Here is a 105,352-nt window from a genome sequence, read left to right as displayed (position 1 = left end):
TCGCTCTCTCTCTCTCTTCCAACAACAACATGCCCTCGAAAAAGCCTCGGCACTGCCGGGCACTCCAGCTAGTATATGTATATATCTGGTATCACTCACTATCTCTCACTCTCTTTCTCTCTCTCTGTATATCTCTCTCTGTATCTCACTCTCTCTCTCTCTGTATCACTCTGTGTATCTCTTGCTCTGTAACTCTCGCTCTCTGTATCTCTCTCTCTCTCTCTGTATGACCTCCATCTGTGTCTCTCTCTCTGCATATCTCTCTGTATATCTCTGTATCTCTCTCTCTCTCTCTCTGTAATTCAATTCAATTCATTTCAAATTGTTTTATTGGCATGACAAGATACATCTTATGTTGCCAAAGCACAGAAATACATGTATGATTGACCACATAAACACCGATCTAGACATAGTGTATAGACAAGTATACCCCTGTATACATAGATATACACTCTCCCTCCCTCTCTATGTATTCTGTCTCTCCATTTATCTCTCTGTCATTCAATTCAATTCAGATTCAATTCAAATCGCTTTATTGGCATGACAAGTTACATCTTATGTTGCCAAAGCATCGAAAAACATTCATGGTTGTACACAAAAATACAGATCTATCCATACAGTGTATAAACAGATATATCCCTGAGTGTATAAATATACATTCATATCATTTGTATATACTTTTTTTCTTATATTTAGTGGTTGTCCCTCTGTTTATGGCAAGCTGTAACATAGTGTGCCGCTAAGGTCACTCAAACACTCTCTCCAAATCTCTCTCTCTCAGTATGTCTCTCGCTCTATTTCACTCTCTGTCTCTCTGTATCTCTGTATCTCTCTCTCAATATCTCTCGTCTCTTTGTGTATCTCTCTCTCTCTCCCTCTCTGTATCTCTCTCACAAATCAAATTCAAATTCAAATGCTTTATTGGCATGAAAGTTTACAGGGAACCATATTGCCAAAGCTTACATAACAAAAAGTACAGGTTCCAACATTCTGTAGGTGTCAAACACTTTTGACCCTCATTGGGTACAGACAGTATTAATTTAAACAGTCGTTGACCCTCGTTGGGTGCATTCAGTATTAATTTTTAAACAGTCGTTGGGTACATTCGGTATTGATTTAAACATTTTTAGAGTATATATGCTATGGGTGTGCTCGTTAGTCACTCACTGTTTCGCAGGTTGTGACATGTTGTTACATATTGGGCACCAAGATATGGCCTGTCTCCTTCCCCCAGGACTATTGTTAATTTTGACAGGTCATCCAATTCTTTGAAATCTGGGGTTGTAAGGCTGAGCTTGTCAAAATATATGTTCTTGTTTTGTGGAATTTTCGCATTTTAGGAGGAAGTGCACCTCTGTCTCAAACCTCGCCGGCCAGACAGTGATCACATATTCTATTTTCTGTGGTTGCCAGGATTTCTTGTATCTTCCTTTTTCAATTGCCAGTTGGTGGTCGCTTAGTCTGTATCTGGTGAGGGTCTGTCTCTGTTTTGTGTCTCTGATGGTCGAGAGATAGTCTGCCAGTTTATATTCTCTTTTTAGGGCTTGGTAACATTCTAATCTGCTTTGGCTTTTGGCTATTTTGTTCCAATGTTCCAGGTAGGTTTTCTTTGCATTGTTTAATGATTTGGTTCACTCGGATTGGGTGTTTGGGGAGCAGTTTGGTCTGGGACTGGTCAGGGTCTGGCTGGGTAGGAGTACTTAGTTTCAGTAACAACTGACTCAGGGGGCTCATTTCTGGGTTCAGCTCTTGGGTCTGGAGGGCTTTAAAATGAAGGGTGTCTGGGGAACTAGATTTGAGGTGTTTTAGAAAGTTTAGTGCTCGTTTTTGGATGTTTATTATCAGTGGGTGTCTGCCTAGTTCGGCTCTACATGCATTTGTTGGTGTTTTTCTTTGGGTGCGAAGGATGCTTCGGCAAAATTCTGCATGTAGGGCTTCTATTGTGTGTTTTTCCCATTTAGTGTAGCTATGGTGATTGAGTGGGCCCCATGCTTCACTACCATACAGCACAATGGGCACGATTATGCTATCAAATATTTTGAGCCAGATTTTGATTGGAATTTGGATGTTGTAGAATTTTCTTTTTATTGCATATAGGGCTCTTCGGGCTTTTTCTTTTAGTGCATTCACTGCTATGCTGAAGCTCCCTGATGCTGTAATGGTTAGACCAATGTAAGTGTAGCTCATAGTGTGTCCTATGATGGTATCACTGAGAGTAAACTGGTATTTGTTTTCCTGACATCTGGGCCTTTTTGAAAAATCATGATGTTGGTTTTCTTTAGATTTACTGTCAGGGCCCAATTTTGGCAGTATTTGTCGAGTAGGTCTAAATGTTGCTGTAATCCCTGTTCTGTGGGAGACAGCAGAACCAGGTCATCTGCATAGAACAGGGACCTCACTTCCCCATCCAGGAGACAGAGACCCGGTGACTCGCTTTGCTCCAGCATGTCTGCTAACTCATTTATGTATATGTTGAACAGGGTCGGACTCAAATTGCAACCCTGCCGGACGCCTCTTCTCTGGGTGAAGAAACCAGTGCATTTGTCTCCTCTGTCTCTCTCTATATATATCTATTTCTCTCTCTCTGTATCTCTCCCTCTCTGTATATCTCTCTCGCTCTCTCTGTATCTCTCTCTCTCTGTGTATCTCGCTCTCTGTCTCACTCTCTCTCTCTGACTCTCTCTCTTTATTTCTCTCTCAGTATCGCTTGCTTTATCACTCTCTCTCTGTAGCTCTCTCCCTGTAGCTCTCTCTCTCTCTGTCTTTCTCTCTCTGTCTCTCTATCTCTTGTTCTGAATCACGCCCTCTCTGTGTCTCTCTCGCTGTATCTCTCTCTATTTCTGTCTGTATCACTCTATCTGTGTCACTCTCTACATCTCTCTCTCTCTCTCTCTCTCTCTCTATCTCTCTCTCTCTCTCTGTCTCTCTCTCTCTCTCTCTCTCTCTGTCTCTCTCTCTGTATCTCTCTGTATCTCTCACTCTCTCTCTGTATCTCTCTCTCTGTATCTCTCTCTCTGTATCTCTCTCTCTCTGTATCTCTCTCTCTCTCTCTCGCTATCTCTATCTCTCTCTCTGTCTCTCTCTCTCTCTCTCTGTCTCTCTCTCTCTGTATCTCTCTGTATCTCTCTCTCTCTATCTCTCTCTCTGTATCTCTCTCTCTGTATCTCTCTCTCTGTATCTCTCTCTCTCTCTCTCTCTGTATCTCTCTCTCTCTCTGTATCTCTCTCTTTATCTCTCTCTCTTTATCTCTCTCTCTGTATCTCTCTCTCTGTATCGCTCTCTCTCCCTCTCTCTCTGTTTCTCTCTCTCTCTCTCTCTCTCTGTATCTCTCTCTCTCTCTCTCTCTCTGTATCTCTCTCTCTCTCTCTCTCTCTGTATCTCTCTCTCTCTCTCTCTGTATCTCTCTCTCTCTGTATCTCTCTCTCTCTGTATCTTGTGATGAAATATTCCATTCATCACTGCCTGTGACTGTGGTCAGTTTCAGTTTCATTTCCCTTCCCCCAGTTCCGTTTCCTCACCATTGTATTGTATATTGGAATGTGTTGTGTGTAGGGCTCCGCCCATACCTGGCCCCTATGTAAGCAAGCTCAGTCTGGCCTCATATCCAGTACTGCAGCCCTCCGGATGGAAGATACCTCTCTCCACTACGTGTTACCTTCTAAGTTAATAAAAGCCTTGTTTTGTTTCGCTAACATCGAGTCTCGGAATTATTGAGGCACATCAATTTTATTAACTTATTTTTCAACACAATGGATCAACTCCTGAAACCCGAACGTTTGGATTTGGATCAGCATGCTCCGGACGCATCAGCACGCTTCGGACACTGGTTTATGTGTATGGAATTCTTCCTGGACAATTCCGCAGCCGTCAAAGACGCTACGGACGTTGCGAGTATGAAACTCGGAATTCTGCGGAAATGGGTAAGCCACCGGGTTTACCCCCTCATCCAAGACGCCGACACGTACCTGGCCACCTGCGACATCTTAAAGGCACATTACCAGCAGCCTACAAATGAGGTGTATGCTAGGCATCTGCTCGCTACTCGCGCACAGCGACCTGGGGAATCGGTGGAGGAGTTCCTAGGCACCCTGAAAATGCTTGGCAAAGACTGCAAGTGCCGAGATGTAAAAGCCGCAGTGTACACTGACGAGCTTGTTCGCGATGCCTTTATCACAGGCCTCAGCTCCACTTACATCCGGCAAAGACTGCTGGAAAAAACGGGATTGGACCTGAAACAGGCTGCGGACACCGCGCGATCCCTGGATGTGGCCCAGAGAAACTCAGACGCCTACTCTTCAGCCCGCGCCGTCCACGCCGCCACGTGTGCACCAAGGGCCCGAGATCAGACACTCCTCCGTGGAAAAGGAGGCCCAAGCCATCATGGAGGCAGTGCACCACTGGCGCCACTACCTAGCCGGCAAACGCTTCACCCTACTTACCGACCAGCAGTCGGTAGCGTTTATGTTCAATAATAAACAGAGGGGGAAGATTAAAAATGATAAGATTCTTAGGTGGCGGATCGAGCTCTCCACCTTCGAGTATGACATCATTTACCGGCCAGGGGCCCTTAACGAATCCCCTGACGCCCTCTCACGAGGGATGTGTGCCAGCGCCACCGGGGATCGGCTACAGACCCTCCACAACGACCTCTGCCACCCAGGGGTCACACGGCTGTTCCACTTCATAAAGTCCCGTAACTTACCCTACTCGATTGAGGAAGTTCGGTCTCTGACCAGGAACTGCCGCACTTGCGCTGAGTGCAAGCCTCGGTTCTACCGCCCAGATAGAGCCCACTTAATCAAAGCTACACGGCCCTTTGAGCGGCTCAGCTTAGATTTCAAGGGCCCCCTCCCGTCCATCGACCGCAATGTTTACTTCCTGAACATTGTGGACGAATACTCCCGGTTCCCATTCGCCTTCCCCTGCCCAGACATGACCAGCGCCACGGTCATTAAATGCCTCAACAGCCTGTTCTGCCTGTTCGGTATGCCGAGCTACATCCATACGGATAGGGGGGCGTCCTTCATGAGTGAAGAGCTACGCCAGTACATGCTGTCCAAGGGGATCGCCACGAGCCGTACCACCAGCTACAACCCCCGGGGTAACGGCCAAGTGGAGCGAGAGAACGGGACAGTATGGAAAGCAGTCACTCTAGCTCTAAGGACCAAGGGCCTCCCTATCTCCCGCTGGCAGGAAGTCCTCTCGGATGTGCTCCATTCGATACGGTCGCTATTGTGTACTGCCACTAATGCCACGCCTCATGAATGAATGTTTGTCTTTCCCCGGAAATCCACCTCAGGCGTATCCATGCCGTCATGGCTCTCCACCCCAGGTCCAGTATTCGTGCGAAGGCATGTGAGGGGCCACAAGACGGACCCTCTCATGGAGCCAGTGTACCTACTCCACGCCAACCCCCAATACGCATATGTCCGGCACGCCGACGGAAGGGAGGACACCGTGTCCATAAAAGACGTCGCCCCAGCCGGTAACGACAACAACCACGGCGATAGCAGCGACAATGATCGCAGCAACTCTTACCCACCCACTACTCTTTCATCACCCCCGGAAGAACATCGACCAACGGCACCCCCACCAACTACCCCTTCAACAACCCTGGCGGCACCCCCGGCAGAGACCCAGGAGGCTACCAGGGACACCCAGCCGACACCCGCGGCACCGCAACAGCCACGTCGGTCGCAGAGGACTATCAAACCCCCGAACAGACTAAATCTATAGAAGGGGTGAATGTGATGAAATATTCCATTCATCACTGCCTGTGACTGTGGTCAGTTTCAGTTTCATTTCCCTTCCCCCAGTTCCGTTTCCTCACCATTGTATTGTATATTGGAATGTGTTGTGTGTAGGGCTCCGCCCATACCTGGCCCTTATGTAAGCAAGCTCAGTCTGGCCTCATATCCAGTAATGCAGCCCTCCGGATGGAAGATACCTCCCTCCACTACGTGTTACCTTCTAAGTTAATAAAAGCCTTGTTTTGTTTCGCTAACATCGAGTCTCGGAATTATTGAGGCACATCATATCTCTCTCTCTCTCTCTCTCTCTCTCTCTGTATCTCTCTCTCTCTCTCTCTGTACCTCTCTCTTTATCTCTCTCTCTGTATCTCTCTCTCTGTATCTCTCTCTCTCTCTCTCTCTGTTTCTCTCTCTCTCTCTCTCTCTCTCTGTATCTCTCTCTCTCTCTGTATCTCTCTCACTCTGTCTCTCTCTCTCTCTCTCTATCTCTCTCTCTCTCTGTATCTCTCTCTCTCTCTCTCTCTCTCTGTATCTCTCTCTCTCTGTATCTCTCTCTGTATCTCTCTCTCTATCTCTCTCTCTCTGTATCTCTCTCTCTGTATCTCTCTCTCTCTGTATCATTGCGGTTGGAGGAGGGGAGAGGCCCTTTAAAATCAATGCTCAGAGCGCTCAAAGCGGCGAGTGGCTTTTATCAGGTGAGCCCTGTCTGGTCTATAAAAGTGCGGTTTGCACTCAGCGCAGACTTGGCAGTTCCTGGTCATGGTCCTGACCTCCTCAATGGAGTAAGGCAGGTTGCGGGCCTTGATGAAGTGGAAGAACCTGGTGACCCCCGGGTGGCAGAGGTCATTGTGGAGGGCCGGCAGTCTATCGATCTGCGTGCTGGCGCAGGTGCCACGCGATAGAGCATCCGGGGGTTCATTGAGCTTCCCGGGCCGGTACAAGATCTCGTAATTGTTGGTGGAAAGTTCGATTCTCCACCTCAAGATCTTGTCATTTTTGATTTTGCCCCTCTGCTTGTTGTTAAACATAAAAGCAACTGAACGCTGGTCACTGAGCAGGGTAAATCGTTTTCCGGCCAGGTAGTGCCTCCAATGACGCACAGCCTCCACAATAGCCTGGGCCTCCTTCTCAACAGCGGAGTGTCTGGTCTCCGGGCCCTGGAGGGTTCGTGAAAAGAAGGCCACGGGTCTCCCCGCCTGATTAAGGGTAGCGGCCAGGGCAAAGTCGGACGCGTCGCTTTCCACCTGGAAGGGGATGGATTCGTCCACTGCGTGCATGGTGGCTTTGGCAATGTCTTCCTTGATACGGTGGAAGGCTAAGCGGGCCTCTGCCGTCAAGGGAAAAGAGGTGGACTTGATCAGCGGACGGGCCTTGTCTGCATAGTAGGGGACCCACTGGGCGTAATAGGAGAAAAACCCTAGGCACATCTTCAGGGCCTTGAGGCAGTGGGGCAGTGGGAGTTCCATAAGGGGACGCATCCGGTCGGGACCGATGACTCCGTGTTCCACAACACAGCCAAGGATGGCGAGGCGGGTTGTGCGGAATATGCACTTCTACTTGTTATACGTCAGGTTCAGGAGTTGGGCGGTGCAGAGGAATTTTTCGAGGTTTGCATCATGGTCCTGCAAGTCATGGCCGCAGATGGTCACATTGTCCAGATATGGGAAAGCGGCCTGCAACGCATTTTGATCGACCATTCGGTCCATCTCCCTTTGGAAGACGGAGACCCCGTTGGTGACGCCAAAGGGAACCCTAAGGAAGTGATAGAGGCGGCCGTTTGCCTCAAAGGCAGTATACTGGCGGTCCTCAGGGCGGATATGGAGCTGGTGGTACGTTGATTTCAGGTCAATGGTCGAGAAGACGCGGTACTGCGCGATCTGGTTGACCATATCAGCTATGCGGGGGAGTGGGTAAGCGTCCAGCAGGGTGTAGCGATTTATTGTCTGGCTGTAGTCGATGACCAGGCGCTGCTTCTCGCCGGTCTTAACGACCACAACCTGGGCTCGCCAGGGGCTGGTGCTGCCCTCAATAATCCCCTCCTTCAGGAGCCGCTCCACTTCGGTTTTAATGAAAACCCTGTCCCCGGCACTGTATCGCCTGCTCTTTGTGGCGATGGGCTTACAGTCGGGGGTGAGGTTAGCAAACAGTGGGGGGGGGGGTGACTCTGAGTGTGGAGAGGTTGCACCTGGTGCGCGGCGGGCAATTTGGAAGCTGCTGGCTGCGGACTGTGAGTGGGGGGAGGGGTCCACCATACGCCATCGTAACACTTTTAAGGTGGCACTGAAAATCTAACCCCAGTAGAACGGCAGCGCAGAGGTGGGGCAGGACCAGAAGTTTAAAATTATCGTACACAGTCCCATCTACTAAGAGTGTCACCACGCAGCAGCCGCCAATGTCCGCCGACTGGGACTCGGAGGCCATAGAAATCCGCTGGTGCGCAGGCAGGACTGGGAGAGAGCAACGCCGCACCGTGTTGGGGTGGATGAAGCTCTCCGTGCTCCCAGAGTCAAAAAGGCAGATTGTTTCGTGACCATTTACCTTAATGTCCATTGTGGACCGGGCCAGTTGGTGCGGTCTCGCTTGGTCCAGCGTAACGGAGGCCAGCGTAGGGGTCGGTGTGTTGTTGCGGGTATCAGATGAGGCGGTGTTGGGGGCCTGCTGCGTCCCGGCTGGCATCCAAGATGGTGGCGTCCATGATCCCCATGTGGCTGGAGGCGTCCAAAATGGCTGCTGTTCCGGTGGTTCGCACATGGCTGGGGAGGCCCAAGATGGCGGCCCGCACGGCCCACACGCGGCGCTGCTGGGGTTCGGGGTGGCTCTGGCCCTGCAGGCGCTGGCGTAGTGTCCCTTCTTCCCGCAGCCCGAGCAGATTGCATTTTTCGCCGGGCAGCGCGCTCTGGGGTGTTTGGCCTGGCCACAGAAGTAGCATTTCTGGCCTTGGGACACTGCTGCGGTAGTTGGGCCGTTGCTGGGATGTGGCTGGAGTGGCACGGTGCTATAAGACAGTCCTACCGTGTCCCAGGCTGTCGTTCCCCGCGGCATTCACGGTGCAGAGGAGTAGGCATCCATGCCCCGGTAGGCTGCGTCCAATGATAGTGCGAGTTCAGAGGCCTTGTTGAGGTCGAGGTCACTCTGCTCCAACAGTCGCTATCGGGTGTAATTGGACCTGTGGCCCGCTACAAAAGTGTTCCAGATAAGTTCCTCTGTGTACACGGTGGCCTTTACATCCTTACAACCACAGGCCCGGCCGAGCACAGACAGTGCCTGAAGGTATTCCTCGGTCGATTCCCCAGGTTGTTGTTTACGACTCCCCAGGAGGTGCCTGGCGTACACCTCGTTCACTGGGCGTGTGTACTGGTCCTTGAGGAGCTTGATAGCAGCCGTGTACGAGGTCGCATCCTGGATGACCGAGTACGCTCGGTGGTTCACTTTGGAGGTCAGGACATCCAGTTTGTCCTCATCCGATTTGATCGTTGCAGCGGAGGCGATCAGGAATTTTTCAAAGCACCTAAGCCAGTGAGCAAATTTGGTGGATGCGTCCGCCTCCCGATGGTCTAAGTCTAGGCATGCTGGTGTGAGGATCTTCTCCATTATAAAAAAATCTTGTTAATAAAATTGATGCGCTATCAATCACTCAAAAGACTGAGGTTAAGCGAGTAACTAACAGGCTTTTATTAACAAGAGAATGAAGGTGTGCCTCGAGTGGTCGACCAGTCCAGAATACAGAGGGGCTGTGGAGCAGTCACCTTTATACCTGGACTCGTTGGAGGAGTCAGCCGAGGCATGTACAGACATGTACACAGTGGAATACAAACAGTGGTTTACCACACTGTTGAAGATGTTTATGTTGTTATTGATTGATATTGATTGATACTGATTTTATTTAACCTCAAAGAAAGGGGGATGTAATGATCAGTAACCTGTCATTCTGGAATGGTACACTAGGTGGTGCTGTATGTATATAAGAGTGGGCTACCCATGATGCACTAGGCTACCCACAAGGCAGCAGTCAAGATGGAGGCCTCTACAGATACTGTACCTAGTCCACATATGCTCAATAAAGTGTCTAGCAAAAGCTAGCTGTTCTTAATAAAAACAACTAGTTATTAATGAACATAACAGCTCCTTGTGGAGATGGAAGTGGTCATGAAGACATTCCACATCGAGGGTGGGATGTTGGGCCAGGTGCACGTTTTGTTTTAATTCACAATCTCGTGCTATGCTGGCATTTATCTCGTGGATTGTACTGTGGTTAAAGTCTTTTCTCGGCAACAGTGTGGAAACAGTGATTCCAGTGTTTGGGAAGGTGGTGCTTGCCTTCTCAATCACTGTTCGGAGCAACGTTGCCACCCTTTTCTGCTGGGCCTTTAGGTCATTTGCGCCGGTGTGTATTATGATGTGTTGGGGGGAGCCTAATCGGGTTGTGGTCAACAATTTCAGGGCTTTGTCTGATGTTGGGCACCAGATCTTGTCTACTTTATGTTTAGGGAAGAGCTTTTTCTCCAGGAGGAATCTCCCATTTGAGTCCATGAGTATTACGATGTCAGCCTTGTTGGTGTTTACTGGCTGGTGACTCTCGCCTGGACTCACCAGTTGTGTTTTGGACTGGGGGGGTCATGTCTGGTGTGTGCGCTCCTCTTGTGAGCGGCTCGGCTGTGGTTCCAAAGTGGGGGGGGCATATTGGGCTTCATTGTGCTGGTTGGTCTGTGTGGCACTCCCTGTAGTGTGGGTCTGCTGCTGTTGCTCTGTGGAAAAGTGCAGCTGCTCAGTAGGGCTCTGCACTGTCTTGTCTCTGGCCTCTAGCTGCTGGGCCAATGCCGCTATCTCTCCCCTGTAGCTCTCCCCATCTTTCTGCAGCTCTTTCACCTGCTTCCCAAGAAAAGTCAGCTCTCTCTTGTATCTCTCCCTCTCTTGCTTTTGTTCTTGCTTCAGTGCTGAAATTCTGCTTTCTTGATCACTTTTCAGTTTAAGGACATCCTCTTTAAGCTTAACTAGCTCTATCTCCAGTTGGGTGAACTCATCCTGTAATTTTACCAGGGGGCTGTGGGGCCCCAGGGTGTTTGCCCGGTCAGAACTGGGGGGCTCACTCACCTCCTGGCTAGGCTGCTTTACTCCTGGTGGGCTGCAAGTGGTGGGGAGAGTGTGTGTGGCTTTCTCTCTGGTTGTTACACTGGGGCTGGTCAATTGTACCGTGGAACTGGTCAATTGTACCATGGAGTTGTGGGGTCCCAGGGTGTGAGCCTGGTCAGAACTGGGGGGCTCACTCACCCCTGGCTAGGCTGCCTTACTCCTGGTGAGCTGCAAGTGGTGGGGGGAGTGTGTGTGACTTTCTCCCTGGTAGTTACACTGGGGCTGGTCCTTTGCTTCTCTACTATTCCTCTCAAGTGTCTGGAAGGACGTTTCAAAGTCTTTGAGGTTGCCTTGCACCATTATTGTCCCGTTTTTGTACATGTTGACAGTCGTCCTTTCACTATCAGAGTCCCCTAATTCCCTTATTTTCAGTTTGGACCCATTTGTGGATTTTTCATGCTGAACACGGGGATAGTGTGTGGTGATTGCTTTGTGCCAAGCCGCTCTCGATCTCTCTCTGTATCTCTCTCTCTCTCTCTCTCTCCCTGTATCTCTCACTCTCTGCATCGATGCCTCTGTATCTCTCTCTCTGTATCTCTCTCTCTCTCTGTACCTCTCTCTCTCTGTATCTCTCTCTCTCTGTATCTCTCTCTCTGTATCTCTCTCTCTCTGTATCTCTCTCTCTCTGTATCTCTCTCTCACTCTGTATCTCTCTCTCTGTATCTCTCTCTCACTCTGTATCTCTCTCTCTGTATCTCTCTCTCTCTGTACCTCTCTCTCTGTATCTCTCTCTCTCTGTATCTCTCTCTCTGTATCTCTCTCTCTCTGTATCTCTCTCTCTCTGTATCTCTCTCTCTGTATCTCTCTCTCTGTATCTCTCTCTCTCTGTATCTCTCTCTCTCTGTATCTCTCTCTCACTCTGTATCTCTCTCTCTCTCTTCATCCCTCTCTCTGTATGAATCACCCTCTCTCTCTCTCTGTATCTCTCTCTCTCTCTTCATCCCTCTCTCTGTATGAATCACCCTCTCTCTCTCTCTGTATCTCTCTTTCGCTCTGTATCTCTCTCTCTCTCTGTATCTCTCTCTCTCTGTCTCTCTCTCTATCTCTCTCTCTCTATATCTCTCTCTCACTCTGTATCTCTCTCTATCTCTCTCTCTCTCTCTCTCTGTATCTCTCTCTCGCTCTGTATCACTCTCTCTCTCTGTATCTCTCTCTCTCTGTCTCTCTCTCTCTCTCTCTCTCTCTCTCTGTATCTCTCTCTCTGTATCTCTCTTTCTCTCTCTCTCTGTATCTCTCTTTCTATCAGTTCAGTTCAGTTCAGTTCAGTTCAAATGCTTTATTGGCATGAAAGTTTACAGAGAACCATATTGCCAAAGCTTACATAGCAAAAAGGTAGTTTTCCAACATTCTGTAGGTGTCAATCGATTTGACATTTGTTGGGTACATACAATATTACTTTTAAACAATATTAATTTTAAACAGTCTTTCTACTTCATTTGGTACGTTCAATATTAATTTTAAACAGTCTTACTTTTAAACAGTCCTCAGGTTGTGACATGTTGTTACATATTTAGCCCCAAGGTATGGTCTGTCTCCTTCTCCTAGGACTAATCTCAATTTTGACAGATCATCCAATTCCTTGAAATCTGGGGTTGTTTGGCTTAGCTTGTTGAATAATATGTTTCTTGATGTGTTGAATTTTTCGCATTTTAGGAGGAAATGCATTTCTGTTTCAACCTCGCCAGCCAGACATTGATCGCATATTCTATTCTCTCTAGGCTGCCAGGATTTCTTGTATCTGCCTTTTTCAATTTCCAGTTGGTGGTCGCTTAGTCTGTACCTGGTGAGGGTCTGTCTCTGTTTTGTGTCTCTGATGGTCGTGAGGTAGTCTGCCAGTTTATATTCTCTTTTTAGGGCCCGGTAACATTCTAATCTGCTTTGGCTTTCGGTTATTTTGTTCCAATGTTCCAGGTAGGTTTCTTTGCATTTTTTAATGATTTGGTTCACTCGGATTGGTGTTTGGACGGCTGTGTTGGTCTGGGGCTGGTCAGGGTCCGGCTGAGTACTTAGTTTCAGTAGCAGCTGACTCAGGGGACTCTTTTCTGGGTTTAGCTCTTGGGTCTGAAAGGCTTTGAAATGAAGGGTGTCTGGGGAGCTAGATTTGAGGTGATTTAGGAAGTTTAGTGCTCGTTTTTGGATGTTTATTATCAGTGGGTATCTGCCTAGTTCGGCTCTGCATGCATTTGTTGGCGTTTTTCTTTGGGTGCGAAGGATGCTTCGGCAGAATTCTGCATGTAGGGCTTCTATTGTGTGTTTTTCCCATTTAGTGTAGCTTTGGTGATTTAGCGGGCCCCATACTTCACTACCGTACAGTGCAATGGGCAGGATTATGCTGTCAAAAATTTTGAGCCAGATTTTGATTGGGATTTGGATGTTGTAGAATTTTCTTTTTATTGCATATAGGGCTCTTCGGGCTTTTTCTTTTAGTGCATTCACTGCTATGCTGAAGCTCCCTGATGCTGTAATAGTTAGACCAAGGTAGGTGTAGCTCATAGTGTGTCCTATAGTGGTATCACTGAGGGTAAACTGGTATTTGTTTTCCTGACATCTGGGTCTTTTCTGAAAAATCATGATGTTGGTTTTCTTTAGATTTACTGTTAGAGCCCAATTTTGGCAGTATTTGTCGAGTAGGTCTAGTTGTTGCTGTAATCCCTGTTCTGTGGGAGACAGCAGAACCAGGTCGTCCGCATAGAACAGGGACTTCACTTCTCCATCCAGGAGACGGAGACCTGGTGACTCGCTTTGCTCCAGCATGTCTGCTAATTCATTTATGTATATGTTGAACAGGGTCGGGCTCAAATTGCAGCCCTGCCGGACGCCTCTTCTCTGGGTGAAGAAATCGGTGCGTTTGTCTCCAATTTTGACCCCGCATTTGTTTTTCAGATACATTGATTTAATAAGGTCATAGACTTTGCCCCCTATTCCACACTGAAGAAGTTTATAATAGAGCCCTTCGTGCCATATAGAGTCAAAGGCTTTCTTGAAGTCGATGAAACAGGCGAATATTTTCCCATTTTTTGTTTGGTGTTTATGTTTTTCAATGAGGGTGTGAAGGGTATAGATATGGTCGGCGGTGCGGTGTTTTGGAAGAAAGCCTATTTGGTTTTTTCTGAGGATATTATGTTTGTTAAGAAAATCAAGTAATCTACTATTTAGAATACTGCAGAATAACTTCCCTAGACAACTGTTGACACAGATGCCGCGGTAGTTATTTGGGTCTGATTTGTTTCCACTTTTATATATGGGGGAGATTAGTCCTTGGCACCAGATATCGGGAAAACAGCCTGAGCGTAATATGATGTTGAATAGTTTGAGTATCGCACCCTGCATCTCCATATTGCTGAACTTTAGCATTTCATTTTTGATGTTGTCTGGGCCACAGGCTTTCTTTAGGTGGAGAGATTTTGTTTTTGTGGCCAGTTCTTTCCATGTGATTGGGGAGTCTAGAGGGTTTTGGTTGTCTTTAATTGTTGCTTCTAATGTGTGGAGTTTTTCTGTGACCTGATGTTGACTTGGGTTTGTTTTGTTTATTGGGATGTCTTTGTAGAGGTTTTCAAAATGTGTTCTCCAGATGTCGCCATCTTGGATTGGTAATGCTTGCAATTGTGTTGTACTCAGGTTATTCCACATTTCCCAGAATTGTTTTGGATTGGTGGAGTTTTCAATTTCTTCGAGTATTTTGTGGGTATAGTTTTGTGTTTTGTTCCTAATGGTGTGTTTATATCTTTTGAAGGTTTCATTGTATCTAGTACGTAGGTCCGGATTGTTTGGTTGCCGATGCTTTTGGTTTGATATTTTTCTCAGGTCTTTTCTGGCATTTTTGCATTCGTGGTCAAACCATTTCATATTTTTATTTTGTCTTTTGTGATGCTTCCTCTTCTGTTTCACGAGGTCGGCTTTTACAGCTGCCTCATGGAAGATCATATTTATATCCTCTATGGCCGTGTTTACACCATCTCTGGTGATCTCATATAGATTTTCTTTAAATTTTGAAATTTTACTTGTGAGATCAGGTGAATTTAGTGCTGTGATGAATTTATCTCCACTGTCTGGGGCCCATCTGTATGTCTGGTTTATTTTATGTAGCTTACTGTGTTCCTTTTTTGTGTCTGTAGTTTGGGCAGAAAGTTTAAGGTACACATTTATTTGGTTATGGTCTGAGAGGGGGGATTGCTGCCTGACAGTGAATGCGTTGATATCGCAGGGGTCCAGGTCAGTGATTGTATAGTCCACCACACTAGACCCAAGAGTTGAGGAGTATGTGAGTCTCCCTAGGGAGTCCCCTCTGAACCTACCATTAACTATGTACAGGCCTAAGGCTCGGCAGAGTTGCACTACCTCCCTACTGCTTTTATTTATTTCACGATCAAGGTTGTTCCGATTTGCGATGGCTGGTGTGACATCTAAAGGGGTCTGGCCAAACACATGGTTGTTTCCCTGTGGGTCTATGAAGTCAGGTTCACAACCGGTCCTTGCATTTAAGTCCCCACATATTATCACCTTTCCTTGGGCCTGGAAATGGCTGATTTCCCTGTGGAGAGTATCAAATAACTCCTCTTCGAAATATGGCGAATCTATTGGAGGTATGTAGATCGCACATAAGTAAACATCTTTTTTTGCTATTCCTATATTTTTATCTAGTTTTAGCCATACGTGTGATTTCCCCTGTTTTACCGGTGAGATGTGTTTGTCCAGTTCTCCCTTATACCACACCAATATTCCCCCGGAGGTTCTGCCCTTGCGTGTTTTAGTGTTCTTTACTCTGTATCTCTCTCTCTGTATCTCTCTCTCTGTATCTCTCGCTCTCTGTATCTCTCGCTCTCTGTATCTCTCTCTCTGTATCTCTCTCTCTCTGTATCTCTCTCTCTCTCTGTATCTCTCTCTCTGTATCTCTCTCTCTCTCTATCTCTCTCTCTGTATCTCTCTCTCTCTCTCTCTCTCTCTCTGCATCTCTCTCTCTCTGTATCTCTCTCTCTGTATCTCTCTCTCTCTGTAGCTCTCTCTTTATCTCTCTCACTCTGTATGTCTCTCTGTCTATATCTCTCTCTCTAACATTGGGTGATCTGTATCAGTGAGTGTTGTGCAATGTGTTTGTGTGAAGTGTGTGTCAGTGAGTGTGCTGCAATGTGTTTGGCTGATCTGTGTGTCAGTGTGTGTGCTGCAATGTGTTTGGCTGATCTGTGTGTCAGTGTGTGTGCTGCAATGTGTTTGGCTGATCTGTGTGTCAGTGTGTGTGCTGCAATGTGTTTGGGTGATGTGTGTCAGTGAGTGTGGTGCAATATGTTTGGGTGGTGTGTGCCAGTGAGTGTGGTGCAATGTGTTTGGGTGATGTTTGTCACTGAGTGTGGTGCAATGTGTTTGGGTGATGTGTGTCAGTGAATGTGGTGCAATGTGTTTGGGTGATGTGCCTGCCAATAGTTGAATAGCTGGCAATGTGCAAGGTGTGAGATGTGGGTGTGAGTGTTGCAGCAGTGGTAAATGTGTGAGGGTGAAGTGAAGCTATGATTGTGAGGTATGAGTTGTGATTGCTAGTGATTGTTGATAGGTAAGTGATGGGGTTTGATGTGTGAGGCTTGTGGTGTAGATGGTGAGATATGGCATTTGATAATGCATTCACTCACCTTGACCACTCCTGTGAGGTCATTAAACTTTTTACAGCACTGGATCCAGGTCCTGGGGAGAACACTCGTCACAGTGATAAATTGAACTATCTCATCCCAGGTCCTTCTGCTGTTCTGCCTTGGAGGCCGCCTGCCCCCCTGCGGGTAGAGGACCTGATGGGGTCTTTGAACCCTCCAGGACCAAGGCCTCCAGTGCCACATCGGAAAATCTCCTCGCCCCCTCTCTTGCCTGTTGGGCCATGGCTTTATTCACATTGACAATGAGGTGCTTCTGCAACAAAGCACCTCCCCTTTAAGTAGTGCAGAGAGCCGAGGACAAACTTTATTGGCCAGTAGATTGCACCCGATATTGCCCACCCCTGCCCCCCTATTCAGCGCTGTCAGAAAGCCAACCAGTAGCATGTTTAGCGCTGAGATCAGCACTGCAATCATTACAATGAGCAGGCAGCACGAATATTGCGTACTGCCTGCACCACTTTGAACGGGCGTGGGCAAACATCGCTGGGTGGTGCCCGTGCCCATTTTCGGACCTTAACCAACATCCAGGCCAGATAGAGATACAGGAGAGATTCAGAATGAAATATACACAGAGACATATAGAGAGACATATAGAGAGACATATAGAGACATATATAGAGAGCTACATATAGAGAGGCACATATAGAGAGACATGTATAGAGAGACATATATAGAGCGATACATATAGAGAGATACATATAGAGAGACATATATAGAGAGATACATATAGAGAGACATATATAGACATATATAGAGAGACGTATAGAGAGATGTATAGAGAGACGTTTAGAGAGACGTATAGAGACGCTGAACCTCAGGGGCTATCCAGAAAGAGGGCAATCCTGGAGCTGCAGGAACAGGTGCAGGAGGCTTTGACTGGTTTTGCGAGCACGATGACTGCCAGTGTTCAGAGAATGGAGGAGTCCTTCTCCAACATGAGCACCACCGTGACGCAGGCAATGGCGACTGTAGGCTCCTCCATGGATAGGATGGCCACCTGCATGTAGAAAATAATGTGCCAGTTGCAGGAGCACATGGTGTCTACGCAAAATAGATGGCTATCAATGATGGATAGATACCAGAGGCTCATAGACGTCCTCTCTAGGAGTGATGTCATTGCCCCACTGCTGTGCAGCAAGGTGCTCTCCAGCTCCTTGCTAGCAGGGAAGTGCGTGTGGCCTATGAGAGGGATGATGGTGAGAGGGGACATGCAAGTGGGGGCTCCGCTCCAAGCACTCACACTTCTCCCCCCTTGCCAACCCCTCAGCCAGAGCCCCAGATGCCTCCTCAGACAACGATGGCCGAGTCTGCCCCTGCACAGTCGCAGGAGGAGCATACATTGGCGGAGCCATCATAGAAACATAGAAATATAGAAGATAGGAGCAGGAGTAGGCCATTCGGCCCCTCGAGCCGGTTCCGCCATTTAATGAGATCATGGCTGATCATCCAAATTCAGTACCCTGTCCCTACTTTCTCCCCATATCCCTTGATCCCTTTAGCCTTAAGAACTATATCTAACTCCTTCTTGAATATATTTAATGAATTGGCCTCAACTGCCTTCTGTGATAGAGAATTCCACTGGTTCACCACTCTCTGGGCGAAGAAGTTCCTCCTCATCTCTGTCCTAAATGGCTTACCCCTTATCCTTAGACTGTGACCCCTGGTTCTGGACTCCCCCGCCATCGGGAACATCCTTCCTGCATCTAGTCTGTCTAGTCCTGTTAGAATTTTATAAGTTTCAATGAGATCCCCTCTCATTTTTATAAACTCTAGCTAATACAAGCCCAATCGACCCAATCTCTCTTCATACGTCATTCCTGCCATCCCAGGTATCAGTCTGGTGAATCTTCACTGCACTCCCTCCATGGCAAGAACATCCTTCCTCAGATAAGGTGACCAAAACTGCACACAATACTCAAGGTGTGGTCTCACCAAGGCCCTGTACAACTGCAGCAAGACATCCTAGCTCCTGTACTCGAATCCTCTCGCTATGAAGGCCAACATAGCATTTGCCATCTTAACCACCTGCTGCACCTGCATGTTTACCTTCAGCGACTGGTGCACAAGGACACCCAGGTCTTGTTGTACTTCCCTTTTTCCCAATCTATTGCCGTTCAGATAATAATCTGCCTTCCTGTTTTTGCCACCGAAGTGGATAACCTCACATTTATCCACATTATACTGCATCTGGTATGCATCTGCCCAATCACCCAACCAGTCCAAATCATTCTGGAGTTTCTCTGCATCCTCCTCACAGCACACACGCCCACCCAGCTTTGTGCCGTCTGCAAACTTGGAGATATTACATCTAGTTCCCTCGTCTAGATCATTAATGGCCCAGAAATTCGGGTCGGGGGCTTCCCGCGGGTGTAAGCCCCCGACCTGCACTTACCTTGCGCGCCGGCCTTTGAGCTGTGGGCCCCTGTGGAATTCTGATCCTGGGCCTGCTCCAACTGCCGGCGAGCAGTGCTTGCATATCCCAGGGGCGCAGTTAGTTCGATGCGTCCCCTGGGATCATGTGGGCCATGGAGAGCCAATCGGAGCAGGGAATGCCCATTCATAAGTTTGACAGGAAGACCTGTCAAAACTTATAAATACTGCGGGCCCCAAAACATCACTAAATCTTCAAATAAATTTTTTAAAAACATCACATTTTTAAAATAAACTATAAATTACATGAAATAACTATTTTAAACAATAATTTAAATTTTTGAAAAAAATAATTTTATTTTCTAACGGGTCTAAAAATAAACTTACCTTGCTTTAAAGTATTTAAAAATAATAAACCTGTGGAAAAAATGTTTTAATTTTAATTAATTCACCACTTACCTTGTAAAAAGCAGGCCTTACGCCTGCTTTTTACATGTCTAACTTTTGGAGACTTACCCTCCAGGGAAAACCTGCAAGAAAAACCTAAGTTCGATGCGCACGCACAGCCTCTCCTGCGCACGGATTCGACTTCTGAACCCCTTCGTTCAGGGGAACGGAAGTGCCAGTTTCCCGCGCATGCGCAGTGCATGCAGGAAACTGGCACTTCCATTGGGTTTACGGGTGAGTACCCCATGCGTACTCACTCATGGAGATCCGAATTTCTGGGCCAATATATATTGTGAATAACTGGGGTTCTAGCACCGATCCCTGTGGTACCCCACTAGTCACTGCCTGCCACTCGGAAAATGACCCGTTTATTCCAACTCTTTGCTTCCTGTCTGCCAACCCGTTCTCTATCCAAGTCAGTACCTTACCCCCAATCCCATTTGCTTTAACTTTGCACACTAATCTCTTATGCGGGACCTTATCGAAAGCCTTCTGAAAGTCCAAATACACCACATCCACTTGTTCTCCCTTATCTATTCTACCAGTTACATCCTCAAAAAATTCCAGTAGATTAGTCAAGCATGATTTACCTTTTGTAAATCCATGTTGACTTTGTCTGATCCTGTTTTCCAACTGCTCTGCTATTACATCTTTTATAATGGACTCTAGCATCTTCCCCACTACCGATGCCAGGCTTACCGGTCTATAATTCAGTGGCTCCAAAACCCAGAGGATGACCACCAAAAGTGTCCAAGCTGTTGCAGCAGGGAAGTGAGGAGGCCACCTCCACCTCTGCTGAAGCCACAGGGGTCGCACCTTGTAGAAGCACCCAGAAAAGAAAGGTGCCACCCAAGTAGATTCATAAGGTTAGTCACTTGGGTGTTTTGTTCAATGTTATTGTAAAGTTTCCGTTAATTTAATGTTTGCCATAAATTTATTTATTTTCACCACTTTCAGTAACACTGGCTTCATCAGTGGCAAAGTTGATATAATTGGCCGACTTGTCAAAGAGGGCATTGGTGAACTGTGTGATGCATCTGTGGGTGGCCGACTGAGAAATGCTGCCAATGTCTGCTGCAGATCCCTGGAAGAAGCCTGAGGTGAAGAAGTTGATGGCGTTGGTGACTTTGACAGCCACTGATAAGGCATGTCCACTCGCTCCTCTGGGCTGCAGGTCTTTCTCCAGTAATGTGCAAATGTCTGCAACGACCTGGCATGATAGCCGGAGCCTCCTTTGGCACTGCTGCTCAGTCATGTTGAGGAAGCTCATCCTCTGTCTGTATACCCTGTGTTCGGGGTATCACCTACGGCGCGGTGCAGCCCTGCGCTGATGCTGTCTGTCCTATGCAGCATCAGGGCATTGAGGAGAAGGCTGGTGGTGTTGTTGTTGGTGCTGCTGGTGTGCCTGGAGCTTCTGGTGTTGGGGCTGATCGTGGTCAGATGCTGAGGATCCAGGTGAGACAGTATAAATGGTACCCATGCTGATTGAATAGGTAGCAGGTCAAGCAGAGTTGACAGAAGCAATCTGTCAATGATGAGAGAGGTTCTTCCAATGAAGTGACAGTGGATGGAGACTTTGCTTGAAATACTTGCAGCCTGCAGAAAGCACAATCTGTGTTGCAAATGCAGTGAGAAACAGCTTTTGCCTGAGGAAAGTGATCAGCTCTGAGGTGGGAGCTTTTATAGTACATTTCTTCCTGAAAACTAATCAGCTGGAGCAATGGCCACTTAACTCCCGCCTCAGGCTCACAGAGGTGGTTCCCGAGCAGTGTGATCCCTGTGGGAATCCAGTGAAATTTACACGGTAAGTTTAAAATCACTATTAAGGGTCTGACAACAAGGTAATAATTGTTTAAATTGGGTCCCCCGCCGCTGCAGGCCAGGTCGGCTCCATGCTGAAAGGCACGTTCCCATCTGACCCACTACCACAAAAAATTCAGCCCTAAGAGAGAGATACAGAAAGAGATGCAGAGAGAGAGAGAGAGACAAAGAGAGAAGACAGAGAAAGATAGAGGGAGAGATAGAGTGATACAGAAAGAGAGAGAGAAAGAGATGGAGATAGAGAGAGAGAGAGAGATAGAGAGAGAGATAGAGAGAGAGTGAGATAGAGAGAGAGATAGAGAGAGAGTGAGAGAGAGATAGAGATAGAGATAGAGAGAGAGTGAGAGAGAGATAGAGAGAGTGAGAGAGAGATAGAGAGAGAGAGATAGATATATAGAGAGAGAGACAGAGAGAGAGAGACAGAGAGAGAGAAACTTTAGAGAGATACAGACAGAGATACAGAGAGAGATACAGCAAGAGAGATACAAAGTGAGAGATACAGAGAGATACAGAGAGAGGGGGATTGAGAGAGAGAGCGAGAGAGAGAGAGAGAGAGAGAGAAATACAGAGAGCGAGACAGAGAGAGAGATAGAATCGTAGAAGTTTATGGCACACAAGTAGGCCATTCAGCCCATCATATCTGTGCTGACCGAAAAAGAGCTATCCAGCCTAATCCCACTTTCCAGCTCTTGGTCTGTAGCCTTGTAGGTTACGGCACTTCAAGTGCATGTCCAAGTAATTCTTAAATACGATGAGGGTTCCTGCCTCTACCACCCTTTCAGGCAGTGAGTTCCAGACCCCCACCAACCACTGGATGAAAAAAGTTCTCCTCAACTCCCCTCTAAACCTCCCACTGATTACATTAAATCTATGCCCCCTGGTTATTGACCTCTCTGCTGAGGGAAATAGGTCCTTCCTATTCACTCTGTCTGTGCCCCTCATAATTTTATGCACCTCAATCAAGTCTCCCCTCAGCCTCCTCTGTTCCAAAGAAAACAACCCCAGCCTATCCAATCTTTCCTCATAGCTAAAATTCTCCAGTCCTGGCAACATCCTTGTAAATCTCCTCTGTACCCTCTCTAGTCTAATCACATCTTTCCTGTAATGTGGTGACCAGAACTGTACGCAGTACTCTAGTTGTGGCCTAACTAGTGTTTTATACAGTTGAAGCATAACCCCCTGCTCTTATATTCTATGCCTCGGCTAATAAAGGGAAGTACCCCATATACCTTCTTGACGACTTTATCTACCTGTCCTACTACCTTCAGGGATCTGTGGACATGCACTCCAAGGTCCCTTCGTTCCTTTACACTTCTCAGTGTCCTACCATTTATTGTGTATTCCCTTTCCTTGTTAGCCCTCTCCAAATGCATTATCTTGTGGCAGAGCCACTGAGAGACTCTGAACAAGTGTACATAATTCCTTTTAACGATGTGTTAGCTACAGACTAAATCTGTACCATTGTATATACTGTTTGCATGTACAGGGCGCGGGCCCTTTAAGAGCGTGGGCAAACGTGATGACATCATGCCGCCGATCACGTGGTCACCCTAAACGCGGGAAGAACGTGATGACATCATGACGCCATCCACGGGACTGCCCAGGCAGTCCTCGTGGAGCCTCCAGCCAGTTAAGACCTGTATCATAGTTCTCTTGCATCAATCTGTTTAAACTCGTTAGTTTGACATTAAAAACCTTTTTGATTGATTGCCTGCGTCAAACTCAATCTCTGAATAGGAATTTGACCATTCCTACATTGGTGACCCCGACTTTTGTGAACGGTATTTGCAAAAGGAACACAGCATGGAGAATAACGCTGTCTCGTTGAAGCTGCCGCAGTTCTGGGAGCAACAGGCGACCTCCTGGTTTATCCAAGTTGAAGCCCAGTTCGTCCCGAGAGGCATCGTTGAGGATCAGACCCGATACTTCTACGTGGTCTCTGCACTCGATAGCTCCACCGCCTCGCAGATCGTCAGTCTTCTGGAGAATCCCCCGACGGACCGCAAGTATGAGACCCTCCAAGCACGGTTGCTGCAGGTCTTCGGGCTCACAAAATCAGAGCACGCCCGTCGGCTGCTCACTATGCCTGGGATCGGGGACTCCAAACCTTCTGAGCTGATGAGCCACATGCTCATTCTCCTCGGCTCCGAACCACAATGCTTTCTCTTCAGAGAGTTATTCCTCAGCCAATTGCCGGAGCAGGTGTAAGCGGCCTTGGCCAGGTCCGAGGTCGAAGACTGCGCAGCGCTCGCTGCCGAGGCAGATAAAATATTCGCAGTTACGCAGCAGCACTGCGCTGCCACGAGGTGCCCATCCCCCACAGACGCCGCCCCAGCTACTCAGCCTGTGGGGCTGTGCTTCTACCACGCCCGGTTTGGCGGGAAGGCGAGATGTTGCCGCCCTCCCTGCAGCTTCTCTCAAAAAAAACCGACAACTCCGTCCAATGAAGAGCGGGTCTAACGAGTGCCCCGCGGCCGCGATGGCAGTCGGCAATGCAGGCAAGCTGCTCTTTATCACGGATACCCTCTCCGGTCGTCGGTTCCTCTGCGACACCGGAGCGCAATGCAGCATCCTACCCGCGTCAGCTCTCGATGTACAGGCTGGGAGGCACGGCCTTCCCCTCGAAGCGGCTAATGGCGGCGCTATTCGGACCTTCAGCAGACGGCGGGTCCAGGTGTGCTTCGGCGGCCAGCAATTTGTTTGGGAATTTGTTACGGCCAAGGTTTCACAAGCCATTCTCAGTGCGGATTTCCTGTGCGCCAACGGCCTCCTGGTCGATGTGCAGAACCGGCGGCTGATCAACGCGGCCACGTTTCACTCTATTCCTTGCCACCGTAGTAACACCATGTCGCGCGCCGTCTCCTGCGCTTTCCCAACTCTGGATGGGTTCGCTCGCCTGCTAGGTGAATTTCCAGACCTGACCAGACCTACGTTCTCCTCTATGGCCATGAAACATGTTGTGGAACACCACATCACCACCACCGGCCCCCCGGTCCACGCGCGGGCCCGGCGCCTCGAACCCGGCAAGCTGGTGGTCGCGAAGGCGGAGTTTGCAATGATGGAACGCCTGGGGATTATTCGCCGGTCGAATAGTCCCTGGTCTTCGCCTCTCCACATAGTACTGAAACCTGGTGGCGGATGGCGGCCATGCAGCGACTATCGGCGACTAAACAACGCTACTACCCCTGATCGATACCCGATCCCCCACATTCAGGATTTCTCTGCCCATTTGGCAGGAAACACCGTGTTTTCCAAGGTTGATCTTGTCTGAGGCTACCACCAGGTCCCGGTGCACCCGCAAGACATTCAGAAGACTGCAGTCATCACCCCATTCGGCCTTTTCGAATTTTTGAGGATGCCTTTTAGGTTGAAGAACGCCGCCCAGGCCTTCCAGCGCCTCATGGACTCCGTGCTGCGGGACCTCAAGTTCCTTTTCATCTACTTAGACGATATCCTCGTTGCCAGTCGTAATAAGGAGGAACACATCGCGCACATACGCACCCTCTTTCGACGCCTCAGCCAACACGGCCTGATTCTCAACCCGGCCAAGTGTCAGTTTGGTCTGCCCCACATTGATTTCCTGGGACATCGCATTACCTCAGAGGGAGCGGTGCCTTTGCAAGCGAAGGTAGAGGCGGTGACATCCTTTCCGCGCCCGCAGAACATTAAGGCCCTGCAGGAGTTCCTCGGAATGGTAAATTTTTACCACCGTTTCGTTCCTAAGGCAGCTCTGTTCATGCAGCCCCTGTACGAGGGCCTCAAGGGCAAGTCTGGCAAGGATCCGGTAAGCTGGACAGTGGACATGGATCGGGCATTCACCGACACTAAGAGCGTCTTGGCCAATGTGACCATGCTGGCACACCTGCTTCCAGGAGCCACCATCGCTCTCACCACCGACGCGTCAGATTACGCAATCGGCGCTGTACAGGAGCAGTGGGTGAACGGGACGTGGCAGCCGTTGGCATTCTTCAGCCGTCAATTACAGTGCAACAAGCGGGCGTACAGTACTTTCGACAGGGAGTTACTAGCCCTTTTTCTGGCCATCTGCCATTTCCGATTCTTGTTGGAAGGACGCCCTTTCACTGCCTTCGTCGACCATAAGCCACTGACTTTCGCCATGGCCAAGACCGCCGAACCGTGGTCATCCCGGCAACAACGCCAGCTGACATATATCTCCGAATTTACTACAGATATTCAGCACGTGGCCGGTAAAGACAACCTGGTGGCAGACTGCCTCTCCCGCGCGACTGTGCATGCGGTCCAGCTGGGCATCGACTACGCCCTCATGACAGCGGACCAAGTCTCAGAGCTCGAAGTGCAGGCTTACCGCACCAACACCACTAGCCTCCAAGTGGCCGACATCTGGTTTCATTCGGCTGGTACCACGTTGCTTTGTGACATCTCCGTTCGGGACCCTCGCCCTATCGTGCCGGGCGCCTGGCGCCGCAAGGTGTTTGACGCTGTACATGGGCTGTCACACCCAGGTATGAAGGCTTCTCAGAAGCTAATGTCATCTAAGTTCGTTCGGCGGGGCATGCATAAAGATGTCCGCGACTGGGCCAACACCTGCGTGGTCTGCCAAAGGTCCAAGGTACAGCGCCACGTCAGGGCTCCATTGACCACCTTTGCAGTTCCGGAGTGACGGTTTGACCATGTCAACATGGATCTGGTAGGACCACTTCCACCCTCCCATGGTTTTATGCATCTCCTGGCCATAGTAGATCGCACCACCAGATGGCCAGAGGTGGTTCCCCTGTCATCCACTACTTCGGCAGACGTGGCCAGGGCATTCATCTCTTCCTGGGTCGCCCATTTTGGGGTGCCTGATGACATCTCTTCGGACCGGGGACCACAATTTTCCTCCGAGCTCTGGACTGCGGTAGCTCAGGGACTCGGGGTCAAATTGCACCACACCACAGCCTACCACCCACAAGCGAACGGTCTGTGCGAATGGTTTCACAGATCGCTTAAAGCCGCACTGAGGGCCAGCCTCCAAGACGCCGGATGGGCAGACAAGCTGCCGTGGGTCCTGTTGGGCCTTCGCACGGCCCCCAAGGAAGATCTTCGCTCTTCCGTGGCAGAGCTCGTTTATGGTCAGCCTCTGCGAGTGCCGGGGGATTTCCTGCCAACACCAACGGAGCCATGGTCCGCCTCAAGCCAGCTCATCAGCCACCAGGAAGCAGCCAGACGTTTCGCGTCGGTTCCCACATCGCATCATGGGTTTCAGGGCTCTCACGTTCCAGCAGAGCTGAAAAACGCCGGCTACGTGTTCATCCGCCATGATGCTCACCAGGATCCGCTCAAGGCCCCATACACTGGTCCTATCCATGTGATAGAGGCAGGAGACAAGACCTTCACCGTGGATGTTGGTGGCAAACCGGACCACATTTCGGTTGACCGTTTGAAACCAGCCCACCTGGACCTTGACCGACCCGTCGAGACCGCACAGCCGCCAAGGCGAGGTTGACCGCCCACCGCCGTCATGCCGGAACAAGTGCAACCGCCCGCCAGACTGCCCGCCGTCCAACAGCTTCCACTTCGGGAATACAAGACTCATTCTGACAGGCTCGTCAGACCCCCTCACCGTTTGACTTTTTTTGTTAAAGACAATTCTGGGGGGGCGCATGTGGCAGAGCCACTGAGAGACTCTGAACAAGTGTACATAATTCCTTTTAACGATGTGTTAGCTACAGACTAAATCTGTACCATTGTATATACTGTTTGCATGTACAGGGCGCGGGCCCTTTAAGAGCGCGGGCAAACGCGATGACATCATGCCGCCGATCACGTGATCACCCTAAATGCGGGAAGAACATGACGACATCATGACGCCATCCACGGGACCGCCCAGGCAGTCCTCGTGGAGCCTCCAGACAGTTAAGACCTGTATCATAGTTCTCTTGCATCAATCTGTTTAAACTCGTTAGTTTGACATTAAAAACCTTTTTGATTGATTGCCTGCGTCGAACTCAATCTCTGGATAGGAATTTGACCATTCCTACAATCTCACACTTCTCCAGATTGAATTCAATTTGCCACTTTTCTGCCCACCTGACCAGTCCATTGATATCTTCCTGCAGTCTACAGCTTTCTTTCTCACTATCAACCACACGGCCAATTTTTGTAACATTTGCAAACTGCTTAATCATGCTCCCTACATTGAAGTCTAATCATTGATCACTGTGAGGAGACCACTTGCTCACAGTCCTGGGAGTACATTGAGATGAAGCAGAGGCAGCAAAGAGACAAGCTGCTCGCAGAGGGATGAGGAAGAAGCAGAAGAGGAAGAAGCAGAGGGAAGGATGCAACCCAAACGGCCCCTTTCTGGCTGGGATATCCAGGATGGAATCATCCACCTGTGGTCCCAGTGACCACAACCCCAATTCCCCTTTCAACATTAGTCCCACACCTCACCTTCCCTCTGTTACTGACCATCACAGCATCCACTTGGCCACGATGCTGAAATAAAAGCCACTACAAAGCAAACTTTCCAATCCAACTTTATCTATACCTGCATTCAATATGTCATCAAGAAATCAACTCATCACCAGTATACATTCCCAAGTGACTGTCTTGTGTGTGCCTTTGCTTATCCTAGTGATGTCACGCAGTGCTACCCCAGTGGCTGCAGCATGGCTGGTGGAAGGCTGCTGACTTTCAGTGGGGGACACAGCAAGTGGCCTTGCTGGTCAACCTCGAGGAGCTGGTGGCTGGGAGTGTGAAATCAAGTTACGGTGTTTCTTCTTCTTCACTCTCCTCTCCCTCTTCTTGGTTACCCACTGGCTGGGCAGGCTGCATTTCGTGGGTATCTGAAAAGAGGAAGGCACAAGGGTGGAGTTGTAGTGATGGGAGGTTGGAAAGCAAGAGCTGCATGCTTACACCATGCACACCTTGTAAATCAGAAGATATTGTGGGCTGAGGGGGAAGTGGGACGTGAGAAGGAGGATGACGTAGGAGGATACCGGCATCTTGTATTCTTACAGCCCCGCCGCTGGCCAAGGGCTCAGCCATGCCCCTGCCAAGAATGGCCAGCACCGCCTCCTCTGTAAGAATATAGTGTCCACGGTAAACTTGACTGAATCTAAACGTGACCAAATGTACCGACAAGCTTTGAGGGCAAGAGCCTGCTTAGCTAAATCATGATGTGCTGGTACTTTTCCTTCAAAAGATAAGATCTTGAAAATTCTGTGAGAACCACGAGTCAACAACTTGCAAATGTAAAAACAATGACTCTCTCCAATCCTTGAATGTCTGGCCTTGGTTAACTAAGTGTCAAAGCAGATAGAAGGAGAGAGAGAGAGAAAAACACTAATCACACAGTTCGGGGCACGAATGCTGTGGGCGAGTTGCCAAGTTTTGGGGTATAAGGGATGTTGTGGATTGACATTCGTGGCTGCAGTCGAGGGCGACCTGGTCAGTCGCCAGTTAAAGTCCAACGTCTAGTCATCGTTGGATTGACCTCTCACCTGGTGCTGGTAGGTATGTGGTGCTTATAATCACCTGAGCTTAAAGGAAATGATTTTAGATGCTTGTACTTGTAACCTCTTGTTGATTTTTAAGTAAAAGTTGTTCCACAGATTCATTGGGTTTTGTGTTGTTTGTTCCATGGGTCTGAACTCTATAAACTGTCAGACAATCAGAACGTCTTACACCTCCAAGGGGGTGAGGTGAGGCTAGGAATGTGAGGTGAGCCTTGTGTTTGGTACAGATTGTTGGTAGGTGAGTGATGGTGAGGGGGATCATGCAATGAGCAGCGTGTGAAGTTGGTGGTGCAGTTGGTAGGAGAAGGCTTTTGAAGATGCATTCACTGATCTTGACCACTGGTCTGAGGTCATGAAGCTTCTTTGGGCAATGGAGCCAGGTGGTGGGGCGACACTGCTGGCAGCGATGGCTTCAGTGATCTGGTCCCACATTGTTCTTTCTGGAGGGTCTCCTGGCCCCTGTGGGTAGGGGACCGCTCTTGCAGTGTTGGCCCCCTGCACAAAGCTGGAGTGCTGCGTGCGAGACCCTGGGTGCCCCTTCTCTGGCTTGTTGAGCCATTTGTGTTAGTGCTGAAGCAGTTTTCATACTTTTTTATGTGTGGAAGGCAGTTCAGGATTAAGAGCTGAAGACTGCCATTTCGGAATTATTTTTAATGTTTATTTTTTTCCAGAAGGCAGTTGAGCTCTATGGTCTAAAGACTCCCTATTTTTAAATGATTTTTATTTTTTTCATTTTACATGGCAATTCCCCTTTAAAATGCTTTCTAAAATTACAGGCTAGCTTTGAGACAGCACTGCCTCGGCCACACTACATTGGGCCCCCTGCTGAGACTACCACCCAAAACAGCGCGCTACACAGCAGCTTTTGCACTGCGCTAATTTAAATCAGCAGGCTGCACCAAAAGACCAGTTTTTTGGGCAGTAGTTAACTTCGGCCTGCGGTGGCACCAGCCAATTCCGGGCCTACCCGAATTACTAGGCTAGAGAGAGATAGAGAGAATGAAGCACTTTAGAAGTGTAGTCACTGTTGTAATGTGGGAAACATGGCAGCCAATCTGCGCACAGCAAGCTCCCACAAACAGCTATATGATAATGACCAGATAATCTGTTTTTTGTTATGTTGGTTGAGGGATAAATACTGGCCAGGTCACCGGGGATAACTCCCCTGCTCTTCTTTGAAATAGTGCCATGGGATCTTTTACATCCACCTGAGCGAGCAGACGGGGCCTCGGTTTAGCGTCTCATCTGAAAGACGGTGCGAGATACAGAGAGAGAGACATGAAGAGAAAGCAAACCGCTGCCATGTAAGCTCAGACTGCTGCCATCTTGGCTTTGGGTGCCAGTGTTGAAAGGAGCTTCCAAGGGGTCACATCACTCGCACACTCTCTTCTCCAGCAAAGCAGTGGAAGTGCTGAGGCGCCATCCCAGGAGAGGCTCCATGGGAGAAGCACTTGTTGTCCTCTCTCAGGATGACAATGTGGCTGCTCCCCCACCAGCCACTCCGCCAGTGTCCCTGCCTGTCAGTCAGACAGCCCAGACAGCTGCCGCCCAGGCCGAGATGGTGCAGTCTGAAGCCGGGTCCTCGAGGTCGCTCTCCAAGGCCATGTGGAGTGTCCTAAATGGAAGCTCAGCAGTTTTCCTCCTCCCAAGCTGCAGTTACTGGGGAAACACCAGGATAGGGAAAGGACCACACAAGACAGGCCCTAGGGGAATGCACAAGGGTGATGTCATTTTTTTTTGTCAATACTGACTTGATCTCAATGAAAATACATTCCTTCGTGGAATACCAATGCCACTGGAAAATGTTACAACCATGGCAAACTACAGAATTTAAGGATAGTATTGAATTAAAAGAAGAGGCTTACAGTATTACCAAAAATAGTAGTAAGCCTGAAGATTGGGAGGGTTTTAAAAATCAGCAAAGGATGACCAAGAAATTGATAAAGAAGGAGAAAATAGAATATGAGAGTAAACAAGTGAGAAATATAAAATCCGATTGTAAGATCCAGCAGACATGATGGGCCGAATGGCCTCCTTCTCTGCTGTAAATTTCTATGATAGCTTTTACAAGTATATAAAAAGGAAGAGATTAGCAAAAGTAAATGTGGGTCCCTTAGGAGCAAAGACAGAAAAATTATAATGGGGAATAAGGAAATAGCAGAGACGTTGTCTGTCTTCACTAATAACAAACCATAAATTGTGTGGAACCAAGGGTTTAATGAGAGCGAGGAACTTAAAGTAATTAATATTAGTAAAGTAAAAGTATGGGAGAAATTAATAGGACTAAAAGCCAACAAATCCCCTGGACCTGATGGCCTACATCAGAGGGGAAAAATTCATCCAATTAGCATGAATTGAGGATTGGTTAACAGACAGAAAACAGAGAGTAGGAATAAATGGGTCATTTTCGGGATGGCAGGGTGTAACTAGTGGGGTACCGCAAGGATCAGTGCTTGGGCCTCAGCTATTTACAATCTATATTAATGACTTGGATGAGGGGACCGAGTGTAATGTATCCAAGTTTTCTGATGATACAAAACTAGGTGGGAAAGTAAGCTGTGAGGAGGACATAATGAGGCTGCAAAGGGATATAGACAGGTTAAGTGAGTGGGCAATAAGGTGGCAGATGGAGTATAATGAGGGGGAAGAGTGAAGTTATTCACTTTGGTAGGAAGAATGGAAAAACAGAATATCTTTTAAAATATGAGCAACTAGTAAATGTTGGTATTCAGAGGGATTGGGTGTCCTTGTACACGAATCACAGAAAGTTAACATGCAGGTACAGCAAGCAATTAGGAAGGCAAATGGTATGTTGGCCTTTATTACAACAGGGTTGGAATATTAGAGTAAGGAATTCTTGCTGCAATTGTACAGGGCTTTGGTGAGACCACACCTGGAGTACTGTGCACAGTTTTGGTCTCCTTGCCTAAGGAAGGATATACTTGCCTTAGAGGCAGTACAACGAAGGTTCACTAGATTGATTCCTGTGATAAGAGGGCTGTCCTATGAGGAGAGATTGAGCAGAATGGGCCGATAGTCTCTGGAGTTTAGAAGAATGAGAAGTGATCTAATTGAAACATATAAAATTCTTAAAGGGCTTGACAGGGTAGATGCTGAGAGGTTGTTTCCCCTGGCTGGAGAGTCTAGAACCAGGGTCACAGTCTCAGGATAAGGGGTCGGTCATTTAGGACTGAGATGAGGAGAAATTTCTTCACTCAGAGGGTTGTGAATCTTTAGAATTCTCTACCCCAGAGGGCTGTGGATGCTTAATCCATGAGTAAATTAAAGGCTGAGATAGATTGATTTTTGGGCACTAAGGGAGTCAAAGGATATGGGGCTAGGGTGGGAAAGTAAAGTTGATTTAGAAGATCAGCCATGATCATATTGAATGGCAGAGCAAGCTCGAAGGGCCGAATGGCCTACTCCTGCTCCTATTTCTTATGTTCTTACATTCTTGTGATTTTTTTGATAAATTTGTTATTTTGATCTGGATTTGGTGTTGGTATTTGGTGAAGTGAGGGCGAGACCAGTAAGTCTGGAGTGAAGGAAGGCAAAGGTGGTTGTAAGCATAGTGGTAAGGATTGTGGGAGTGATGGTGACTGGTGTGATGGGCGGGCTGATTTAGGTGAAGTGCTCCTCGATGAGCTGGTCTCTGAGAGATCGGGCAGATAGGGGCTCTGGTAGTCAATGCCTCTCCTCCTCCTCCTCCCCTTCCTCCTCCTCCTGTTATTCCTCCTCCTCCTCTCTGTTGTGTATGTAACCTGTTCCACCTTAAGAGAGCTTAAGCCTGTTCCACCTTAAGAGATGTACTACTTTCTCAGGCTGCTGTAGACGTAATACCGGGGGTGAACACACCGGTATATAAGCACTGTGCAGTCATCTTGTATTCAGTATAGTCCCTACCTCCAACCAGTAAAGACCTGTTTTTATTGTTACTCATTAGTCTGTGTCTTAATTAACTAAATAATTCACAGACTTAACACTGGCAACGAGTCAGGTTCTTACCCTGCGGCAGTTGAAGAGAGGTTTCAAACATCACCACCCCACTAGAAGCGACAGGCTTTAGGACTCTGAAGCCTCCATCAGCGACTGAGCACTGGAGTGCAGCAGCCATCCTGACAGCTTCCAGCGACTGACAGAAGTCTTTCTGCAGTTTCCTTGTTCAACCTAGGTGGTGGGGTAAGCCGTGCAGCGTTGGCTGCAAAGACAGGGCTGGGGAAGTTGGAGGAGATAAGGGCCATCGATCGCGATCGGAGATAAGGCCGGGCCGCTTTCAAGTGCGAGGCGCAGCGCGGGCCAGCGATCGGGACCAAAGATAAGGGCCGCACTCGGACTGAAAGGCGCGGCGGCTGCAGAAGCTCAAGGTACGAGAGCCGCGGTGCACAGCGCGGGCTATCGATCGCACAGAAGATAAGGGCCGAGAGCCGCTTCGGTCGGGAGCCACTTCGCGATCCAGCGATCGCATCCGCTGATAAGGGCCGCACTCGGGCGATCGCGGTGAAGATAAGGGCCGCACTCGGGGGCTGAAGGGAGACGGCGTCGGGGGACGGGTGAAGACCGCCAAGCGCGGGAAAACCGCCATTTTGTGGGCGGAGGACAACGGCAAGAGCGGGAAGCCGCCATCTTTGATAACAAGTAAAGAAAATAAAATCTGAGAAATTGCAAATCTACAATGCCTAAACACGGGAATATTAGCACCTTTGATAGTGACCTCGAAGACTGGGCCATATATGTTGAAAGAGTAAAAAATTATTGTAAGGCCAATAAAATTCGTGACCAAGATAAAGCTCTAACATTATTAAATTTAATGGGTGCGAAGACATACGGGCAATTGAAACACCTGTTATCACCAGATGAACCGGCGGATAAGACGTTCGATGAGATTGTTACTGTCCTGAAAGATCATCTAAACCCCACGCCGCTGATGCTAGCGGAACGATTTAAATTTTACGACAGAAGGCAGCTACAGCATGAAAGCAATGCTGAATATTTGCTGGAATTGCGTAAATTAGCGAAATATTGCCAGTTTGGAACGGGACTGACAGATGCACTACGAGACAAATTTGTGTGTGGTTTATTTAAACAGGATACACAAAAGCGACTGCTTGAGGAGAATGAGCTGACGCTTGAGAAGGCGGTCACTATGGCAGCAGCACACGAAGCCGCAGCGAGAGGCACGGCAGTAATGCAGCTACGGTCACCGGAGCTCAGTGCACACAAATTGGGTGTGAGTTCTGGCAAATGTTATCGTTGTGGAAAGACAACGCATGATCAGAACCAGTGTTGGTTTAAAAACCAAGAATGTAGAACTTGTGGTAGGCCTGGACATATAGCTAGAGTATGCAGGTCAGGGAAGAAGACCAGCAACAAGAAGTCACCGCAAGGGAAATACGCAAAAGTACACAAGGTGGCCGAACAGGAGTCCGATTCAGACGCTAGCAGTAATGAACTGGCTGGCTTAAGCAGTATTGAACTGGCTAGCTTAAGGGTACTCAACGTTGGTAAGGGTGCAGACCTCCAGACAATTTGGGTTACTCTTCAGATAGAAGGAGTCCAAGTAAAAATGGAATTGGACACTGGATCGGCATTGTCGGTCATGAATAAGAAAGATTACAGAAGGTTATTCCAACATATTCCCCTACAGGATACGGAGATTATATTGACAACCTACACGGGGCAGAGAGTGTACCCCATCGGGACAATAAAGGTTGCAGTGGCCAACAAGGGCGAAGGAAGTCAAATAATGGACTTATATGTGCTACCGGAGGGAGGTCCACCACTACTAGGCCGGGAGTGGTTTAGAAACATAAATATGGACTGGCATTCGCTAAAAGCCATAAAGAGTGAGAACTCGGTGCAGATAATCAGCCCAGACTCTAGAACTGATGATGGTAAGACCAACCCATGTGCAAAAGACAAAGTTTCAGCACAGAATTCCACTGAGCAACAACAACATAGTTTAACAGAGAATTCTGAGTCTGTCAAGTCTACTGATATGCACATTTTTGAGGGACACTGGGCTCGAACTCAACTCCATTTCAAACTACAACAGCAATTAGAACAAATGATTCGCCATTTTGAGCAAGAGATGAATGAAATAAAAAAGTTCTTTGTTACAGAGTGGGAGAATCTGGAAAGGCAACAGAAGCAACTGATGGAGAAAATGGAGCAGGAGCACACCAACCATCTGCGCGAGGAGGCCGAATGAATCAAAGCTGATTCAGGTTCTGAAGGTGCGTGCCATAATCTGGTGTCAGAAGAGTTAACGGTCAGCCAACTCCTTCATATGCTGAGGGACAAGACTCTGAAATGGGAAAAACTTGAACACGAGCTGCGATCTTCAAAGGAAAAGGGTTCGGAGCTCTCAAAAGTCATTGAGATGGCTGATGTGACGACACAGACTGAAACGACTGCAACAGAGCAGCCATTGGATGCCAAAAGTACGCTGACTCACGTCAATGTAGAACAACAGACCACTGAAACAGTTGCTCCGGTAGAGGGATTGCATAGTCCGATCAATCAATCTCCAAAGGAAGTTGAAGTATTAAAATCACAAATGAGGTCACTAGTAAACGACTTGCTGAAAGCCCAGAAAAAGCTGGATGCAGAGGTACACATGAAGAAGTCTCTTCAGGAAAGATGTCTGGATTTGGAACAAGAGCTGGCTAACGTCCAGCTGGGTATGGAGGAAATAGACGACCCTCTCGCTGACCTGTCGGATGACTCCGAATATTACTATGTCCTGTCCTGCCCAACTTGTAACTTCGACTCCCACCATACAGAAATCATGGAGGAGCACCGAAAGTCTACGGAACATCGGGAGAAGGTGGCTCTACTACGAAAAAAGGAGGAAGAGAAGGAGGAACTGCGCATGCAGCTGGCAGCTGTGGCAGCTGACAATGGAGCCCAGAGAGTCTCCAAGAAGCAGAAAAGGAAAAGTAAAAACAGAAGATGACCCATCTGAACCATTATCACCTCTACCAGATCACACACGTGGTCCCTCCGAACGGAGCCAAATCAGTTCGGAAGTTCAAGCTGTTAAATCCATGAAAGGACTATTGAATGAGTAACGTGAACCGACTACACCACAGAGATTGAATCTGTGAACTGTTTTCCGCAGAGACTGAATCTGTGATATGTTACGTTAAACATGAAGTTATATATGTATATATGTTATTACGTTATGTTAAATGGGGGGGATGACTATAAAGCTAAGAAGGGAGGAGTGTTGTGTATGTAACCTGTTCCACCTTAAGAGAGCTTAAGCCTGTTCCACCTTAAGAGATGTACTACTTTCTCAGGCTGCTGTAGACGTAATACCGGGGGTACACACCGGTATATAAGCACTGTGCAGTAATCTTGTATTCAGTATAGTCCCTACCTCCAACCAGTAAAGACCTGTTTTTATTGTTACTCATTAGTCTGTGTCTTAATTAACTAAATAATTCACAGACTTAACACTCTCCTTCCTCCTCCCCCTGTTATTCCTCCTCCTCCTCCCCTTCCTCCTCCTCCTGTTATTCCTCCTCCTCCTCCCCTTCCTCCTCCTCCTGTTATTCCTCCTCCTCCTGTACTTGTTGCTGCCCAGGTGGTGGTCAGGGCTGGTCCCTCCTGATGGCAAAGTTGTGCATCCTGCAGCAGATGACCACAAATATGGATACCGACTCAAACAACAACTTGTTTTTCTATAGCGCCTTTAACATAGTAAAACATCCTAAGCTTCACAGGAATGTAATCAGACAAAACTTGACATCAAGTCAAAGAAGGAGATATTAGCGTAGATGACCAAAAGCTTAGTCAAAGAGGTAGGTTTTAAGGAGCGCCTTAAAGGAGAGACGGGTAGAGAGACAGAGAGGTTTAGGGAGGGAATTCCAGAGCTTAGGGCCTAGGCAACTGAAGGCACGGCCACCAATGGTGGAGCGAAGGAAGTGGGGAGATGCACAAAAGGCCAGAGTTGGAGAAACGCAGAGATCACGGAGAGTTGTAGAGCTGGAGGAGGTTACAGAGATAGGGAGGAGCGAGGCCATGGAGTGATTTGAAAACAAGGATAACATTTTTAAGATCGAGGTGTTGCTGGACTGGGAGCCAATATAGGTCAGCGAGCACAAGGCTGATGAATGAACGCGACTTGGTGCGAGTTAGGATACGGGCAGCAGAGTTTTGGCTGAACTCAAATTTACGTAGGGTGGAAGATGGGAGGCTGGCAGGTGTGTGTTGGACTAGTCAAGTGCTGTTATGGAGGTGGAAGTAGGCAGTCTCTGTGATGGAGAGGATATGGGGTCAGAAGCTGAGCTCTGGGGTTGGGAACAGTCTTGTTCAGCCTGAGACAGTGGCCAGGGAGGGGGATGGAGTCAGTGGATTGGGAACAGAGTTTGTGGTGGGGACTGAAGACAAATTGGAGTAAATGTTATCTCATTGACCCTGATGTGAAGGGAGGGTGAGTCTCTGGCACTGCTGTCTACCAGTGCCACATTACTTGTTGACACATGTCAGGTAGGTTCAAGTTAAAGAATGACCACTCGGGCAAGACCCTGGTGTAGCCTGTGTACCCGGGCCCTTGCCTGAGCCACCACTCCAAGGAGTGGAAAGAAAACTAAACAGAAAACCTTAAATCACAAGATTATTGCCAACACAAAATTGATCTCTTGCAATGACACATCACACTGCCTCTGAATATCAATGAAAGATTTTGTTCATTCAGATAAATTAAGGAGAGCCTAACTTATCTCTGAGGAATCTGTCAGACCCGCATTTAAGAGTTGCAGTTATGATAGGTGCTGTTTTTGTAAGAACACTTAACTCACGTCAAATTCTCACTCATTTTAATGCAGTAGTTAACTTAAAATGGGTCAAAATAACAGAGAGCAATGTGGTACAAGCACAGCGAGCCTTTACACAATAGCTGGGGTCTGGCAGAGTTATCTATGGACAGCTGACATAGAGGCGATTGAAACCCGTGCATATTCGCAGCATCGGATTCTGCAAACTTTCAATTAGCATCTTGGCAAAGCACCCAACATACTGGTTCTTCAGTTATGCCTCTCATTAAACAGAAGGATTACCTACCTTATAAAGTCGATGGACTGGTTTCGATCGCCTGAGGGAGTCGGAGAAGAATTTTTAAGAGTAATTTTTCCCATATTGGCCCTGGGTTTTTTCTCTGTATTTTGCCTCCCCCAGGAGATTACAAGGTTGCAACGGGCAGGGAGCAAAGAAGTGCTTGGTTGCTCCAGCTATCATGAGGTGTGCGGCAGGCTTGATGGACCAGCTGGTCCTTTCCTGCCCATTGATTTTGTATGTTGGTATGGTGGTCCCAAAAGTCCTGGGGTATGGAGAAGGCGGAAAGCCCAATTTCTGCCTGAGGTGGGATGGGGTAGAAATTCGGAATGGAATCCAGTTACTCCAGGGTCCACCCCATTTTCTCTGGCCCTTTAAATTCCAGTAGGAGGGGGCCATGGGCTGGTCTTCCACCCCCAACATGTCAAGGGGGCATGGCTGGGGGTGTTCCTGGGCTAGCTCCGAGTATTCCACCTCATGCACCTCCTGTAGGCCTCAGCAGAGCTCTCCCCAGCTGAGAGCTGGTATGATGCCCCGCTCAGGACCTCAAGAGCTTCTTTGCTTCTGTGTTCTAAACTCTCAACCCCAACAAATGCCTCATGGTTCCTCATCTTCCTCATTCCCCTGGTAAAAGACCCACCTCCACACCCACAAATCCAAAGACCCCAGGCTTGAGCATTCATGACTCGCCCACCATCAGATCTGTCTGGATCACGAGCCTGCTCACCCACCATCAGATCTGACTGGATCACGAGCCTGCTCACCCACCATCAGATCTGACTGGATCACGAGCCTGCTCACCCATCATCAGATCTGACTGGATCACGAGCCTGCTCACCCATCATCAGGTCTGACTGGATCATGAGCCTGCTTGCCCGCCATCAGATCTGACTGGATCACGAGCCTGCTCACCCACCATCAGATCTGACTGGATCACGAGCCTGTTCACCCACCATCAGATCTGACTGGATCACGAGCCTACTTATGTCAGATACCAAGAGCTAAATAATGCAGAAAGCCTAGAGGAGTATAGAAAGTGCAGGGGTAAAATTAAAAAGGAAATTATGAAAGCAAAGAGAGGGCATGAGAAAATATTGGCAAGTAAAATCAAGGAAAACTCAAAGATGTTTTATAAAGACATAAAGAGCAAGAGGATAACTAAGGAAAGAATAGAACCTATTAGAGACCAAAAAGGTAGCCTGTGTGTGGAGGTGGAAGACATGGGTATGGTTCTTAATGAATAATGCAAGTGTCCAGCAGCATTCCGTACACACTTAAAAAACTTTTCACATCTATTGCAGCAAGCCACCACTTCAATAAAATCAAAAAAGCCCAGTCCAAAACCTTAAATCCAAACTTACCTGATTGATGTTTGTGTCCCTTTAAGAGTTGCAACCAACACCACTGTCAGCCTGCTTGCACAGCAGGTTAACCTGAATTCAGCACTGGGGTTGAAGTTCACACCTATGACGTAAAGTCGACATTGCATGCCGGTTTACGTCACAAAGCTGCCATTTTGTTGGAGATGGCGCTGCCAGTTACCGGCAGCACAAAGGTAGGGACCAAAACGGTGGCCACCGTGGGACCCACCAGCAGCTGGCAAAAGAGCAGCAGCCACTGTTTCAGCACCATTTAATGGCGCTACGGAGTGGCGTTAAGGCCATGAATTTCTCGCCCCTAGTCATGTGTGGCACAGGCTTTATTCAGTATTTAAAGGGGAGATTCATTGATGCTACACCATCTCATTGTCTAACCATTTGGAACTGCAGCAGCAAGAAGAAGAAGGAGGAACTGCAAAGCCATGGTGGAGCATCCTCACAGGAAGAGAGCTCGGAGATTTTCCGACTGGAGAGGAGTCATGCTGTCCTCGTCCCGCAGACTGGCAGAAGGCCCTCACCACACACTGTAGGGGTTTTGCAAAATTCCCCTATTTTTCCCTGAAGTTTGAAAAGATTGGTCCACATCGTGGATGAAGAATTGGGTGATGTGACTTGTCTACAATGTTTTAAAATATGCCTAGAACTGCAAAGGACTGCTCTGAGCTGGGCTGCGCATGGACTACAACACGGAATCGAGGAGGTTCTTGGAGGTGTTCACACACATTGAGACAACATATCTTAATAAAATCGTTTCCTGGAGGTTGGGCAATCATAAAAGGTTTTAAAATGGCCAGAGAAAGTTTGGCCAAAAGGACAAAGCAGCAAAACAGCTCACAGCGAGTTGTCTGTGTGAAAAAGTGGGAGGATACAGGGGCTGTGAGTCAGACCTGCCAATCAAAGGGAGGTTCCCTTCGAAGCACTTGAAGTTGCTTATTTACTTAAGAGATTAGCCCACTTGAGAAAACTGCAGGACAATCGATTTGAAACTGCTTCTGTTTACGCAGCCATTCAAAGCATTCACAGACAATGATAGATAGGTTGAAACCCTGCAACGGATTTTGATCTGCAACTGTTTAAGAACTGAATCATTCTGGACAATAGAGCAGTTGTATTCCCTTTTGTTTTAGCCCAGGTGAGCTCCGGATGTGGGCGGGAACATTTCGGCCCCACAGTGCAGACACACTAACCCAGTCCAACCACTTTGAGTTAGCCAATCACAGCTTTTCTCTTGTGAATTGGAACTTTTTGGGCTCAAATTTTCCAGACAGGCAAACAGCAGAGTGGGGGGGGGGGGCTCACCAGGTATATATGATAGCTCCTGAGAAGCTATCGCTCTCTTTACTTCCTGGGACCACAGCTGAGCCTCTCTCTCTCTCTCTCACTTCGCTGGACCACATGTGAGCAGAGTTTCTGACTCCTCAGCAAAGCAACCTAGTAAGGAGTTGGGGGATGGTAATTAAGGGGATATTGCTAAGATTGTTTAATCAACATTGTAGCCACTTACCCCTCATTTTTGCCATCTGCATTCCTCCATTTAAGCAATTTTACTGTAATTACTATGTTCGTGTGGTATAGTTTGATATTTGATTATAGTTTCTTTTAGTTAATAAAGCTTGATTTTTCTCTCATCTAGACCATTTATCCATTTTAATATCATTAATTATAAGTCCTTCAGTCAGAACTGGAAGCTGGGGTAGCGATTCGAAACCGCTGTTTGAAAATTGGTTTATTGGAAATTGGTTTACAGTGTAGCAGCAGGCTGCCTGACCAGGTGAATTACCGTAATCCAGGTAAAAGATTGGAATTGGTCAGAGTGCAGGCAGAGGCTGCAGACCAGGTGAATTACCTTAAACCAGTTAAAAGATGCCCCCTACAAAATGGCGACCGTGGCAGGACTGGAGGCTGTTTATGATTTGATGAGTGGTTTGGATCTGGAGAAAGTACCAGCTCTTGTTTCTCTCATTTTCAGTATGTGGGTAGCCCTGCGAATTTTAGCGGCAGTGTGTATGCTGACCGATCGGGGTATAGGTGGCTGGATTAAGAAGGGTGAGATGAGGGAGCAGGAGGAGTTTAAAGAGGCCAAGAATCGGGAGTCCCAGTTTGAAAAATGCCAGGCATTTATAGAGCGCCTGGTGCAGGAAGTCACTGAGACCAGGGAAAGTGAGATGAGACTGCGGGAAGTGAATGCCCGCCTGATCTCAGAAGTAAAAGAGCAGGAGGAAAGGTTTAGGGAAGTAAAGGCAGCCTATAAGCTGGCCTGCGCCCAAAGGTTTAGTGAAGCAGATCATGGCCCCTGTAGGGCAGAGATAGAAAGCCTTAACGTGGCTTTAAAGGTAGCAAGGGGAATGATTTGCCTGATCAGCCCGAAGGCAGGTCAGCTGGATTTTACTGGCAGCCCAAGTAAAACCATCCCACAGGCAGCACCCAGAACAGTGCTGGATAGGGAATTCGATAAACCTGGGGCTCCATATCAGAAAGAGTGGCACCAGGAGGGGAGCCATCCCTCCCAGAACAAGATCACTTGTTACAAGTGTGGGGAGGAGGGCCACTGGCGCAGGGGTTGTAGAAGGCATGGGAGAGATGATACAGCCAGGAACCCCGCAGCCCCAACTCAGAAGGCAGAGACAGACACAATTGAGTCTGTCCTGGAGACGTTAAAATCTCTCATGAGGGCCAATCAGGGAAAGGGGGCAGCCATCAGTGGTGCTGCAGCCCCCTCACCCACCTCTGCCTCCCCACAAGGACTGGAAAGAAAGGGGTTTAAAGTCAACCCCAACCAGGCAGCTGGGAGTGAGCCTGAGAATAGGAATCCTCAGCCCACAGTAGGTTCAAGTTCACAGGCAAGTGCTGTGGCTTGTGTGGGGGGAGGAGCCATTCCTGGGCAGAGTAAGCTGTTTGAGCCAGGGAACAGGGAAGGAGAGTTCTGGGACCCCTGTAGAGCAGGTCCAGTAGCAGAAATCCAGGACAAGGGAGGCACACAGGGGATAGTTTTGGCCCCAGACCAAAGGCGGGTCCGGGTCCAAAATTCCCCATTTAAAGCCACCCAGGTAAGAGTACATGAGTTTGCCCACCAGACAAGTGCAAGTTCACAGTCAGTAAAAACAGGCACTGTGGCTTGCTTCCAGGCAAAAGTTGTTCAGCCCACAAATTGGGACACTTCCCTACCTCAGTGGGACCCTAGTTTTGCCCAAAGTTTGAATTTGAGCAAGTTAGGTGGCATGGAAATGGAGAAACAGCAGCCTGGGATTAGAAATCAGCAGGCTGCTGCCCATCCATTTACAGAAACTGCCTGCGCAGATGCGGTTCCCCAGCCCATACCCCCAGCGGATCTTCTTTACTCTTCTCGCACAGGCGCAGTAGCGCGCCTGAGGGAAGAGGTTCCCCAACACTGGGCTCGCGCAGGCGCAGTCGCGAGCTTGGTACCCCCAGCAGATGATCTTAACTTTTCCCGCACAGGCGCAGTCGAGCGCCTGAGGGAAAAGGTTCCCCAACACCGGGTTCGCGCAGGCGCAGTCGCGGACCCGGAACTCCGAGAGGCGTTTACTCAGTTTTCCCACGCAGGCGCGGTCGCGCCTGAGGGGAGAGTTTTGCCAACAGGAGGTTCACGCAGGCACAGTCGCGAACCCGGAACCCCCAGTGACTCCTTTCCTCTGCGAGGCCGAGCGCACAGGCGCAATCGGCCGTTAAAGATCCCCGCTTCCCAGAATAAACGCGCAGGCGCAGAAGCCTGCTTGGAAGACCCAGCAGTTCTTCCAACCTTTTTTAAAGAGACCAAACGCACAGGCGCATTTGCCTGCGCGAGTGTAGCTGTTCCCCAGCCCTGTAAAGAGCTTGTTCGTGCTGGCGCAGTTGCCCACGGGACCCCAGCGGCTCTTTCTAAGTTTTCACGCGCAGGCGCAGACGCCTGTTTGAAGCCAGAGGCTTCACAGCCTCTGCCGCGGGACTCCAAGGAGGAGGTGTGCGCAGGCGCGGTGGCCTGTTTAAAGGGACCAGCTTCCCAGCCCGCTTCCAGAGTGGTCCCCCCCATGATGTGGGACCCTGCGGAGGCAGGGATAGCAATCCCACTTACAGGAGACACAGGGGGGGAGCTGGCACCAGGTTGTGGGCCTGGAGAGGAGGATTTGCAGCCACCAGCAGCGGGTGGCGAGGGAATACCTGCCCCCAGCACAGGAGTGGGCAGGGAAAAGGAGGCAAACCCGGTATACCGGCAGGCTGCCAGGTATCTTATACAGTGCAGGCTGTTGGCACCAGGGGGAGAAGGCTCCCAGCCAGCTAGGGCTGCGACCCTGGCTCAGGGTCCGCCAGCCAAAGTTTCCCCCACAGAGACGCCCCTCAGAAGGTCTCAGCAGGCCTGCAAGCCCAAGAAAAGGTGGTCACCAGGGTACCTGCCACAAAGAGCAATCTCCCAAACCGGGGAGAAGCCAAAGGGCAGAGGTCCCCAATTAGCAGCCATAAGGTGCAAGGGACCAGAGACAGGAGGCAGTCCAGCTTCGCTGCAGCCAGCAGCAATCTGTGACAGTGCCAGAGATTAGCCTGGCCGTCCGGAGACGGGTGGCATTTGTATTATAGCTTTGGTGTGAATATAGCGTGCTTTTAAGGTGTATTTTAGTTTGATATAACTAGTTTTGTAAGTTTAAGTTTAAAGAGTTTAAGTTTACATGTGTGCCAAATGTTTGCATTTTGGTCCGAGGTCAAGGGACCCGACCATGTCTCCACCTAAGGCAGCAGGTCAATGTCCTTCTGTGTGTCCTTTTAAGTTTTTGCAGGAGATTGGAAAATGAAGCAGCCCTGTTCGCCCAGCCAGAGCTGGGCACCGAATAAAGATATGGATACGGAATGTTGGGGATCACCTCGCCACCGGACAAATCCAGAGGGAAAACCCGCAGCGGCCTTCGGGAGAAACCGGACAGGGTCCGGAGGAATGTGCCTACTCCTCCTACATGGAAGAGATGGCCCCAGCTGGGTGGGGCATGGCCCCCAACCCAGCACTATCCTGACCGAAGTTCACTTGCGGGAGACCTCGCTGTTGAGGAGTCATGATGGGGAAGCGCGGGCGCCTTGTCAGATAGGGACGCATTCCCCGGGGGTGGGTGGTGATGGCCCAGAAAAGATTGTATAGGGGAGGGGGAGGCCCAAGAGTTGCGTGGGTGCGTTCGGGGGAGTGAGGAACTCACCCGGGGGCCCATGGGCAAAGAGGGTAACTGTGGCTGGGAAGGATGAGTGGGTGGCCAGATTTGGGATCCAAGTTTCAGTGTGGGGCCAGGGAGAGCCGCCACACAGGCACCCATCATTTTCTGCAGCCAGTCGAGGGTAGACGGGAGGGGGAGGGACTGGGAGTCATGATCCTATACACCCCGGTCTCGGTCTGTGCCAGGGAATTTTAAACATGAGGAGTACCCCACCTCCACACAGGGACAAGGGAATGGCTCGGGGCTGGTGGAGCAGGCTGGTCTGTAAATCCATTCTGTCTGTTTTAAAGTTTAAGATGATCAAAGCGGGGTGGGAGGTACTTTTACTGCCCGGGTGGGAGGAGCAATACCCACTCGAATTTTGTGACCCATCATTGGCACATGATGGTCGGGGTTTATTTAAGCATGTTGTTCAAGTTTTTTTGTATTTTATGTTACAGCCCCAAGTTGAGCAGAGGTGTAGGATCCTCTCCGTGCTTGGGATCATTTTGTGACAACTCCAAGTTGAGCAGAGGCGTAGGACCCTCTCTGTGCTTGGGATCATTTTGACTACAGTGTGTAACTAAGATTGCAACATTTTGTAATAAGTTATAATGTAAAAAGTGTTTTAAATTTGGATTACATTGTATAATTTTACAAGCATGTAGGGGTATGAGACCCCTTATTGTAAACTAGTTTGATCTGTAAGATGCCTACCGTACCACGGTTTTTCTCGAATTTTAGGGGAAAAGACGGTTCGGGGGATCAGTGGCAGATAGCTATTAGGTAAATACAGGGGAGGGTTGTTTGCGAGGGGGTCTGAAAATTTTGCTCACTCCTTCGAGTTGATACTTCAATCAAGTTGGGAGTATCAAAAGGGGGGAATGTAGGGGTTTTGCAAAATTCCCCTATTTTTCCCTGAAGATTGAAAAGATTGGTCCACATCGTGGATAAAGAATTGGGTGATGTGACTTGTCTACTATGTTTTAAAATGTGCCTGGAACCGTGAAGGACTGCTCTGAGCTGGGCTGCGCATTGACTACAACACGGAATCGAGGAGGTTCGTGGAGGTGTTCACACACATTGAGACAACATATCTTAATAAAATCGTTCCCTGGAGGTTGGGCAATCATAAAAGGTTTTAAAATGGCCAAAGAAAGCTTGGCCAAAAGGACAAAGCAGCAAAACAGCTCACAGCGAGTAGTCTGTGTGAAAAAGTGGGAGGATACAGGGGCTGTGAGTCAGACCTGCCAATCAAAGGGAGGTTCCCTTCGAAGCACTTGAAGTTGCTTATTTACTTAAGAGATTAGCCCACTTGAGAAAACCGCAGGACAATCGATTTGAAACTGCTTCTGTTTACACAGCCATTCAAAGCATTCACAGACAATGATAGATAGATTGAAACACTGGAACGGATTTTGATCTGCAACTGTTTAAGAACTGAATCATTCTGGACAATAGAGCAGTTGTATTCCCTTTTGTTTTAGCCCAGGTGAGCTCCGGATGTGGGCGGGAACATTTCAGCCCCACAGTGCAGACACACTAACCCAGTCCAACCACTTTGAGTTAGCCAATCACAGCTTTTCTCTTGTGAATTGGAACTTCTTTTTGGGCGCGAATTTTCCAGACAGGCAAACAGCAGGGGGGTGGGGGGGGGGGGCTCACCAGGTATATATGATAGCTCCTGAGAAGCTATCGCTCTCTTTACTTCCTGGGACCACAGGTGAGCCTCTCTCTCTCTCTCTCTCACTTCGCTGGACCACATGTGAGCAGAGTTTGTGACTCCTCAGCAAAGCAACCTAGTAAGGAGTTGGGGGATGGTAATTAAGGGGATATTGCTAAGATTGTTTAATCAACATTGTAGCCACTTACCCCTTGTTTTTGCCGTCTGCATTCCTCCATTTAAGCAATTTTACTGTAATTACTGTGTTCGTGTGGTATAGTTTGATATTTGATTATAGTTTCTTTTAGTTAATAAAGCTTGATTTTTCTCTCATCTAGACCATTTGTCCATTTTAATATCGTTAATTATAAGTCCTTCAGTCAGAACTGGAAGGTGGGGTAGCGATTCGAAACCGCTGTTTGAAAATTGGTTTATTGGAAATTGGTTTACAGTGTAGCAGCAGGCTGCCTGACCAGGTGAATTACCATAAACCAGGTAAAAGATTGGAATTGGTCAGAGTGCAGGCAAAGGCTGCAGACCAGGTGAATTACCTTAAACCAGTTAAAAGATGTCCCCCTACAACACCTTGTGAAGGTTCTGGCAGGAGATGGCCACCCATGTCATGGCCAGCACTGTGGTCCCCAGGTCGGTGATCCAGTGCCGGAAGAAGTTCAATGACCTCACACTGCAGGTTAAGGTAAATGAAGGCTTCGGCAAATGTCATATCCCACCACCTGCACCACTAGCCTCACACACTGCTCAATGGACCACACCCCCATCACTCACCTACCAACAATCTCAACCGATTGCCACTCACACCTCACAATCAGAGCTTCACTTCAATCTCAGAACCTTACCACTGCTGCAACACTCACACCCACATCTCACACCTTGCACACACTGACAGCTATTCAACTATGGCAGGCACATCACCCAAACACATTGCACCACACTCACTCACACACTTCTCTTTCTCTTGCAGGCCAAGGTTGTGCATAGAAACATAGAAATTTACACCATAGAAGGAGGCCATGCAGCTCATCTTGTCCACACCAGTCGACAAAGAGCTATCCACCCTAATCCCACTTTCCAACACTTGGCCCGTAGCCTTGTAGGTTATGGCACTTCAAGTGCATATCCAAGTATTTTTTAAATGTGATGAGGGTCTCTGTCTCTACCACCCTTTCAGGCAGTGAGTTCTAGACCCCCACAACCCTCTCCTCAACTCCCCTCTAAACCTCCAACTAATTGCTTTAAATCTCTGCCCCCTGGTTATTGACTCCTCTGCTAAGGGAAATAGGTCCTTCCTATCCACTCTATCTAGACCCCTCATAATTTTATACACCTCAATAAGGTCTCCCCTCAGCCGCCTCAGTTCCAAAGAAAACAGACCCAACCTATCCAATCTTTCCTCATAGCTAAGATTCCCCAGCCCAGGCGACATCCTTGTAAATCTCCTCTGTACCCTCTTTCGTGCAATCACATCTTTCCTGTAATCTGGTGACCAGAACTGCACGCAGTACTCTAGTTGAGGCCTAACAAGCATTTTATACAGAATCAGAGGGAGCAGCGACAGACAGTTGGGGAGCAGGCTAACATCCACCACCTCAGCCAGCTGGAGGAGAGACTCTGCAGATCATTGGGCAGCAGATTGTAGCGGCTGTGTCAACCGGCAATGTTGAACCTCTTGGGGACACAACAGTATGCTCATTCCTAATCCTTCTCACAACAAACTTTCTCTCATCCCACAATCTCTTCTCACTTTCAAGCTGCTGATGCTGTAGACATGCATATCTTGCTTCCCTTCTCCCCCCACCATAACCTGTCACTTGTGCCTTTCTGCTTTCAGATAATCAACAACAAGCACCAGACCAGCCTGTCCCCGAGGCGATGCATGAGAGTGAGGGGGGAAGAAGAGGAGGAAGACACAGCGTCACTGTATCTGTCACTCGCAGACACCAGGTCAGAAACTGGCACTGCATGTAGTTTAGAGGCTAGTGTAGTAGTGGGATCTGCACAGGGTGAGGCACCGGCACAGCAACGCCGGGGGAAAGGATAGCTCAGGGACCAGCTCCCCGGAGGGCAAGTTCTGCACAGGATTCAGATGAGGACCTTGATGGGGCAGCCTTCAGAAAAAGGGTGATGGGCATGCAGGCAGAATTGCTAGGTGCAATGGCAAGCCTGCCAGAAAGCCTCTTGGCAATATCAAGGAGCATGGAGGAGTCCGCCTCTAGCATTGCACAGGGCTCTGTGCAGAGCTTGGAGCCCATGATTTCCAAGCTGGAAATGATGGGAGACTCCCAAAGAGACAGCGTTGACCCAGACATGATGGCACGTATGATGGCCGATATCACGGCTGCCATTTCTATTATAAAGGACGTGGGAACAGGGCACTTAGAAAATAATAATAGGATTGGGCAGAGTCAACACGGATTTATGAAAGGGAAATCATGTTTGACAAATCTGTTTGAGTTTTTTGAGGTTGTAACTAGCATTACAGGATGATCCTGGAGTAATGAGCAGTTTTGGCAGAGGAGAGCAGGGCCCAATAGTGCTTTATGTGGTCGAGCCAGATCTGGCAATGAATGGTTAAACCAGTTGTCCACCCTAAACGTTCAGGTCTATGTCCCTTGGACTTGAGGGAGCGGAGGTGATGGCTGTACCAGGGGGAATGACCGGGGTGAGAGAGAGTAGTAATTTTAATGGGGACTAGGGCATCAAAGGCGGAGGTGAGGGTGTGGCTGAGCGGATCGGCAGCTGCAGAAATGTCATAGTGAATGGAGGGCCAAAGGCTAGACAGTTGGGAATTTGAAAGTGCTGTTGCAAGTGAATTGGGAGAGTTTTTTTTATGGGCGGACACAGAAGGAAGTGGGGTTGGGAGGGGAATGTGAGAGTGGAGCGATACAAGGTGATAGGAGATGGCTTTATCTGTGATTGCCATGATGGGAGTAGAGGCCATGTGAGCTGGCAAGGTCGAGGGCATGGCAGTGAATATGGGTAGGGAAGTTTATATAGAGGGAGAGATTAAGGGAGAATAGGAGGGCAGTGAACACAGAGGAGAGAGGGCAAGATGAGTAGAGATGGAGGTTGAAATCACAGGATGAGAAGTTGCTTGGTGCAGACAATAAGGGAGGAAAGTAGTGAAGATATCTCAGTGAGAAACTTGACATGGTACTTGGGTGGACAGTGGAGAATGAGGATTTTAAAGGAGACGAGAGGGGTGGAACAAGGTGAGATGTTCAAAGGAGACAATGCAGAAGAGTAGGGGGACAGACCAAGGAATAAGAGCCACACCACCACCACCACAGCTATGACGGGGAAAGTGTTGGAAGGTATAGCCAGGCTTCATTAAGGGGAAAGAGGTCATCACCCACATTTCCATCAAAGCCATTTCCTACAACAATGACTATACTTCAAAAAGTACTTCATTGGCTGTAAAGCACTTTGGGACGTCCAGTGGTCGTGAAAGGCGCTATATAAATGCAAGTCTTTCTTTTTTTCATGATATTGATGCAATCATCCACAATAAGCTCGTGGGTGGCACTGGCATCTTTCACAAGTGAACAGATATTCTGGAGGGAGGTGTGGAGAGGGGCGGTGATAGGTGATCCGTTGGCAGAGTCCACAGAGTGAGTGGGACGGGAAGGAGGTTGATGAGATTAGCCTCCAGCAGGCACACTGGGCAGGAAGGTCGGTGAGACGGTAGGATGGGGCAGTTGGGTTGCTGCTCGTAAGGAGGCAGCAACGAGTGCCTCAATGGGCCCTTCGGAGGATGCCAAGAGAGGCAGAGGGAAGCAGTAGGGTTATCCAAAAGGGAGTCAAGCCTGGGATGGTGGAAGGAACATTGAAAGGTCAAGGAGTAGTAAACGTTTGGGGTAGGGATTGGAGGGTGGGGTGGGGGTTAGAGTATCAGAGAGGGGAGAAATGAAAGGAGGCATGATGACAGGAGGGGTCTAGGAGGGATAAAGAGAAAAAAGATGGGGGGGAATTGTCTGGTGTGTGGTTTGATGCCACTTTCATTAGTAAAGCTTGGCAGTTTTACTTTTTGTATCTGCAAAGGGAAGATTTTTCCAAATGTGCAATGATAAGACTATGAAATGAGAAAATGTGCAGTTTGGCTAGAAAGTTGGTTGGCAGACATTAACAAAGTGTTCGGGCTAATGGGCGTTGCTCTGATTGAAGGGTTGGAAGTGGTTCATCCTGGGAGACAGCACTGGCTTCAGTGTTGTTGTCTGTATAAGTAGATGATTTGGATATAAGGAATACAATCTCAAATTTTGCTGACCAATAAAAGCAGAGGGGGTTGGCAAATAGAGATGTGGTCTGTAAAAGACTTCAGGACACAGGTCAATAGAATAGGCAGATTGGTGGGAGATTCCGTTGAATGTGGATACATGTGGGAGGAAAAAAAGGGAATGCAGTATATTTAATGGAAATTTACAAAGGTATGGATAAGAGATATGGATATGTTCAAATAAATAATTCTCTGAAAGTGGAAGGGCAAGTAGATAAAGCCATAAACAAAAGGCCAATAGCATTTTGTATTTTATAGAGTTCAAGAGTAAAGAAGTAATGATAAATTTGTATAAATCATTGGTTAGGCCAGTTAGAGTACTGTGTGTGGTTTTGGGAACCCATTATAGAAAGCACATCAAAGCCAGAGAGAGTATACATTGTAGATTCACCTGGATGATAGCAGAGATGGGACACTTCAATTAAGAGAGACTTGAGACACTGTTTCCACTGAAATAGAGAAGGCTAAGAGATTTAATAGAGGTTTTTAAAATGATGAAATGTTTTCAGTGAGTGGGGTAAAACTATTCCTTTGGTTGGGGAGTCAATGACGAGGGATCAATTTAAAATTGTTACTGCAAGTGAGGAGAGATTAGAAGTTTCTTCACAGTTGTGGAGTATGCAATGCTGTGCCACAGGGAGTGGCTGAGGCAGAGAACACTGCAGCTTTTAGAAGGGCCTATCTCCTACAGCTTTTGAGGAGCTAAATTACCAGGGTTTAGGAATTGCTAAGTGAAGAGTAAATTTGAGGCAATAACCTCTTCCAGTAGCTACGGATCTGTCACTCGCTGTGGGTGTGGAATCGCTCAATGCCGTTCCCAATCCCTGATGACCCTGCAGGCTGATTTATTTGCCATTTGAGATTAAACTTCCATTGGTTCTCCAATCTTACACTCATGCACACAGTAAACTTCATTACCCAGGAGATCAGGGGAGCCAATGTGGTATACTGATCATGAGGGAGGAATGGATGTTCTCAATTAAATGTGTACTTATATTTAATTAGTTGAGGGATACAGAGTTAAAGAATCTCCATCATATCTACTACATGCTGATGTCACATCACCACTGGACCCAAAGCCTTGTTCACCCATTGGCCTTTGAGTCTCATCATTCCGGATTTTGGTTTTGACAATCTGGAGTCCATGAATGGGATCGCTGTCCCTACAATCCCTCTGTGCTCTCCTTTAGGACACATATTGGAGACGGCTGTAGACCTGTGAGTTGCCTGTACAACGCTAAAGCACATTGGCCTAGATTTCTTGGCCCAGTCTCGGCATGGCTGTTTCCATTTGCCCTGAACGCTGGACCACCTGCCACCCCCCCGGGGCTTCAATGGAAAAGGGACCTGTTCAAGTGCTCTCAAGCCCCATCAGTAGTAAAACTCAAGACACCTCTTGCTATAGCAACACCGCTCCCCCACCCCCCCCCCACAAGGCCTGCGAGAGACACCGGGGAGCCCACTTCCCGCATGCAAACTGCCCCAGGATTGGAGATACAGCCGGGGTCCTAAGGGCATTTAAAGGTCAGAAAGACCCGGCAGTTATTCTTATCTCAAACACAAAGTTTGTGTCATTATCTAGCGTAAATAAGGATTCCGTAAAAAATAAACTAATTTTATTTGAACTTCCTATATACAGAAGTGCTCCCAAGGAAACAATATGGGACTAAAAATTTTTTTTTAATAACGTATACATGGATTTATAAATATATCAAACACAAGGACCAGGCTTTCAGCATTTGTTGTTTGTAGTGTAATTAAACACATTCTTGATGACTGCGTTTCTGATTTTGCAACAATAAACGCAGAGGAAACCTTCCTGGATAGGCTTTTGTTTAATTACAAGTAATATTCGAACAACCTCCGTCCTCCAAAAACTGGTACTGCCATTTACCTTCAGAGCCTGCACCTTATAAGAGGTTTATTGGACAATGAAACAAGTGTTATTTAAACTGCATTCCGCGAGGTTGATAATGTGATGGCCAGTGCCCATTACACAGATGCACCTCAGGCATTGTTCCCCCTGTATTATCAGGGGATGCAGGCCTAATCCATGCTTGATGAGCCTACTGCACCCAAACTGGCTTGGTCAGTGAATAGTGTGCTGGAGGCCTTTGCAACAGTGCACTAGGCTCATTCAGACCTGTGTTAATTAGGGAACTTCCCCATAATGTGACTGGAGTGCTGAGCAGCCCTTCAGTAACCCAGCAGAAAGGGAAGCCTATTTAATTTTCTGCCTATTTAATTTTCCCTGGGTGGCTCTGAGCTTACCCTAGGGCTACCCACACCACTTGTTCCACCTCCATTCCTTCTCCACTGCTGTTATCCGCCTTTCCACAAAGGTCCTTTCTTCTTCAGGTGCCATTTTAAACTTTAGATACAAGAGCTGATGGCCAGTCACTGCCTGTACCTGTGCCCGAATAGTCCTGTAATTGGTAGAGTACGGTGGGCAGATAATGTGCTTTAGGCAATGAACATTGTAGAGTTTTAAACAAACTCCATACAGAGGAGCTCCATCAGTATGGAGAATACAATTAAGGGTCTGTACAATTTTTCAAAGACACTTTCACTGGAAGAGGAGTGCAAGATGTTTCTCAGTATATTATTCCTCCATATTGGTGTCAGCTGGAAGAAAGCTTTAACACACAAACTGAGGGGCGATTCAAACAGACTTAATTCCAATTTAGATCAACACCAAGAGCTCTGGTAAAAATCAGAGGATCTACAATAAAACCTAAACATTTTTGCCTCATGTATTTGCATTACACTAAAATCATGAGGTGTCCAAAATATGTGCTTTAAGCACAATCGCCTTCAAGTGTGTCAATAATTTCCAAATAAAACCTTCCTGCCGTCTTACAGAGCGACTACAGAAAGATCATCAATATATTAACGGGCTGACATCTGCTCAGCTTCTAAGTCTCGAAGTATACAAGGTCAAAAAAATAATTCTGCTAATCCTCTTATTGCTGCATATGTAATGCACAATAGTCTGGGGGAGGGGGAGGGGCAGGGACAAATTCTTTATTCATCAAAATGAGGTCAGCAGGTGTTGGGATTGGGATCTTATTGAGGCCAGTGTCAGAATCAAGCACTCTAGAGATAAGGTATAAACCACATTAGCCACATATCTACACTGGCCCATCAAGCACTCCCAGGGCAGGTACAGCTCGGGTTAGATACAGAGTAAAGCTCCATCTACACTGTCCCCATCAAACTCTCCCAGGGCAGGTACAGCATGGGTTAGATACAGCGTAAAGCTCCCTCTACACTGTCCCCATCAAGCACTCCCAGGGCAGGTACAGTTCGGGTTAGATACAGAGTACAGCTCCATCTACACTGTCCCCATCAAACTCTCCCAGGGCAGGTACAGCATGGGTTAGATACAGAGTAAAGCTCCCTCTACACTGTCCCCATCAAACACTCCCAGGGCAGGGACAGCACAGGGTAGATACAGAGTAAAGCTCCCTCTACACTGTCCCCATCAAACACTCCCAGGGCAGGTACAGCATGGGTTAGATACAGCATAAAGCTCCCTCTACACTGTCCCCATCAAACACTCCCAGGGCAGGTACAGCATGGGTTAGATACACAGCAAAGCTCCCTCTACACTGTCCCCATCAAACACTCCCAGGGTAGGGACAGCACGGGTTAGATACAGAATAAAGCTCCCTCTACACTGTCCAAACAATATACCCTAACCCGAATCTCCCACTGCACTAATCTGAGAATTTCAATGACCTGCAGATTCCAACCTCATGGTCTCACCAAATAAGACTGACAACTGACAGGTAACCATTCCACTGTGGTGCTCCCGGTGCGAAGCCCAGCCCAGCAGGAGTAGGTATCAGATTGGATGAGTCCTTCCATTTTATGTCTATAAATTGTGTGATTTCCTGCTGTGTAATCCAAGCAGACGAGGCGCTGTGCCAGAAGTGTTCAAGTGGGAATTTTATCCATTAACAACAAAATATGGGCAGTTGCTGTAAACCTGCGTACTCTGGTAAGTGGGCTGTGACTGCCCAAAGCTTATTTCATGCTCAAAGAGAGGAGACTTTCATCCCACCAGTGTGGGCTGGATCTGCCCCAAATCGTAGGGACAGTGTCAATCTGCAGAACACCTTCATCTTTTGGGTGAGCTCCTTTGTTGGTTCAGGCACAGCTATAATATCACAACACAAAGCTGCCAATCCACCACAGACTGGAAAATAACCTTTATCGAATGCTGTATGTAAATGAGAAGATTGTGTTGGACAGTGTGAAATGGAAAAACACAGTCGGCATCATGTGATGATTGAGCTCCAAATGCTTGTTAAACTTACTGAGAAAATCCATCCTCACTCCAAACATGTTTGTGAAGGTGTTTTTCATACAGTCAGTTTATAGACTAGGGATGTGTTTATGGACAACTGAAGCTTACTTTTAATAAATAGTTATGCTTATCTTTTGTAGACTGTTTACTTGGGTGGATGTGGCCTCATTTCAGTTTCTGTAAAATGTGTTAATTTTCCATCAAGGTACTGGACAAAACAAGTTACAGTACAGTACAGTACAGGCATAGTGGTTAGCACTGTTGCCTCACAGCGCCAGGGACCCGGGTTCAAATCCGGCCTCGGGTGACTGTCTGTGTGGAGTTTGCACATTCTCCCCGTGTTTGCGTGGGTTTCCTCCGGGTGCTCCGGTTTCCTCCCACAGTCCAAAGATGTGCGGGTTAGGTTGATTGGCCATGATAAAAATTGGCCCTTAGTGTTCGGGGGGATTAAATACGTGGGGTTACGGGGATAGGGCTTGGGTGGGATGGCTGTCGGTGTAGGGACCGGGTGCTAGGGTTTGGATGATCAGCCATGATCTCGTTGAATGGCGGAGCAGGCTCGAAGGGCCGAATGGCCTACTCCTGCTCCTATCTTCTATGTTTCTATGTTTACTTAAATTGCATCAAAACAGCATGGAGGTGATCACACAAACCCATAGCAACTATTTTATTCCATGAGGAGGAAACACTTGCAGCTCCCATAAGGTGAAGTTACGTATCTCTTGCTTTAAGTGTAGAGTTTTTTGGGGGGGAAATAATTGGACAGCTGCCACTTGTGGATTTGCTTCATTTGTTACTGGTGGTAAAAAAAAATCAGTACTCACAAAGGGGATGATTTTACAGATACATGCTATGGGGTGTGGAGGGGGGTTGGGGGGCTCAAATCTATTTTTGCTCGATAACATACTTCAAACCAATGGATGGAATATCGTGCCCCACGGCCGAGGCTCTGTGCCAGTAGTACACGCTTGTGAAGTGTGCCCTATAGTGTGCACAGACCCTGGGATCTGTTTGCAGCTGTTATTATCCAGTTATGGTCCAACAAGTCTTCTATCTGCCTCACTTGTTGCCAGCCCATATCTCTCAAAAGCCTAACTGACTCAGGGGAGGTGGGGGGGGCTGGTCAGGGGGGTTGGGGGCAAACTGATGGCATTAGGGCCAAATAAATTGAACCTGTAGCTGGTAGGGAATTATCTACCACCACAAAAATACCATGTGCCCAATGCCACAGGAGGAAGTGCTTTTAGAAATAGTCACACCATATAGCTATCAGCCATGAGAGTTCTTTCAGTTAACATTCATGTGCATCATGTAATATACAATCCTTGTTGTTTCATTTTATAAACACTCAATAGAGCAACAGTCAAATTTCAGATTATGGGAGTGAATCTTTCAGACACTTTCAAGTTCTGAATTTAGCTTTCTAAAATCATAGTGCCAGCCTCTATGTGCCACGCACACATGTGCAGCCTATTCTGGAGGGTCAGCCTGTAGCATACCAAGGTACAACAGAAGCTGCCTTAAATACTATTAACACCTGGGCCGAGAATCCCATGCTAAAGGAATGGAACGATCCTTCTTAATTTTTGGCCGTGCCACGTTGATCATCTATTGGCCGGCGACAGTATGGGCAGCAGTTGATCTTTGACCATAATCTTTGGCTGTGTTGATCATGGACTGGGTTTATCTATTGGCCGGTGACAGTATGGGCAGTAGTTGATCTTTGACCCTAATCTTTGGCTGTGTTGATCATGGACTGGGTTCATCTATTGGCCGGCGACAGTATGGGCAGCAGTTGTGCTGAAGAACGAGCAATTCATAGTCTTCGCTGTGAAACATCTGTGGGTGAAGGGCAACAGTGGTAAAGTAGAGGTTGGCAAAGCAGATTCCCAGTCAGGCAATAATCCAAGTAAACAATACTAAATCTGGATAAATACAAGATAACTCAGTGGGTAAATATGAATACACTCAATGGAGAGATGAAGGGTGTGAATGAACAGAGAGACATAGGGGTTCAAATACATAATTTCCTGAAAGTACAAGTGCAGGTAGATAATGCCATTAAAAAATGATCAACAGCGTTTTGGCTGATATAAATAGTGCCATAACGTACAAGCGTGAAGAATTAATGATATATGTATACAACACATTGGTTAGGTAACAAAGCACTGAGGACAGTTTTGGGTGTCCCATTATAGAAATGACATTAAAGCCACAGAGTATATCAAGCAAGGGCAGTCCCACTGAGCTGGACAATGAAGCACAAGGGAAGTTGAGTGGTCAGTAGTTTAGCAGGAAAGGGGAATTGGACGTGAGTCTCATGGACAAGATGAGCTTGGAGAGGGCATGAAGGGGGTTAGGAGAGAAATTGGAGAGATGCAGGTTCAGGGCTAGGGCAGGGGGAAGGCTTGGCTTGGTGGACAAAGAGAAGTGGGGAAGCAACAGAGGCAGTTGAATGGATGGTCTCAATCTTAGTCACAAAGAAATCCATGAGCTCCTTGCACTTGTTGGAGATGAAGGTGGAGGGGGCATGGGAGAGGCATTTAAGGAGGCAGTTGATAGTGGGGAAAATAAGCCAGGCGTTTATTTTTGCTACCAGGATGATTCTGGGGTAGTGGGCACTTTTGGCAGAGGAGAGTGAGGGTCGATATGACTTGATGTTGTCCAACAAGATCTGGTGATGAATGGCTAAACCAGTTGTGCACCAGATACGCTCAAGTCTGTGCCCCTTGGACTTGAGGGAGCAAAGATGGGGTCATACCAGGAAGGCTAATTAGGATGTAAAAATCAGGCAGGGTGTAACATGGGCATTGGACCAGAACCTGCCTTGTTCCTGCCGGGTGGGTACTCTTTTGTTCGTACCAAAAAAACAAAACAAATTGACTGTAAACAAAAGTTCAACTAAAACTTAACAAATCATATTAAAATTTGGTTAACCTGCTGGGTGGGTAAAGTTAAAATCGGGGCTTAAGCAGTTGGGACTTTGAAAGTACAGCTGTAAGTGACTTGGGGGAAGAGATTTTGTTTCTAGAAGTGGACGTGGAAGGAACTGGAGTTGGAAGGATGCAAGGGGATGTGGGTGGTGAGGGATATAAGGAAGTGGTTGGAGATGACCTTGCCTGTGACTGAGATATAGGAATCATGGGAGTAGAGAGGCCGCAGGAGATGATAAGCTTGAGGGGGGAGGGTGTGAATATGAACGAGTGGCTCAAAGATTGGTGTGGGAGAAATGGTTGATTCCTGGGGTACTGGCACTAGTACTGAGATAAGAGGGAGCTGTTCAGTCGGGACGGGCTTCATTTGAACCAGGCTGGGACCAGTGTCCTGGCGAATCAAATAATTAGGGCTGTAGATAGTGTGGGGGGGAGGGGGGGGGGGAGGGAGGGTTACGCTGAGCGGAAATTAAAAAAGTCAAAGAAAAATGAGAAGGCAAAAGTGCAGGGTAGCGATAGGGGTAATGATAACCAGAGTGTGACAGGAAGGGACAGAGCGTATACACATACGAGTGCGTCAGAAAGAGAGGTCAGAGTAGGGAAAAATGGTAAAAAGACTAAATTAAAAGCACGCAGCATTCGTAACAAGATAGATGAGTTGACAGCATAAATAGAAATAAATGGGTATGATCTGATAGCCATTACAGAGACGTGGTTGCAAGGTAACCAAGGCTGGGAACTGAATATTCAGGGGTATTTGCCATTTCGTAAGGATAGGCAGAAAGGAAAAGGAGGTGGTGTAGCTGTTAATAAGGGATGAGATCAGTGCAGTAATGAGAAATGATATTGGCCTAGAAGATCAAGACGTAGAATCAGTTTGGGTGGAGATAAGAAATAATAAGGGTAAGAAGTTACTGGTGGGAGTGGTCTACAGGCTCCCAAACAGTAGCCACAGGGTAGGAAAGAGAATAAATCAAGAAATAATAGAGGCTTGTAAGAAAGATACGGCTATAATCATGGGAGATTTTAATCTTCATATTGATTGGACAAAGCAACACTTGAGGAAGAGTTCTTAGAGTGTATACGGTATGGTTTCTTGGAACTATACGTTGTGGAACCAACCAGGGAGAAGACTATTTTAGATCTGGTAATGTGTAACGAGGCTAGATTAATTAATGATCTCGAAGTGAAGGATCTTCTTGGGAAGAGTGATCAAAGCATGGTAAAATTTCAAATTCAGTTTGAGGGTGAGAAAGCTAGGCCTCAAACTACTGTCCTGAACTTAAACAAAGGTATGAAGGCAGACTTGGTTAAAGTGGACTGGGAAAATATAGTACAGGGTAAGACTGTAGAAAAGCAGTGGCAAACATTTATCTCAGCAAAGATATATTCCAGTGAGAAAGAAAGACTCGAAGAGAAGGATGAACCATCCATGGCTATCTAAGGAAGTAAAGGATGGTATCAAATTGAAAAAAAAAGTATACAATGTTGGGAAGAATAGTGAAAGGCCAGAGGATTGAGAAATTTTTTAAAAACCAGCAAAGGACGACTAAAAAAATGATAAAGAGAGAGAAGATAGCTTATGAGAGTAAGCTAGCAAGAAATATAAAAACAAACAGTAAGAGCTTCTACAGGTATATAAAAAGTAAACGTTGTTCCCCTAGAGGATGAGTCTGGGGAACTAATAATGGGAAAGAGGGAAATGGCAGAGACTTTGAACAAATATTGTGTATCGGTCTTCACAGTAGAAGACACTAAAAGCATCCCAATAATGGATAATCAAGGGGCTATTGGGGTGAGGGGGGGAACTTAAAACAATCACTATCACTAGAGAGAAAGTACTAGACAAACTGATGGGACTAAAGGTGGATAAGTCCCCTGGACCCGATGGCCTGCATCCTAGAGTCTTAAAAGAGGTGGCTGCAGAGATAGTGGATGCATTGGTTGTAATCTACCAAAATTCCCTGGATTTTGGAGAGGTCCCAGCGGACTGGAAAACTGCAACTGTAACGTCCCTATTTAAGAAAGGACGGAGACAGCAAGCAGGCAATTATCGACCAGTTAGCCTGACATCTGTCTTTGGGAAAATGCTGGAGTCCATCATTAAGGAAGCGGTAGCAGGACATTTAGAAAATCATATTATAGTCAAGCAGAGTCAGCATGGTTTTATGAAAGGGAAATCATGTTTGACAAATTTGCTGGAATTCTTTGAGGATGTAACGAGCAGGGTGGATAAAAGGGAACCAGTAGATGTCATGTATTTGGATTTCCAGAAGGCATTTGATAAGGTGCCACAGAAAAAGTTACGACACAAGATAAGAGCTCACGGGGTTGGGGGTAATATATTAGCATGGATAGAGGATTGGCTAACAGAAAACAGAGTCGGGATAAATGGGTAATTTTCAGGTTGGCAAACTGTAACTAGTGAGGTGCCGCAGGGATCAGTGCTGGGACCTCAACTATTTACAATCGATATTAATGACTTGGATGAAGGGACTTAGTGTAATGTAGCCAAATTTGCTGATGATACAAATATAGGTGGGAAAGCAAATTGTGTGGAGGACGCAAAGATATAGATAGGCTGAGTGAGCATAAAATCTGGCAGATGGAGTTTAATGTGGGAAAATGCGAAGTTATCCACTTTGGTAGGAAAAATAAAAAAGCAAATTATTATTTAAATGGGGAGAGATTACAAAATGCTGATGTAGAGGGAGCTGGGGGTCCTTGTACATGAAACACAAAATGTTGGCATGCAGGTACAGCAAGTAATTAGGAAGGCAAATGAAATGTTGTCCTTTATTACAAGGGGGTGGATTATAAAAGTAGGTGTCTTGCTACAACTGTACAGGGCGTTGGTAAGACCACACCTGGAGTACTGCGTACAGTTTTGGTCTCCTTATTTAAGGAGGGATATATTTGCATTGGAGGCAGTTCAGAGAATATTCACGAGGTTGATTCCGGAGATGAAGGGGTTGTCTTATGAAGAAAGGATGAGCAGGTTGGGCCTATATTCATTGGAGTTTAAAAGAATGAGAGAGGAGCTTATTGAAACATATAAGATTCTGAAGGGGCTTCACAAGGTAGATGCAGAGAGGATGTTTCCCCTCGTTGGGGAATCTAGAACTAGGGGGCATAATTTCAGAATAAGGGGGCACCCTTTTAAATCGGAAATGAGGAGGAATTTCTTCTCTCAGAGGGTTGTGAATCTTTGGAATTCTCTTCCCCAGAGAGCTGTGGAGGCTGGGTTATTGAATATATTTAAGGTGGAGAGAGACAGATTTTTGAAAGGTAAGGGAGTCAAGGGTTATGGGGAGCGGGCAGGGAAGTGGAGTTGAGGCCAAGATCAGATCAGCCATGATCTTATTGAATGGCGGAGCAGGCTCAAGGGGCCAAATTACCTACTTCTGCTCCTACGTCTTATGTAATATGGAGGAAGGTGTGTAGGCAGGACAGGAGAGCAATGAATCCATAGGAGAGGTGTCAAAGGGAGCTGATATAAGAATTCTAATGGCTGAGTATGAAGAGTCGCTCAGCGCAGAGGATCAGGGAGGAAAGGAGGGAGGATATCTCTGGAAGAAACTTGGGTGTGACTGGGGGGGATGGTGGACAACAAGAATTTTGAAGGAGTGGTGAGAGGGGTGTAACAAGAGATAGTGTAAAAAAATGCAGACATTCCCACCTGGAAACATGTAGGGCACATTGTGATGGAGACATCAGGTAACAGCGATCGATAGTAGTGCCACCTTAACGGCTTTGGCCAGCGTTTGATCAGAACATCTCTCCTGCTCATTGACTGCAGAACTTCCCTATTCACAATCACAGGGACGAAATCTGAGCCTCCTTGCTGCAAAAAAATAATGCAGGAAAAAAAAGACTAATGAGATCTGTGTCATCACTGGACTGGACTACTGAATATTCCTGCAAGACCCAGATGAAACCCGCCTCTTTGATGCCAACAACTTTTCCACATTGCTAACTGAACTGGTAACTCCACCTGTTCTGCAAACAATCTAAGTTTTAATTAAAGGGATGGTGCATTTAATTTCAACAGGTAACTGCAAGGTCCCAAAGTATCGCTGTCCTATTGTCCATTAATCATGGTTATTAAAGACATTAAACTGGAGATGTCTTTTTTATGTCCGTACATCCTGTACCATTCTCTGACCATGAAAACCGCCCTACAGAGCTCCTGCAATCCTGTTCTTGTACACTCGCAAAATTTGCTAAATTTCACTGAGAATTTGGATGGCAATGCTCCTTTCACAATGGGTTCATGTCACAAAACCAGACTGGGGAACTGCAGCCTCTGATTTGTTTCCTCTCACTCTCGGTGGGGAAGCATGCCCTTACTCATGTGAGATAATGAACTGGGATGGGGAACAAGGCAAATGCAGAATTTACATATCCGTATCTTATTAATCTGCAGTAATATCACATCAAGACGGTTGAACCAGCCAGACTTCCTTTCTAAAACCAAGTTGGCTGTCACTTAAGAGATGGTTTCATATTGGTGTACCTGAAGTCTGCTCCTAGTAATGGATTCGATTATTTTGCTAATTGCTAATGTAAGACGAATAGGTTTGATTTGTTGCCTTTTTTGAAAATGGGAACCATATTGGCACCAAAGAAACTCCGTTTGTTCTCATACATGTGCATTCTCATCTCCAGCCGCCAGGTAATGCCTTGCAGCAGCTGTTGTCCCAGGAATCAAGTATTTTCTCACCAGCTATACCTGAACGCGTTTGGTGGATATGGCAGAGGAACTGCCGTGAGATAACACGTTTGCACCCTCATCACGTGCTGTGTGATTTGCTGCCAGGCTACTGCAATTTTGTAGGTCATCACAGAGGCAGTGACAAAATTGGGTTACAAAAAGCATAAGAAATAGGAGCAGGAGTAGGCCATAAGGCCCCTAGAGCCTGCTCCGTTATTTAATAAGATCATGGCTGATCTTTGACTTCAACTCCACTTTTCCACCCGATCCTCATCTCCCTTGATTCCCCTAGAGTCCAAAAATCTTTCAATCTCTGCCTTTAATATACTCAAAGACTGAGCATCCACAGTCCTCTGGGGTAGAGAATTCCAAAGATTCACAACCCTCTGAGTGAAGAAATTTCTCCTCATCTCAGTCTTAAATGGCCGACCCCTTATCCTGAGAATACGACCCCCTAGTTCTAGACACTCCAGTCAGGGGAAACAGCCTCTCAGCATCTACCCTGTCAATCCCCTTCAGAATCTTATGTTTCAATGAAATCACCTCTCATTCTTCTAAACTCCAGAGAGTATAGTCCTAAATCTATTCAATCTCTCCTCATAGGACTACACTCTCATCCTTGGATACATTGCACTTCATCTAAGTCATTAATATAGATTGTAAATAGCTGAGGCCCAATCCCACTAGTAACAGTAACAGTCTGCCAACCTGAAAATGACCCGTTTATTCGTACTCTGTTTTCTGTCCTTTAACTAATCCTCTATCCATGCTAATATATTATCCTCAACCCCATGAGCCCTTATCTTGTGCAACAGCCTTTCGTGAGGCACCTTATCGAATGTCTTTTGAAAACCCAAATATTTTACACCTACAGGTTCCCCTTTATCTACGCTGCTAGCTACATCCTCCAAAAATCTCTAATAGATTTGTCAAACACTATTTCCCTTTCATAAAATCATGTTGACTGCTTAATCATGTTATGGTTTTCTAAGTGCCCTGTTACCACTTCCTTAATAATGGATTCCTGCATTTTCCCGACAATTGATGTCAGGCTAACTGGCCTGTAGTTCCCTGTTTTCTTTCTGCCTCCTTTCTTGAATAGCGGGGTTACATTGGCTACCTTGCAATCCACTGGGACCATTCCAGAATCTAGGGAATTTTGGAAGATCACAACCAATGCATCCACCATCTCTGCAGCCACCTCTTTTAGAACCCTAGGATGTAGGCCATCCAGGGGATCTGTCGGCATTTAGTCCTGTCGTGTATTGAATGCGAGTTTGACACCAGTCAATACGGTAATGTAATGTGCGAGTTTAACACCAGTAAATACAGTAATGTAATGTGCATTGCATTATGGGAATTACCCAGGAAAGCAGCAGTCAGCCATTTTATCAATAAAGAGAACATCGTAGTTAGAAGCCTGTCTGCCTGGTTCTATGCTTGAATGCGTTCACACAACATTGGCGACGAGGATAACGAACGGAATCATTTTAAATAGTTGGTTGCCCAAGTTTTAGTTAGCTAGGATGGAGAAGACCGGCATTCAAAATTTTGCACGCTTCGCCGAGCCAGCCACGTTGGGTCCAAGATGGACGAGGTGGTTAATGTCTTTTGAGCTTTATGCCGACGGCAAACGACTCATTATCGACGATACCTCTACAGCTGCCACAAAGCAGATGAGAAGAGCTCTACTTCTACACCTAGCAGGACCAGATGTCCAGGATATCTTTTCGACTCTGCCGGACACAGGAGAGCCAGCAGACTACACGGTGGCGGTTAGTGCTTTGAATCACTATTTCGTGCCCCAGGTCAATGCAGCATTTGCTAGACAGACTTTTCATAAGTTGTCCCAGAAGGCAGGTGAGACTGTACAACAATTTGCTACTCGCTTGCGGCAGGCTGCTAAAGACTGTGCTTTTGGGGGGGGTGCGGATAATCAAATAAGAGACGCTATCCTGAGTAGGTGCACGTCAGCCTATGTGCGGAGGCAATTGCTAGAGGAAGGGCATGGTCTAACGCTCGCCCGCACATTACAACTGGCCTCACAATGTGAAAACGTCGAGGAGCAGATGTCAGCCATGTCATGTACAGAGAAGGCGGAGACAGATACTGTTCGTTGTGTTACACAGAAAAGAGGGTATTATGTGAAAAGCTCGACAGAGAAACCAAAGGGAAATGGCGATAGGAACGAAAGGAAATGTTACAGATGTGGACACACAGACCACATGGGCAGAGATCCGAAATGCCCAGCACGCGGACAAACGTGTCATAAGTGCAAGGGAAAGGATAATTTCTCCAAAGTATGCCGCACAAAGGGTACAAAGAAACACAGTGTGAACAATGTAGAGGAACAAAATAACTTTGCATTTGCTGTTACCGGAAATAATGGGACAGAGAGACTTACCTTTTGTGTGGGGGGAGTAAACCGGAGAATGTTAATTGATTCGGGTGCAACTAATAATGTGATAGATAAGAATACATGGGAAGGGCTAAAGTCAGAACACATTAAGTGTCAGTCACATGTCCCTAAGACAGAGAGAAAGTTATTCTCTTATGCTTCTAGCCGACCACTGTCAGTTAAAGGTGTATTCACATGTGGGATTACAATAGGTAAGAGAACTGAGCAGGCGGAGTTCATTGTGGTTAAAGGCCATGGAGAGCCGTTGCTAGGAAGGGAGACAGCCATGAAACTGGGAGTTTTAAAAATAGGCGCAGATGTCTCAGCTATGTAGATGTAAGACAGCTACTAGAACAGCGGTATCCAAAGGTGTTCCAGGGAGTAGGAAGGCTGAACACAAAACAGATCAGTTTGTATATCGACCCACAAGTGAAGCCTGTGGCCCAGCCACTCAGGCGTATACCATTCAACTTAAGGGGGGCAGTAGAGGCCAAAATAAAACAATTGAGGGACATGGACATTATCGAACCTGTAACTGGTCCCACCCCATGGGTAAATCCTGTGGTTATTGTACCAAAAGCGGATAAGGATGTAAGGTTATGCCTAGACATGAGACGAGCAAACCAGGCAATAGTGAGGGAACGATATCCAATCCCCACCGTTGATGAGATACTCCAAGGTATGAATGGCTCGATGGTGTTTAGTAAACTAGACCTGAAATAGGGTTATCACCAGCTAGAACTGACCCGAGTCACGAGAAATCACAACGTTTGCAGTACTTATAACGGAGTATACAGGTACAAGAGGCTGATATTCGGTGTATCTTCAGCTAGTGCGCAATATCAGCACGAGACAGCTAATGCCTTAGCTGGAATAGAGGGTGTTGAAAACATCTCAGACGACATTATCATGCATGCACACGACCAGGAAACGCACGACAGACGCCTGCACGCTGTCATGACCAGACTAATGGAAAGTGGACTGACATTAAACTCAGAGAAGTGCCAATTCAACATGGACCGATTGATTTTCATGGGAATCCTATTGTCTGAAAAGGGCATCGGACCAACAGCAGAGAGAGTGCGAGCGGTGGCAGAAGCTCGGGAACCAGAGAATGCTACAGAGGTGAGGAGTTTCTTGGGACTCGTTCGGTACAGTAGCAGATTCATCCCACAGTTTGCAACGCTATCAGAGCCACTGCGATGCCTGACGAGAAAAGGCACACCATTTAAATTTGGATCACAACAGAGACATCATTCAGTGCATTCAAGGAAGAGTTGGCCAGAACTGGCACTTTAGCATATTTTGATAAGGACGCACCAACCAAGGTGATAGCAGACGCCAGTCTTGTAGGTTTAGGCGCAGTACTAGTTCAGGGCCAACAGGGACAAGAGGTGCCAATATGCTATGTAAGTTGTAGTTTAACAGACTGAGGGGAAAAATACTCTCAAACAGAGAGAGAGGCCTTAGCTCTTGTATGGGCTTGTGAGAGGCTGCATCCATATGTGTATGGCCGAAAATTTAACTTGGTAACTGACCATAAGCCATTACAAGTGATATACGGCCCACACTCTAAACCCTGTGCCCGTATAGAGAGATGGGTACGATAGCAAAATACTGCAGATGTTGGAAATCCGAAATAACAACAGAAAATGCTGGAAAAACTCAGCAAGTCAGGCAACATCCGTGGAGAGAAATTTGAGTTGACGTTTCGGGTTTGACCCTTCTTCAAAACTGGAGAGAAAAGGAACTAGATCGAAGGCAGGGCTGCGATCGGACAAAAGAATTAAAGAACCAAAAGAAGTAAAAGAGATTAGAAGCTAGACGAGATGGTAATAGGCTGTGATTAGGTGTAAAGTGTACTGGCAGGGCAAAAGATAGCTGCCAGGTGTGAGAGAGAAACAAAAGGAAAGGGGGGGGGGGAAAGGAAAGGAGTGGAAAAATATAAGTGAAAATGAAATAGGGGCCGAGGTTATGATCTGAAATTGTTGAACTCGATATTGAGACCGGAAGGCTGCAGACTGCCTAATCGGAAGATGAGGTGCTGTTCCTCGAGTTTACGTTGAGCTTCCGTGGAACAATACAAGAGGCCAAGGACGGTGAGGTCCGAGTGGGAATGGAGCGGTGAATTGAAATGACAGGCGACCGGAAGCTCGGGGTCACCCTTACGGACTGAACGGAGGTGTTCCGCAAAGCGGTCACCCAATCTGCGTTTGGTCTCCCCAATGTAGAGGAGACCGCATCGTGAGCAGCGAATACAGTATACTAGATTGCGAGAAGTACAAGTAAATCGCTGTTTCACCTGGAAGGGGTGTTTGGGGCCCTGGACAGTGGGGAGGGGGGAGGTATAGGGGCAGGTGTTACATCTCCTCCGCTTGCACGGGAAGGTGCCAGGCGAAGGGGAAGGGCTGTTTGGGGTGATAGAGGAGTGGACTAGGGTGTCTCGGAGAGAGCGGTCCCTGCGGAATGCTGAAAGGGGAGGGGAGGGGAAGATACGTTTGGTGGTGGGATCACTTTGGAGGTAGCGGAAATGCCGGAGGATGATCCGTTGAATGTGGAGGCTGGTGGGGTGAAAGGTGAGGACAAGGGGAACCCTATCGTGGTTCCGGGAGGGAGGGGCAGGGGTGAGGGCAGAGGTGCGGGAGATAGAACTGACACGGTCGAGGGCAGTGTCAACCACGGTAGAGGGGAATCCTCGGTTGCGGAAAAAGGAAGACATGTCTGAAGCACTGGTGTGGAAGGTGGCATCGTCGGAGCAGATACGGCGGAGGCGGAGAAACTGGGAGAATGGAATAGAGTCCTTACAGGAAGCGGGGTGGGAGGAAGTGTAGTCCAGGTAGCTGTGGGAGTCAGTGGGCTTGTAGTAAATATTGGTTGATAACCTATCCCCAGAGATGGAGATGGAGAAGTCGAGGAAGGGAAGAGTCAGAGATGGACCATGTGAAGGTGAGGGAAGGGTGGAAATTGGAGGCAAAGTGAATGAAATTGTCAAGTTCGGGGCGAGAGCAGGAAACGGCACCGATACAGTCATCAATGTATCGGAAAAAGAGGTGAGGGAGGGGACCCGAGTAGGACTGGAACAAAGATTGTTCCACATAGCCCAGTCCTACTCGGGTCCCCTCCCTCACCTCTTTTTCCGATACATTGATGACTGTATCGGTGCCGTTTCCTGCTCTCGCCCCGAACTTGACAATTTCATTCACTTTGCCTCCAATTTCCACCCTTCCCTCACCTTCACATGGTCCATCTCTGACTCTTCCCTTCCTCGACTTCTCCATCTCCATCTCTGGGGATAGGTTATCAACCAATATTTACTACAAGCCCACTGACTCCCACAGCTACCTGGACTACACTTCCTCCCACCCCGCTTCCTGTAAGGACTCTATTCCATTCTCCCAGTTTCTCCGCCTCCGCCGTATCTGCTCCGACGATGCCACCTTCCACACCAGTGCTTCAGACATGTCTTCCTTTTTCCGCAACCGAGGATTCCCCTCTACCGTGGTTGACACTGCCCTCGACCGTGTCAGTTCTATCTCCCGCACCTCTGCCCTCACCCCTGCCCCTCCCTCCCGGAACCACGATAGGGTTCCCCTTGTCCTCACCTTTCACCCCACCAGCCTCCACATTCAACGGATCATCCTCCGGCATTTCCGCTACCTCCAAAGTGATCCCACCACCAAACGTATCTTCCCCTCCCCTCCCCTTTCAGCATTCCGCAGGGACCGCTCTCTCCGAGACACCCTAGTCCACTCCTCTATCACCCCAAACAGCCCTTCCCCTTCGCCTGGCACCTTCCCGTGCAAGCGGAGGAGATGTAACACCTGCCCCTATACCTCCCCCCTCCCCACTGTCCAGGGCCCCAAACACCCCTTCCAGGTGAAACAGCGATTTACTTGTACTTCTCGCAATCTAGTATACTGTATTCGCTGCTCACGATGCGGTCTCCTCTACATTGGGGAGACCAAACGCAGATTGGGTGACCGCTTTGCGGAACACCTCCGTTCAGTCCGTAAGGGTGACCCCGAGCTTCCGGTCGCCTGTCATTTCAATTCACCGCTCCATTCCCACTCGGACCTCACCGTCCTTGGCCTCTTGTATTGTTCCACGGAAGCTCAACGTAAACTCGAGGAACAGCACCTCATCTTCCGATTAGGCAGTCTGCAGCCTTCCGGTCTCAATATCGAGTTCAACAATTTCAGATCATAACCTCGGCCCCTATTTCATTTTCACTTATATTTTTCCACTCCTTTCCTTTCCCCCCCCCCCTTTCCTTTTGTTTCTCTCTCACACCTGGCAGCTATCTTTTGCCCTGCCAGTACACTTTACACCTAATCACAGCCTATTACCATCTCGTCTAGCTTCTAATCTCTTTTACTTCTTTTGGTTCTTTAATTCTTTTGTCCGATCGCAGCCCTGCCTTCGATCTAGTTCCTTTTCTCTCCAGTTTTGAAGAAGGGTCAAACCCGAAACGTCAACTCAAATTTCTCTCCACGGATGTTGCCTGACTTGCTGAGTTTTTCCAGCATTTTCTGTTGTTATTTTAGAGAGATGGGTACTTGGATTACAGCTGTACGATTTTAAGGTGATACACATTCCAGGCAAGCAAAACAACCACTGTCACGATTGCTGGGGGAGACAGCAAAACAGGAGAGACATTCTCATGGCTCAGATGAATACGTGAGATTTGTAGCTGTGAGTGCCACACCAAAAGCACGCACTACTAGAGAGGTGGAGGAAGCCTCTGCTACCGACCCAGAGCTGATTGAGGTACGGAAGGCAATCACAAACGGACATTTTGAGAACTGTAAAGCTTATGCAGCAATTGCAAACGAGCTGTGCGTAGTGGGGTACCTAGTTCTTCGGGGAACACGCATCGTGCTACCCACAGTGTTACACGCACGAGCCCTGGTGTTAGCACATGAAGGACACTTGGGAATAGTTGGAACAAAGCAACATCTCAGAACCAAGGTTTGGTGGCCTGGCATGGACAAGGCAGCTGAAAAACACTGTAAAGCGTGCCACGGCTGTCAGACCCACCTGAACCGTTGAGACCAACACCATTACCGGAGGGCCCCTGGCAGGATGTAGCTATAGACTTACTGGGACCCTTGCCATCCAACCACTCCATTCTTGTGGTAGTTGATTATTATAGTTGCTACTATGAATACGACATCATGACCTCCACAACAACAGAGGAGGTTATTGATAGTTTAGAGTCAATCTTCAGCCGTCATGGTTTGCCAATCACCTGCAAATCTGATAATGGTCCCCAATTCAGATCTGAATTATTCAAAGAATACTGAGAAAACAACGGGATCAAACACCTGAAAACGACAGCAAAATGGGCTCAGGCTAACGGAGAAGTCGAGCGCCAGAATGCATCGCTGATGAAGAGAATCAGAATTGCTCAGTCAGAAGGACTAGATTGGAAACGTGAACTTAGAAAATATGTGACTGTGTACAGGAGCATTGACCATGCCACGACAGGAAAGAGCCCAGCAGAGCTGCTCTTTAAACGGAAAATGAGGGGAAAGCTGCCAGACATCACAGAGTCGCGCGCAGACATGGAAGTACGTGACCGGGACGCAGAACAAAAAGGCAAGTCCAAACTGTACGCAGATGAACAGCGGAGAACACAATACTCAGAGGTGGAAGTTGGCGACACGGTGCTGGTACGGCAGGACAAAGTGGACAAGTTCACCACTCCTTTTAGTGCCACACCGCACAAAGTTTTGAGTAAAACAGGGAGTCAAGTAGTAGTGGAATCTCCAGAAGGAGCACGCTACTCGAGAAGCACTACGTTTGTGAAGTAATACAGAACCAATGGACCAAAGGAGACACTCCATGAGCAGGAGGAAACACAAGGGACTGAGGACAGTATAGTAGACCCTGACACACATACCACTGTGACACAGGCAATACCCACTGACACCAACATGTCAGACATACCCAATACAGCCAGACCTCAAAGGGTTAAAAGAAAACCCCAAAGACTGTCTGATTATGTCACAACATAAACTGTGCGAGAACTGCATGGGTGATGTTAAATGTTTAAACCTGGGAATTATTTAGTTGTGTGGTAAGACACAAGTTTGTAAAAAGTTTATAAACCAAATAAGTTATGCAGTGTTATTGTAAGCAACTATTTGTTTCCAAGGAAAAGGGGGATGTCGTGTATTGATTGCGAGTTTGACACCAGTCAATACGGTAATGTAATGTGCGAGTTTAACACCAGTAAATACGATAATGCAATGTGCATTGCATTATGGGAATTACCCGGGAACGCAGCAGTCAGCCATTTTACCAATAAAGAGAACATCGTAGTTAGAAGCCTGTCTGCCTGGTTCTATGCTTGAATGCGTTCATACAACAAGCCCCATTAATTTCTCCAATATTTTTTCTTTACTAATAGTAATTACTTTAAGTTTTAAGTTCCTCACTCTCATTAGACCCTTGGCGCTCCACTATTTCTAGTATGCTTTTGTGTATCCTCTACTGTGAAGACAGATACAAAGTATTTGTTTAATGCCTCTGCCAGTTCCTTATTTCTGGCCAGTGACAAGTCACTAGCCATATAGTGTACACACATCATTCAACCCAACTGTTCGGGTAACTTGTGCTGGTAGGCGATTTCCAGTGTTTGAGCAGCAATGAATATCTCTGTTTTATTCCCCATCTCTTTGGCTCTCCTAGCCATGCATTGACTGCAGCTGGTTTGCTCTCAGGCCGCCACAGATGCAGCTCTAAACTGTTGTAAGAAGTTGTAAGAAGGTACAGGAGATGTCCAGGGTTAATTCTCCAGCAGAAACTCCCCTCTCTACTCAGCAATGATCAGCCACTCAGCAGCGTGGGGAGAGGTTAAAGCTGCAGCCCCTTCCAAGTACCACCCCCCACAGCGGCATTTCTCTTACAAACAGGAACATAAAATGGTATTTTCTTTTGTGAAGGGAGGACATTTTCTAATTTCTTTAAAGTTTTTCAATTAAAAAAAAAGTGACAAATAAATTTTGCAAATTAAAATTTTCCACCCAGAAATATTCCACTGACAAAGACCCTAGGGACGGGCTAAAAGGCTCAGCAGGTGGAAGGAAGGGTGCTCCAAGGAGTCTGACGCCTCCATTTGAAGTTTGGGTGGCATTTTACGAGACATAATTTCAGCCTACTCTGGAATACTTGGCACAATTCTACATGCAGCCTCTTGGCGACATCGCTATCCTTCAAATAGCTTCTAGACTTCACTCCCCTGCTACATCTGTCTCCGAATTTGGACAGCGGTTCGTCGATGTTCCGTGCCGGCTCCACCTTGCCTACGTCGCCTTTGTCCCTCCATGGGACCTCTGACTTTGACTCTGGACCCCAACCTATTTCCCGCTACTACCAGGAAATATGCATCCCTATAATTGCTACATTATCAGGCTTATGTAACCTGAGCTTTTCCCTGCGTCATGTGCGCACTTTGGCTGGCGCTCTGGATTCGAGCCATTTACTTATACAGGTAGACTACCCTTTATCCGAACTTCCGAAAACCGAAACCCTCTAAAAACCGAAGGTTTTTTTGTTCAGCGTAAGTCCAGCGTAAGTCGTGCGCACGACCCCCCGCGGGCCCCGACCCCCGTGGACCCCCGCCGGCCCCGACCCCCGCCGACCCCCCTGCGGACCCCCGCCGGCCCCGACCCCCGGCCGGCCCTTACCCCCGCGGACCCCCGCCGGCCCCGACCCCCCCGCCGGCCCCGACCCCGACCCCCGCCGACTTACGCTGAGCGTCAGCGTAAGTCGTGCGCACAACCCCCCGCCGACCCCGACCCCCGCGGACCCCCGCCGACCCCGACCGTAAGTCGTCGGGGTCGGCGGGGGAGGAGGTCGGCGCCGGCGGGGGTCCGCGGGGGGTCATGCGCACGACTTACGCTGCGCGTCAGCGTGAGTCGTGCGCACGACCCCCCGCCGACCCACCTTCCGAAATCCGAAATTCTCCGAAAACCGAAACACGGCTGGTCCCGAGGTTTTCGGATAAAGGATAGTCTACCTGTATTTCCACTTTTTCTCCCCCCTTTTTCTTTTCTCTCCATTCCTCCCTGACCGCTGTCTTCATCCCTCCTTTCATCTCTCCTTTCTCGGATACGCTACCCTCCCAAATCCCTACCCCAATCCTTCGTTACTCTTCCACCTTCCTACTCTCCTGCCGCTGTCCCAGGCTCGACTCCCTCTTAGATAAGCCTACAGCTTCCCTCTGTGCCTCTCTTTGCACCCTCCAAAAGGCCCACCCTGGCACTCATCGCTGCCTCCTCACGAGTAGCAATCCCAACTGTCCCATCCTACTCACTCGCCGACTTTCCCGTCCAGCGCGCCCGCGGGGGGCTAATCTTGCCAATCTCCTCCCCGTCCAACTCACCCCTCCCAGCGCTGACACTGTGGACGCTGGCAGTGGGTCACCCATCACCGACCCACTCCGCATCTCCCTACAGAATGTCCGTTCACTTGCGAACAAAGCCCTTGCCATCCATGAGCTTATCGTGGATGATTGCATCGCTATCATGGCCCTAACGGAAACTTGGCTGAGGGGTGATGACACCTTACCCTTAAATGAAACAGCCGCGCCTGGCTATACCTTCAACCACTTGCCTCGCCCAGACCGCCGTGGTGGCAGTGTGGCTCTCATTGCCAAATCATACCTTGCTCTGTCTCCCCTACTCCTCTGGCACTTTCTCCTCCTTTGTGCATCTCATCTTATTCCACCCCTCTCATCTCATTTAAAATTCTCATTCTCTACCACCCACCCAAGTACCATGAAAATGTTATCACAGGAAACTCTCGTTTAACCGGCACTTTTCTCACTCCGAAAACTACAGTATACAGTCGTTTATAAGTTTTGTTTTACTGTTAAGTGATTAAACAGTTATGGATTACCCTCAACTGGCATTACTGTACTTAATCAAGCATCTTCCACCATCCATTTGACACAACATTCTGTAGGTGAGTACCCAATTATACTGCACATTTCTTGATTTTTTAATTTTTGTTTGTTAAAAATAGCCTCGGTAGATATACCTCTCCGTTATCCGGATTTTTTTTTTATCAACCGGCACCATCCCGGTCCCGTCGGTGCTGGATACCAAAGAGTTTCCTGTACCGAGATATCTTCACTGCTTTCCTCCCTCAGCACGAGCGACTTCTCATCCTCGGTGATTTCAACCTTTATCTCAATTCATCATGCTCTCTCTTCTGATTTCACTAGCCTCCGAGCCTCCCTTAATCTCTCCCTCCATATAAACTCCCTAACCCATATTCACGGCCACCCCCTCGACCTTGCCATCTCTCATGACCTTGCTACTCCCATTGTGTCAATTGCAGATAAGACCATCTCTGACCACTTCATCGTATCGCTTCGCACCCACATTCCCCTCCTCCCCCGCCCCCCAACCCTACTTCCTTCTGTGTCCGCCCCTGGAAAAAACTCTCTCCCAACTCTCTTACAACTGCACATATGAAATACCAACTGTCCAACCTTTGGCCCTCCATTCACTACGACATTTCTGCAGCTACCGATCTGCTCAACCACACCCTTACCTCCACTTTTGATGCTCTAGTCCATATTAAAACAATTACTCTCTCTCACCCTGGCTGTTCCCCTTGGTACGGCCCTCACCTTCGCTCCCTTAAGTCCAAGGGACGCAGACTTGAACGGATATGACGGACAACTGGTTTAGCCATTCACCGCCAGATCTGGCTGGACCACATAAAGCATTGTTGGGTCCTGCTCTCGTCTGCCAAAATTGCTCACTATTCCAGAATCATTCTGGAATGCAAAGAAAAAACCCCGGTTTCTATTCTCTACTGCTAACCGTCTTCTTAAATCCCTCTCTCCGGTCTCCTCCACCCTCACCTCCAACAACAAGTGTGAGGAGCTCATGGACTTCTTTGTCTCTAAGATTGATATCATCTGTTCAGCTGCCTCTGCCACTTCCCTTCCTTCCCCTAGCCCACCAGGCCAAACTTCCTCAGACGACACCCAGCTCTACCTCACCACCACTTCTCTTGACCCCTCCACGTTCTCTTAATTGTCAGTCTGCTTGTCCAACATCCAGTTCTGGATGAGCAGAAATTTTCACCAACTAAATATTGGGAAGTCCGAAACCATTGCCTTTGGTCCCTGCCACAAACTCCGTTCCCTAGCCACCGACACCATCCCTCTCCCTAAAATCTGTCTGAGGCTAAACCACACTGTTCGCAACCTTGGTGTCATATCTGACCCTGAAATGAGCTTCCGACCACATATCTGTGCCATGACTAAGACCGCCTATTGTGACCTCCATAATATCTCCGCCCTTGCCTCAGCTCATCCGCTGCTGAAACCCTCACCCATGCCTTTGTTATCTCTAGACCTGACTTTTCCAACGCAGTCCTGGATGGCCTCCCACATTCTACCCTCCGTAAACCTGAGGTCCTCCAAAACTCTGCTGCCCTTGTCCTAACTCGCAGCAAGTCCTGTTCACCCATCACCCCTGTGCTCGATGACCTTGGCTCCTGGTTAATGGCTCAATTTAAAAATTCTCATCCTTGTTTTCAAATCCCTCCATGGCCTTGCCTCTCCTTATCTCTGTAATCTCCTCCAATCCTACAACCCTCTGAGATATCTGCACTCCTCTAATTCTGGTCTCTTGAGCATCCCTGATTATAATCGCTCCACCATTGGCGGCCGTGCCTTCAGCAGCCTAGGCCCTAAGCTCTGGAATTCGCTCCATAAACCTCTCTGCCTCACTTTCCTCCTTTAAGATGCTCCTTAAAACCTACCCCTTTCATCTGCCCTAATATCTCCTTTATGGCTCGGTGTCAAATTTTATTTGATAACGCTCCTGTGGAGCACCTTGGGACATTTTACTACATTAACGGTGCTATATGTATACACAAGTTGTTGTTGTTGAGGTGAAAATGCAGTCAAATGGACACACTGTCAATCACAGTAAATTTAACTTGCATCATTTGATGTTTCAATGCGTTGGGAGTCAAGTACTGTCCAAGAAAACACTCCTTGTACAACATCTCATAGGAACGGGGGAGATCATTCAACCCCTTGAGCCTGTTCTGCCTTTCAATCGGATTATGGCTGATCTTTACATCAACTCCATTTACTCGCCTTTGCTCCATATCCCTTGATATTCTTTTTAGGCAGTCCCTTGGAACAGAGGATGACTTGCTTCCACATTAAAAAATGAGTTCACAGATGACTGATGAGTCCAATGCGGGACCTACAGTCTCTGTCACAGGTGGGGCAGATGGTGATTGAAGGGGCGGTTGGGTGGGGTGTTTGGGTTGACGTGCGCTCTTTGCGCTGCCTGCGCTTGGCTTCCGCTTGCTCCCGGCGAAGAGACTTGAGGTATTTGGTGCCTTCCCGGATGCTTCTCCTCCACTTTGTACGGTCTTGGGCCAGGGATTCCCAGGTGTCGATGGGGATGTTACACTTTTTCAAGGAGGCTTTGAGGGTGTCCTTGAAGCGTTTCCTCTGCCCACCTGGGGCTCTCTTGCTGTGCCGGAGCTCCGAGTAGAGCGCTTGTTTTGGGAGTCTCGTATCGGGCATGCAGACAATGTGACCCGTCCTTCGGAGCTGATTGAGCGTGGTCAAAGCTTCGATGCTGAGGATGTTGGCCTGAGCCAGAACACTGACGTTGGTGCACCTATCCTGCCAATGGATTTGCAGGATCTTGCGGAGGCAGCGTGGTGGTACCTCTCCAGTGCTTTGAGGTGCCTGCTGTACATGGTAGATGTCTCTGAGGCATACAGCAGGGCGGGTATCACTGCTGCTCTGTAGAACATAAGCTTAGTGCCGGGTTTGAGGTCCTGGTCTTCAAACACACTCTTCCTCAGGCGACCGAAGGCTGCACTGGCACACTATTCTTACCTAATAAAAATCTATCAATCTCAGTCTTGAAAGGTTCAATTGACCTTCAGCATCCACAAGCTTTTGGGGAAGAGTTCTAGATTTCTATTACCTTTTGTGTGAAGCACTGCTGCCCGATTTCATTCCTGAATGGTCTGGTTCTAAATTTATGATGCCACCTTGTTCTGGATTCCCCCACCAGATGAAATAGTTTGTCTGTATCTACCGTATTGAAATTCTTTTATCATTTAAACACGTCAATTAGATCATTCCCCAATCTTCTATATTCAAGGGAATACAACCCAAGTTTATGCAACCTGTCCTCATAATTTAACCCTTTAAGCCACAGTATCATTCTGGTGAATCTGCGCAGTGCCCCATCCAAGGCCAATACAGCCTTCCTGAGGTGCGGTGCCCAGAACTGAACACAGTACTCCAGATATGGTATGACCAAGGCTCTGAACAACTGAAGCACAACTTCCTCCCCTTTATATTTATCTTGAGATAAAGGGTAACATTCCATTAGCCTTGTTGATTGCTTTTTGTACCTGTCCACTAGCTTTTAGTAAATTGTGTAAATGGACACCCAAATCTCTCTGCTCCTCCATAGTTCCTAATTTTTCACTATTTAGAAAATAATCTGATTTGTCTTTATTGGATCCAAATTGGATAATCTTACACTTCCTCACATTGAACTCCATTTGCCAGTTTTACCCACTCACTTAATCTGTCTATGTCCCTCTGTAACTTCCTGTTCCCATCTGCAGTACTTACTGTGCCTCCCAACTTAATCTCTGAAAACTTTGAAATACAATTCTCTATTCCCTCATTCAAGTCATTGATAAATATTGTAAAAAGCTGATGCGCCTGAACAGCTCCCTGTGGAACACCACTTCTCACATCCCGCAAATCAAACTATGTATTCTTACTCTCTGTCTGCTACCAACCGATGTTACAAGGTTACCTCCAATTCTGTCACTTTCATTTTTACTAATAATCTCTTGTGTGGAACCTTATCAAATGCCTTCTGGAAGTCCATATAAATAACATCCTTAGACATTTCCATATCCACGTTAGTGACCTCCTCAAAAAATTCAACTGGACTAGTCAGACATGACCTTTCCTTCATAAATCTATGCTGGCCCTCTCTGATCAGCTCATATTTGTCCAAGTGCTCAGTCACTCTGTCCCTAATGATTCTAGTAACTTCCCCACAATTGATGTCAGACTGATAGGTTTCTCCCTCCGGTCTTAAATAATGGAGTGATAGTTGCAATTTTCCAATCCAACAGCACAATTTCCAAATCAAGAGAGCTTTGGAAGATAATGACTTACACATCTGCAATTTCCTCATCTACATCTTTTAATATCCTAGGGTGAAATCATCAGGTCTTGGAGATTTGTCTTAAGTCTCATTACTTTCACCATTACCATTAAAAAAAAACTTATATTAAATCCATAAGTTCCTCCCCTTGATTTATTTTTAGTTTCCCTTGTACCACTGGTATTTTGGCCGCTTCCTCTACTGTGAAGTTGGATGCAAACTACTCATGGTGATTTGCATTTCTGTATGTTAATTTAATGTTACCTCAAAGCTCAGTTTTGCAGTGAATGGGTCTGCCTCAATCTTGGCCACACTGTCATCAAGCTGTAGAGTCTGTGCATCTAAAAAATGTCAAAGAAATGGCCCAAAGCATATTGGAAAATACAGTAAGCTCATAACAGTAAGTGATTTAGTTCAACAGCATAACCGAGCACCAGTCACAGCACCTGTACATGGTTTAACGTCTCATCCGGGAGATGGCATCTCCGACAGTGCAGCACTCCCTCAGTACTGCACTGAAGTGTCAGCCTGAATTATGTGCTCAAGTCTCTGGAGTGGAGTTTGAACCCACAACCTTCTGATTAATCGCTGCTTGTGAGACCGGCTGTGCCTATCCACACCCCAAAATAATTAGTTGGATGTGAGGTTCTGTGGGTTGGAGCTAAAATCTACAACAGGATTTTTTTTGTGGGTGTTAAGGTCTCTGGTGAGTCTTGGTCATGATGTAATCTACCAGTCTCAAGGTGAGCTGCAGACAAGCCAGCACTTCTTCCGTGACAACAGCCACAGCATGGCTATGGATATGCACTTTCCTACAGCTGGCAACTGCCATAGTACCTCGAAAACCTCCACTGGGTCAGTGGCCACAGTTTCTTTTACCTCAATTGTTAGGGCTGGTGAGGCACTCAATGAGCACCAAACAGCCTGCGGCTTAATACAGGAAACTTTCGTTTAACCGGAGGTTAAATGTCCGGAAAGCTTTATCTACCGGCAAAATTCAGGAGCTGTTTCCTATAAGTTTTTTTTACTTCTCGTTGCTTTTTTTTTCTCCAGTCAGGCTCTGCAAGGTCTAGCTGAAGCTGTTGCTTAGCTACAGAGACGCGTTTAAGCTGCGGCCGACTGTTTTGAAGCTGTTGCTAAGCAACAGGGTTTGTTGATTCACACGGAGCTCAAAAGCTCCGTATGTTTTAACATTAGCGCTGGTTTCTACGGCAGTTTTGATGGTACGGCACCAGCTCGGTCCCGTCAGTGCCGGATACCAGAAAGTTTCCTGTAGTTTTTTTGCGTCACTAATCTGGGTGAGACAGGGAGTTAGATTTGCACTAGCAGCAGGCACAGCACGCACTGGCAGCTGCTAATGACGTTCCTTATTAGCAGCACTGCTGTTTAATACTCCAAAAGTACAGAAATTAACCCAAGGGCTAGTAATTGATGAGATAATTATACTCTAATTATTCTTTCTCTATTGTATTTTCCCTTCTGCTCTCTCTGGGCAACATACACCGATGACCGACCTGATCCCAGCTCTGACTGAAAGAGCACCTGCGAGATGGTCAAGTGTGGCCCAGGGGTGACTTTCCCTCCCATTATCCCATCTAGTCTTGGCACTGTCTCACTGCAGTATAACAGAGCTTGGTAAGCAGGTGGGGTTGGGCATCACTGTGTTGGTGCTCCAACGTGCTGCCCACTTCACACAGGGCGATACTATAAAATGGATACCGCCAATGTTCTTTTCCTGCCATATATCCTTTTTCAGTTCTGTCCTGGGCACCTCGCGGTCAATCAGGGCCACCGCTTCCTCATCCGTAATCCCTTCTTCCAAATAGAACTGAACAAGTGGCAGCACCTCTGTAAACACAGTAAGAGAGGTCATGAGATGAAAGCCCCATGGTAACCTACAGCATAGCTCATCTGATCAAAACCCTGGGTTTCTGAATTTAGATGTGAACCTGAAAAGTAACCTTTTGAGAAACTCTGAGTAAATACTGTAGTAAATAATGATGAATTCTCTATTCCATTTTCAAACAATATTTTGTCAAGTCCTGTGAAATCTGAATCTGAATATTTTATTAATTATAGACCTTTGGAATCAAGAAGTTTAAGACAAGCTGCACTGTTATAACTATCCTTACTCTCTCTTCCCAACTTTTTCCTTCCCTTCTGTCCAGCGGGGCTCTAGAATCTCATTTAATGGTCATTCTTACTTTCTAATTCTGGACAGCCATGAGGTCCATCATGGCTGACTTTGATTCTGCGTTCACCAGACACTGTACATCTCCATTTTCAACATGGGTCAATGAATACATTTCTGGTGTGGGCATCTTGGACAATTTTCCCACTCTTGAGCCTTAACGCACTAAGGTCAATTGTAGCGCTCTACTGTCACTTGACTAACTAAACACATAAAAGGAGTCCAATCTTCCCTGATACTGCATGGCCTAGTACCAGATCAAGCAATACATTTACCCAATGAACACTGGAGCGCCTCCTATTTTTACTCTATTAGATATGGGACATGGTCTGTGCTTTTTTTGGTGATGCGATAGAATAAATCCAACCTCAAGAAGAATAATGGTTCCGTCAACACCAACAACACAGACTGCTCTGTCTTGCCTCAGAATCTTAGGAGAAAGAGGGGGCCAGGACACACCCAGTGCTCAGTTTCAGTGGCTTGAGAGTCATATAGCTGACCTCCAATCTTGGCTGGCGTTTCTGCTTGGCATGGGAGACCGAAGGAAGGGGAAAAGGGAAAATCACCTTTGAGAGTCTGACCCTCAACAGCTCCTAAATTAAGAATTGTGAGCTACCTGTAGTTCCCATACATCTTAAGTGACAAAATTTATGCTAATAAAATAATCGATTATCCTTGGAATTCTACCTATAGAACCACAGAGGTTTGCAGCACAGGAGTCCATTTGGCCAATCGTGTTTGGGTCAGCATTTGCTAGGTCAATCCAAAACTAATCTCACTGTCCCAATCTCTTCTCCTAGCCCTGTATCAATCCAAAATGAATCCCAATGCCCTACTCTCTCCCCATAATACTGTTTCTTCCTCTACTTCAAATTTTTGTCCAATTTTCTCTTAAAAGATGAAATGGTCTCTGCCTCAACCACTTCCCATAGCAAAGCATTCCATGCCACAACAATCCTTGGTGTAAATACATTTCTCAAACTCTCTCCTCACTCTCTTACTGACAATTTTAAATTTATAACCCCACGTCACTGACTCCCTAATCAGAGAAAATAGTCTTTCCCTATGCACACTATGAAAACTCTTCATAATCTTAAAAACCTCTATTAAATTTCCTCTTAGCCATCTCTGCTCCAGTAGAAACAGTCCCAGCATCTCCAAGTGTCTCCTCATAACTATAGTTTCTAATCCTTTAGATCATCTTGGGGAATCTACATTGAACGCTCTTTATGGCTTTAATGTCCTTTTTATAATGGGGTGTCCAAAACTGCACACAGTACTCTAACAGTGGCCTAACCAATGTTTTACACAAATTTATCATAGGGTTGTGTTACAAAGTGCATTGTTAATACATATCAAATCATACATGATAGTGGTCATGTTAACATATGATCCTAAGAAAAGAAAGTTCTCAGGGGCTGCTATAATTGGCGTCCATGTCCTTGGGGTCCTGAAGAAGGGGAAAATGCCACAACCCACTTCCTGTTCCTATCCAGTGGCCCCACTCATGTGCATGTAGACCATGTGCAAGGCCAGGATCTGACACTGCTGTGATGGTAGCTGTCGTGTGACATCGGCTGTTTCAGGCCGATGATCTGAGCCTCAGCAGTGCTCTCAATTCATGCATGATGGGTTGGGCAGTACCTCCCAAGGCTCTGTGGAAACTCAATTAAGAAAGGCAACAGAACTTGCATTTATAACACACTTTTGTGTATGTGGAGTTGGCGACTGCACATTTGGCTCACTTGCTAGTTTGTTTTCCATCCCTCCCCATGTATATCCTCTTTGGATGGCCAACTTTAACCTCAGGTTATAAAGCTCAAGCAAAAAGTGCAAGTGGCTCACAGAGGTAATAACAAAAATCTCCAGCAAGAAGAGGAAGCAATGTCATTTACTTAAGAGTTAGAAAAAAATGGTATAATCTAGGTTACTCCATAACACAGACACATGCTGAGACAACACTTGGCAGCGGATTGAGTCTGAGGGTAAAATGCTGAATGTATATGATTTTTTATAATGCAGAGTGATTTCCCTCCCTCCAATTTGTGTTTTAAGTATATGGATTATGTTTTGAAATGTATGTACTAAAGAGCTGCCTGTAAGCATTCACAGAACAAATCCCAGACACTTATAATGTCATACTCTTCAAATGGTAAAGCAGATCTGCTAAAAACAATACTAGATCTGCTTATCTCGTTAGAAGATCTGTATCCTGGCAACTAACAGGATTTACCCATGTGTAATAAGCCCAAGGTGATTTACACGAAGGGCTCCTGATTCTGCAGGATTTTACAATAACAAAAGGATATAAAAAGCCTTACAAAAATATCTCAGTGCACTTTGTATGGCTCAAATACTCCTCTGTATTGAACATAATATAAATAATAAATATAACACAAGAAGCCTAAGACTGAAAGTAACTAACAGTTGAGATTTGAGATCCATCAAGTCCTTGCTTTTGCTAGAAATGAAGGAAGCACAAAAGAGTTTAATAGAAATGAAATGGAGAAAAATGGATTTGTTGTTTCACTTTTTAAGCTGTTTGAATATTTATTTCTTGAAAATGAGGGAGGGTCTGTATTACTTCAGATCAATTACACAAGTAACCATTTGAATAATCACCTTGGATTGAAGTCATGGTGTGGGGGTAAAATGGGAATGAAGAACCAAATGTATGTTCACACTGGGGAAGCGCTTCATTTCAGCCTTTCCTTATAGGTGTAGAGTTTGCATAAAGTGACTAAGAACGGTAAGACCAGCCAATGTTATGATTTGATTCATTTTTCTGTAAATGATGGGACTGGAAAAAAAAAAATCACACTTTAAGCATAAAAGGGAAAACCCAATGTCACTGTAACCTGAATTAGAGACTATAATCTGTGGTGATCCTGTTAACTGCTTAGTTCTGGCTGATAGAGGATACGTAGGATAAGATTATATGTTTCACTACACACTTCCATTTTGAGGAAGAAGACAGTTTGTGATGTGTGTTCACAGCAACAAAGATTTTCAATAAATCAGGCTAAAGAAACAAGATACTTAAAATAATGAACTTGCATTTATATTGCACCTTTCACATCCTCAGGATGTGCCAAAGCACTTGCAAACAATGAATTACTTTTGCAGTGTAGCCACTGTTATTTTGTAGGCAAGTGCAGCAGCCAGATTGTGCACAGCAAGATTCCATAAACAGCAAGGAGATAAATATTAGCCAGGACAAAGAGAGAATTTCCCTCTCCTACTTCGAATAGTGCAATGAGATTTTTTTATGTCCACTGAATAGGTGGACGGGGCCTCGGTTTAATGTTTCTTTGTTGTGGGTGTTGACGGAACCATTATTCTTCCCAAGAACACTCCCTCAGTACTGCACTGAAGTATCAGCCTGGACTATGTGCTCAAGTCCTGGAGTGAAGCATAAGCCCTTGACTCAGTGGCAAGTGAGCAATCACTCAGTCAAGCTGACACTACATTAGTATTTATAAAACTAAATAAACAGTAGTAGCTGTTAAGAGGCTACCTTAGGATGTGGGCACAAATGCTGCTGCAACATTGAAAGAATAATTAAAAAGTCCAATACATAGTCCATCTTCCAGGTCAAAATAAATGATATAAAATAGGAGAGCTCCCCTCATGGCTGAGTTGGCTAAAGCAGTGAGTAGTGGAGCCACAGACCAGGAAGATCTCAGGTTCCATAGTCAGTCTGTTTTGATCTTAACCAGAATCATCACAACTGAACTCAGGCCCTATTAATGAAGAGTATATCAGCTAGTTGAAGAAGGTCCCAACTGGAATTGTACTTGTGCAGGGCACGATGGGACTTGACTGTGAAGCTGGGTAACCTGCTGACACTCACTGTGTAGGCTCACACATGAAGAATGGCCACTTGGGCAAGGTATGGAAGCCTGACCAGTGCCTGTGAAAGTGTACACCTGTAAAGGGTCAACGCCTTCAGATTGGGAGGGGAGAAAAACGTCCCAAAAAGCAGGGGGGGGGGAAATACACAAAAAAGTAATGCAGCATTGACCAATCTGAGCAGAATGCTGAAATCCTTCATAGGCGGTGGGTTTAGGTTATGTTGCAAAGCTTCTTTGGAGCAAGACAATTTCTCACAGACCATTAATTCAGCAATTGAGCACTCTGTTGAACTGCTTCAGAGCTCTAGAGAGTGAGTTTTGCTCCATAGAAGACACGCTCTCAGCTTTGATTGTTAGTTTGGTTAGCCACTTACAGCACGAAGATTAATTGACTGGAATCATACTGGGATTCCTGGACTCTAGGGGATCCCGTGGTAGGATGCTGGGGATCCACAACCTCACCAGATCTGTGTCCAGCTTTCTGCAGACTGCTGTATTCTTCTTCTTGGGCAGTCCCTCAGAACCGAAGATGACTTGCTTGCACATTAAAAATGAGTTCACAGGTGATTGATGAGTCCAATGCGGGAATCTACAGACTCTGTCACAGGTGGGGCAGACGGTGGTTGAAGGGGCGGGTGGGTGGGGTGCTTGGGTTGGCGTGCACTCCTTGCGCTTGGCTTCCGCTTGCTCCCAGCAAAGAGACTTGAGGTGTTCGGCACCTTCCTGAATGCTTCTCCTCCACTTTGTGCAGTCTTGGGCCAGGGATTCCCAGGTGTCGGTGGGGATGTTACACTTTTTCAAGGAGGCTTTGAGGGTGTCCTTGAAGCGTTTCCTCTGCCCACCTGGGGCTCTTGTGCCTTGCCGGAGCTCCGAGTAAAGCGCTTGTTTTGGGAGTCTCATATCGGGCATGCGGACAATGTGACCCGTCCATCGGAGCTGATCGAGCGTGGTCAAAGCTTCGATGCTGGGGATGTTGGCCTGAGCCAGAACACTGACATTGGTGCGCCTATCCTGCCAATGGATTTGCAGGATCTTGCGGAGGCAGCATTGGTGGTACCTCTCCAGTGCTTTGAGGTGCCTGCTGTACATGGTCCATGTCTCTGAAGCATACAGCAGGGCGGGTATCACTGCTGCTCTGTAGACCATGAGCTTAGTGCCGGGTTTGAGGTCCTGGTCTTCAAACACTCTCTTCCTCAGGCGACCGAAGGCTGCACTGGCACACTGAAGGCGGTGTTGGACTTCGTCGTCGACGTCTGTCCTTGTTGACAGTAGGCTCCTGAGGTATGGAAAGTGGTCCACGTTGTCCAAGGCCTGCTGTATTACTATAACATTAACTCTGTTGCTTTATACTAATAAAGCATGTTTACAGCTGTGATAGCATGGTTTTCTACTGGGTAATTGGTACTGTCTTTCATAACAGGGACTTAAGCACAACAATCTAGGCTGACACTCCAGTGCAGTGCTGAGGGAGTGCTGCACTGTCGGAGGTGCCGACTTTCCGATGAGACATTAAACCGAGGCCCCGTCTGCTCTCTCAAGTGGATGTAAAAGATCCCATGGCATTATTTCGAAGAAGAGCAAGGGAGTTATCCCTGGTGTCCTGGCCAATATTTATCCCTCAACCAACATAACAAAAACAGATTATCTGGTCATTATCACATTGCTGTTTGTGGGAGCTTGCTGTGCGCAAATTGGCTGCTGCGTTTCCCACATTACAACAGAGACTCCACTTCAAAAGTACTTAATTGGCTGTAAAGCGCTTCAAGGCGTCCGGTGGTCGTGAAAGGCGCTATATAAATGCAAGTCTTTTTTATAAGTGAGGATAGTGGCTCCTCAGAAGTTTTGTAATTTTTGGGGGCAAAAGATACACTACAAATAGTGGCGTGCCTTTGGGGATCCAATAAATAACACATTAAAAAACATAAGGGACAGGATACGCCTTTCCCCAATTTTAAAATCGGCTTTAACTGCCGAACTTCAGGGAGCGTATTAACATTTTTAAAGTATTGTTTACAAGGGACTGCCACAGCCCCAAAATGCAATACTGGCAATTTTGAGGCTGCACACATCCCAGGACAGGAACAACCAGGCTGCCAGCGGGAAGGGCTGGCCTCACCCACTAATTGAAATCGGCTCTTAGCAAATGGAAAATGTCAGGAACCATGATTGCCTGGGAGAAGGAGACGACTCCTGCAGCAGCTCTTAAAAAGCTGCTGCTACCTTAAAGGGACATGCTTCTGTATTGTCAAGTAAGTTGTTGTTGAAGGTACAATCTGCAGAGAACTGCCCCATTTCAGGGGGATGCACTGAAGATGCTAATGCAGCAAAGATGATCTTTAGAGTGGAGGCCACTCTCCTGTGAAAACAAAGGTGCAAACAGCATGGATGGAGGTAGTGGAAAGAGAGAATGGAGGCTCCCAGGTTCATAGGATAAATAAGGAAAACAAATAATGGAATCAAGAAGAGTTCAAAAGTAAGTGTGCACACTTTTTCTTAATAATAGGGCATAGAACACATTGCAACAAACCAACATTATGAACTGTGGCATCATCAGGGAGGTACCATGCAAAGCACACAAAGAAGCCACAGAAAAGTTGCAGGATGGCACTTGCAGTGTGACATCTAAATGTAGAGAGCTGTGCCCTGGACCTGCACTGCCACCACAACTTAGACATGTTGCACTTGATTGCACTAACACTGGCAGTGGGCTGGCCTGCTATCTGGGGGTTCTGCCAATTTCTAACAACAGGCACTTCCAGGGAAAGGCTCCTCACATCCATCACAAGCCAATGTGCACAGGCGAGGGTTCGCCACATGTGAAATGCAAGTAGCATTCGCACTACACAAGTGCCAGGCAATGACCATACCAACAAGAGAGAATCTAACAACCTCCCAATTGACATTCAACTGCATTACCATCATCGGATCTCCCACCATCAACATTCTGGGGGTCACCATTAACCAGAAACTTAACTGGACCAGCCACATAAACACTGTGGCAACAAGAGCAGGTCAGAGGCTGTCACTGTAACCCTTGCTCACCCTTTCACTCAGTAACAGAGGCATACATTGCACACAGCAGTGTGGCACACAATATATTGGCATCTTGCTTCTCTTTCAACGTATTTTGTTCTGAAACCATGGTAACACATCTTTCTTTTCTCCTTCTATATGCTCTTTCAAGGTGAGGCAAATCCAACTGATGGCAGCCACAGACACAGTACTTCACAGCGGGTCGTGTTACGCATCCCACCTGCTGCAGGCCCCACCACAGATCCAAGCACCCTGTAAGACTAATGAGTTTGAGGTTTGGAGCACTGGGTGAACCACAGATCACTAGTGAGGAAGAGCAAGGGAGGCAGCAGCTGGAGACAACAAACAACAGTTCGGGGTTCTAGCCTGAGGTATTTCTCAGCTGCACAAGCAAAGGGTAGGTACCGTACTGGACCTGCCTTCAAAAGGCAGCTGATCGACGACCAAAAGACCTTCATGACATCCTCTGGGGCAGCGATGATCACCATGCAAGGATTGTTGGTGGACGTGCAGGAACGCAGCTCCCACCTCTGCATTCATGAGTGAAGTGAAGGACTTTCACAATTTCAGTGCACCGCAGAACATGTGGCAAATTCACAGGCACCTGCAGGGAGCCCCAGATGTCAGAGAGACCAAGCTCAGCCATGTTGGACTTTCCGATCATGCACAATCCTGAAGAGAAGTATGGCACAATATGCATGGTACTCATCGAACTGCATGAGTGCTGAGCCCACTGTAATTTCTGGGCTCAGTTGCATTAAAATATCGTGGACACGATTCAGGTGTTAGGAATGCCTCTGATTGAGAATTCACCAATTAGCAGGGGGCAGAAAATAGCATGCTACTGCATGGTTTAAAGGCTTGCAATAGCTTAAAGGGCCAGGAATCTGCTGAATTTTTTTGATTAGTCCAAGCAATCTCTTTTTTTAAAGGCAACTGTGGGGTCAGTGGTCAGGCAGAAAGCCCCCACTTCTCAGATGTAGCTGCTGCAGGAGGTTAGGAAGGCTCCATGGAAAATAAATGACATGGGCCCCCAGGGAAAGCTGCTTAAGGGCAGTGAATGGAGGTCGCCAGGGCAGTTAACCTAGCCATCAGTGTCAGAAAAAGTTTAATGATCTTATCAGGTCAGGAAAGGTAAGAGAAACCTGTCACATCTTCAAAAAATGCACTGTACTAAACCTGCCTTCACCTTACGATAATCACCCCCTACACTGTATTAAAGGGCTTGAATTGCTTCCCATCAATGCCAATGAGGTCACATGGCAGCCTTCACCTGCAAGTGTTCCTTCACCCACACCCTTACATGCTTTCACTCCATAAAAAGCCTCACATGGTAAGTGACTGCTTACTGCATGCTTGGGCTACATGCTGAGAACAGTGTATTACTGCATGTCGTGGCAACAAAAGGTTCTATTTGCTTTCTTTTGTAAGAGCAAGATTCCCATAACAGCTACGACTACATAGAATCTATAGCACAGAAACAAGCCATTCGGCCTAACTGCTCTATGCCCGTTTATACTCCACGAGCCCCCTTCCATACTAATGACCTCGTCACAGCCTGCCCTTGTATCCCTCTATTCCCTTCATCCTCATGTATGCATCAAGCCTCCCTTTAGATGCATCAATGCTCTCTGCTTCAATCACTCCATGTGGCAACGAGTTCCACATTCTCACCACTCTCTGTGTAAATATATTACTCCTAATCCGCAACAGGTGGCTGTTCCGAAACCTGTAAGGAGGAAGCACTCCACACCTTAGTGAGGGAAGCAACAGAGAATGTCGGAGACAGGGATGTAGGACAAGCGACAGCTGTGGGTTCTACCTCTCTTCCTACTGTACTCCGTATTAACTGTCACTGACCATATCATGAAATCCTGATATCACTCCAACTGAAAGTGGCAAGAAACCAATTTAACCTCCTTTCCTCCTCTAAATGTGCTACATCAAGAACACACAGGGCCTTCTGCAGCTGGATCTGCCAGCTCTTTACAGTTAGAGTAAGCCACGTTGGAGCGCACTGGGTGACACAGAACAGAGCATGAGTGAGCAGGACTAGCTGGTGGTGGCACGAGAATAAAGATGTTGCTGGCTGGAAAGTCAGGTCTCAGCAGAAGAAATAGAGCCTGTGGGTTCTGTTTTTGAAAAAGCATCCAGCCTTGGTGCAGGCCATGGGGGCTGCATCAGAGAGGATGCTGCAGATGACAGTGCATTGGGAGATGGTTTAATGACACTGCAGCCCATGATCGAGTGTGTTGCTGCTCCAAGGGCATCTACAGTGAAGTGCCAAAGACCCCAAGGGCAGTCTCTGTTTCTTCCATGGATACATAAACTGCTGCCATAGAGGCCGGGGGTGCCAGACTGGAAGGGTTCTTTCTTCTGGCTTCAATGAGCTTGACAACCAGTTACAGACAATCCTGATGCAGGGCATCATCAATCTCATTTGTACTTTCTTGCCTGCCACATGTTTCAGCGCTCAGCAACTTGGGAGCACGTCCAAAATACTGACCCACGGAGCCTCACTATTTCAGGGTTCATATGGCATGTTTGAAGCAGTGTAACTTGTGCGGAGAACTGGTTGGCAGACAGAAAGCAAAGAGTTGGAATAAACGGGTCTTTTTCCGAGTGGAGGCAGTGACTAGTGGGGTACCGCAGGGATCGGTGCTAGGACCCCAGCTATTCACAATATATATTAATGATCTAGACGAGGGAACTAGATGTAATATCTCCAAGTTTGCAGATGACAGAAATCTGGGTGGACGTGTGTGCTGTGAGGAGGATGCAGAGAAACTCCAGTATGATTAGGACAGGTTGGGTGATTGGGCAGATGCATGGCAGATGCAGTATAATGTGGATAAATGCGAGGTTGTCCACTTCGGTGGCAAAAACAGGAAGACAGATTATCTGAATGGCAATAGATTGAGAAAAGGGGAAGTGCGACGAGACCTGGGTGGCCTTGTGCTGTAGGTAAGCATGCAGGTGCAGCAGGCGGTTAAGAAGGCAAATGGTATGTTGGCCTTCATAGCGAGAGGATTTGAGTACAGGAGCAGGGATGTCTTGCTGCAGTTGTACAGGGCCTTGGTGAGACCACACCTTGAGTATTGTGTGCAGTTTTGGTTGCCTTATTTGAGGAAGGATGTTCTTGCCATGGAGAGAGTGCAGCGAAGATTCACCAGACTGATACCTGGGATGGCAGGAATGACGTATGAGGAGAGATTGGGTCGATTAGGCTTATATTCGCTAGAGTTTAGAAGAATGAGAGGGGATCTCATTGAAACTTATAAAATTCTAACAGGACTACACAGACTAGATGCAGGAAGGATGTTCCCGATGGCAGGGGAGTCCAGAGCCAGGGGGTCACAGTCTAAGGATAAGGGGTAAGCCATTTAGGACTGAGATAAGGAGGAATTTCTTCACCCAGAGAGTGGTGAACCTGTGGATTTCTCTACCACAGAAGGCCGTTGATTCCAATTCATTAAATATATTCAAGAAGGAGTTAGATATATTTCTTAAGGCTAAAGGGATCAAGGTATATGGGGCAAAAGCAGGGACAGGGTACTGAATTTGGATGATCAGCCACAATCTCATTAAATGGCGGAACAGGCTCAAGGGGCCGAATGGCCTACTCCTGCTCCTATCTTCTATGTGCAAGGAGAATGTCTGGCTGGAAACATTTGGGCCAAGCCCCTCTCAAAGCCCACCACAAACAGTACTGGAATATTTCAGAGACTTTTTGTACTCAAGGTGACAAAATGCAGCCTGCCATACATTAAAATGTGCTGTATGAATCTATACACGAGACGGTTTATGTATTGCTTTCTTTGGGGACAGGGGGTAACTTTCAATTTTGGCGGGGGTGCAAACTGGGCAGTAGTGGATCAGCTGGTAGAAGTAGTGTTCTGATGGGAGGCCCCTACCAGGCTCCTGGGCCATTGGAGCCTATTCCGCTTTGTCAGTTTCTCATGCTTTCCTTTAACCTTCTTAACCCCCACCCCTTTAGCTATTCTCACACTCTCTCTCTCATATATGTCTTTTATTTCTTTGATTTCTCTCATTATGCCTAATATTGTCTCATGCTGATATCGCTTCTGCTGTTTAGCCATCTCCCGGTCTCCATTTAAGCACTTTACAGGTCATTATATTTACTTTCCTGTGCGTGTGTGTTTGTGTTTTTTCTCCCTCCCACTTGTCCTGTTCCTTTTTAAATGCTGTTCATCTGTAACATCATCCAGTTCTGCTGAAGAGTCTGTACCTGAAATGTTGACTCCTCTGTTCTCTCCACAGATACTGGCTGACCTGTTGAGTTATTCCAGCATTTCCTGTTTTTGTTTGTGATTTAAACATTGGTAAGATGCTGAATGTACTCATGAGGAAAGTGTTTTAAAGGCTCCAAAAAACAGCAAAAAGTTTCCAACAGTTGAAAAGGCTGTATGGGGGCGTAGGGACTGATTGGTGAAGTTGAAAGGATGAAAAATCCAAACGTGGAGTCTGTGAGCAAGTGGCGAAGGAACGCTGCTCCAGCCCTCTTTGATGCCCAGTAGTGGGACAATTTTCTATCGGTATTCAAGGCCGGTTTTTGAGTAGTCAGCTCCGTGGGGCTGCGTCAGCTTTCTTGAAGCTTTTGCTATCATTCCAAGTCGCCATGTGTGCAAACTCCAACAACTAGACACCCCCGCGACCCCCCCCCCCACCAACCCCCACCCAATGAACCTCAGCTTACACGAGGTGTCTTATTTCCAGCTTCAGGGTAGAGTTGTGTCAAGTTTTAAAATCTCAGCAGCAAACAAAAGTACATAAGCTAACTACAGCCAAACTTCAGAGCAGTAAACACAAGCAAACCAGACCACAGTCAGTGCACAGTGAAAGGTAAACTCACCGTAGGAGGAAGCGGAGAACACAAAGGGCTGCCGGCAGTTGATGCACACATTTCCCTGGTTGTTGAGCAGTGGGTTGTTAGTTGAACACCTGTAGCACATAGGTACAAAGTCCTGTGTACAAATAAGCAGACAGTTACACAAAACACACACACACGTAAAGCAAGGAGAGTCAGCAAGGCAAGAAACAATACCATAAAAACAACAGCATCAATGCTGGACAAAGGTTCTTAAAGGCCACTTGGCAATTAGAACTAATTTTGACTCGTCATTAACATAGCAACAGTTTCAGGCAGGAGAAGACCTTCAGCCCGTCCAGCCCACCTTTCCACAGTATTCCCATGGTGCATTTCTAATAACCCGTAGTCCCATTTGTTGACAAGAACTTGTCTAGTTCCTTCTTGAATCCCGTTTTAATGTTTCTTGCTCCACCACCTGTGACGGCTGCTTGAACTTTCCCCAGAGGACATGATTCTTTAAAGGGTAACAAAATATATCTTCGTAAAGATGAGATGATCCTCCGTGGTGAGGGAAGAGCGGAAATTAGGCTTCAAAATTGTTAGACAATAAAAGCACAAGAGAAAGAAACATAATGGAACAGTTGAGAATAAATACACTGATGCCACTCAGCCTTTAAAAGTTTCTCTCCTAGGCTAGGTGGGTAAGGAATTTTCAGGCCTCTTCCTATAAACAATTTTAATTTCAGTGAAAGGAGAATCTCACCCCTTTAGAATAGTGGCCCAGAAATTCGGCTCTCCTCGGGTGAGTACGCACGGGGTACTCACCCGTAGGCCGAATGGAATTGCCAGTTTCCTGCATGCACTGCGCATGCGCGGGAAACCGGCACTTCCGATCCTCTGAACGAAGGGGTTCAGAGGTCGAACGCGCGCGCAGGGGAGGCTGCGCGTGCGTTTTGAACTTAGGTTTTTCTTTTATAGGTTTTCCCGGGAGGGTAAGCCTGCAGAATTTATACATTTAAAAAGCAGGCGTAAGGCCTGCTTTTTGCAAGGTAAGTGGTCAATTAATTAAAATTAAAGCATTTTTTCCACAGGTTTATTATTTTTAAATACTTTAAAGCAAGGTAAGTTTATTTTAGCCCCATTATAATATAAAATTATTTTTTTCAAAAATTTAAATTGTTTAAAATAGTTATTTAATGTAATTTATAGTTTATTTAAAAAGTGTGATTTAAAAAAAAAATTATTTGAAGGTTTACTGCTATTTTGGGCCCGTAGTATTTATAAGTTTTGACAGGCCTACCGGTCAATCTTATGAATGGGCTTTTCCCTCCTCCGATTGGCTGCCCATGGCTCACGTGATCCCAGGGGACACATCGCACTAACTACGCCCCTGGGACACGCAAGCACAGCGTGCCGGCAGCTGGGCCAGGCCCCAGAGCGGAATTCCATGGGGCCCTACAGCTCAAATGCCGGTGCACAAGGTAAGTGCAGGTCGGGGGCTTACACCCGCGGGAAGCCCCCGACCCGAATTTCTAGGCCATTATGTTTAAATGAAGAAATAATTCAGCCACGGAGCTTGCCACTTCCCATTAAAAAAGAAAATGCTGGTAATGGGCAGCAGCTCTGAAAAGATCTGCAAAGAGATCCTTTATCTGACGAAGGCCCTTCACTGAAACATAATCTCCTGTTTCTCCTTTTAGATGCAGATGGAACTCCTGTGTATTTATGTTTTTATTTCAGATTTTCAGTAATTTTTTGATTAGTCTCTGCTCAATAGACTTTTCTCCATTTCCTTTACAATGTTCCAATTTAGTCAGTCATTCATTGTTCCAGATGAGTCTAATCTATTGGCTAAATTTACTGATCCTACGCTCCCAACTGGGAGTCATGTTCAAAGGGACGTAGTTTGGAGAAAGGGTGCCACCGTGTTGCAGCCCTTTCTCTGATCCATGCTTCCATCCAGCGTGGCTCCCACTTGATAGTGTGGGATCAGGAAATTTACCTGTATCAATATAAAGATGTCACTTTTAAGTTATAATTTGCTTGTTTGAATTCTTTTAAAGAGAATAAATAATTTTTTCATATATTTGTGATGTACAGTATATCAAATGGTACTTACAGGAGACTACTTCATAGAATGATATAGCACACGAGGAGGCCATTCGACCCATCCTGCCTGTGCCGGCTCTTTAAAAGAGCTATCCAATTAGTCCCACTCCCCTGTTCTTTCCCCATAGCCCAGCAAGTTTTTCCTTTTCACGTATTTATCCAATTCCCTTTTGAAACTTAGTCTTGAATCTGCTTCCACCACCCTTTCAGGCACAGCATGTCAGATCATAACAACGCGCTGCATAAAAAATGTTTCCACATGTCGCCTCTGGTTCTTTTGCCAATCACCTTAAACTTGTGTCCTCTGGTTACAGACCCTTCTGCAACTGGAAGCAGTTGATCCTTATTTACTCTATCAAAACCCTTCAAGATTTTGAACACCTCTATCAAATCTTCTCTGCAAATTGGCTGCCGCGTATCCCACATTACAACAGTGACTCCACTCCAAAAGTACTTCATTGGCTGTAAAGCGCTTTGAGACGTCTGGTGGTGGTGAAAGGCGCTGTAGAAATGCAAGTCTTTCTTTCTAAGGGGAACAACCCGTTTCTCCACATAACTGAAGTCTTTCATTCCTATCATTCTAGTAAATCTCCTCTGCACCCTCGCTAAGATCTTGACACCTATCCTGAAGTGCGGTGCCCAGAATTGGCAATACACCAGCCTAACCAGTGTTTTATAAAGGTTTGGCATAACATCCTGACTTTTGTACTCTATGCCTCTATTTATAAAGCCAAGAATCCCATATGCCTTTTTAACAGCCTTCTCAACTTGTCCTGCCACCTTCAAAGACTTGTGTACATACACCCCCAGGTCTCTGTTCCTGCACCCCCTTTAAAATTGTACCATTTAGTTTATATTGTCTCACCTCATTCGTCCTGCCAGAATGAATCACTTCACTGCCTTAAATTTCATGTGCCTTGTATCTTCCCATTTCACCAGTCTCTTGAAGTCTGTTACTAACCTCCTCACTGATTACATTTCCAAGTTTCGTGTCATCAAAAAGTGCAGTGGTCCCAACACCAATTTTGTATCCACGCTGCCACTGCCCCATTAATCACATGGGCTTCAATTTTGTTACTCTATTATGTGGTACTTTATCAAACATCTTTTGAGAGTCCATATACACATTAACCACTCTATTTCTAAACTACTCTTTATTCTAATGCTGTTTGTCTCTCCCAGTCCTCTGTGCACCTTGTGTCTCCTCTCTAATGCTTCATCCTAGTGCCCCCTCCCCCTGCCAAATTAGTTTAAACTCTCCCCACAGCACAAGTTAACATCCCTGCAAGGACATTGGTCCCAGCCCTGTTGAGCTGCAACCCGCCCTTCTTGTACAGGTCCCTCCTGCCCAGACCTGATCCCAATGTCCCAGAAAACTGAAGCCCGCCCTTCTGCACCATCTCTTTGTAGTCAGTGTTAAGCAGAGTCAATAAGATGAGGGTGGGGCCTTTGTCTTTATTGTGTATTAATATGATGATTGTGGCTGTTGTGATAATGATAGGGTGCAGACGTCAATGTTAACAAAGAATTTTGTTAGAGGGTACGCTGTTGTAGGATTTGGCTGAATAGCTATTGGATCCAGGGTGTTTGCCAGATTAGTGACTCTGTATTGCTACTTGGATCTTTTTGGCTGAGATTGGGAGCCTAGTGATTAGGCCTACTTCTTGGCGAGTTGCGACAGCGGCAAGGTGGTGAGATAGTTGTTGTTGGGTGCCATACACCTGAGATGTATAGTGTGGCATAGAAGCCTGCAAAGTTCCCTGTTGATCTCAGTGGGTTCTGAGGATGTTTTGCTCACTACTTTCCTAACAGTTGCGACTGTTCCATTCTATATTTATTTTCGCATGGTGTATCCTTGCACCTTTCCAGGCTTGGCCTGTAATATTTTCCTTTGGAGTGTCAGAGATTTCTTTCTGCTCCTGCTGACAGCAGACTGTTTAATTCACCTCTGGCCTGTGTCAGAGGCGTATGTGTGTGTGCGCTTGTGTATATCCGAGGGGAGGCCTTGATTATCTTTACAAAAAGAGAACACACCCCAGGTGCAGCTGTGTATCCCAGTCTCTTTAGGTAAAGGAGTCTATTTATATTTTGAAAGGTGTGAATTATGAAAAATGGTGGCCTAATGGCTCTCATGATGCCATCACTCAGGCTGGTCGTGATTGCGCTGTGAGGTTAAATTGGCAAATCCTGAATGGTGACTCCCTGTCCACACCCTCTCTAATGGAAACGACAAGCCTTTAATCAGTCAATTACATTAGAAGTGTGGCAGTGTTAACTCTCCTGATTTTACTCCCTCCCCACCCTCAGTTGGCATGGCTGAGCTCAGTTACTGAGTGTGTGTGTGGGGTGTTGTAGACACAGCCCGTGTGCTGCACTGCTTGGAGCAGCATGTTGGAGCTCCACACACTATCCTGACACATTGCGGGCGAGAATTGCTTTGGCTGCCGTTTGCAAATGTATTCAAAAAGGACGTGCTTTGCTACATACCGTGACTACAGAAAATCTCCCCCATATGTGACTGAACAGTTCACAACACTGCACCCCAAGTTTGACAGCATCCCCCTCTTCTGTGACAAAGAAAATCTTAAATTACTTTCAACATAAAGCACTATTTTTAATGCTCTGCTACACTTGCAGTCAGTAGCTGATGAAGTTCCTCACCTCACTGTCATGGAATGGCTTTGATCGAATCGTCAGGCTGCCCAACTCAATGGACTCCTGGAACCTGACAGGAATGCGCAGGCCCTGCAGTTTGTCGTAGGCATGCCGGGCCAGTTTGTACGCACCCAGGGCCTTGCTTTGTTTGGCTAGAGCATATAGAGTATTACTGCTAATAGTTAAGGAATAAAAGTACACAGTCTTTTCTCTTCAGAAACTCTATGGAACTGAAATTAATCATACTGCATGGTATCAGTCATTGAAGAGTTGACATATTTGTATGAAAGCACACTTTGTGACACTGAAATTCTTTGCCCATTGTTTTAATAAGGTGTGAAGGATGACTTTCATACGACTTATTCATTACTAATATCACACAGTGTGGTTTCAACCCATAAGAGTGAGGCTCCGTTCAATAGCCTAATGGGTAAAGGTAACACCTGGTACAGCACTAAGCCATACAGAAAGTCCATGTTCGATTCATAATCTGTGCTTAGTTAGCTGATTTCAACTGGGGTGCTCCAATTGGCCTCAGCGCCCATTGGCTAAAGAAAGGCAAAAATCAGCTAGGGATTTTGCTCCCGATCACTATCTGATAACAGTTGCTGCAAAGTAGCACATGTGTGAATGTTGAGTGAAGACAAAATTGGGCTCAGCTGTTGTAACCTTTTCACTTGACATTCTGTCAACACTCACTGTCTCGCCTCATACGAGTGGGCAGGTAACTGAATGCTACCAATATCCATGGAAATGTAGCCCAGAGTCAGTATCTGAACAACTGAGGAGGAAGGGAAAAAAATGGCAAAAATAACCTCCAGGAGCAAGTTTATGATATGCTTAGAATTAAAACAAGCACAATGGAATCTGGATAGAAGCAATGTCAGGGGCAACAACAAGTTGTCTGCAACTGGACTCATGCACTTTAATCATTATATCCACTGGCAGTGAGTCAGAGTTTAATCCTGATCACACTCACTCATAGAACCATAGAAGTTTACAGCAAAGCAGGAGTCCATTCAGCCCTCCAGTCTGTGTTGGCTTTGTTCGAGCAATCCGAAAACTAATCCCATCGACTCGCATTCCCCCATAGTCCTGTATCTTCCTCAGCTTCAAATGGATATTCAATTTCCCTTAAAAGATGCAATGGTGCCTTCCTCAAACAGTCTCTGTGTAAAGCAATTTCTCCTCCCTACTCATTCTTAGTGACAATTGTAAATTGTTGGCCCACCAACCAGGGGAAATAGTCTTTCCCTATTCGCTCTATCAAAACTGCATCATTTTAAAAATCTCAATTAAATCTCCTCTTAGTCTCTGCTCTAGTGGAAATAGCCCTATTGTCTCAAGTCTCTCCTTACAACTATAGTTTCACATCTCTGTCATTGTTTTGGTGAATCTACTGTAATATGCTCTGTGATGGGGTGCACATTACTCTAAATGTGCCCTACTTTGCCTTGTACAAAATATTATTCCCTCTTTACTCATGTTCTCCATTTATAAAACCAAAATGCATTTTTTATGGCTTTATCTCCCTGCACTCACACCCTTAGGTGTCTGTTCCACCACATGCTTTGGCATCTTTCCATTGAGTTTATACTCTCATTCCTTCACCTCACACTTCTCTGCATTAAAGTGTATCTATCACCTGTCTGCCAATTCTGCTAACTGTCCATGTTCCCTTGAAGTCTTTTAGAGTGCTTCTCACTGTTTGCCAAACTCCCTAATTTTTCTTCACCAATTTAATCTTCACAGAAAAAGAATTCAGATGGTATTCGGCAGTTTCAGAAAGTATTGAATACCTTTACTGTGCCCAGCTATACAAAATAGATAATTGTACAGCATCCTGAGCTTGAATCCAGACATAAATGGGAAGCAGTGCAATATGTTGGAATTCTAAAGTTGGATCAGGCAGCTTTAGCTGGAGTTGTGGAGCAGTCCTAACTAACATTACAGCAGAGTTGGAGGAAGCCCTGTAATATAATCAACCTGGGACCAGTGGCTCCAGCAGCAGAGAGACCGCTCAAGAGAGGTTTTTTCCCCACATGCCCCACGGACAAAGTGCCACTGGCAGCTCGTGACACCACTGCTTGCTGCTGTTTCTCTGGGCTGCCCATACAGGGCAACAATGTGATTTTTGTCAGACATCAGGGAAGAAAACAGATCATGCAGAGGATTCAATAATGCTGTGGGTTCTGAAACCCGCTCTGCATTTCCATCGGGAGATTTCAGAATGACTTGCCAGAATATGCTAAGGTAGACCGTATACATAGACTTTGACATGGATTTGTCTACAGGGGCCAGTTGAGCTGTATCTGTATTGTTAGCTCCTTCAATGGGTGGGATGATTAACTGGCTGTCTGTTACAATGAGATGACCAGCGCAGTAATTATGATCCATATCAGTTGACTGTTAGATTCCCATTACCATGTACAGACCAATATCAATGGGATAAGCTTAAAAGAAACAATGTGCCTCAAAGCAATACTCCAGGAAAGATTCACGAAAAGCCTGCCTCAGAAATGCCAGTTTTTCAGGCTTAAAAAGTTTGAACTTACTTCATTTTGATATTTTAATGTTTTATTCACCGATGCAATCGTGGTTCTTTGGCTCATTATATTTGGAGCACTCAGATTGACATGGGTTGAAGTGGGAGTGCTGGACATGGAGTTTCTGCTCTCCCAGCTTCAACACTGAACCAGATGTTGAACCCAAGCAATATTTTGTTTGTGATATGCTACCTCCTGGCACACAGTTCTCTCTCTACTCTAGCCACCCCAGTGTGCTGCACTATGACACCACCACCTAGAGGCCATATTTGGGCTCAAACCCAGTTCTTCTCTGCACTGCTGAAGGCACTGCCTTGGCTGGGGTACAGTTGCATTGGTATCAGCAGCCCTTTGGTACCTCATCCGGATGCTTATTCTTTACGGGTGTGACCTTACATGGTAAGTCCTGGAATATTCAATCATAGGATCACAAAGGCGGCTGATGCTGTTCCTGCCGATACTTACGCATGCTTTGCAACAATGTTGCACTCAAGAGCAAGAACCCTGTATGCTTTATCCCTTCCATAGCCCTGGGACCCTGAGGCCACCCCTGCCTGGCTGAGATCAGCTAACTCAGCAAAAAAACAAGGAATCAAAAGTGGGGCCTTCCTTTCAAAGCCAACCAAACATAGTCTCAACACAAGGTTCTGAACTGGTTTTGTCTATAGCTGTTTTCCATTGTGTAAAACCATACAAGTTTTGGAAAGTTCAATACAAGTTGTTTAAAGATAGTGGCCTAGAAATTCAGTATAGCCACTTTTGGGGCGTTAAAGTCGGGTGGGCGCTAAAGTTTGCGCCCGCCGGAAAGTGGAGACCACTTCGCCGATATTCAGTAGCTTTGGCCAAGGAGTTTGGGCGAGCGCTAAAACTGGCGTTGCACGCCTATCTTTAGGCGCTAAGCCGACGGTGCAGACTGATACAGCCGAGGTCGGGCGCAGCGCAGGTGCGGTCATGTTTTGATTGACAGCAGACACCCTGGCGCCGGCCAGCTCTTAAAGGGGGAAGGGTCGACTTGGTCTGCTGCCACGCCCTGGATACTGCAGCCCTCCTGCTAGGCCTAAACACTGCTGCTGGAGAGAAATAGCGCCAGGAAGGATGGAGAGGGCCCGTGAGCGAGCGCAGCGCTTCTCTGGACATGATTTAAAGGTGCTGGTTAGGGCTTTGGAGAGGAGAAGCCATATCTTGTTCCCGGACAGTGGCAAGAAGCCTCCCAAGAGGGTGTACAGGAGAGCCTGGAGGGAAATTGCCCAGAGGGTCACAGCCAACAGCGATGTCCCCAGGACTGCTGACCAATGCTGGAAAAAGTTTAACGACCTCACTCGGGTTGTCAGGGTGAGTACCCTTTCCACTGTCCTCTTCATCCTTGCATGTGCACCTCACATTATGGGCAAAGGGACCTCAAAGGCCTAATGGCCAGCCCTCATCCAGCAGCTATGGCACTGGCATGAACATCAATTGCACTTTCTGCACTTTACACACTGGCCAAGCTATTCAACCATGGGAGGCAGTGCACACAACAACAGGGGACCACACTGGCCAAGCTATTCGACCATGGGAGGCAGTGCACACAACAACAGGGCACCACACTGTACTTAGAGGCCGTCCTTTCTCTTGCAGGCCAAGCTGGCCCAGAATCTGAAGAGCCGTGCCCAGTTCCAGCAGCTCAGTGAGCTGGAGGAGCGCGTGGGTCGACTCATGGGTGCCCGGGTGATTGGCCCCGTTGCAATTGGAGATGCCGACCCTGTGCTGGGCACCAATGGTAAGGACATGACCGTTTGGACCTCTCTCGTTCCCCTTGCGCTTCAGATCTACATCCTTTGCCACTGTCCGACCAATGCGCAGAATGCCACCACTCATGCCTCCCTCGCTGACGGCCTGTCCTCACTCTAAAGCTACTCTTGTGCCTTCCTGCTTTCAGCTGGTGAGGAGGAGGTCCCTGAAGCTGCGAGTGTCTGTCCCTCGGAAGAGGAGGACGAGGAGGAGCAACAGGAAGGCGGCACATCAGGGGAACCCTCATACGCGCCAGGGGATGGCAATGGAGGGGAAACGTGTTCCCTGGAGGAAAGCCAGGGGGAAGTGTTGCAGGGGAGTGTAGCTCCTGTGCCCAGTGGCGACCAGCCACGCGGGAAGGGTCGGGCAGCTCGGCTGCCTTCTCCGCAGAGGGGGGAAGTGTTGCAGGGGAGTGCAGCTCCTGTGCCCAGTGGCGTCCAGCCACGCAGGAAGGGTCGGGAAGCTCGGCGGCCTTCTCCCCAGAGGGGGGAAGTGTTGCAGGGGAGTGTAGCTGCTGGGCCCAGTGGCGTGCAGCCACGCGGGAAGGGTCGGCCAGCTCGGCGGCCTTCTCCCCAGAGGGAGAGTCCGGCCTCCAGGCCGGAGACGGTCCTCGCCCAGGAGGTGCGCCTCCTTGATCAAATGTCCGCGGACTCGGATCGTCGGCACACCGAGTTCATGGGGGTTGTGGCACGGTTGCCTGAGGCCATTGAGTCCCTGGCTCATAGTGTGTCAGATTTCGGGGCCTCACAGGCCAGGGGTTTCGAACAACTCGCGGCAGCACAGGCCAGGGGTCTCGAACAATTCGGGGCATCACAGGAGGCGAGTCGGGCACAATTCGGGGCATCACAGGAGGCGAGTCGGGCACAATTTGGGGCATCACAGGACGCGAGTCGGGCCGAATTCGGGGCATCACAGGACGCGAGTCAGGCCGAATTCAGGGCAGCCCAGGACGCGAGTCGGGACGACTTCAGGACAGCACAGGCAGCGAGTGGACAGTTGATCAGTGGTGCCGTGCAGTCACTGGCTGGTCTGATGCGGGCACAGACCAGGGTAGTACGGGCACTCACTGCTGCCACACTCGCTGTGTCACGCATGCATCGCCAGGGCACCCGCCGCGCTGCTGCAGCACAGCGGTCTCGCCTTCACCAGATTGCTGCGCTTGCTGCAGTGCCAACCCGGCCGAGTGTCAGTGTCTCTGGCGACCAGCGAGCGCCTGCCATCAGCCAGCTTGCCCCCATTGCTGCAGCCGCCACTGCCACTCCCCCAGCAAAGCTGCGATGAGCTGCTGGAGAGACTGATGCTGCCCAGCCACAGCTGCAGCAGGCAGCAGCCGGCCCCTCGAGGGCCAGAGCTCGTCTAGGCCGACCCCCAAGGGCATCTGCCGTCACGCAATGTGCCCCTCAGGAGCCTTCCCCCAGCCTTGCAACACCCACAGGGCCCAGGTTGAGGCAGAGCAGCAGGTCGTCCAGGGGCCGGAAAAGGCTGGGCAAGGACTCGCCCTCTCGGCACACAATGTAGAGTGTGTTGGCAAATGTTTTTTTATATGGGGGTGCTTGTGCTGTCTATGGGGGGGGGGTTCTTTTGGTAAGGCCGAGGATGAAGGCCATTTGGATGGACAAGTTTTGTTATTCCTCCCCAGGTTGTGGGAGAGATGTTTTTGACTGTTTTTTGGGGGTGTTGTGTGTTTTTGGGTTTCATGTGGGAAGGGCCCTGAGTTTGTTCAATAAAGCTTTTTCTTTATTCAGCTTGTCCATGTGTGATGTTTCAAGTGGTTGTTGCGTTAACCGGCTGAGGGCTTGTGGAGCGGCTGCATTCATGTGCCTTCATTGCTACAAGCCATTCCCTGACAGGGGGCCTAGAAGTGTCGTTCAATAAGCCTCCGCCGGACGGCCCTTGGACCTTGTGGCTCCCTCCTGGGCTGGTACTCCTCCTCCTCCTCCTGGTCCTCCTGAGGTGGTGGTCCAACGTGAGGTGGCAGTGCCTGAGTCCTGCGGATAGCCAGGTTGTGCAGCATGCAGCAAACGACGACGAACTGGGAGACTCTATCCGGCGAATACTGGAGAGATCCGCCGGAGCGATCCAGGCAGCGGAACCGTTGCTTGAGGACGCCAATCGTTTGCTCTATGATGTTCCTTGTGGCTTGATGGCTTTCGTTGAATGCCTCCTCAGCAGGGGTCCTGGGCGCGCGGAGCGGGGTCATGAGCCAGGTACACAAAGGATAGCCTTTGTCCCCGATAAGCCATCCTCTTGGGGGAGGCTGTGCCTGGAACATGTCAGCCACAGTAGTCTGGCGCAGGATAAATGCATCATGGCTGCTCCCTGGAAAGCGGGCATTGACAGCTAGGATGCGCTGCCTGTGGTCACACACCAGCTGTACATTGAGGGAATGGTAGCCCTTCCGGTTGCGGTAATCCTCGGCATTGTCGATAGGTGCCTGCAAAGCCACATGCGTGCAGTCAATGGCGCCCTGCACCATGGGGAAGTCGGCGATCCTCGCAAATCCGACTGCACGCTGCTCCTGCCTCTCTAGGGTCATGGGGAAGGAGATGAATTGGTGTCTCCTTGTGAAAAGGGCATCGGTGACCTGCCGGATGCAGCGATGCACGGCAAACTGGGAGATGTTCGCTATGTCCCCAGCAGCGGCTTGGAAGGAGCCGCTTGCATAAAAGTTCAGAGCCACCGTAACCTTCACTTCCACCGACAGAGACGTCCTGCACATCAGCTGTGGACGCAGATCTCTGTGAAGCAGCTGGCAGATCTCTGCGAAGCAGCTGGCAGATCTCTGCAACCACCTCCCTTCTGAAGCGCAGCCTCTTAACACACTGCGCGGCAGGCATGGTGAGATAGGACACCTGCTGGCGGTATTCCCTGAGTGGGTAAGGCCTACGTTGCCGACGCCTGATGGCCCCTCTGCGTCTAGGCATGGCTGCCCCTCTCACACAGCGTCTGCGAGCCCTTCGCACATAATGCTGGAACTGAGGGTTGGAACCCCATGCAGCCCCCATAATATACTTGCAAACAGTGAAATCACAATGAGTCAAATTTCCAAGCTCTGGCCAGAAGCCAAAAATACCTCTCCTATGTTGTCCCAAATCAGTAAGGTCTCTTCCTTGGTCTCTGTCCAGAAATCCGTTGGACTAAAGTCATTGTAGCAAAATGGCTGGCCTTTATAGTTCAGTCTAAGTGCCCTTTAATTAGCGCTCCCCGAGGCCCGCAGGGCCTCTGCTGCGTTCCACTTCACAGTTCTTAACAGCGCCACGCCCACATTGGGCGGGCGCCACTGAATTTCCGGTTTGGGGCGCACAAACGGCGTTGCACGACGAAATGACGTCATAAGTTGCGCGCGCAGCTGAGCACGCGCAAACACTTTGCGCCGGCGCTAAATGTCTACTGAAGTTGGGCGTAGGCGCAGATCGTTCTGCGCCCGGCCCTAAGTGCCTAGCGCTCGAAATCTACTCCTCTTATGGCGCTAACGGCTGGCGAACGCAACTGAATTTCTAGGCCAGTGTTCTTACCCCTTGGAATGATTATACAGAACTTGTTGAACACTAGAATGCTGAGATTACATCTCATTACATTACAGTTATGAAAAGCATGCAAGATCACTAATGAGCAGGACAGCGTAGCCTTATAGATCCCAGGGCATGAGCACCCATTTGTAAAAGCCCAGAGGGACATGTAGTAAACTCCAGTGGGGTCCAAGAACCGTTCAAACATCTTAAATCTCAAGTATGTCACTAAGAATTCCTCCAAATGGCATGTCAGAACCACAATAGCTACCTATGCTGTTATTACCCAAAGGTTAATGCATTTTACAGAAGTGGGCGGGCCATCCTACAGGGGATAGCGTTGAGGGGAGGGGGGGGGGGGGGGGGGGGAGGGGGAGGAGGGAGGAGGGAGGGGAGGAGGGAGGGGGGGGGGGGGAGGAGGGTTACCCCGGCAACCGGGCCCGGGCCCCTCTCAGCGTCAACCGCGTGGCCCAAGATCCCGACCGAAACTGCGCAGGTCAGTGGCGGCGTCGCTCGCACGGTGGCTCCAGGTCACCAAGGACTCTCCCTCTCTCCTCCCACCCGCCCCTCTCTCTCCTCCCACGCCCCCCTCTCTCTCCTCCCACCCCCCCTTCTCCTCCCACCCCCCTCTCTCTCTCTCCTCCCACCCCCCTCTCTCTCTCCTCCCACCCCCCCTCTCTCTCTCCTCCCCCCCTCCCTCTCCTCCCACCCCCCCTCTCCTCCCACCCCCCCCTCTCTCTCCTCCCACCCCCTCTCTCCTCCCACCCCCCCTCTCTCCTCCCACCCCCCCTCTCTCCTCCCACCCCCCTCTCTCCTCCCACCCCCCCTCTCCTCCCACCCCCCCTCTCTGCTACCACCCCCCCCCTCTGCTCCCACCCCCCCCCTCTCTCCTCCCACCCCCCTCTCCTCCCACCCCCCCCTCTCCTCCCACCCCCCCCCTCCTCCCACCCCCCTCTCTGCTCCCCCCACCCCCCTCTCTGCTCCCACCCCCCTCTCTCTCTCTCCTCCCACCCCCCCTCTCTCTCTCCTCCCACCCCCCCCTCTCTCCTCCCACACCCCCCCTCTCGCCTCCCACCCACCCCTCTCCCTCTCCTCCCAACCC

The 105,352-nt window shown here is 47.6% G+C and overlaps 1 protein-coding gene across 3 annotated transcripts; it reads right to left on the bottom strand.

Annotated features, from left to right (window-relative positions):
• Positions 1-51,800: 51,800 nt before the first annotated feature.
• Positions 51,801-97,429, bottom strand: LOC147081147 (intraflagellar transport protein 122 homolog). 3 transcript variants are annotated; one of them, XM_085980935.1, is made up of 6 exons: positions 96,432-97,429; positions 91,704-91,815; positions 79,472-79,600; positions 78,017-78,093; positions 61,124-61,288; positions 51,801-56,350 (listed from the first exon to the last, which is right to left on the bottom strand). In XM_085980935.1, the coding sequence occupies exons 2-6, from the start codon at positions 91,801-91,803 to the stop codon at positions 56,261-56,263; spliced, it is 561 nt and encodes a 186-aa protein (XP_085837061.1). In that variant the 5' UTR covers positions 91,804-91,815; positions 96,432-97,429; the 3' UTR covers positions 51,801-56,260. The 3 variants fall into 3 exon arrangements, with proteins under 3 accessions (XP_085837061.1, XP_085837060.1, XP_085837062.1); XM_085980934.1 differs by lacking the exon at positions 96,432-97,429 and adding an exon at positions 92,026-95,708; XM_085980936.1 differs by lacking the exon at positions 96,432-97,429 and adding an exon at positions 82,566-82,743 and having other exon boundaries at positions 91,704-91,793.
• Between the last annotated feature and the right edge of the window lie 7,923 nt (positions 97,430-105,352).

Source organism: Somniosus microcephalus, unplaced genomic scaffold (assembly GCF_052327205.1).
Source record: "Somniosus microcephalus isolate GS21.2 unplaced genomic scaffold, FLI_Smic_1.0 scaffold755, whole genome shotgun sequence".
NCBI lineage: Eukaryota > Metazoa > Chordata > Chondrichthyes > Squaliformes > Somniosidae > Somniosus > Somniosus microcephalus.
Note: the sequence above shows the minus strand (reverse complement) of the source record. Positions and strands in the feature narration are given on the sequence as shown.

Excerpts from the sequence above, each read along its gene's own strand:
- LOC147081147 (XM_085980934.1), bottom strand. The coding sequence starts at position 92,073 with ATGGGACTACGGGTTATTAGAAATGCACCATGGGAATACTGTGGAAAG. Across the intron at positions 91,816-92,025 it reads CATGGGAATACTGTGGAAAG|GACTTTGTACCTATGTGCTA; the intron begins GTGGGCTGGACG and ends ATTTGTACACAG. Across the intron at positions 79,601-91,703 it reads GTTCTCCGCTTCCTCCTACG|AGGTGCTGCCACTTGTTCAG; the intron begins GTGAGTTTACCT and ends CTGTGTTTACAG.